Source organism: Brassica napus, chromosome C5 (assembly GCF_020379485.1).
Source record: "Brassica napus cultivar Da-Ae chromosome C5, Da-Ae, whole genome shotgun sequence".
NCBI classification, from domain to species: domain Eukaryota; kingdom Viridiplantae; phylum Streptophyta; class Magnoliopsida; order Brassicales; family Brassicaceae; genus Brassica; species Brassica napus.
Genome location: NC_063448.1, coordinates 33,642,368 through 33,786,546, shown reverse-complemented (window position 1 = coordinate 33,786,546; position 144,179 = coordinate 33,642,368). Strand labels below are relative to the sequence as shown.

Sequence of the window (144,179 nt, the reverse complement as noted above, 5' to 3'; positions counted from 1 at the left end):
CAGTGTATGAGTCTTGATATGATTTGATCCTTTTCTTCGATTCTTTTGACTTCAAAGACTTTAGATCTGTGATAGACTTTCAACTTTGAAATTATAATAATTCTTTTGATTGTCTATCATTTGTGTGTTCTTTGTTGCCTCGTTAAAACCTTGTCATGGAAAAATCTAGTGGGATAAAACAAAAACTTTGATGAGGAAAAAGAGTACAACCACACATACTTTCATATTTCTTCCCTTGGAATTAATATCTTCAGGATATACATTCTGATCAAATATATCTCTTCAGGAAATTAAGCTCAGGAGAATAACTCTTTTGATTCCTATCATAATATATATAGAGTTTTTAGACTTCTGGTCCAAAATTCTCTTTAGACATAGACAATCATTTCTTGGTCTATCTGGATTTCAAACCAAATATCTCTCTACATACACTCATCTAATCATTTATCTTGTACATACGAGTTATTCATGCTCTTATTATAAAAGTTACTTTTATGACTCTCTTATCATATGAAATCACATCTTTCAATCATGAAAGATTAGTAACTTACTAATATTTTATTTTAGTATGGTACTTCAGACCCAAACATGTATGAGCATCTTAAATACATTCCTTTAAGGATTTTTATGATAACATCTCATTTTTAAACTTCCAGTTTGGAATACATAAAGAGAATATGGTATCGTCAAGAGCTTTCTTCCAAAATACAATTTTTCTATAGCTCTTCAGGAGTTTTTGATTATATTCAAATCAGTGATTCTATTGATCTATAATCTCTTGATAAATACAAAGATGTATTTATTAACTTCAAATATTTCATATATCCCATAAAACATATTTCGATCGAATAGCTAGAGTTCTCGGGAACATGATTTTTGATATCAACAATCTTTCAAGGTTTATATATTTTAGGGATTCTATCTCTTAGGGATTATAAGTTTCCAGTGGATCGTATAATTTAAATTCTTCCTTTATTGTGAGAATAATAATGAACTTGAAAGTAGTTGCATCTACCACATGAGACTATAACACACAAGTAGTTCCATATTGATCTTTCAATGAGCAACAAATCATTTCCCACTTGTTTTACACTTTCTAGTTATGAACTACTGGTCCAAATAATTTTCTCTTTCACAAGAGTTTGTATTTTGTCTATTACTTCTTTCTGATTTGGCCAATCATTTCTTTGTGTACACTTTTCAATAAAATTTCTTTTATTATCCTCTTTCTCATTTATCATATCAACTGCTACTTTGCATACATAAATATCATCGACGTCGATCTGCCTATTGGTTCCATTTTATTCTATACATGACATAACATATTGAAATCTCTTCATTGTCTTAGGTACCTGGATTTCTTTCAGTCATGTTTAATGTCTCTTCTGGAGATCATTTAAAACTTTATTTCCTCTTGACCATTATTAATTTATGATCCTTTTCATTTACGAGGATTGTTATCTTTGGAACCAACATGTCTACAAGCGTGGTAGACTTACTAGCAGTTTGATATTGTTCTTCTAGAACATCAATTCTCATTGGAGCATTTACGGCTGGTATTGTGACTTGATCACTCTATTTATTTGGGTCAATAAATGTGTCTGGCAACTGCTTTACTAAGCTCTATAACTGAATCATCTTTGGACTTCACATTATCTTTAGTCTGAGGATCAATGATAATTCATTTCGACTTATTTTACTTTCCAGCTGTTTATTTTCTCCCCCTTATGTTCGAAATGCTAATTCAATTTTAGCATTCAAATCGAGTCTTACTTATATCCTTCGGGGATGGCTCGAAATTCTTAAGTATGAATGGAGTTTTGTATCCAACAAATAATTCCAACTTCATTTGAAAACACATCTTAATTAAGCTCTATGTAGAGCAACTGGAATGTATACCGCATATCCAACATTCTCAGTTGGAAAATGGTTGGTTTATGACTCAATACCAATTACAGGGAGAACTAGTCATTACTTGTTGGCTTGATGCAAATTAGTGTTGCTCAAATGTTTAATAGTTATCCCAGAGAATTTGCTATAGTCGCCAAGACTTTTAAGACGTGAATTCACCAATATTGTAAAGATGCATAGTGGGTGATCAGTCCATCAACATCTCCTTTATTCATGCCAATTACTTCTTTTTGGCTGGTGAAAACCGTATTACCATTTTATATTATGAGCAAGCAACATATGTGAAATCATTTGCAAGAATCTTCTGTTTTTTCAATGAATATTCACATAAATCTTTATCTCTTTTCGCATCATTACTAAACTAAAATGGTCTAACAGGTTCAGGCCAAATATTTTGTAAACTTCTGGTTTACTATATTTTTATCTCCATTACACTAATCTTTGTGTACTACAATATGTAAGAGGCTATAGATACTTTCTCTAAAATATTTATACTGCCTTGAGAAATATTTCTGATTTGAAATGTAAATATCATTTCTTTTGCTTATTGTCTCAACATAAGTGTCTCAAAATCTCAGATTTAATTTGAGAATGATTCATCAATCTTAGTTTTAGTGCAAACATAATCTTCTGGATGTTTCACTTATCATAAAATGTGAGATTCTTTAACTCTTCCCCTCGAGATGATAATACTACAAGTTTATCAATCTCGAATAAATCTCATTTTTTTGAATCAACAACATACCCTACATGGGTCATGTATTCTTTCTTAGATCCTTCTAACTTTTGAGACTTATAAAAATACAATAAGGATTTTAAATTGCATTTTATGTGGAATAATATTATATACTCTTCTGGAGCATATATGTATCCTCTTCTTGAAATAGTCTGTAAGCTTTATGCTACCTTTTATTGTACTCACAATAATTTTCTTTCATCTTGAAATGATTGAATCATATCTCTTCTACCATCTTTATTTTCTCAGCTTCAAGTGAGAATATGAGTTCTATAAAGAAACTCTTTGGCTTTTGACCTTACTTATATCTGTAATTCACGTCTACACTGATAGGCCATGAATTTTACCCACTTTAAGCCATAGTTTATAAGTGTTTTAATAACTAATTATTATGTTTTAGAGTATATTTAGTATATTTATAGGATCAGGAGTGATTTGGAAGAAAGTGATGATTTTGGAGCATTCTGGAGATAATTGGAGAAAACATCCGAGCCACCATCGAGGAAGACCAATGGTCGACATTCAGAGACAACAATCGATCGATGCACATCCTGTGACATCGATCGACAGCGAAGCGCGCAGAAGCCCTTTTGGTTCCAGCCGACTTAGAGCTCAAGACTTCACCAATTTACAAGATTACCCCTACCTAATATTTATAGCTTGCCAACATGTTAGAGGCAAAGTGTGCTTTATTATTTTCTTATATTCACAGCAAAAGGTTTTCTAGGATTTTAGTAGAGTTGGAGAGAAGATCCAAAGAGATTTTTGATTGGAACTCCATTAATATCTATCTATTTATCTATGCAGTTTTTATACCTAATGGCGGTTATGAATTGCTTAGCCATGTCTGAGTAATTCTATTGTTAGGTTTAGGGTTTAAATAGGTTATGAGAGATTAGCCCTAACTATATATTGCTAAGTTGTGATATTCATCATTAGAATTGTCATTAATGCATGTTTCTAGTTTAGCTAGCTAGAACTTGCCCTAGGAGTTGTAGACTCAAGTCATCACTTACATCTAACCCTGAATCCGTCCTAATTGAGCTAGGATTGCTAGAGTAAGGCAAACGTTGATCTTGGAAGCCTAGTGAGCATAATTCAATCCGCGTGTAAAGCTTGACTAAGAACGCGTCGATCGATATTCCTATAGAATAATCGATTGACGATACAACAAGTGTATCGATCGATATTCCTCTAGAATCATCGATCGACACTTATATCTGGTCAATAGACAAACCTAGAAAGCGAACACAGATCGGTTTGTTTATAATTGTTTGAGCTCTATAATAACATGCATACAACTTGTTAGGCATCTGTAGGATTATAATCCTAATTACCTGAATAGAAACCCTAAGTCTAGCTATTTCATCTAAGTACCAAAACCCAATCTAATCAATCGAGCAACTCCCTTGCTCACAAACCTGCTTTTTACATTTAATCATAATCAACCTAGCTTAATCACTCTATTTAGATTTATTAGGTTCCTTAGCTCCCCGTGGATTCGATCCGTAAGTACTACAACTTAACCTCTTATTTGAGAGAGTAATTTACTCCTTAGGGTAATTTGAGTGAGATCAAATTTGGCGCCATTGTCGGGTAGCTTTGATCGCCTATAGATCTAGTCTAGGTTACTTCTTAAAACCACTTTCTGACATAATTTTTTTTCTTGTCTTTTCAGGTGCATGCCCAGCAGTACCAGAAGCAACAAGGAAACTCAACTGCTATTCTCATCAGATCCTGCAAGCTTGGAACGTTCAATCCGCAAAGGAAGATGCTCCTCATCTATCGAAAACAACACTAGTTCGTCGCTCGATTCTCGCCAACCACCGTCGACCCAGACACCAATCTCTTCTACCAACACTTGCTCACCCCCATCGACCGAAACTACTCTCCTGTCGACCGATATCTTCCATCTGACATCGATCGATACTTCAGTCCGAACATCGATCAATACTGAGCCGCGAGACATGGTTGCGACCTTAATTCTTGTACGAGATGATAACGAAAACCTGCATGACCAGGAGGGTCATCTGCGTAATGCAGAAGGTCAGAGGATAGATGCTCAAGGGGCTGTATTCCTTGAGCCCAATACTGATGCTACAGGAGCTGCTCAACCTGTAGATGAGGCTGCTCAACCCATAACGTTGGCTGAATACAACCGTCCAGATCAGTTCCATGCCAACATATCAGTTATTCGTCCTCCAGCTATATAGAGAGGCGATTTCGAGTTGAAGCCGCAGTACTACACACTCGTGGGACAGACACCCTACTATGGGTTATCTCACGAGCATCCTATGGACCATCTAGAGAAGTTCGAGGATCTTATATCTGCTATCAAAGTCAATGGAGTCCCTGAGGACTACCTACTTTGCAAGCTCTTCAAGTACTCACTTGCTGGAGAAGCTTCGCATTGGCTTAAGTAGTTACCACCAGGATCTCTTACATCCTGGGCCGACACCAAGAACGCATTCCTGCGCAACTTCTTTGATTAGGCGCGTGCTAAAGACTTGAGGACCAAGATTGCTACATTCGCGTATGAGCCTACATAATCATTCAGAAGCTTCTGGATCAGATTCAAGTCTTACTAGAGAGATTGTCTACACCATGGATTCAATGAAGTACAGCTGCTCAGTACTTTCTTCAGAGGCATCACAGTGCAGTATCAGATGGCTCTTGATGCTTCCAGCGATGGGAACTTCAACACTAGGAATCCATAAGAGGCTGTGAGAGTTATTGAGAACTTGGCATCCAGCAATAACACCAAGAATACTGATTTTGAGAGAAATAGATCTGCAGCCATCCTTGGGAAGGACCAGATGGATGAGGTGAAAGCAAAGCTGGACAGTATTCACAAGCTTCTCAGGAAGCAGGTTTGCTTAGTAGAGGATGCAGATGCTGTAGATACGGAGGGTAGAGAAGAAGTAGAGGAAGATGTGAACTTCATCAGTGGAACTGGATTCTAGGATTCTGGAAACTAGAGTGGGAACAGAAACTTCTATGGCAATGGACAGAGGAGTAATTTCAACGAGAATTTGCAGTACCAGAAGCCCTACAGCAACAACTACAACAACAACATGAGTTATGAATACTCATCTTACCAGAAGCCACCACCACCTACTCAAGATAGAAAGATTGAAGCAATGCTTGATAGGGTTCTTGAAGGACAACAGAGCATGACGGTGGACTTCAATGGGAAGATTGATTACGTCTACAACAACCTGAATACAAAGTTTGAGACTTTGAGCACTCATGTGAAGAAGCTAGAGATGCAGGTAGTTCAGACATGAGAAGCTGTTAAGAGGAAAGAAACCTTAACAAGGGGGGTAGGAGATGATGTAATGAAGCACCACGTGAATGCCATCATAGATGATGATTTATGGCAAGTGGTGAAGCATGAGAAGCTGGTAGAAGGAGATTTCGAAGTAGAGAGTTTGATGAGTTTCGGCGGATCGCATTGGTGTCGATCGACGTCAGACTTCGAACATCAATCGACGGACTTCAACCATAACCGATCGACGGACTTCAACCAGAGCATCAATCGACGACACCTATAGAGTCGACTGCATTGTGCAATGCCGTGAGGATCATGACTCACAAGGAGTTCGAAGCAATACACCCACATCCGCCCAGCCCTGTTTATGTCAACATCGATCGGCAAACAGAGCCCGCCATCGATCGACAATGAGAGACTGCCATTGATCGACAAACTCCAGCACCCATCGATCGACGAGCGCCTCTCACATATCGAGTGTAGTTACCAAAGATAGACATCGCCCGAATCAATGCACTCAGGCCACAACCCAAACCTTCAGCTAACCCACCAGAGAACACCAGTACACATTCAGAGGATGCAACAGCGCCTATGGAATTTGATAAGGCTCCTATGGGGAGAACATTAAGGAAGAAAAAGGAAAAGGTTGCCAAGCATCTGAAGAGGCAAGCTAAGGAGAAGAAGATGGAAAGTTTTCGAAAGAGAGTCCTTAGGAGTCCACTGGAGAAACTATTCAAGGAGACCTACTTTACCCACAGATTGTGGATGTTCTTCAGAGAGACTAGGGAGACTGAAGAGGACATTAGGATAATTTTCTATGAGGCCAGAGATAAGATGAAGAATATGATTACACTGAAGAAGAAGAGTGATCCTGGGAAGTTTGCAATACCATGTATGGTCAAAGGTACTGAGTTCCCACATGCATTGCGTGACGCAGGAGCATCCGTCAGAATCTTACCTAGGGTTATGGTAGACCATCTAGGTCTGAAAGTGAAGCCTTCCAAGGAATCATTCACATTTGTGGATTGTTCTCAGAGGAGATCAGGAGGAATTATCAGAGACCTTGAAGTGCAGATTGGTAGTGCCCTAGTTCCAGTCGATTTCCATGTCTAGGATATCAAGCTGAACTGGAACTCTTCTCTGTTATTTGGAAGAGCTTTTTTTGTCAACAGTAGGAGCAGTATGCAACATGCAAACCAACCAGTTGTGCCTGACGCTCATAGACCCACACATCTACTATGATCCAATTCCAGTTATAAAGCAACATACGTCTTCCAGAAGAATCGAAGATGATCCAGGACTCATAGCAACATGGTTTATAAGTGTTTTAATAACTAATTATTATGTTTAAGAGTCTATTTAGTATATTTATAGGATCAAGAGTGATTTGGAAGAAAGTGATGATTTTGGAGCATTTTGGAGATAATTGGAGAAAGCATCCGAGCTGACAATCGAGGAAGACCAATGGTCGACATTCAGAGACAACAATCGATCGATGCACATCCTGTGACATCGATCGACAACGAAGCGCGCAGAAGCCCGTTTGGTTCCAGCCGACTTAGAGCTCAAGACTTCACCAATTTACAAGATTATCCCTACCTAATATTTATAGCTTGCCAACATGTTAGAGGCAAAGTGTGCTTTATTATTTTCTTATTTTCACGGCAAAAGGTTTTCTAGGATTTTAGTAGAGTTGGGGAGAAGATCCAAAGAGATTTGTGATTGGAACTCCATTAATATCTATCTATTTGTCTATCCAGTTTTTATACCTAATTGCTATTATGAATTGCTTAGCCATGTCTAAGTAGTTCTATTGTTAGGTTTAGGGTTTAAATAGGTTATGAGGGATTAGACCCAACTATAGATTGCTAAGTTGTGAAATTCATCATTAGGATTGTCATTAATGCATATTTCTAGTTTAGCTAGCGAGAACTTGCCCTAGGAGTTGTAGACTCAAGTCATCACTTGCATCTCACCCTGAATTCGTCCTAATTGAGCTAGGATTGCTAGAGTAAGGTGAAAGTTGATCTAGGAAGCCTAGTGAGCAAAATTCAACCCGCGCGTAAAGCTTGACTAAGAACACGTCGATCAATATTCCTATAGAATAATCGATCAACGGTACAACAAGTGTATCGATCGATATTCCTTTAGAATCATCGATCAACACTTATATCTGGTCAATAGACAAACCTAGAAAGCGAACTCCGATCGGTTTGTTTATAAGTGTTTGAGCTCTATAATATCATGCATGCAACTTGTTAGACATCTGTAGGATTATAATCCTGATTACCTGTATAGAAACCCTAAGTCTAGCTATTTCATGTAAGTACCAAAACCCATTAAATCAATCGAGCAACTGCCTTGCTCACAAACCTGCTTTTTACATTTAATCATAATCAACCTAGCTTAATCACTCTGATTAGATTTATTAGGTTCCCTAGCTCCTCGTAGATTCGATCCCTAAGTATTACAACTGAACCTCTTATTTGAGAGAGTAATTCATTCCTTAGGATAATTTGAGTGGGATCATACACCCACTTTTATGTTCACTTTCTTGACCAATACTATTCATGTGGATTTTCTTTCTCAATCTAAAATGTTATATTTTCTTCAAGAGAATGATCATAATCAACTACACGTGATTTATCATCTTACATCAATAGCTTATTGATTTTCGGAGTCTCAAGAAGACAAGATACAAGTATAAACTTCTTTAATCTCTTTTCTCAGTCTGCTGGACAACATTAATTGTGTAAAATATTGTATTTTCCAATACATATGCATCTTTAAAATTTTTTTCAAGAAAAACTACTTTTAAACTTAACATCCAACATAGTTAAATTTAGTTACAGACTTGGTCTTGTAATTTTTTTAGATGCAAATACATAATGAGCTTTAGGTAATCACTTCAGGTGATTATACCTTTCTTTGGATTCTCTCCAAACTCATGGATCTTTTAAAATCAAACCTTAAGCTTAAAACTCTGATATATATAATGGTAGTGAAATATAATAATAAAATATATATGTCAAATTATATAGAGATATGTATTATCACAAGTATTTTACTACATTAAAAGTAGATAATATTATTGTAGTAACTATTTTATTGACTAGCCGTTTACTATCTATCATGTCATTAACCATCTTAATATTGACTATCTTTCATTGAATATTCAAACAAAATCAGATGACATGTATACATTAATTTATCTAATCAAACTTTACTCGACTATAAATCAATATTAAGCATGATAGGTAAACAATACTTATCCCGATAATAGAGGTAAAATGGCAATTGAAGATCTGACATAAAGATCTTCAATATAAAACATTTATGCACATAAAGTAATAGTCATCTAAACCAACTTGAATAACTTTTTTTTTCAAACCAAATAATTAGCTGCTGTAATCAGTATGTATATTTGATATTCGTGTGATTTGAATAACAGTATGTAACATATTCCAATGATTCCGAGTTTGGCCATAAGCCCTAGCCATCGATGTGATACATTTTGCTGGAGTTACACAAAGAACATACATTATACTGTCAAGTCGGGATATAGGGTTTCTACAAACTTGATGAGAGATGAGGAGGATATAGAAGTTCTACAACCCAGCATAACAAAACTTCAAGCCTTTGCTTGGAAGGTGAATGCGCCACAAAAGATCTGTCATCTTATATGGCAAATAATATCAGGACATGTAGCAATAACAAGGAATCTGGTACGCCGCAATATGCGCTGCGATAAGTACTGTCCAAGATGTGGAGCGCCAGAAGAGACCGTTACTCATGCTATCTTTGAGTGTCCACCGGCCCTACAAGCATGGGAATTATTATCAACACCGTCGAGCTCTCAAATATTCCCTGTATCAAGTATTTATGCTAATATGAACTATCTTTTTTGGAGAAAGAATGGTATTCTTGAGCCAGAAAATGATAGAGATCCTTATCCTTGGATAATTTGGTACATCTGGAAAGCTAGGAATGATAAGTTGTTTAGAGGCATAGACATAGATCCATTGGAACTAGTCAGGTATGCAGAGAGTGAGTGCCAAGCTTGGTACAATGCAAGAGACACTGTACCAGTTCCGCCACATGTACAGATTGATGAAGAAACACAAGCCTTAAGCTTGGGTAATATTGGTATGGTAGATGGTTCATGGACCTCCACAGCTCAGTTTAGTGGAATGGGATGAGTTTGGAAGGATACCATGGGGAAGATCCAACTCATGGGGTCAAGGAACTTGAGGAGGAGGGAGACAGCTTTACACTCGGAACTGGAGGCGCTACAGTGGGCAATGGAGAGTATGATACAATACTCGACCTGTCAGAGGTTTGGGACGGACTGTAAGGATCTTATTGCAATGATAGAATAGCCACAAGCTTGGCCCAACTTCTCAACTGAGCTGGAAATCATTCAAACTCTTCGGTTGTGTTTTTCGGACTTCAAGATCAGCTACTTTCCAAGGACGCAAAATGAGATTGCAGATTCGTTAGCTAGGAATGGACGTTCTTTTCATAGATCTTTATGTTTTATTGGTTGTTCTATTCTGGTCTTGCTTCCAGACCACCTCAAGTTTGAGTAATAGAATAGCCGTTTGCCGCAAAAAAAAAAAACTATTAACAGTATATGATTATCTATTCACATATATACGGTCAGAATAAATCAACTAGGTTTAGTTAACAAAATCAATATGGTTAACTAAGCATAAAAAGTAAACGATAAACTTCACCATATTAACAAGATTGAGTTATAATAATTCACTCAAAAACACTCAGCTGTGTGAATGAACACTAACAACTCTTAATATATTCACAATATTATTTTAACCAAACAGGTAAACCATTACTAAGATTTCAATTGATTAACAAATTTGACTAACAAGGTGATGACTAGATGATCAACAAAATATCAAAGCCTATAAACAAAATCCAGTAACATGTGATAATACAATCTGTAAATCTCGTGCTCAGATTAAACAATTTTACCATGATACTAATAACATGCAAGTTGCAACCGTAATAAAAATATGCTTTATTGTTAAGAGCAAGATTAAATTGTACCAGAACGTCATGCGCAATAAACAATAACGATGTGCAGTTGTATGACTAATTATCACTATACAAAGCAAATTATATGCAACCGTGTCGAGTAATAATCATATGTTACAATAAAAACAAATCACACGAATATCAAATATAACAAATTGAGCATTAGCTTGGCTACAAGATCTCACTTTGATCGAATGATTTTCTTTCCACGGCAAATCAATATTGTCTACTAAAGCTCCTAAGCTCATACTGTGTACAAATCCATTCTTAAAAACCATGAATTGATAATAAACATGATTTGAAAAAGGATTGGATATAGACTAAAACATAACAGAATAAAATCTATACCTATTAGCTCAAAGTCGGTAAAGCTTCGTGGTGATAACGTGTTATAAGTAAAGAAGATAAGAGAGGAACTGATGTATCTTATTCATTGTAAAATGAGTCATTTATATAGGATTGCAACAGCTTGGGAAGAAAGTCTAACTTGGAGTGGGAAACAAGTATATCTAGGACTTTCCATATGGACATCACCATAATATTCATAACAACTTGCTTTTAATGAATCTATCACACTCACTTAGTTTAATCTATACTCCTAAAAAATGTAGTTAAAGTCTATGATGCCTTTATTTCATCTGACCAATTAGATCTTTTCGTCTTATTTTTCTCTCTCGTCCCTCTTCTTCCCTCTCCTCTCCTATTCGGCATGTTCTTTCTCTATCTTCCCGGACACTATTATTTCAGACTTATTTTAAATTTGATTCAAATCGTACCGAACACTACATAAAACAATTTTTGACGAATTATAAGTATATATTCATACCCCGACCTACATTAAATAATACATAAATACTACATGTGTACCCAACACTATCTTAAACACTACATTTTTTTCCAATTGATTTAGTTCGTACCTAACATTATTGGTATAACTCGATACAACTATATTGGTACAAATGGTATAACTTAATATTAGTTTAACCGTAAAACTAAAAACTTAGATAACTAGATTAGTAAAACTGTAGAAGCAAAATGAAATGAAATTATGATGTTACAAAACTTATATAATTCATGAATTTATTTTATTAGATGGTTAGATGAGAATTGATTATAAGAAACTAAATATAAGTAACACTACGTGTTTACCCAACACTACATTAAGTTCTACATATATCCCAATTGATTCAATTCGTACCCAACACTAATGGTATAACTTTGTATAACTTGGTACAACTATTTTGGTACAACTCGTATAACTTAGTATTAGTTGAACCGTAAAACTTATATACCTAGATTAGTAAAACTGTAGAAAAAAATGAAATAAAATTACGATGTTACAAAACTTATATATTTCATGAAATTAAGTATTATATTAGATGGGTATAAATTACGAGAATTAATTATAGGAAACTTAATATAAGTAACACTACATGTGTATCCAACACTACGTTAAGCACTACATGTTTTCCAATTATGATATTACTCCCATCTTCGATGTCCTTCCCTCTGTCATCTGGTCTCCCTTCCATGTTTTCCGTCGGTGGGGTTTGGTTAGGTTTTGCCGGATGTTCAATGTAATAGCCCTGGTCTTAGAGGGCCAGTCAATGCGAAATTAACAACTTGGGATCGACCAGTGATTGAAGTGGGATGATATAAGAAGATGTTCTTAGGCATTTGGTCGAAGAAGTTTGAAAAGTCGAGTAAAAATCAGAATTGGTCGAAGAGATGGAACTGAGCTGCTATATGGTCAAGGTTGAGAATGGAGGATTTTGCAAAGTCAGCAAATCAAGTAAAGCTCAATCCTAATCATCTTTATGGATCAAATGAAGACATTGGGTCGAGTCAGAATCAAGTTGGTTCGGCTGGAATGACAAATGGTCGATTGAGGTTTTGGAGATGGTCGACGTAGAGTATTGGTAGCGACCAAAGGGCAAAAATGACCAATGTGGTTACATGAGTTTGGTATTTAACCTAGGAACATTTAATAAGGTATTTGGAGACATCATATGGAGTTTGGTCGGTCAAAACCAAGATGGTTCAGAGGAACGCATTTTTGGTCGATATTGTCAAAATCGGCTAATCGGGTGAAACGAAAGCCAAATGAAGATGTGCAAACATGGGATTTGGAATCAGTGGAGTGTCTTGGACATATTTTGGAGTGATTATGAAGGTCAAATCATGTGGAGAAAAGTGAATAAAAGTCAACCAAATTCAACGGTCCAGATTGCGCCACATGGCGCCATCAGATTGGACGGTTGAGATCTAGCCACATGGAGGGGCCAATTTCTTTCAATCCAGGGCAGGATGTGGAGTAAATCAAGGGATTTTATGGTGAAGAAATGAAGGGCAAAAGATGCAAGGAGTGGTTGGAGACATCAAGATTCTTTTTGTCCACAAAATGGGAACATTTTCTCATAGAGGAAAAATGAGTGAAGGAAGCTTTCCAGAATGGATCACATGACATATAAGCTTTATCTAGGACCCATGGGGACTATTGGGTCAGGCTGGGGCAGTTGTATGAAGGCTGAAGTGAGTGGAGTTTTATATTTACCAAAAAGGGGTAAAAATCAGCTATGGTGGCAAGTATGAGAACATGATGGAATCATGTCAGGCACGATGGAGGGCATGCATAGGTTCAAACCACACATGTTATGGTCTACATTAAGAAAATGGAGTAAGCCGAATTCATAGCTTAGCCACATGTAATGCATAGAAATGGACTTTGAGCTAAAATTATCCCAAGGAGTGATTTGTACTCTCTCAAATAAGAATTCGAGTTGTAGCATTAGGGATCGAATTCACATGGATCTAGGGCACACACTAGATCTAAATAGTTATTTATTAGCTAAGATAATAGATTATAAAGCAGTAAATAGCAGAACAGAGTGAACAAGGTAGTTGTTCAGTAAATTGATGAGTTGTTTGGTGGAAGGATGGTATGCTAGACTTAGAGTTTCTATTCACGCAATTAGGATTATAATGGTATAGATGCTAAGGTTGGATATTATAGAACTCAAACTAAGTAATAGTCTATTAACTTTCATTTGTGTAGATCATCTATTGTCTAGATCTAAGACCTTAGCAGTCGCTTGTTGGTCTTGAGAAAGTGTCGATCGATACACCTTTCAGCCCGTCGATCGATGCAACTACTGAGTTGTCAATCGACGTTCCTTCTAGCAAGCTTTACCGCGTGGGCTTGGCTTGTTCACTAGGTTAAACTAAATCAGCTGTCGCTTGTTTATAGCAATCCTAGCACAATGTAAACTAGATCAGACAAAGGACCATTCTTCCGCTTGCGCGCAATTATCTATAGACAAGGTCCTAGTTAGCTACTCTAGAACACATGCATTAAAGAACAAATTAATTGATTGATATCCTAACAACTTAGAAGTTCTATATTTTGAGCTAATCCCTCATGACTATCTTAACCCTAAACCTAACAAGGTGAATCTATTCAGACATGATAGTTGTCACAGAAAATCATAGAAATAATAGATATAGTATATAAAGCAATATGAAAGCCAAACCCAAAACCAAAAGAGTTCCATGAGGACTCTGAAGGAGTTCCTCCCTTCTCTCCTAACCTAAGACTATGAATAAAAGAAAGCGTAACCGTCAACAATGGCTTAGAAAATACATAAATAGGGTTTGTAGGTCGTCCATAGGTATTCTGGTAATTTGTGGTTGCTTCTGGGCTTAAGTCGGTCTTGAAATATACTCAGCCCGTGTTCTGGTATCACCGTCGATCGACACCAAGGGTGCACCATCGATCGACACCAAGGGTGCACCGTCGATCGAAGTTCCTTCATCTCCTCGGCAGCTCTCTCTCGCGAGATAAACTGACCACTCTTCAGTAAAACGGACATAACTTCTGATCTAACCGTTGGATTGACCTCAGACCAGTAGCATTCGAAAGCTAACTTAAAGCTCTATCTTGTGTCAAAAGAACAGCTCAATCGTACCGTAGGAATCTCTAAATCCATATCTAAATATCTGATGCGTCTGTGCAGCTCTTCACCTCAAAAGGCTTCAAAAGACCCCAAAATCACAATATTTCTTCAAAACGTACCTGAACCAGAAAACATACTGAAAATACTCCAAAAAACTATAGTGTAACTAAAAACACCTATATACCATGGCTAAAAGTGGGTAAAACCATGGTATATCATGATTGTATTAGTTGTTGAGTCTAGCTTAGTGTGTGTTGCGGTTGCATGCCGAGTCTAGCGTGACCATGTAGGTGAGCTATGACTAGTGTATTGGCCTATTCGCGGAGAATAGTGATTGTGCTGAGTTGTCTATTCTGGGTGGAATAAGGCATGCAATCAGTTGTTGTGTTGTGGCCTAGGTGGTACCTCGCTCGTGTTGCGATTCTCTGATGGTGAGTTTGTGTTCCCGGTGGTATCTCGCTCGTGTTGCGATTCTCCGTGGTGTGTTTTCGATGGTATATCGCTTGTGTTGTGACTCTCTGAAAGCAGAATGACCTACCTCATCCACTCATCACCGTTAAGTGGGTTGTGCCCATGGACGAACGCTACATGACGATGTAGCACGATGGTACAGCGCTTGCGGAGTGATTCTTCGGAGATGATGTTTTCTGGCTATATGAGTTGTGTGTTTATAGTCAGAAGTGTTCAGTTGATGAGGGTGAAAGGCATTCGAGTGTGATGTGTTGAGATCTCAGGATGTGGTAGCGGGGCTCCAACCATGTGCTGTGTATGGTTGAGTCTCGGATTGAGTCTAGACGTGTTGTGGAGTTTGACAATGCATACGGATGTCTTGGTCTTACGCCTCGAGAAGAGAGTCTCCGTATAGTGTAGTAGCATGCATAGTAGTTTTTGTTGTTTCTGCATTGCATTGTGAATGTTGTGTTGTGTTTATTGCATGTTGCTTGATTGTGTGGTTGCTTGCTTGTTTGGAGTATTTGGGATTGGGGGATTGTTGTTGTTAGAGGGGCCCGGTTCCCAGTGAGTAACATTAGGTTGCTCATCCCCCATTGTTATATCTTTTTGCAGGTAACCATAAAGGGTTGGGCGTTAAGAGGGGTGTGTAGGACGTGGCCTCTAGATTTGCGGTGCTGTTTGCAAGTGATCAGAAGACCGGTGTTTTCTGTTTGTTTTTCATTGAAGATTTTATGGGAACCCTTTTGACTTATTTTTCTCTGTGTGGTTTACAGACATAGTAGAGTTCCCGACATTTGTGAAATAAATAAAATGTATGTTTATTTATAAAATCCTCGTTTAACGCTGATAAATTAAGTCTTGTCCGGACTTAATACAACTCTTGACTCCGGAACGGGTTGGCAAGCGTTAGACCATGTTCGAGAGGGACGGTATCGCAGACGGACTGGCCGGAATCTTGGCTTAGTGCCTTGGGTTTTGCTGGAACGGTTGCAGTGCTCGTCAAATTGTGGCGCGTCCGGGTCGTCCTGGGTTTGTCCGGCATATGGACGGTTCGGGGGTGTTACAAATGGGGGTATTAGAGCATGGTTGTTAAGCCGTGCTTTCGTTAGCGAGTTTTTCAAAATGTTTTATCAAGTCAAAAGGATTCACAAACAACATCATTTGGGAACTGGCACGTCCTCTTCTTAGGAATAGGTATGAAAGATTGTTTTGGGAATTTAGGACTTTACCCTTTTCCTGTGTTGCAACGGATAGGGTTGGTGCTCGATAGGGGAGGAGAGGATACAATGTGAGGGGTGTGGTTCGGAGACTTAGAGTTGAGATGGTGTCAGGAGCAACTGGTTATGTGTGATTGAGTGAGTCGAGTTCATAAGTGATTCAAGTGAATAAAAATATGATTCTAACTTTGAGAATGGGAATGTGGTTGAGATTACTGAGAGTTCGCATGTCTGGTTCATCAGAATTTGAAGAAGCTGAAGTACTTGAGGAAATCGAGGAAGAGTCTGATCATTTTGAAGGCTTGGGTTTATTCCCGGACATGAAGGCAATTCCACAAGTCTCGACTCCTACCTTCAGTGATATATTTGGGGATGGCAATGGAGAGGAGGAAGATATGTTCATCAGTTCATCAGATGTGGAGATCATTGAGCCACCTCCGCCAGAGATTATTGATATATCATCCGACAATACAGTGGTGGTGAACATTGTCGATGTTAGTTCCAGGGAAGGAAGCACTTGGATACCAATGCCGGCATGGAGTCCCTTAATCACATTGACACCAGAGTTTGACGATACCAGCTTCGGTGGAGGCAATGTGATGAGTCAAATGTCAAAACCGTACGATGAGTACTACTACGAGCCAATGCCAACTGAGAGGGAGCCGCATCAAGTCAACCCACCGAATGAAGAAACAAGTATGAAGTAGGAATGGAAGTAGAGCAAGAATTTGGAAATGGAGCGAGAGCAATGGAGCATACTCCAGTATGGCCAAGAGGAACGTATGGAACCTTTGGAGTGACTATGATGGGAAATACAAGTGGAGAACCGTCACGGAATGTTATGCCAACTTACGCCTCTAGCAACGTCTCAGCAACTGAAGGTTGTGGTTTATGTGGAGCAAGTGAGCATCATGCTCGAGCGTGTACAAGAGTCAGAAGTCAGCCGGATTTGGGCAGCTTTCCGATCTGCACTTTGTGCCAGAGAAGTGGGCACTATGCCGTGGAATGCCCTAAATCTAATGTCGTCCCGCCAGCATCTACCTCCGTCATCCCTCCAGCTCACCATGATCGATCAGCCCCAACTGCAACGAGAGGAAGTAACCGTAGAACCCATGCTAGTATTAGATGTGGTAGTTTTCCTCGTCGTTGAGCTTGTGCAAGGTAAGGTAAGTTGATGCTGAACCTCCTCATTGTGTTGTTTTTGATTGCTTGCAATTGTGTAATTGCTTAGTGTTTTATTGGTTTGTTGGTTTGTTGTTGTTGTTGCAACTGTGTGTTTGTTGCTGGTGCAACAATGTGTTTGCTATCGAGATAGCATTGCGGTTGGGATTGTGGAATCCTAGTAGCGAGTAATATTCTAGAGAGTAGATATTATCGCTAGGTTGTGGTAGGTTGGTTTTTGCGTTTGGGTTGTGTTTTGGTAGGGTGGAGTGAGAACCCTAGAACCCTGTAGCGCTAGTGTTTGAACCCTAGAGTTAGGAAGCCAACCTCTATTTATAGCCATGTATGTATTGTGAGTTGTTGTGGTGTCAGAAGGACCCCTACCTTGATAAGGTGTTGTGACTGAAGATTCGAGGACATCATTGGTGTGATGGTCAGAGTGTGAAGACTCAGAGGCGTTATTAGTGAGAATGACTGAGTGTGAAGACTCAGAGGCGTTATTAGTGGGAATGACTGGGTATGAAGACTCAGGGACGCCAGTGGTGTAACCTTGAGTGGTCAGAGATGTGAGTGGTGTGTATGAAGATTCAGAGACGTCACGGGTGTAGTCGTCAATTTGTGGTATGGACGACAAAGTCGTCCATGGTGTGCTATTCATGTGTGTTGCAAAGAGCCATAGGCATCAAAGGAAGTATATGATGCGGATGGTTGTGAATCGAGAAGTGTGAAGACCTTAGAGAGGTTTTGAGTGTAAATGGTAGTATGCCCAGAGATATGCTCAAAGATGTGTGAAGTGTGTTGAGGAAGAGAATGCTTGTGAGTTTAAGAGTTCATGTCAAGAGTGAAGACCGAGACTTGAGAATTTTATTGAAGAGACAAGGCAAGTGTGAAGCCCAGAGATTGTGGTTGTAGAAAGAGGATGATGTAGTGAAGATGATGAGTTCAAGCATTGAGATCACCAAGAAGAGGTGATGTACTTGCTGTCAGGATGGAAGTTTTTTCCAAAAAGGGGAGACATTGAATGACGAATGGTGGTAGCGACAATTAGTGTGCGAAAAGGAAGTCGATGAGACTTAGTGAAGTGAAAGGGAAGAAGTCTCAAGGACGAATGCTCAAGAGGAATTGTGTGCAATGAGAGGAAGATCAGAAAGTGGAATTCATTTGCGAAGTGGGAATCAAAGCAAAGGAAGAAGAGATGGTAAATGTTGGAGAGAATGCAAGTGGAGCTTGAGTTCGAGGAGCATGGAAGAGGAAGAAGCATATGAGATGTGTTTAAGTCAAAGGAAGTCTGAAGAAGGATGTGAAGTCCAAGTAACACAGCGTAAGCGTGGTACGGTGCGAATTCGAGGACAAATTCATTTTAAGAAGGAGAGAATGTAATACCCCTGGTCTTATGAGGAAAGTCAACGCGAAGTCAACGACTTGTGATCGACCAGTGATTGAAGTGGGATGATATAAGAAGATGTTCTTAGACATTTGGTCGAAGACGTTTGAAGATTGGTTTAGTAAAAATCAGAATTGGTCGAAGATATGGAACTGAGCTGCGATATGGTTGAGTATAGAGGATTGTGAAATGTCCGGAAATCATGTAAGGCTCAATCCTAATCATCTTTATGGATCAAATGAACACACTGGATCAATTCCAAATCAAGTTGGTTAAGGCAAAACAACAAATGGTCGATAAAGGTTTTGGAGATGGTTGACGCAGAGTATTGGTAGCGACCAAAGGGCAAAGATGACAAATGTGATTCCAGGAGTTTACCTAGGAACATTTTCTAAGGTATTTGTGAACATTATATGGAGTTTGGTCGAGTCAAAACCAAGTTGGTTCAGAGGAACACATTTTTGGTCAATATGGTCAAAATCGGCTAATCAGGTGAAACGAAAGCCAAATGAAGATGTGCAAACATGGGATTTGGATTCAATGGAGTGTCTTGGACATATTTTAGAGTGATTATGAAGGTCAACTCATGTGGAGAAAAGTCAACCAAAGTCAACGGTCCAGATTGCACCACATGGTACCCGCAGATTGAACGGTTGAGATCTAGCCACATGAAGGAGCAAATTTCTTTCAATCCAGGGAAGGATGTGAAATAAATCAAGGGATTTTATTGTGATAAAATGAAGGGAAAAAGATGCAAGAAATGGTTGGAGACATCAAGATTCTTTTTATCGACAAAATGGGAACATTTTCTCATTGTGGAGAAATGAGTTAAGGAAGCTATCCAGGATGGATCACACGACGTCTAAGCTTTATTCAGGACCCATGGGAACTGTTGGGTCTGTCTGGAGCAGTTTCATGAAGGCTGAAGTGAGTGGAGTTATATATTTATCAAAAAAGGGTAAAAATCACCTTTTGTGGCAAGTATGAGAACATGATGGAATCATGTCAGGCACGATGTAAGGGATGTATAGGCTCAAACCAATCATGTTATGATCTACACTAAGCAAAGGGAGAAAGTCTAAATCATAGCTTAGCCACATGTTGTGCATAAAAGTGGATTTTGGGCTAAAAATGGGTTTGGTGGAAGCATGGGCTAGAAATCGAATTTTGGGCTGAAATTTGGTACACTGAACCTGAGTGGGATTGTGAGTTGTTTTCGAGAAGATCAGAGAAAAACGGATCGTGAGTCATCAGATCTGACCAATGCATGAAAATTGAGCTTTTGTGGGGACACATGAATGGGCAATTGTCAAGGGGTTTGCATACAATACGTGGCTATAAATAGGACCTTAGGGGTGTCATTTTGAGAGTTTAGGACCCTTGTGCTTTCTCTCTCAAGACGTTCTTGTTGTTCATATGTGTGGGAACCGAAATTCACACCGTCGATTTCCGTAATCGGAGGAAAGTCAGGAAACCCTAACTTTCCCTGAGGTCCCGGATTCTCTGCGAGAACCAACGACAAGTGACCAAATAGATGCGGAAAATATGACAAGATAACAAAACAAATTTAAAGAAAAGGTAGATCTTATTTCGAATCCGCGTAAGAGCGTTGCGATCATTACAAGAGATTATAAAAGCTTCGGCCGCAAGAGATGTCAGCGAATTACCTAGTTCTAGCAACCTAAAACCTAAAACCTTAAACCTAGTTGAGTCGCAACTCGATAACAGAAGACAGAAAAGATATGAAAATGGTTTTGATTGATTTCGGACTGAACCTTATGAAAGGCTGCCTACGTACCCCTTTCGAGGATCAAGCCGAACGTAGTTCAAGAGTGAACCAAGAGATCGAACTGCTTGTGCGCGTTCGTCTGGTAATCGGGTGCCAGTCATAGAAACAGAGCATGTCGAGAATAATGCCTCAAAGTTTCTAAGTGCCGACAGTTCTCTCCATGTGCCTCTCGCCTAGTTCTCCTTATATACTCTTCCAAGGTCGATTTTAGCTTTTCTCTTCCTGCCCTTAAGCCGTCTTGAGTGAAAAATGGAGATATTCTATTTTTTCCGATCTTCATGTTTATCCGCGGAAACTTCACATTTTTTCTGCGGAAACTTATCTTTATATTTGTTTTTATAATAAAAACATAAACCGCCATAATATCTACGAGCTCATTCTTAAAGAATCGTAAGTGGGCTTGTAGTCGCGTTTTAGACCTCGTTGGGCCGTCTTTCGACATGAAACGTTTGTTACGATTTTCTTTTCGACAAAAACAAGTTCTCGCGGTTTTTATCGTAAAGTTTCAACGGTAACGTTGTTCGGAATGATGTGAGAGACGATATGGCTGCGGTACATGGGAGCTAGCATTGAGGAACATACGAGAATGCACAGATTTGGGTCGTACCCATTGATCGATGTCCGAGATAGTTCGGTCGCTACGTAGCAAGCTGGTCCGCGCTGGATTAGCGACCGACTCGTTCGTGGGTCGGTCGATACGTAGCGACCAACCGAGTGGCTTGGTCGGTCGCTACGTAGCAACCGACTCGTTCGCGGGTCGGTCGCTACGTAGCGACCGACCGAATGGCTTGGTCGGTCGCTATGTAGCGACCGACCGAATGGCTTGGTCGGTCGCTACATAGCGACCGACTCGTTTGTGGGTTGGTCGCTACGCAGCGACTGACCGAGTGGCTTGGTTGGTCGCTACGTAGCGACTGACTTGTTCGCGGCCGGTCGATACGTGGCAACCTTGTCTTGATCTTTATCTGGCATTTCATGAACGTGTTCTAGGACTATTGGTGTTTGGTTTCGACGAATCAACCGAGATTTGTGCAAGATTTTACCGCAAAGTTCTTCGTAGAGATCTCTTTACGAAGATTTCTTTTCATAAAAACGTTCATGCTGATTTTTACGGGGACTTTCATACATTGATTCCGTCGTGACCGATTTTGACCCCAACAGTTAGCCCCCAGCTCGTTAGAACCATGAGCTTCTAGCGTGAGGTTCTAGTGAGTGGCTTGGCAAGTTAGGCAAGTTAGGTAAGTTAGGCGGAATCAATGGTTGAAAAGGTATGTGGTAAGTGGTCTTCTCGCTCTTCTAAGAGTGGAACGCGATAAGATTGGGGCTGCACCTTATGACGGCTGCCTACGTACCCTTGTTGAAGGGATCAAGCCTTTCGTAGTTCGTCTTGGAGTTAAGGTTCTTATGACCTGTTTTCCAGCGAGACCTTTACGGTCTAGTTTATATGTAGAGGTTATCAGGCATGTTGCTGCCGATGGCATTTTATATGGGTGTAGAGGGAAGACTACGAGTTGTCATCTCGTAATATAACTCTATATGAAATGCTATATCCGTGATCTGTTTCGAGAGTTTTCCGCAGTGTGTAAACTTGCGGGATTTCTGAAGACGTTCGGCCAAGAGACAAATTTTGGGATCTCGTATCAGGGTGTTTGATACTATGCCTAGAGATGTTAGAGACCTTTTTGCTGTGTTTAGGGCAAGACCTAGGTCTAATCACGGCTTTAGGGGGTGCGATGACTGCTTCGACTTACGTTTCCCGTAGCGTTTTCGACCTGATTTCATCCCGCTTTAAAGTCCGCGATATGTTCTTGGCTTACGTGACTTGTATGGTAGGAATCGAGCATCTCTTCGAGGACAATTTTTAAGTCTCCCGAAAGTGCTGACCAAAATTTTGGATTTTTTTTATATAGCGCTATTACTCTTGTGTCGGGTGTACCAGAGCTATCTTTTCGAGATGGCTAAGTCTGTTTAGGACGTTAAGAGTTTGTTGTGATCAGCAACAAACTTATCGGTAGATACTACCGTTTTTGAGTCTTCGCGAAGAATACGTATTTGAGAAGATGTTAGTATGTATGACTGTTTGGTCTTCCAAGAAGGTGCCTTTATCGAGGAAGGTAATTTTGTCGAAAAATGGTTCTTCAGGCGTCTGAGACGTCTCGAAATGTTGACGATTTATTTTTTCTTTCGTATGCCGCGTTTTGTGCTTGAAATGTTCGCAGGCTTGAAGATGTTTTGCGATATTGCAAGGGTTTAGTCTTAGCCTTGCGTTTGAGAAACATTATGGTTTGTCTACGGATGTTCGCAGCCAAAATTGTTGTTCATGTTTGGATGCTAATAATTTGATTTGCGATCGAGGAATTAGGACTGAGGGGTCGCGTAAACTTGTCCATGGGAAGAAATGTTTTCCTTCATAGTGCTTTGTGAAGTGTTGGCCTTCCGAGATCTATTTCGTGCATTTTTTAGGATGTTTCGTATAGCTCTAGAAGCTTTGTTATGAGTTTTCCTTACATGCCGCATTTTACGGGTAAAACATAGCGGGCTATAAAGTTATCGGTGGAACGTATTGAACTTGGTCGATTGTCGACAAGTTTAGGTTTTCCGTTAACCGTTTGGTTGTTAGGACTGAGTTTCGTTACGAAGAATTTATCATATGATTTCCGACTGTGGGCTATACGATAATTATTCTCTTAATAGTCACACGACGTTTTTAGACAAATCGTAGATTGTTGTTTAGCCGTTAAGTGATGGAGCGATGGTTTCTCAAATAGCTTGGCTTGGCATGAAGGATGTGTTCACTCAGATAGCCAAGGATGTTGTAGGTCAAGGATTAGACCATGGTACTTTAACATTTAAGGTCGGTTAGTTTACGATCGTCCTTAAAGGGGATAACAAATTCTGGTTTGGACCTTTACTGGAAGGCGTAATTGACTGAGGGCCAAAGAGTGCTTGTCGAGATTGATAGGCCAAGTTTCCCAGAGTTATCCGTGTTAAGATAGCTGATAGTCATAGAAACCGATTCTATGCTTTAGGTTTCAGCTATACAATAAATCTTTCGTATAATGTTACCTATAGTCTTATGAAAATTGATTCGTTTTTGCTTGAGGAAGACGTAGCCTAAGAGGTTTTATACAGAACCAGTGCGGAGTCAGTTGCGGGACGATTGCCTGCTTGGATGTGACCGAGGGGAACGAAACGCAGAAGCCAGTGAGCCGCATGGCTAAAATATGAGATCTATTAAATCATAATGCGAAGAGATCTCTCTCTAGATTGGTCATCCAAAGTCAGATTTTACAGCTTTGTATTTGCTATACAAAATATACTTCTTCGTAAAACCAGTTATGTTTACTTTCAAAAGTTTCTTCGTAAGACTTGGTCTGATTGTACGAAGGATTTTTTGTGTAAGTAATAGGGACCGGTTTTACGAAGATTGTAAATCAGTGATATGTATACACATGTCAAAGTAGCGTTGTTTCTGCGGGTTTTACGAGAAACATTTCTGCTGTGATTTCGATCTTAGGTGAAAGTTGTTTGGAGTTACTCATGGAGTGTTACCGAAGTTTATTTCACTGCGATCTAGTCGCAGAACGTTTTTCATTGGTTTTTTGAGAGGATTTTCATGACACATTCGTTTCTGGAACGAATTGGTCAACCAGAGGTAGATCTAGCCAACGATCCGGAAGAAAGTGTTCCCTTTAATGTACTCGATTCTACATTTATTCTAGAGTTTTCTTCGTCACAAATGTTCTCGATGCTTTTCCGCGACTCAGTTGGTTCAACGGAAACTGAAAGAAATTCTTTGATGCTTGAAGATTTCTGGTAGATATTTTAATACGAAAATGGCTTTATAAAGCCGGAAAGGGCTTCAAGACTTTGGCTAGTCTCGAGTTTCAGTTTGATATTGGTCCAAGTTTTCTATACGTATGATTGCGACAAGAAATGTTGTATAGTCTTTTGAGATATGTTCATGATCATCTGGATATGTTGCTAGCGTTTAGACGAATTTTAGATTGTCGTTTGCTTTTTTGGAAAGATTTATGGAGGCATCGTATTGCCTAAATGTTTTTCGGCCTATTGTTGCGAGAGCTTGCTTTGACGAAAGTGTTTTCTTGATGACAAGGCAAAAGTTTTTGAAGTTTGGGAGTATACGAGTATAGTATATGTACCCACTCCCCCTTTTTTCTTACGAAAGAAAACGGTTGAACAGATACTTTGAAGGGTTGTGTACGTTTCTTCTTCCGAGGATTGGAATGATCGACAGTCTTGGTCGATTTAAAGACGACGCTGGGACTGTGAATTGGACGTTGACGACTTGGGATATGTCAGCTTTAAGAAAATAGCTAGAAACGAATCGGTTTTAAGACGTTCGTGTCACTAGTTCTTTCTTTCTTTAGGAAGTGATCTGAATATGCGTGGCGATCGTTTCTCGATTTTCAGAGAGTTTATATCGTTTTGCAAGATCTGCCTGAACAGTCATGGAACAATATATCGGGACAGGAAAAATCGCCTAAGACATTGTTCGCTAGACTATCAACCTAGGTTTTAAGTTCCCTAAAGTTCTACGGCAGTCTCAAAGGCGTTTCTAATTCTTAGTAATTTCCTACGAAAAGTCCAAGCCTGATTTAAAGTCGAAAATACCTTAGTTCTCTCGAAGATTCGGGTTAGCCTCTTCTCCGTTTTGCTTGCTCATTTGCCCTTACTCTTTTCGTGTCTGTCTGCCCATCTCGAACAGCAAGAATATTGATTCTTCCTGGATTTTTCGGCTTTCCTGGCCGTGTTTAGGCTGCTGCCAATATTTGCGGCTTTCGCGATCCATGTTTCAATCTTAGTATCATTGGATTTACGAAAATGAATGAGCATCTCGTCGAAACATTTTTTAACGTTTAGGAATAGCGAGGGATGATCAAGAGGTGCCAAGGATGATCAGGAAGACTTTCCAGGTGATGAGATTTTGGCGACAGATCGAGGCGCGAGAGGAAGGATGGTGAGACCGTGGAGAGAGGCGGATGGGTGAATTTTGATTCTCGGATTTCGCTCCATCTCTTTCCTTATCCGAGATTCTTTTTCTACAATTATTGTTAGATTTTCGAAGGTTGTCAAATGTTGCCAACTTTAGTTTTACGTAAGTTTTTTTTCGAAAATTAATATCGAGTCTAATTTTGAGAAAGTTATTCCGCAAAATGTTATCGATTTTAATTTTACGAAAATTGTTTCGTAAAAGGTTTTCAAGTTTTGGTTATACGAGAGCCGTGACGAGGTTAATTATTGCAACCAAACTTAATCAGAAGTTTTTCTCATATCCGTGGGATTGATCTGTGGAAGTTTCGAGTAGTTTTTTCCGAAGTAAGATTTAGGTGAAAAACGTCGACAACTCGCAAAATTTGTTACTATGGAAGTGATAATTGAATTCTTACGAAACCTTAGGCTTCAGAAAACGTTTTAGCGGTGGGGATACGATCTCCCATTTTGCTTTATTTAGTCTTCGTTAGCCGTTTTAGGTTTCGAGTGATTCTATAGAAATTAACTTCGTTTCTCTGAAAGTTATTTGGAAGAAGTACAGCCGGGGGGGGGGTTTCATAACCGATTTGCTGCGATTCCTTTTTCTACGATAAATCTAGGGTTTTTCCGAAAGATATTCGGAAGAAGTACAGCGGCGAGTTATGTACCTGATTTGCTGTGCTTCCTTTTTTCCGCCACTAACCTAGGATTTTTCTGCAAGATGGTCGGAAGAAGTATAGCGGCAAGTTATGTACCCGATTTGCTGTGCTTCCTTTTTCCTCGATTAACCTAGGGTTTTTCTGCGATTTTGGGGAGAGAAAGTTTTACTTTTCCGAAAAGTTTTTGGAAAACGTGTTTTGGTAAAACCCTTATACGTTGAGATTTCTTTAGTTCGGTAATGAGCCAAACTTACGGGGTTTGATAAGATTTATCGTTTCCCTTTATTTTTAGAAAGAGAAATCGTGAGCACGTTTCATTGCACTTCCTGTGGCGAAAAGTCGCGGCAAGGTTTTCGATTTTCTCAATAACTATGGCGTTTGCTTAAGCATTGGCCATAGGCGCAGTGAACTGCGATTTTGTCTTTCGTATTTCTAGATATTGTTTTGATCAAGCGTTTTGCGGCTATGAGTTAGAGTAATCCGTACCCCCCTCCTTCTAGCGCCAAACTGTGGGAACCAAAATTCACACCGTCGATTTTCGTAATCGGAGGAAAGTCAGGAAACCCTAACTTTTCCTGAGGTCTCGGATTCTCTGCGAGAGCCAAACGACAAGTGACCAAATAAATGCGGAAAATATGAAAAGATAACAAAACAAATTTATAGAAAAGGTAGATCTTATTTCGAATCCGCGTAGGAGCGTTGCGATCATTACAACAGATTATAAAAGCTTCGGCCGCAAGAGCTGTCAGCGAATTACCTAGTTCAAGCAACCTAAAACCTTAAACCTAGTTGAATCGCAGCTCGATAACAGAAGACGGAAAAGATATGAAAATGGTTTTGATTGATTTCGGACTGAACCTTATGAAAGGCTGCCTACGTACCCCTTTCGAGGATCAAGCCGAGTGTAGTTCAAGAGTGAACCAAGAGATCGAACTACTTGTGTGCGTTCGTCTTGTAATCGGGTGCCAGTCATAGAAACAGAGCATGTCAAGGATAATGCCTCAAAGTTTCTAAGTGCCGAGAGTTCTCTCCTTGTGCCTCTCGCCTTGGACTCCTTATATACTCATCCAAGGTCGGTTTTAGCTTCTCCCTTTCTGCCCTTAAGCCGTCTTATGTGAAAAATGGAGATATTCCATTTTTCTGATCTTCATGTTTATCCGCGGAAACTTCACATTTTTATGTGGAAACTTATCTTTATATTTGTTTTTATAATAAAAACATAAACCGCCATAATATCTACGAGCTCATTCTTAAAGAATCGTAAGTGGGCTTGTAGTCGCGTTTTAGACCTCGTTGGACCGTCTTTCGACATGAAACGTTTGTTACAATTTTCTTTTCGACAAAAACAAGTTCTCGCGGTTTTTATCGTAAAGTTTCAACGGTTATGGCTGCAGTACATGGGAGCTAGCAATGAGGAACAGACGAGAATGCACGGATTTGGGTCGTACCCGTTGATCGATGTCCGAGATACTTCGGTCGCTACATAGCAACCTGGTCCGCGCTGGATCGGTCGCTAAGTAGCGACCGAACGAAAGGTTTGGTGGGTCGCTACTTAGCGACCGACTCGTTCGCGGGTCGGTCGCTACGTAGAAACTGGCCAAATGGCTTTGTCGGTCGCTACGTTGCGACTGATTCATTCGTGGGTCGGTCGCTACGTAGCGACCGACCGAGGGGCTTAGTTGGTCGCTACGTAGTGACTGGTTCGTTCGCGGACCGGTCGCTACGTGGCGACCTTGTCTGGATCTTTATCTGACGTTTCATGAACGTGTTCTCGGACTATTGGTTTTAGTTTCGACGAATCAACCGAGATTAGTGCAAGATTTTACCGCAAAGTTCTTCGTAAAAATCTCTTTACGAAGATTTCTTTTCGTAAAAACCTTCTTGCTGATTTTTACGGGGACTTTCAGACATTGATTCCGTCGTGACCGATTTTGACCCCAACAATATGTGTGAGATAAATTTCCAAAAAATCGATAAAATTTCTAACTGTGTGAGGTGAGTGTTAGGAGGCTGTGTAATGGCTGATCCGTAGACTAGGATCCGTGGTATTGGGCTAGAAAGGGTGGTAAGGTTTTTATTTGATGTTTAAAAAGGTTTTGAAACCCTTGAGCATTTACCCTTCCTAAACCGGTTTTTGGTAAAACAAACTAGGCTGTAACGGGTAGGGGAGTGTTCTGGCCGTGAGTGATATCACTCAAATTATCATAAGGAGTGATTGGTACTCTCTCAAATAAGAGACCGAGTTGTAGCACTTAGGGATCAAATTCACAGGGAGCTAGGGCACACACTAGATCTAAATAGTTATTGATTAAGCTAGGCTAATAGATTATAAAACAGTAAATAGCAGAATAGGGTGAACAAGGTAGTTGTTCAGTAAATCGATGAGTTGTTTGATGGAAGGATGGTTTGCTAGACTTAGAGTTTCTATTCAGGCAATCAGAATTATAATGGTATAGATTCTAAGGTTGGATATTGTAGAACTCAAACTTAGTAATAATCTATCAACTTCCGGTTGTTTAGATTATCTATTGTCTAGATCTAAGACCTCAGTTGTCACTTGTTGGTCTTGAGAAACTGCTTGTTGGTGTTGAGAAACTGTCGATCGATACCGATTAAGGATTGTGGATCGATACACCTTTCAGCCCGTCGATCAATGCAACTACTGAGTTGTCGATCGATGTTCCTTCTAGCAAGTTTTATCGCGCGGGTTTGACTTGTTCACTAGGTTAAATTAAATCAGATTCCGCTTGTTTCTAGAAATTCTAGCACAATATGAATTAGATCAGATAAAGAACCATGCTTTCGCTTGCGCCCTATTATCTAAGAACAAGGTCCTAGTTAGCTACTCTAGAACACATGCATTAAAGAACAATTCAATTGATTCATTTCCTAACAACTTAGCAATTCTATATTTTGGGATAATCCCTCATGACTATCTGAACCCTAAACCTATTAAGTGGATCTATTCAACCATGATAGTTGTCACAGAAAATCACAGAAAGAATAGATGAAAAAGCAATAGATATAAAAACCAAAGGAGTTCCAGGAGGATTCTGAAGGAGTTCATCCCTTCTCTCCTAACTAAGAACAACGAAGTAAAGAAAGCGTAGCCGTCAATAATGGCTTAGAAAATACATAAATAGGGTTGTAGGTCGTCATGGGTATTCTGGTAATTTGTGGTTACTTATGGGCTTAAGTCGGTCTTGAAATATACTCGGCAAGTGTTATGAAATCACCATCGATCGACACCAAGGGTGCATCGTCGATCGACGTTCTTTCATCTCCTCGACAGCTCTCTCTCGCGAGACAGACTGACTACTATACAGATATAACTTCTGATCTAACCGTTGAATTGACCTCAAACCTATGGCATTGGAAGCTAACTCAAAGCTATATCTTGTGTCAAAATATCAACTCAATAGCACCGTGGGAAGGTCTCCATCCGTATCTAAACATCGGACGCGTCTGTGAAGCTCTGCACCTTAAAAGGCTCCAAAGGACCCCAAAATCACCATTTTTCTCCAAAACGTACCTGAACCTGAAAACATACTAAGACTCCAAATCGTAGTAAATATATCCTAAAACACTTATATACCATGGCTAAAAATGAGTAAAATCCATGGTATATCAACTCCCCCAGACATACTATTTTGCTTGTCCTCAAGCAAAACAACAGAGTTAGTCTCTCTGAAAGAGGTTTGAAAACAACAGGGACTCACACAATTTAAGAACTCAAATCATCACCTCTATAATGTTGCAAGCCACATCAAATCAATTCTAACTTCAGATGTATCCTATATACAATATCCTAGCTTAGCAACCAAATCCATCTGACCAGCAATTTAGCTAATAGTGTCTGACTCGCCCCTCTACTGATCTCATTTAGTACATATATAAAAAAATGTAGGCTTTATCTTGGGAGTATCGATCAAAAGACACAAGGACTCTTACTCAAGCAAGTTTCTGAACACACATGTAGTCTTATCTGATCCTTTTCTTCCCTCTTTTTCTTTTCTCTGAATCTCAATTCTGATAGACCATGAATTTGACCCATTTTCATCCATGGTTTATAGGTGTTTTTACTAATAGTTATTATATTATAGAGTATATTTATTATATTTATAAGATCTGGAGTGATTTGGAGATAAGTGATGATTTTAGAGCATTCTGGAGATATTTGGAGCAAGCACCCGAGATGACCATCGAGCTCGACCATCAGTCGATATTGGAGAGGAATAATCGATCGATGTTCATATCTTGACTTCGATCGACAGCGAAGCGCGCAGAAAGCCCGTTTGGTCACAGCCGACTTGAAGCCCAAGTCTTCACCAATTTACAAGATTGCCCCTGACAAGTTTTAACATAATTATATAAGCTTTGCCACCATGTTAGAGGCAGAGTGTGCTTTTCTTGTTTTATTATTTTCACAGCAAGGTTTTTTAGTATTTTGATAGATTGGAGAGAAGATCCAAAGTTATAATTTGTGATTGGAACTCCATTAATATCTATTTACTATTCTAATGAAGTTTTTTTATCTAACTGCTGTTATGAATTGCTTAGCCATGTCTGAGTAGTTCCATTGTTAGATTTTAGGGTTTAAATAGGTTAGGATGGATTAGCCCCAACTATAGATTGCTGAGTTGTGGTAATTGTTATTAGGATTGTTCATTAATGTCTGTCTCTAGATTAGCTACCTAGAACTAGCCCTAGGATTGATAGATAAAAGCGAGAGCTTCATTCTCATCTTGAAAACATTCTAACTGAGCTAAATTTCTTGCTATGAGTAAGGCGAGAGCTAATCTAGGGAGCTTAGTAAGCTATCATTCAACCCGCGCATAAAGCTTAACTAGAAGTGCGTCGATCGATATCATTATTGAATAATCGATCGACGGAGCAAAAGTTGTATCGATCGATGTCCCTATATGAACATCGATCGACACTTTCTATTGGTCGACATACAATAGTTTAGATCATTAGTTCTAGTTAATAGACAAGTCTAAACATGCGAAAGCTGATAGACTTGTTAACTAAGTAGTTGAGATTTACATTATCATGCATGCAACTCATTAAGCATCTGTAGGATTATAATCCCAAGTTTCTAGAATAAACACTAAGTCTAACTATTTCCTGTTTAAGCACCAAAACCTCAATCAATCTATTGAACAAACACTTGTTAAATATAAAACTGCAATTTACATTTAAATCTCTAAAACCATCTAGCTTAACAATCATATTAGATTTCTTAGGTTCCCTAGCTCCCTGTGAATTCGATCCCTAAGTACTACAACTCGACCACTTATTTGAGAGAGTAAAAATCACTCCTTAGGGTAATTTTAGTGGTATCAAATTTGGCGCCGTTGCCGGGGAGCTTAGATCGCCTATTCGATCTAATTTTTTTTAAGTTTCTGACACAAATTTTTTTCTTGGATTTTCAGGTACATGCCCAGCAGTACTAGAAGCAACAAGGAAACCCAACTACTATTCTCACCAGATCCTGCAAGTTTGGAGCGTTCAATCCGCAAAGAAGCGCACTCCTCATCGATCGACAACAACACATGTTCGTCGCTCGATTTCGATCAACCACCGTCGACACATACACTAGTCCCGTCGACCGATACTCGCTCACCACCGTCGACCGGTACTCGCTCACCACCGTCAACCGAAGACACCCATCTTCCATCGACCGACATCGTCCATCCGACATCCCAGACATCGATCGATACTGAGCCGCGACACATGGTTGCAACTTTGATACTTGTACGAGATGATAATGGTGACCTGCATGACCAGGATGGTCATCTGCGTAATGCAGCAGGTCAGAGGATAGATGCTCAGGGGGCTGCAATTCCTGAGTCTGATGCTAATGCTACAGGTACTACTTTACCTATAGATGAGGCTGCGCGACCCAAGACGTTGGCTGACTACAACCGTCCAGATCAGTTCTACACCAATAGATCAGCCATTCGTCCCCCCACTATTCAGAGGGATTTTGAGTTGAAGGCGCATTACTACACACTCGTGGGACAAATAGCCTACCATGGATTGTCTCACGAGCATCCTATGGACCATCTGGAGAGGTTCGAGGATCTGATATCTGCTATTAAAGTCAAGGGAGTCCCTGAGGTTTATCTCCTATGCAAGCTCTTCAAGTTCTCTCTTGCTGGAGAAGCTTCGCATTGGCTTAAGCAGCTACCACCAGGATCTCTAACATCCTGGAGCGACATCAAGAATGCATTCTTATGCATTTTCTTTGATGAAGCACGTGCTGAAGACTTGAGGAGCAAGATCGCTACCTTCTCTCAGGGGCCTGCAGAATCATTCAGAGGCTCTTGGATCAGATTCAAGTCTTATCAGAGAGACTGTCCACACCATGGATTAAATGAAGTACAACTGCTCAGTACTTTTTACATAGGCATCGTGGTGCAATACCAGATGTCTCTTGATGCTTCCAGTAATGGGAACTTCAACACCAGGAATCCAGAAGAGGCAGTGAAAGTGATTGAAAACCTAGCATCTAGCAACAACACCAAGAACACTGATTTTGAGAGGAAAAAGTCTGCCACCATCCTTGGAAATGATCAAATGGATGAGGTGAAAGCAAAGCTGGATAGTGTTCACAAGCTTCTTAGGAAGCATGTCTGCTTGGTTGAAGATGCATAAGTTGTAGACACAGAGGGTAGAGCAGAGGAAGAAGAAGAAGTGAACTTCATTGGTGGAACTGGATTCCAAGGTTCTGGAAACCAGGGTGGAAACAGAAATTCCTATGGAAATAGGGGTAATTTCAACCAAAGTGCGCAGTACCAGAAACCCTACAACAGCAACTACAACAACAACAAGAATTATGGAAGTTCTTACTACCAGAAGCCCCCGCCGCCTACTCAAGAGAGCAAGATTGAAGAGATGCTTGATAGGGTTCTTTAGACACAGCAGCAAAGAATAGTGGACTTCAATAGGAAGATTGATTCTGTCTACACCAACCTGAACACGAAGTTTGAGACTTTCAGCACTCATGTGAAGAAGCGGGAGATGCAGGTTGTGCAGACATGAGATGCTGTCAAGAGGCAGGAAGCCTCGACAAGAGGGGTAAGGGATGATGTGATGAAACACCACGTGAATGCCATCGTTGAGGATGATTTTTGGCAAGTGGTGAAGGAAGAGAAGCTGCAAGAAGGAGATTTCGATGTAGAAAGTTTGATGAGTTTCGGCGGATCGCATTGGTTTCGATCGACGCCAGACTTCGAACATCGATCGACGTCGGCTAATCCAAATCGATCGACAGGATCTCCAGAGCATCGACCGATGACACCAACGGATTCAACCGCATCTTGCAATGCCATGAGGATTCTGACTCACGAGGAATTCGCAACAAAACACCCACATCCGCCCAGTCCTGATAACGTAGGAATCGTTCGACGAGCTGATACCTCCATCGATTGACATGGAGAATCTACCATCGCTCGACAAAGAGATGTCAGTATCGATGGAAAACCTCCAGTGCCCATCGATCGACGAGCACCTATTACCTTTCGAGTGCATATGCCAAAGATAGATGTTGCACGTCTTAATGCACACAAGCCCACACCCAAACCTTCAGAAAACCCACCAGAGACCGTCAGGACACCTTCAGATGATGGAGAAGATCCTATGGAAGAGGATAGGGTTCCTACTGGAAGAACCCTAAGGAGAAGAAAGGAAAAAGTGGCTAAACATCTGAAGAGGGGGGCTAATGAAAAGGAAAAAGAAAATTTCCGAAAGAGAGTCTTCAGGATTCCTCTAGATAAGCCATTCGAAGAGGCCTATTATAACCACGGATTATGGATGTTCTTCAGAGAAACTAGAGAGAAAGAAGAAGACATCAAGAGAACGTTCTGTGAAGCTAGAGAAAAGATGAGGATGAGGATTACATTGAAGAAGAAGAGTGATCCTGGGCAATTTGCAATACCATGCACGGTGAAGGGTATTAAATATCCACATGCCTTGTGCAACACAAGAGCATCAGTCAGCATATGGCAGACCATCTGGGTCTGCAGGTGAAGCCTTCGCAGGAATTGTTCACTTTTGTGGATTGTTCCCAGAGGAACTCAGGAGGAATTGTGAGAGACCTAGAGGTGCAGATTGGTAATGCCCTAGTTCCAGTTGATTTCCATGTCCTGGACATCAAGCTAAATTGGAACTCTTCTCTACTACTTGGGAGAGGCTTCTTGTCAACAGTGGGAGCAATGTGCAACTTGCGAACCAACCAGTTGTGTCTAACACTCATTGATCCTAATGCCCACTATGACCTCATTCCAGTCAAGAAGCCACAAATCTCCTCAAGAAGAATCAATGATCCATGAATCATTGCAGCTTGCCACTGTGGAGCCGAGTACGAGACGGAATACTCGGCGTCGATCGAGACTCACACAGCAACATCGATCGATAGTGGCCATCAGAAATCGACCGACACACCACATGAAGAATCGGTCGACAGTAGTCCAGATGATTGGGAGAACGACTACTACAACCCCACTATTGCCGCATACACCAGACAACACATGTATACAGAAGAGTATGATGAAGACTATGAGGATGAACGAGTTACTGAGTACAAAGCCATCCTTGATGAGGAGGATACACTTCTACATCATTCCTCTTGGAAAAGGAATGCACCATCGATCGACATACCTGGCTCACCATCGATCGATACTCAACCTCCTCAGAGAAACCGGAAACGAGCATTGACCGACATCGCCAACTACTCATCGATCGACGCTGAAGTGAATCGAGTAAGAGAGGGAGACTACTCGATTGGCAGTTGGGAAGATGATCACCATCACGAAAGCTATGCAGTAGAAACAACAATATATGAGCCAGGAGCATATGAACTACATGAAGGTTTCACATATGAGGAACTTCTCAACATGCAAAGACGTGATGAAACAGATCAACATCGATCAGATACTGCTTTGGGAAGAACACGATACACGCATCCGATCGATGGAGCATCCGATCGACAGAGCACACCGTCCATCGATCGACATATACCCTTCAACATCGATCGACATAAATCCTTCAACATCGATCGACAACCGCTCTAAACCAATAACCACTGTAAGCAAAAGATATAAATTTAATAACGAGTATCTAACTCCAGACGAATTTGGTATTTTCAGGGACCCATATGGCCACAGAAGAGCAATAGACGGACGTATACTGAATGTATCTCGAAAAGATATTGCAGACATCCTTCAGACACCCAATGGAGCAGAAAATTTGTTCGTACATCAACGCAACATTCCAGAATACCAACAGAAGGATACATAAGAGTTCTATGACGCAGCTGGTGGCATAAACAAAAGCTTTAAACTAAGGTCTCCCCATCCCACTCGACCATCGGTCGACGTTGACGCCCCAACATCGGTCGACAGACAGCCAGAATTCTGCAGAAGAGCTTTTGATTCCCACGGTACCAGGAAATTCTACTGGGAAGAGAAGGATCAGTATGGAGTCTACAGAGATGAACAGGGATACACCTGAGATCTAGATGGAAACACCATTCGTCTTCACAACATGGATATCAGAAGAGTTCTGGAGAGTGCTTCGAGAGATGAGCCAAGCTACATATGTCTTTCGGAACATGCTAACTTATTCACACAGACCAAGCTGGTACCAGAGAACTACACCAAGGACGAGATCAATGAGATGTTCTATGGAGTCTGTGGCGAACAAGAGAAGAACAAAGAAGCTTTTCAGATGAAGCTTGATGGTGTCTACCATCCATTGAATGACAATATAAGTTGGCTAACTACTTGCATGGAGGAGATGAAGCAAGACATAGCCAGAATTCAACATGCTACCGACGTTGCTCGATCGTCATCGATCGACAGAGATCAACATACATCAATCGACGTTCGTCAACGCACATCGATCGACAATCGGATGCCAACATCGGTCGATGACAATCCACCACGCCCACATACGATGAAGTCTCATGAAAATTTTCACATCGCAGAAGAAATAGATCAGTTGGTAGAAGAGATCTATAGAGCTCTGGAAACTATAGAAGAGAGGCTTGATGGGAGATGTGATGACATCTATTTCCCAATGGATCTTAGCATCAGTGCTTTGACTTCCAAGATTGAAGCTATGCAAGGGGAATTGGTGTAGATTCATAGTTACATTGCCCGTCGACAAGAAGCATCATCATCGATCGACAGACGCAACAACAAATCGACCGACATATATCATCGAATATCGGTCGACGACGCTACAAACAGAGGCCAGCTAGTACCAAAGATGACATCAGCCATGTCTGGCACACATTACCATGGAGAGGAGATCTCAGCTGACACTTACGCCACACTTAGAAGACATCAGTTCAACCTTGAGAGTCTTGAAGAAAGATTACAGAGGATGGAAAACACAACTGCAACATTGAAAGAAAAATGGCGTAGAGGGGATGAAGCAATGAGAGATTTCGCTGGTACATTGTTCAACAAGCGCAAAGAAGAGATGGATACTTGTTTTCCAACAAGTCCCAGCTTTAAAAATTACTAGCCCAATCACCTCCAAAGTCAAGCTAAATGACTATAAGAAAGCGTTGAGTGGGAGGCAACCCACTATTAGGTAGTATTTATTTAGTTTTTATTGATATACTATTTATGTTGGTTTTTAATTATTGAAGGTCATATAAAAAAAAACACAAAAAGAGATCCGAATAGACGATTGCTGTGAGTATCGACCGACGATAAGCTGTCGACATCGATCGACATTGCCTAACCTGCCGCGACAGATATCAACATCCCTACATCGGTCGACATCCATTCCGGTCTGGTATATCATTCTAACTTGTTACATTGAGTCCTTATGATTTAGTTATCACCATAACTCCGACAGGATTTACATTGGGAACAGTATAGTTTAAGTCTGAGGGGGTTTACTGATAGTAATTTATTTATGAGTTTTACTAAAAAAAATTTCAAAAAGTTTTATCGAGTCAAGAAGGGGATAATGAAGTAATATATTTTTGCTTGTTATCTAACCACTCTTTGGCACCATTCTAGACTTACTGATTGCATATAGTACTAAAGATACTAAAGTGGATCAACCTGTCAACTATTCACACTTGCTGAGATTTTTTGAAGGAACCAAAGCTGACCTCCAACACTAAATTTGACACAACTGCTTGTCTTGGGGCTTGGTATGCATGAGATCAGATTCTTCAAACAAGTCTGGAAGGTAAAGCCTTGTGAAGATAGATTAATCACACTTTCTATCTCTATTTTCGAAAAATAGATAATTAAGAAAAAAATTATTACTATTATATATATCTATTAGAGATTTATTAGGAATGAATTCGAACAGGATTTGGTGGCTACAACCATTAAGGCTTGCTTCATAAGAATTCTATAGGTAAAGGATTAGAAAAGGACTTGGTGGCTACAACCATTAAGACTTGCTTCACAAATAATCCTAGGATATAGGTCAAAAAAGAAGTGAACATGACTTGGTGACAACCACCATTAAGGCTTGATTCATGGAAGCCTGTCCAATCTTGATCAATGATCTTGCTAGAAAAGCAGACTTTAACTAAGAGAGAAAATTAGTAGAGAGAAAAGATAGGAACTAATTGTTACCTGCAGGTCCAGATACTTTTTTGAAAGTCCTTGCATCCTGTGATCGATACCCCCAAGGTAAAGCCTACACTTTTTATTTATGCTAAGAAATGAGGTTGGTAGAGGGGAATGTCAGACAAGATTTGTTAAGTTGTTGGCTAGATGAATTTGGTTGCTAAGCTAGGATATAGTATAATGTGTTTTTGTGATTAGGACTTTTTAGATGTGGATTGCAATATTGTAGAGGTTATGATTCTAAGTTTTAAATCATGTGAGTCCCTACTGTTTTAAAACCTCTTTCAGAGAGACTGCATGTTTGTTTTGCTTGAGGACAAGCAAAATGGTAAGTCTGGGGGAGTTGATAGACCATGGATTTGACTCAGTTTCTCATCACTCGAAGTTATCAGTCAAACTTTACGATAAAAACTGCGGGAAGTTCGTTTTTATCGAAGAAACCATAATAAACGCTTCGAGTCAAAGACGGCCCAAAGAGACCTAAAACGCAGCCCGAAGCCCACTTACGATTTCTTAACCGAAAACCCATAAGCCTTATGACGGTTTATACTTGGTTCTTAAGGCAAGATAAATGTCAAGTTTCCGCGGATAAATGTGAAGTTTCCGAAGATAATCAAGAAGATCGGGAAAATCAAAATATCTCCATTTTTGAGCTATGACGGCTTAAGGGCAGAAAGGGAAACACGCAAACCAACCTAGGAGCAAATATATAAGGAGTCCTAGGCGACAGGCAAGTTGGGGTCAAAATCGGTCACGACAGAATCAATGCCTGAAAGTCCTCGGAAAATGTCCTCTTTGAAAAAGAAAGATAGAATGAGCGCGAGAAACCTAAATCGAGATTCAAATCAATTCCAAAAAGGAATCAGAAAACAAGAAATCTCGAGAAGGACTACTCTAAGCCACAGACAACGAGATGATTACGAAAGTTCGATTATACGAACATACAAACGAACTCACCTAACAAACGAATCAAGCCAAGCAAGGCAACCAACTCGCCAAGATGGCGAGTTGGACCCTGAAACAAGGCCAACTCGCCATCTTGGCGAATTGGTGATGGGGTCAAAAACGGATACGACGAAGTTAATGTCCAAATCTCCGTAAAAATAAGCGTAAACATTTTCTACAAAAGATATTCTTCATAAAGATTCTTTTTATTAAGAAGCTTGTGGTAAAATCTTATTCTAAATCTCAATCGAACCATTAAGTACCAATCGTCCGAAACAGCGGACACGTATCCAAATTGGCCACGCACAAGCCAAAGCTCGGCTAAATCATTCTCAGTTTCTCATCACTCGAAGTTATCAGTCAAACTTTACTATAAAAACCGCGGGAAGTTCGTTTTTATCGAAGAAACCGTAATAAACGTTTCGAGTCAAAGACGGCCCAAAGAGACCTAAAACGCAGCTCGAAGCCCACTTACGATCTCTTAACCGAAAACCCATAAGCCTTATGACGGTTTATGATTGGTTCGTAAGGCAAGATAAATGTCAAGTTTCCGCGGATAAATGTGAAGTTTCCGAAGATAATCACGAAGATCGGGAAAATCAGAATATCTCCATTTTTGAGCTATGACGGCTTAAGGGCAGAAAGGGAAAGGCGCAAACCGACCTAGGAGAAAGTATATAAGGAGTCCTAGGCGAGAGGCAGAGGGAAAACTTCTTAGACTCTAGAACTCTGCACTTAAGAACCCTAGGAATTATTCTCGACATGCCTGTTTCTATGACTTGCGCTCATACTAGACGAACTCGCCCAGGCAGTTCGATCTCTTGTTCAATTATTTCTAATTGAACTACGTTCGGCTTGATCCTCGAAAGGGGTACGTAGGCAGCTTTTCATAAGGTCCAGTCTGAAATCTTTAAAACTTTTTTGGTATCTTTTTCGTCGTTGTTATCGAGCTGCGTCTCAACTAGGTCTAGGTTTTCAGACGGCTTGAACTGGCCGAAATCTCTTGCGGCCATAGTTTTCATAACCTTTTTTTAATGATGCAACGCTCTTACGCGGATTCGAAATAAGATCTATTTTTTTCTATAAATTTGTTTTGTTATCTCTTTGTATTTTTGCATCTGTTTGGTCGCTTGTCGTTGGCTCTCGCAGAGAATCCGGGACCTCAGGGAGAGTTAGGGTTTCTTGACTTTCCTTAATTTACAAAAATCGAAGGTGTGAATTTTGGTTCCCACAGTTTGGCGCTAGAACGAGGGGGGGGGGTCGGATTACTCTTACTCACAGCTGCAAAACGCTTGATCAAAATGATGTTTGGATATACGATAGACAAACTCGCAGCACTGAAAGCACCTACGGCCAACGCTTACGCAAACGCCGCTGTGCTCGACAAAATAGAAAACGTAGTCGCGACTTTTCGCCACAGAAGACCACTGAAACGAGTCCGCTATTTCTCTGTCTAAACAGAAAGGGCAACGATAAAATCTATCAAACCCCGAAAAATTTGTCTTGTTACCGATTTGGCGAAATCTCGGCCCGCAAGGGTTTGATTCCGAAAAACTTTTCGGAAAAATAATACTTGCTCTCTTCAAAATTGCGCAAAAAGCCTAGATTACTCACGGAAAATGAAGCACAGCAAATCGGGTTGACAATCCCCCAAGGCTTTACTTCTTCCGGATAAATTTCGGGAATACAAAGTTGACTCTTGTAAAGCCGCTCGAAATCTAAAACGGTTGACAAAGACTAAACAAAGCGAAACGTGAGATCGAGTCACTCCCCGCTAAGACGTTGTCTGAAACGTAAGATTTCGTAAAAATTCAAGTGTCGCTTTAATAGTAACATATTCCGCGAGTTGTCCACCTTTGTCATCTAAATAGTTATGGAACAACTTTCGTAAGATTAAAGTTCGACAACATTTTCCGAAGCAGCTTTTGTAAAACTAAACTCGACAATGTTGCATGGAACATCGTGCGCATAGTGAAAAAAGTCAATATTTACGAAATGACCGCATCAACGTATCATCAAAACTCGAGTTAGACCAGCCAGTGCCCAAACCAGATCCCTACATAGCGACCTGTCAGGCCTCAAAAAGGTCCTGCTTTGCGTTCTCTTTTGAATCCTCATCGAAACGCTATTCGTTTCGTCTCAATTGGAATTTCCGTTGAGATTTTACGACGAAAACAAGTTAGACTCGTCTAAACTTCTTGGCTTGCTCCTACTCGCTACATAGCGACCTGTCAGACCCCCAACTTGCTACGTAGCGACCTGCCAGGCCTCAAAAAGGTCCTCCTTTGCGTTCTCTTTTGAATCCTCATCGAAACCCTTTTCGTTTCGTCTCAATTGGAATTTCTGTTCAGATTTTACGACGAAAACAAGTAAGACTCGTCTAAACTCCTTGGCTTGCTCCTACTCGCCCTTACCTACATCTTTGCGTTCTCCTTCGAATCTCGATCGAAACGTCTCTTGTGTCGTCTCGATTGGAGTTACCATTGAAAATTTACGATAAAAAAACCCGCAAAGACTTGTTTTCTCGCATGGATTAAAATTAATCGTATAAAATGGCAACGGTAAACTTAACACCTTAGCCGCCTCAACTATACGATTACGTTGAACCTTTTTATAAAAATTGACGTCGTATCTAAGGAGAAGATAACAGTCAAGTTCGGAAGATAAATGCCAAGTTTCAAAGGATAAACACCAATATCGAAAATGGCGAACATACACGAGAAGAGGAAGGGGAAATAAGCAAGCAAAACTGAGAAGAGAAAAAACTGCATCTCCGAGAACACTAAGGTATGTCCGACTTGTTACGAGATCAAACATGGAATTTTTGTAGGAAGGTACTAAGCAATAAAACGCTTTTGAGACTGCCATAGAGTTTTAGGGACCTTAAAACTTAGGTGGATAGTCTAGTCAACTAAGTCATAGACAATTTTTCCTATTGCTCTTTAAGTGCTCTGGCAGATCTTGCTAACCGATCTAAACTCTCGCAAAAACGAGAAACGATTGCCACGCATACTTAGCTAGCTTCCAAAAAAAAAAAAAAAAGAACTAGAGACAAGAACATCGTCTTAAAATCGATTCGTTCCCAGCAACTTTCTTAAAAACTGACATATTCCAAGTTGTCAACCTGAAAACCACCAAGTCGCAATCCTAGCGTCGTCTTCAAACCGACCCGGATTGTCGTTCATTTTATTCCTCAAAAAAAAAAAAGGAGGGAGTATGTACGTATATTATACTCGCAGACTCCATTACTTCAAAAAACTTTTTGCCTCAGCATAAAAAAAATACTTTTGACAAAGTAAATTCTCGCAGCGATAAGCAGAAAAACGCTTAGGCATTCCAATGCCTCATTAAAATCGTCCCACAAAGACAAACGACAATCTAAGATTCGTCTAAACGCTAGCAACATATCTACGCCATCACGAACAGAATCTCGAGGACTATACAGCATCTCTTACAGCGATCATGCGCGGAGAAAACCTGTACCAATACCAAACAAAAACTCGATGATTGGCCAAAGTCTGGAAGACCTTTTCGACTTAATAAAATGATTTTCGTATAAAATTCAAAAATTGTACGAGAAATCTTTAAGCACCAAAGCATTACTTCATAGTCCGTTGAACATAGTGAGTCACGGAAAAGCATCGAAAAATCGTTCTCACGACTACATCATGACAAAATAACCTTCGGTAAAACTTCATGAGTGATTCCAAGGAAATCTCGCATAAGATCAAAATCAAAGCAGAAACGCTTCCCGTGCAATCCGCGGAAACATCGCATCTTTGAAATTTTTGATTTCCTGTCTTCGTAAAACTTGTCACCTATCATTTTCGTATAACCAAAACGTTTTGTACGAAACAGGCTACGGGAAAACAAGACCGGTGTTACTACCAAACAACTCCGCAAATTTCGCGAGCGATTTACGGAAAAAACTCCCCATTTACTTCTATGACAAGCACTTCTCACAATATCTTCACGAAAAATCCTCCGTACAGACGAATCAAGTCATACGAAGCAACTTTTGGAAATAAACACAATGGGCCTTACGGAGAACTGTCATAGATAATTTTTCGTATAATGAAAATGAAGCTCCATGAAGATTGCTGACTTCTTCCTCTCACTTCCCTCGGTTACATCCGAGCAGGAAATCCATGCATAATCACGAAGATCAGGAAAATCAAAATATCTCCATTTTTGAGCTATGACGGCTTAAGGGCAGAAAGGGAAAGGCGCAAACCGACCTAGGAGCAAGTATATAAGGAGTCCTGGGCGAGAGGCAGAGGGAAAACTTCTTAGACTCTAGAACTCTGCATTTAGGAACCCTAGGCATTATTCTCGACATGCCTGTTTCTATGACTTACGCTCATACTAGACGAACTCGCCCAGGCAGTTCAATCTCTTGTTCAATTCTTTCTAACTGAACTACGTTCGGTTTGATCCTCGAAAGGGGTTTGTAGGCAGCCTTTCATAAGGTCCAGTCCGAAATCTTTAAAACCTTTTTGTTATATTTTTCGTCGTTGTTGTCGAGCTGCGTCTCCACTAGGTCTAGGGTTTCAGATGGCTTGAACTGGTCGAAATCTCTTGCGGCCATAGTTTTCATAATCTTTTGTAATGATGCAACGCTCTTACGCGGATTCGAAATAAGATCTATTTTTTCTATAAATTCGTTTTGTTATCTCTTTGTATTTTCACATCTATTTGGTCGCTTGTCGTTGGCTCTCGCAGAGAATCCGGGACCTCAGGAAAAGTTAGGGTTTCTTGACTTTCCTTAATTTACGAAAATCGACGGTGTGAATTTCGGTTCCCACAAGGCAGAGGAGGATCCGCGAGACACAACAGACTTAGCACTTAGAGCAGTTTAGGAAATTTTCCGTTTTTGTTATTCGTGCTGCGACTCAATTAGGTTTAGAAGCTTTAGGGTTTTAGAACTAGGAATCTCGCCGACAGCTCTCGTAGCCCAGGCTCTTACCTTGTTGTAACGCTCAAACGCGAATTCGGAATAAGATCTATTTTGCTCCCTTTTCGATTTATTATCTTTTCTCGTCTTTATTTTGTGTTCTGATTTCTTGGCGCGTGTGGTATTAGCAGATATCCGGGACCTCTGGGAAATTAGGGTTCTCCTACTTTCCTTATTTAAACGGAAATCGACAGTGCGAATTTTGGTTCCCACAGTTTGGCGCTAGAAGGAGGGGAGGGTGCGGATCAATCTAACTCTCAGCCACAACACGCTCAACCAGACATGTCAACTGACGATACGAATAACATGCAGACTCCTCTCAACGGAGGAAGCGACACCAACCTCCACACTCCAGCAGCGGATGTCTCTGCGGCCAACGCAACTGCTAACGCCGCGACACTCGAGGAGTTCAAAAAGATGTTCTCCGCCTACGAAAAGAGGTCGGAAGAACATGACAAACTCGTGGATACCTTGACAAAAAAGGTCCAAACCTTAACTGCAAGGACCCGTGCAGTCCTCCCCCGCCGATCTACGAAAATCCGCGGAAGAAAACTCGACTTCACAACCCCGCTCGACAGGCCTGGAACATCGCAGGAACGACCTTTGGGCCAAAACCCCAGCGAAACATCCCCTGCTGAGAAACGGAACTCTGAAAGTCCTCTACCTCCTGCAAAGGACACAGAGGTCGATGAAGTCGAGCATGTCACCTTGGATACCAGCGATGTCTCCAATGATACCGAGGAGGACGCTGACACACACCCAAGAAGAATCAGAAGCCGATCGGCTCGGGAAGGCTCCCCGTTCGATAAACAAATGACGGAAGAGGAAAAAAACCTCTACTGGATCGAACAGGAGGAGCTGGCCGAGAAACAGGCCGAGATTACTCGCAGCAAACGCCGACAAGCTCGGAAATCTGCTGGAGAGAAATCGAACATAGGCGACCTTCGCGACTACATAACCAAAACTGCAGCGGAAGTAAGGGCCGTGAAATCCGAGATCCATCACGCTACCAGTGCTGCCCTAGAGATCGATAGACTACTCGAGGGAGCTCGGAAGACGCCTTTCACCGCTCGCATCTATGATATGAGGGTATCTGACCCGGGAAAAATCAAAGTACCAAAGTACGATGGAACGGCCGATCGCGATGGGAAGGGCCAGACTGAAGTTAGCGAAAAAGACACCGGCTACTTCCGTCTGTTCGTCGAAAACCTGGTAGGAGCGGCTCTCGAATGGTTCGCACGCCTCAAGAGAAACTCCATCGAAAGTTTCTGCCAGATCGCATCGGAATTTCTCAAACAATACTCTATGTTCATAGATAGAGAAACATCCGATGTCGACCTCTGGAGTATGTAACCCCTCCGCGAGTTCATAAGCTGGTTCAAGCTGGTTGTGTCAAGGGTTAGCGGGATAAGCGACAAGGTGGCCATAGACGCGCTCAGAAAAACGCTATGGTACAAGTCGAAATTCAGAAAATGGATAACCCTCGACAAACCACGGACGATCCAATACGCCCTCCACAAGGCAACGGTCCACATCATAATCGAAGAGGAAAATAAAGTTTTGTCGCAAAAGCATAAACCGACAAAGCCGTCCTCGAAGGATGTAGACCAAAAGACGAAAAGGAAAAGCTCTCGTAACGATAAGTATGTCCATCACGAGGGGGAAAAACTCCAAGGGGCGCATGATTACGCGATCAATTTGGATCAAGGCAGAACCACGTGTAATACATGGACTCGCAATCAAGGATACAACGAAAACACCTTCTGCGAGTTCCACCAAACCCGAGGACACTTGATAGACTATGGATTTTACCCATTTTCATCCATAGTTTATAGGCGTTTTTAATAATAATTATATTATTATAGAGTCTATTTATTATATTTATAAGATCAGGAATGTTTTGGAGATAAGTGATGATTTTGGAGCATTTTGGAGATATTTGGAGCAAGCACCCGAGATGACCATCGAGATCGACTATCGGTCGATATTGGAGAGCTAGAATCGATCGATACACAAGACATGGTGTTGATCGATAGCGAAGCGCACAGGAAGCCCGTTAGGTCACAGCCGACTTGAAGCCCAAGATTTCACTATTTTACAAGATTGCCCCTGACGAGTTTTACCCTAGATATATATACTTTGCCACCATGTTAGAGGCAGAGAGTGTGTGTTTTTCTTGTGTTTGATTGCTTTACTGATAGATAGGAGAGAAGATCCAAAGATATAATTTGTGATTGGAACTCCATTGATACCTTTATTTTATTTTATGAAGTTTTTATACTCAACTGCTGTTATGAATTGCTTAGCCATGTCTGAGTTGTTCTATTGTTAGATTTTAGGGTTTAAATATGTTAGGAGGGATTAGCCCCAACTATAGATTGCTGAGTTGTGATAATCATCTTTTACGATTGTTCATTAATGCATGTGTCTAGATTAGCTACCTAGAACATGCCCTTGGATTGATTGATAAAAGCTATAGCTTAATTCTCATCCTGAAAACATTCTAATAGAGCTCTGTTTCTTGCTACGAGTAAGGCGAAAGCTGATCTAGTAAGCTTAGTAAGCATTCATTCAACCTGCGCATAAAGCTTGACTAGAGCGCGTCGATCGATATCACACTTGAATAATCGATCGACAGAGCTAAAGGTGTATCGATCGATATTCCCGTTGGAACGTCGATTGACACTTTCTATTAATCAAAATAACTAAAGTTGAGATCATAGATCTAGTTAATAGACAACAAGTCAACGCTCGCAAGAGCTGAAAGACCTGTTGATCAAATAGTTGAGCTTTACATTATCATGCAAGCAACTCATTAGGCATCTATAAGATTATAATTCAAACTTTCCTGAATAAAAACCCTAAGTCTAACTATTTCCTTTTAAAACCACCAAAACCCCAAAACTTGCAATTAAACAAACTCTTGTTCAATAATAAACTGCAATTTACTTTTAAACTCTTAAAACATCCATCCTTAACAAATAATATTAGAATCCCTAGGTTCCCTAGCTCCCTGTGAATTCGATCCCTAAGTACTACATCTGAACCTCTTATTTGAGAGAGTAATTCACTCCTTAGGGTAATTTGAGTGATATCAAATTTGGCGCCGTTGCCGGGAGCTTTGATCGCCTATTTTCTAATTTTTGTTAAGTATTCTGACATAATTTTTTTTTCTTGGATTTTTAGGTACATGGCCAGCAGTACCAGAAGCAACAAGGAATCTCAACTGGTATTCTCATCAGGTCCTGCAAGTTTGGAACGCACGATCCGTATGGAAGCGCGCTCCCTATCGACCGAAAAAAACACTTTTGTGTCGCTCGATTCTGCTCAACCACCATCGACCCAGACACCAGTTCCGTCGACCGATTCTCGCTCACCCCAATCGACCCACAACACAAACCTTCCATCGACCGATACCCTTCACCCGACATCGATCGACATTCCATCTCGGACATCGATCGATACCGAACCGCGAGACATGGTTGCACCTTTGATACTTGTTCGGGACAACAACGGAGACCTGCATGACCAGGAGGGTCATCTGCGTAATGCAGCAGGCCAGAGAATAGATGCTCAGGGGGCTGCAATCCCTGAGCCTGATGCTACCTTACCTTTAGATGAGGCTGCGCAACCTAAGACGTTGGCTGACTACAACCGTCCAGATTGCTACTACAACAACAGATCAGCCATCCTTCCTCCCACCATTGAGAGGGATTTTGAGTTGAAAGCGCAGTACTACACACTTGTGGGACAGCTACCCAACCATGGACTATCTCACGAGCATCCTATGGACCATCTGGAGACGTTCGAGGATCTGATTTCTGCTATTAGAGTCGAGGGAGTCTCTGAGGACTACCTATTATGCAAGCTTTTCAGATATTCACTTGCTGGAGAAGCTCTGCATTGGCTCAAGTAGTTACAACCATGATCTCTTAAATCCTGGAGCGACATCAAGAATGCATTCTTATGCAATTTCTTTGATGAAGCGCGTGCTGAAGACTTGAGGAGCAAGATTGCTACATTCACTCAGGAGCCTGCAGAATCATTCAGAGGCTCTTGGATCAGATTCAAGTCTTACCAGAGAGACTGTCCACACTACGGATTCAATGAAGTACAGCTACTGAGTACTTTCTACAGAGGCATCGCGGTGCAGTACCAGATGGCTCTTGATGCTTCCAGCAATGGAAACATCAACACCAGGAATCCAGAGGAGGCAGTCAAGGGGATTGAAAACCTAGCATCCAGCAACAGCACCAAGAACACTGATTTTGAGAGGAAGAGATCTGCCACCATCCTTGGGAATGATCAGATGGATGAGGTGAACGCAAAACTGGACAGCGTTCACAAGCTTCTCAAGAAGCAGGTTAGCTTTGTTGAAGATGCAGAAGCTGTAGAGGGTAGAGCAGAGGAAGAAGAAGAAAACTACATTGGTGGGGCTGGATTCCAAGGAAACCAGGGTGGAAACAGAAACTCCTATGGAAATAGGAGAAACTTCAACCAAAACTCACAATACCAGAAACCCTACAACAACAGCTACAGCTACATCAACAACAGGAATCTTTGAAGTTCCTACTACCAGAAACCACAGCCGCCTACTCAAGAGAGCAAGATTGAGGAGATGCTCGACAGGGTTCTTGAGGCGCAACAGCGAATGATTGTGGACATCAATGGGAAGATAGATTCTGTCTACACCAACCTGAACACAAAGTTTGAGATTTTAAGCTCTCATTTGAAGAAGATGGAGATGCAGCTTGTGCATAGAGGAGATGCTATTAGGAGGCAGGAAGCTTCGACAAGAGGAGTAGGGGATGATGTGATGAAGCACTACGTGAATGCCATTATTGAGGATGACTTTTGGCAAGTGGTGAAGGAAGAGAAGCTGCAAGAAGGTGATTTTGAGGTAGAAAGCTTGATGGGTTTCGGCGGGTCACATTGGTGTCGATCGACACCAGCCACCGAGCATCGATCGACATACCCCAACTCAAATTGATCGACAGGAGTACCAGGACATCGATCGACAATGCCTACGGAGTCAACCGCATCTTGCAATGCCGTGAAGATTCTAACTCACGAGGAGTTTGCAGCAAAACACCCACATCCGCCCAGCCCTGACGTTGTCCTAATCGATCGACATGCCAACAGCAATATCGATCGACAATTAGAAGCTAATATCGATCGACAGCCATCACCGCCTATCGATCGACGAGCCCCTATTACCTACTGAGTGCAGATGCTGAAGATAGATGTGGCACGACTTAACGCACTCAGGCCCAAACCTAAACCTTCAGAACAACCACTGAAGCCTATCAGGATACCCTCAGATGATGGAGATGATCCTATGGAAGAGGATAGGGTTTCTACTGGAAAAACCCTCAGGAGAAGAAAGGAAAAAGTGGCTAAACATTTGAAGAGGGGGCTAATGAAAAGGAAAAGGAAAATTTCCAAAAGAGAGTCTTCAAGATTCCTCTACATAAGCCATTCGAAGAAGCTTATTACAGCCACAGATTGTGGATGTTCTTTAGAGAAACCAGAGAGGAAGAAAAAGACATTAGGAAAATGTTCTGTGAAGCTAGAGAAAAGATGAGGAAAAGGGTTACATTGAAGAAGAAGAATGATCCTGGGCAATTTGCAATACCATGCACAGTGCAAGGTATTGAATTCCCACATGCCTTGTGCGACACAGGAGCATCAGTCAGCATCATACCTAGGGTTATGGCAGACCATCTAGGTCTGCAGGTGGAGCCTTCACATGAATTGTTCACTTTTGTGGATTGTTCCCACAAGAACTCAGGAGGAATTGTGATAGACCTAGAGGTGCAGATTCGTAATGCCCTAGTTCCAGTTGATTTCCATGTCCTGGACATCAAGTTAAACTGGAACTTTTCTCTACTACTTGGAAGAGCCTTCTTGTCAACAGTGGGAGCAGTGTGCAACTTTCAAACCAACCAGTTGTGCCTAAAACTCATCGATCCTAATGTCCACTACAACCCTGTTCCAGTCAAGAAGCCACATACGACCTCCAGGAGAATCAATGATCCAGGAATCATTGCATCATGCCATTGTGGAGCTGAGTACGAGACATAATACTCAGCGTTGATCGAAACTCACACCGCGAGATCGATCGACAATGCCCACATGAAATCGACCGACGTACCAGGAGAAGAATCGATCGACAGTAGTCCAGATGATTGGGAAAACGACTACTACAATCCCACTATGGCATACACCAGACACACCATGCATTAAGAGGAGTATGATGAAGATTATGAGGAGGAACGAGCTACAGAGAACAGAGCCATGCTTGATGAGGAAGAAACACTCCTACATCATTCATCTTGGAAAAGGAATGGACCATCGATCGACACAGCCAGCTCACCATCGATCGATAATCAACCTCAACAACAATGTCGGAAGCGAGCATCGACCGATACTACTTACAACAAATCGGTCGATACTGAAGCCAACTATGTTCGAGAAGGAGATTACTCGATTGGGAGTTGGGCAGATGATTACCATCACGAAAGCTATGCAATGGAAACGGAACTTCAGGCACACGCAGAAACAAACTCACTTTATGCAGAGGCCTGTGGGAGAGGAAATTGGTTTAGCCGCATAAGTGTAGGAGAAAAATGAGAATCGATCGATAGAGGTTTACAAGCATCGATCGGCAGCAAGAACCGTCCTTCGATCGATAACAACACTCCATCATCGATCGATAACCGCCCTAAACCAACACCCACTGTAAGCGAAAACCCTAATTTTGATAGCTAATATTTAACACCAGACAAATTTGGTATTTTCAGGGACCCAGATGGCTATGCAAGAGCATAAGACGGACATGTACTGCACATATCCAAAGAGGACATTGCAGACATTCTTCAAATGGCTAATGGAGCTGATAATCTCTTCTAACAGCAACGTACTGGTCCAGCACATCAGAAGAGGATGACAGACGAGTTCTATGACACAGCTGGTGGCATAGACAAACGCTACAAGCCAAAGTTCGGACATCCTAATCGGCCATCGATCGACATCGACTTCCCAAAATCGGTCGATAGACAACCATAATTCGGCAGAAAGGCCTTTGATTTCCATGGCACTCCAAGATTTTTCTGGGAAGAGAAAGATCAGTATGGAGTCTACAGAGATGATCAGGGATACGCCAGAGATCTAGATGGAAACACCATCCGTATTCACAACATGGATATCAGAAGAGTTCTGGATAGAACTTCAAGAGATGAACCAAGCTACATATGTCTTCCTGAGCATGCCAACTTATTCACATAGACCAAGCTGGTACCAGAGATCTACACAAAAGATGAGGTCAATGAGATGTTCTATGGAGTATGTGGTGAACATGAGAAGAACAAAGAAGCTTTCCAGATGAAGCTTGATGGTGTCTACTATCCATTAAATGATAGTATCAGTTGGTTAACTACTTGCATGGAGGAGATGAAGCAAGACATAGCCAGAATTCAGAACGCGGCCGACACTGCTCGACCTCCATCGATCGACAGAGAACAACCCCAATCGATCGATAACCGCTTGTCCGCATCGATCGACAACAATCTGCCACACCCAAGCACGATGAAGTCTCAACCAGATTTCAACACTAGAGAAGAGATAGATCAGTTGGTAGAAGGGATCTACATAGCTCTGGAAACTACGGAGGAGAGGTTTGATAGGAGATGTGATGACATCTATTTCCCAATGGATCTTACAATCAGTGCATTGACCTCCAAGGTTGAAGCTATACAAGGGGAGTTGGTGGAAATTTAGAGTTACATTGCGCGTCGACCAGAAGCATCGATATCGATCGACAGACGCAACAACAAATCGATCGACATCTACAATTCAACATCGATCGACAGTGATACAAACCAAGGCCGGCTAATACCAAATACGACATCCGACATGTCCAACACACCTTACCATGGAGAGGAGATCTCAGCTGACACTTACGCCGCACTTACCAGACATCAATTCAACCTTGAGAGTCTTGGTGCAAGATTGCAGAGGATTGAAAACACAACTGAAGCAATGAAGAACAAATGGCGCAGAGGGGATGAAGAAATGAGAGACTTCACTGGTACATGGTTCAACTAGCGCAAAGAGGAGATGGATACTTGTTTTCCAACAAGTCCCAGCTCTCAACACTACTAGCCAAAAGAGCTCCAAAGTCAAGCTAAAGAACTATAACAAAGCGCTGAGTGGGAGGAAACTCACTATTAGGTAATATTTATTAAGTTTTTATTAAACTACTATTTATGTTGGTTTTTAATTATTGCAGGTTAAAAAAAAAAAGAAGAGAGAGAGAGATCCGAGTAGACGATTGCCATCTGTATCGACCGACGCGAACACATCGACATCGATCGACATTACCTCACCTGCGTCGACCGACAACAACATCCTTACATCGGTCGACATCTATTCCGGTCTGGTATATCGTTTCTACTTGTTAAATTGAGTCCTTATGATTTATTTTCACCATAACTCCGACTGAATTTAGACTGGGGACAATGTAGTTTAAATCTGGGGGGAGGTTTACTAATATTTATTTACTTATTAGTCTTATTAAAAATATTTTCAAATTAAGTTATTATTGAGTCAAGAAAGGGATTATGAACTTACAGATTTTGCTAGATATCTAACCACTCTTAGCACCATTCTAGACTTACTGATTGCAAATAGTACTAAAGATACTAAAGTAGATCAACCTGTCAACTATCCACTCTTGCTAAGATTATTTTGAAGGAACCAAAGCTGACCTCCAACACTAAACCTGACACAACTGCTTGTCTTGGGGCTTGGTATACATGAGCTCGGATTCTTCAAACAAGTCTGGAAGGTAAAGCCTTGTGTATATAGATTTATCACCCTTTCTCTCTCTATTTTCGAAATATGGATTATACTATAAAAAAAAGAATTTATTATTATTAGAAATTTACTAGGAAGAAATTCGAACAAGACTTGGTGGCTACAACCATTAAGGCTTGCTTCATAAGAATTTCATAGGGAAAGAATTAGAACATGACTTGGTGGCTACAATTATTAAGGCTTGCTTCACAAATAATCCTAGGATATAGCTCAAAAAGAAGTGAACAGGACTTGGTGGCAAAAACCATTAAGGCTTGATTCATGGAAGCATGTCCAATCTTGGTTAATGATCTTGCATATAAGTAGACTTTGACTAAGAGAGAATGTTAGTAGAGATAGAGGATAGGAACTAATGTTTACCTGCAGGTGCAGATACTTGTTTGAAAGTCCTGAATCTTGTGATCGATACCCCCAAGGTAAAGCCTTCACTTTTGTTTTATGCTAAGAAATGAGGTTGGTAGAGGGGAATGAAAGACAAGATTATGCTAAGTTGTTGGCTAGATGAATTCGGTTGCTAAGATAGGATATGGTATGATGTACTTCTGTGATTAGGACTCCTTAGATGTAGATTGCAAAATTGTAAAGGTGATGATTCTAAGTTTTAAATCGTGTGAGTCCCTGCTGTTTTTAAAACCTCATTCAGAGAGACTGCTTGATTGTTTTGCTTGAGGACAAGCAAAAAGGTAAGTCTGGGGGAGTTGATAGACTATGGATTGACCCATTTTCATCCATAGTTTATAGGTGTTTTTACTAATAATTATATTATTATAGAGTCCATTAATTATATTTATAAGATCAGGAAGGTTTTGGAGATAAGTGATGATTTTGGAGCATTTTGGAGATATTTGGAGCAAGCACCCGAGATGACCATCGAGATCGACTATCGGTTGATATTGGAGAGCTAGAATCGTTCGATGCACAAGACATGGTGTTGATCGATAGTGAAGCGCGCAGGAAGCCCGTTAGGTCACAGCCGACTTGAAGCCCAAGATTTCACTATTTTACAAGATTGCCTCTGACGAGTTTTACCCTAGATATATATACTTTGCCGCCATGTTAGAGGCAGAGAGTGTGCTTTTTCTTGTGTTTGATTGCTTTACTGATAGATAGGAGAGAAGATCCAAAGATATAATTTATGATTGGAACTCCATTGATATCTATATTTTATTTTATGAAGTTTTTATACTCAACTGCTGTTATGAATGGCTTAGTCATGTCTTAGTTGTTCTATTGTTAGATTTTAGGGTTTAAATAGGTTAGGAGGGATTAGCCCCAACTATAGATTGCTGAGTTGTGATAATCATCTTTAGGATTGTTCATTAATGTCTGTGTCTAGATTAGCTACCTAGAACCTGCCCTTGGATTGATTGATAAAAGCTATAGCTTAATTCTCGTCCTGAAAACATTCTAATAGAGCTATGTTTCTTGCTACGAGTAAGGCGAAAGCTGATCTAGTAAGCTTAGTAAGCATTCATTCAACCTGCGCATAAAGCTTGACTAGAGCGTGTCGATCGATATCACACTTGAATAATCGATCGACGGAGCTAAACGTTTATCGATCGATATTCCCATTGGAACGTCGATCGACACTTTCTATTGATCAAAATAACGAAAGTTGAGATCATAGATCTAGTTAATAGACAACAAATCAACGCTCACAAGAGCTGAAAGACCTGTTGATCAAATTGTTGAGCTTTACATTATCATGCAAGCAACTCATTAGGCATTTATAGGATTATAATTCCAACTTTCCTGAATAAAAAACCTAACTCTAACTATTTCCTTTTAAAAGCACCAAAACCCCAAAACCTGCTATTGAACAAACTCTTGTTCAATAATAAACTGCAATTTACTTTTAAACTATTAAAACATCCATACTTAACAAATCATATTAGAATCCCTAGGTTCCCTAGCTCCCTGTGAATTTGATCCCTAAGTACTACATCTGAACCTCTTATTTGAGAGAGTAATTCACTCCTTAGGGTAATTTTAGTGATATCGACACTCCACGACTAACTGCAAAGTCCTGGGAGCGAGATTGGCTGCGAAGCTGCTAGCTGGAGAGCTCTCCGAAGTGACCAGCGTAAGAGATCTCATCCTCGAGACCGATCGCCCTCCAAAGACAGACAGGAATCCTCCCGCGGAGAATTCCCCTCAAAGAAACCAATCAGGGGATAAATGCAAAAGAAGACCGGACGACAAAGGAAACGATAACAATCGTCGCGGAGTCAACCTGATCATCGGAGGACCAGCGAAAGGCCGAATCAAGTGCAAACTGGCCTACGTGGTCTCCTCCCCGAGATGGTCAAAGCAACTTGATAACTTTCACGAGAGACGAAGCCGACGGAATCGATCAACCTCACTGCGATCCACTCGTCATAGATCTTGTCATACGAGATCTGGAAGTCGCGAGAGTCCTCAACGACACGGGAAGCACGGTTAATGTTATCTTTCGTGACACTCTTAAACTGATGAACATCGAACTCGGGGAAGTTATCCCAACGCCAAAACCGCTGACGGGTTTTTTTCAGGCGAAGTATCGATGACTCTCGGATCGATCCAGCTACCAGTCATGGCCAAGGAAATCACAAAGATCATCGATTTCGCGGTGGTCGATCATCCTGCCATCTACAACGTGATCATGGGAACCCCATGGCTTAACACCATGAAAGCCGTTCCATTTACATATCACCTCGGCGTCAAATTCCCGACCTTGAGCGGGGTTGCAGCCATCTGGGGTTGTCAGAAACAGTCGCGGCTTTGCTTTCCCACAGAGCATAAGTTAAGGAAAATCACGACTTGGCAACTCGCAAACACACAAAGTTAGCTCAACCTTCGGCCAAAAACACTTCAAAGAAAGACGATTCGAGATCGTCTGCTGAAGCGAACGCTTCGGACATCGAAACTCAGCACGATTCCGAAGTCAACGCTATGACTGAACCGGAAAACCCGGACAAAAATGTAGACCCTGCCACAGTCTCCACGACTAAGGCGGTCAGCACGACAACAACCGCCGAGTAAGAACACTCGCGGCATAAAATAGAACTACGAGATAGCTTGATCCTCTAAAGAGGTACGTATGCAGCTCGTCGAAAGACGAGTTCAGCTATCCCCCTCTCTAAAATTGGGGGGGGGGAGTGGGTCGTATACTCCCACCTTTTAAAAGATGCATCATTGTAATCGAGCTTTTTAAAACTTTTACTACAATATGCATTTTTCCGAATTCTTACCCTTCAGCTACGCAAAAAGTCTCAGGACACGCTTAAAGTCACAATTCTACAAACATTAGACTCTTGTCAAACGGCCTTATCTGGCCCAAATCGTAAAACCTTCATCCTTCAAACATATGTATAGTCTTCGAAATAACAGCAAGACGTCGCAAAGTTAAAATTCGAAACTCTGCAAACAACTTTCCGAACATGACCATGAAATCTCAACAAATATTTACACTCCGCTCGTCGATTGGCCCCGACGAACACACCAGCCGTCTTAAACAAACGCAACCTGATCATTCTTCTGATCGTCGAACATCCAACACAAGGATAATAGCGCGCTACAAAAAAAATCCGAAATTTTGGTCTAGCACTTCCTGTTAGCTTAAAAATTGTCTCCGAGAGATGCTCGATTCGTGCCATACAAGTCATATAAGCCGAGAACCTATCGCGGACTTTAAATCGGTACGAATCAGGTTAAAATCTCAAACAGAAAAATCGATAGCCGGCTAGTCACCGCATAAAACCTTAAAACCAAAAGTAAACCTAGGTCTTGCCCTAAACCCAGCACACTGGTCTCTAACATCTCAAGACATGATGTCTAAAAATGATACGAGATCGTAAACCATGTCTCTCCGTCCATATCTTAACGTTCGCAAAAACTTCATAAAAGTAAATAAGCGACTTTTACAAAAATTCACATCTCAAGCGAACCATCAGATTGAATGTCTCGTTAGAAGTAAATATGAGATGACAACTCATATTTATTTCACACATACTCGAAACAAAGTAATTCAACAAACATCCATCATATATAAAACCGCATAACGGTAGGGATTCAAAGCCACCAACGGCCAGTCCCGATAAAGATAAAAGCGGCCAAACAGGCCCACACAAACTCTCGAAATAAAGGCCACACTCGGCCAGTTATAGATAGACAAATGCCAACCTCGGCCACAAATACAAGATAAGGGGAAAACCTCTTCCCGTCAAACGCTCACTTCAATACTCACAAATCGAAGTTAAAATTTCCGGACAAGAAAGCTCTGAATGCATCCGCGGGGTAGTTCACTTCCTCATCGTCACCAGCAACCTCAGTCGCAACGTCCTCCGTATCGGGAGAAACCGGGATGGGATCCCAGAATCCCTAGATCCTCCCATCGATCGGGGGAATAAGCGCTTCAGCGTGGGCATGGTCTTTCAGGCCATCTTTCATGTCCCTCATCTCCTCCTCGAAAACGAAGTCGTCCGCCTGCGTCTTCCAAAGGGTGCCGACCGAGCCGCGGCACTCGCGAAAATCGCCCACCAAGGAATAAGCATCCTTGAGGTTTCCATACTCAGTCTCGAACTGAGAAGAACGACTTCTCATCACTTCGACGATCTCTCTTCTACCCTTCCTTTCCGCTCGATAAACAGCCTTTTCATGGTCCCTGGCGAGTTTTCAATCTCGCTCCGAAATTTTGTTTTGCATACGAGCAAGGTCCTTTTTCGCTTCCTCCGCCTTGAAGCGATAAACCATGGCCTCCCAATGGCTCGCCTCAAGGGCCGAGCCAAGAAAGTTAAGACCCTGTAAAATCGGCTAACGTGCTAAATAAAAAGAAGGGAGCACACAAATCTATCGGCAAAATTCTCAAAAGAAAGAAACTAACCCCATTGATGATGCGAGATCCTTCCGCGACGACCTTCGACCTTCCCAATTCGTTCACGGATGAGGGAGGGTCGAAACTCGAGGGTAAACCAGCAAAGAAATCGTCAAAATCCGGGATAGGGACCTCGCTCGTACCACTCCCATCACCATAAGCAAGGTCCGGATCCCTTCCTGGGAGAATAGAATAATCCATGGAAAACCCTAGATCGCCAAGGTCAATGTCTTTACCCTTCGAGGACCTCGCGTTCGCCTCCTCTGCGGGAACATCGCAAGGAGCAGGACCGTCGGACTCGGAATCACTGTCCATTTCCACGCCCACTTCAAAATCGAGACGCACGAGCCTCAACGCCTTGAGAACTCTCTTCGGCGTAAAGGAGATCCCTCATTTTGACCGTGTCCTTGGGGAAAGAGGGAGCGGGTTGATGAAGGGACCGTCATTCGGCCTGATCCGGAACAACGGGATGCAACTCTCCTCGATAGATGCAGCGCTCATACGGACAAAGAAGAAGAACTTCTTCCACGGGTTAAAATTGGAGGTAAATCCCTTGATCACCAACATGTGGTTCCGAGGGGTCAACCGATAATTATCCGGCTTCGAAACAAGCTGCAGCCTAAAGAACACTTCAACGTGATCAGTGGTAAGCGCTAGGCCATTCTCATAACTCAGGATCACGACGCCAATGAGATGCTGGAGAATGGTGGGATTCAGCTGGTTCATCGATACCTCGAAAAGATCCACCACACGGACGATGACTTCAGGAATCGAAAACCACAAACGGCAGCGCACTATGAACGACTCGTAACAAGTAAAATAACCCTCCGGGGGATTATCAGCGCTTTCCCCACATTGAGGAATTTGAAATTCCACTGTGTCTGGAATTCGATAGAACGACCGGACGGTCTGAAGAAAGTCACTAGTGCTTCTGCTTGGCGCGCCTCTTTCGACCAAACGATGGCTCATGACAGGGAACGATTTCTCGGTAGGAAGAGTAATCGAACCATACCTCGCTGTCCACCACGCCGCATTTTCGGCTGGATCTATTGAGTGAGGCACGAACTCGACCTTCGGTATAAGAATCTCATCATGGGCACCTTCGGACGAGGAACCGGTACCTCTTTTCGAAGTCTTCTTCTTGCTAGACATCTTGAAAAACTTCAAGAAAACAAGAAGTAAAAGATGGAGAGGAAAGGGGAAATTTTTCAAACAACTTCTTATGAGAATAAGTAAGTGAAAAATTATGAGAGAAGTTACCTTCCTCCTTATAGGCATAGGAAATTACTATTTGTCTACAGACTTTTGGATATAAACTTCGCCCAAATACGCCAATTTTGTCTAAATCGCCATACCGCACGCTAGAATCTCGTCGGAAATCCACGATTCTAACGGGCTGGGGTGCTAACTGTTGGGGTCAAAAACGGATACGATGAAGTTAATGTCCAAATCTCCGTAAAAATAAGCATAAACATTTTTACGAAAGTTATTCTTCGTAACGATTCTTTTTATGAAGAAGCTTGCGGTAAAATCTTATTCTAAATCTCAATCGAACCACTAAGTACCAATCGTCAGAAACAACGGACACGTATCCAAATCGGCCACGCATAAGCCAAAGCTCGGTCGCTACGTAACGACCGAGCACGCACACAACTTGGTCGCTACGCAGCGACCGAGCAGCTCGAGGCAAAGACTCGGTCGCTACGTAGCGACCGAGCACGTATGCGGCTCGATCGCTACGTAGCGATAGAGCACGTACACGGCTTGTTCGCTACGTAGCGAACGAGCTCGAACCAAGCTCGGTCGCTAAGTAGCGACCGAGATCGAGGCAAAGACTCGGTCGCTATGTAGTGACCGAGCACGTACGCGGCTCGATCGCTACGTAGCGATCGAGCACGTACACGGATTGTTTGCTACGTAGCGACCAAGCTCTCCCAAAACGTTGATACGACACAAATTCCTGCATTCTCGTCTACTTAAAATGCTATCTCCGTAAGCCATGGCTAAATCATTCTCAGTTTATCATCACTCGAATTTATCAGTCAAACTTTACGATAAAAACCGCGGGAAGTTCGTTTTTATCTAAGAAACCGTAATAAACGTTTCGAAGTCAAAGACGGCCCAAAGAGACCTAAAACGCAGCTCGAAGCCCACTTACAATTTTTTAACCAAAACCCATAAGCCTTTTAACGGTTTACGCTTGGTTCGTAAGGCAAGATAAATGTCAAGTTTCCGCGGATAAATGTGAAGTTTCCGCGGATAAATGTGAAGTTTCCAAAGATAATCACGAAGATCGGGAAAATCAGAATATCTCCATTTCTGAGCGATGACGGCTTAAGGGCAGAAAGGGAAAGGCGCAAACCGACCTAAAAGCAAGTATATAAGGAGTCCTAGGCGAGAGGCAGAAGAGGAACTTTTCTTAGACTCTAGAACTCTGCACTTAGGAACCCTAGGCATTATTCTCGACATGCCTGTTTCTATGACTTGCGCTCATACTAGACGAACTCGCCCAGGTATTTTGATCTCTTGTTCAATTCTTTCTAACTGAACTACGTTCGGCTTGATCCTCGAAAGGGGTAAGTAGGCAGCCTTTCATAAGGTCCAGTCCGAAATCTTTAAAACCTTTTTGGTATCTTTTTCGTCTTTGTTATCGAGCTGCATCTCAACTAGGTCTAGGGTTTCAGACGGATTGGACTGGCTGAAATCTCTTGCGGCCATATTTTTCATAGCCTTTTGTAATGATGCAACGCTCGTACGCGGATTCGAAATAAGATCTATTTTTTTTCTATAAATTCGTTTTGTTATCTCTTTGTATTTTCGCATCTGTTTGGTCATTTGTCGTTGGCCCTCGCAGAGAATCCGGGACCTCAGGGAAAGTTAGGGTTTCTTGACTTTCCTTAATTTACGAAAATCGACGGTGTGAATTTTGGTTCCCACATCCACATCTAAGAGGTCCTAATCACAAAAGCACATTATACCTTATCCTAGCTTAGCAACCAAATTCATCTAGCCAACAACTTAGCAAATCTTGTCTGGCATTCCCCTCTACTAACCTCATTTCTTAACATAAATAAAAGTGTAGGCTTTACCTTGGGGGTATCGATCACATGATGCAAGGACTTTCAAACAAGTATCTGGACCTGCAGGTAAACATTAGTTTCTATCCTTTCTCTCTACTAATTTTCTCTCTTAATCAAAATCTGGTTATATTCGCAAGATCATTGACCAAGATTGGACAGGATTCCATGAATTAATTCTTAATGGTGGTTGTAGCCACCAAGTCATGTTCTAATCCTTTACCTATAGAATTGTTATGAAGCAAGTCTTAATGGTTGTAGCCACCAAGTCCTGTTCGAAATCCTTCCTAATAAATATCTAATAGATGTATATAATTTTTTTTTAATTATTATTATATATATTTCGAAAATAGAGAGAGAAAGGGTGATTAATCTATCTGCACAAGGCTTTACCTTCCAGACTTGTTTGAAGAATCCGATCTCATGCATACCAAGCTCCAAGACAAGCAGTTTGTTCAAATTTAGTGTTGGAGGTCAGCTTTGGTTCCTTCAAACAATCTCAGCAAGTGTGAATAGTTGACAGGTTGATTCACTTTAGTATCTTTAGTACTATCTGCAATCAGTAAGTCTAGAATGGTGCTAAAGAGTGGTTAGATAATAAGCAAAAATCTATTGGTTTATTATCCCCTTCTTGACTCAAAAAAACTTTTTGAAAAACGTTTTAATAAGACTCATAACTAAATTACTATCAGTAAACCTCCCCCCAGACATAAACTACACTGTACCCAGTGTAAATTTAGGCGGCGTTATGGTGATAACTATTTACATAAGAACTCAATGTAACGAGTTAGAACGATATACCAGACCGGAATGGATGTCGGCCGATGTAAGGATGTAGATACCGGTCGCGGTAGGTTAGGCAATGCCGATCGATGTCGACAACTTCTCGTCGGTCGATACTCATGGTAAATTGTCTAATCGGATCTCTTTTGTGTTTTTTATATTGCATGCAATAATCAAAAACCAACATAAATAGTATATCAATAAAAACTAAATAATTATTACCTAATAGTGGGTTGCCTCCCACTCAGCGCTTTGTTATAGTCATTTAGCTTGACTTTGGAGGTGATTGGGCTAGTAATTTTGAGCACTGGGACTTTTTGGGAAACAAGTATCCATCTCTTCTTTTCGCCTGTTGAACCATGTACCAGTGAAGTCTCTCATTGCTTCATCCCCTCTACGCCATTTTTCTTTCATTGTTGCAGTTGTGTTTTCCATCCTCTGCAATCTTTCACCAAGACTCTCAAGGTTGAACTGATGTCTTAGAAGTGTGGCGTAAGTCTCAGCTGAGATTTCCTCTCCATGGTAATGTGTGTCGGACATGTCTGATGTCATCTTTGGTACTAGCCGGCCTCGGTTTGTAGCGTCGTCGACCGATGTTCTATAATGAATGTCGGTCGATCTGTTGTTGCGCCTGTCGATCGATGCCGATGCTTCTGGTCGACGGGCAATGTAACTCTGAATCTCCACCAATTCTCCTTGCATAAGTTCAATCTTGGAAGTCAAAGCACTAATGTTAAGATCCATTTGGAAATAGATGTCATCACATCTCCTATCAAGGCTCTCTTCTGTAGTGTCTAGAGTTCTGTAGATCTCTTCTACCAACTGATCAATCTCTGCTCTGGTGTAGGAATCTTGTTGAGACTCCATCTGGTGTGAGTGTAGTGGATTGTCGTCGACCGATGCTGGAAAGCGGTTGTCGATCGATGCTTGTGAGCGACTATCGATCGATGTATGGCAAGTAACGTCGGTCGCATGCTGAATTATGGCTATGTCTTTCCTCACTTCGTCCATGCAAGTACTTAGCCAACTGATATTATCATTCAATGGATAGTAGACTCCATCAAGCTTCATCTGGAAGTCCTCTTTGTTCTTTTCTTGTTCTCCACAGACTCCATAGAACATCTCATTGATTTCGTCCTTGGTGTAGAGGTCTAATATATCATGCATGCAACTGTTAGGCATCTATAGGATTATAATCTCCAACACCTGAATAGAAACCTTGCGTCTAATATCTTCCAATAAAGTTACACCCCCAATCATCTTGTTAGTCGAGCAATAGCCTTGCTCAATTAGGATTGCTATTTACTTTTAAACCCATAAAACAACAAACACCTAGAATTAATAACCTAACTAGATTTAATAGGTTCCCTAGCTCATTATGGATTCGATCCATAAGTACTGCAACTGAACCTCTTATTTGAGAGAGTAATTCACTCCTTAGGGTAATTTGAGTGGTATCAAATTTGGCGTCGTTGCCGGGGAGCTCAGAAGATCATGCTCACTTGGAACGCTCGATCCGCAAAGACCAACGTTCCACATCGATCGACGCAGCAGCTTTCACGTCGATCGATTCTCGCACCCAACCGTCGACCGATACCCGACCTTCATCGTCGACCGATCTACGTCGTTCGCCATCGATCGACACTACACCTCGTACATCGATCGATCCTCATTCGAGAAGCATGGTTGCAATTGTTATTCTCAAACAGGACGAGAATGGAAACCTGTATGACCAGGACGGTCATCTGTGTAATGCAACAGGTCAGAAACTAGACGCTCAGGGGAATGTAATCCCTGATACTGATGCTACAGGAGCTGCTCAACTTGTAGAAGAGGCTGCTCGACCAAGGGCACTGGCCGACTACAATCGTCCAGATAAGTACTACGCCAACATATCAGCTATTCGACTTCCAGAGATTCAGAAGCAGAATTTCGGGCTGAAGCCTCAGTACTACACACTCGTGTCGCAGATGCCCTACTCTGGGTTACCGCACGAGCATCCTATGGAACATCTTGAGAGGTTCGAGGATCTTATCGCTACTATTTGTATGGATGGAGTCCCTGAGGACTACCTTTTATGCAAGCTCTTCAAGTATACTCTGCCTGGAGAAGCGATGCACTGGCTTAAGCAGCTACCCACAGGATCTCTAACATCCTGGACCAAAATAAAGAATGGTTTCTTGCGAAACTTCTTCCATGAGGTACGCGCTGAAGACATGAGAAGCAAAATCGTTACATTCGCGCAAGAGACGGGAGAGTCTTTCAAAGAAGCATGAATCAGATTCAAGTTCTTCCAGCGAGACTGTCCACACCACGGATTCAATGAAGTGCAACTGCTGAGCACTTTCTTTAGAGGTATCGCCTTGAGGTATCAGATGGCTCTTGATACAGCTAGCGAGGGAAACTTCAACACCAGGAATCCGGTGGAAGTTGTGAGACTGATAGAAAATCTAGCAAACAGCAGCAGCACCAAGAACACTGACTTTGAAAGAAAGAAGTCTGTTGCATCCCTAGGGAAGGAGCAGATGAACGAAGTTAGAGAAAAGTTAGATGTGGTTCATGAGCTTCTCAGGGAGCAGGTCTGCTCAGCTGAAGGAGAAGAGGCTGGATTTCAGAGGTCTGGAAACCAGGGTGGAAACAGAAACTTCTATGGCAATGGTCAGAGGAGTAACCAGAGTTCATAGTTTCAGAAGCCTTTCAGCCACAACAGCAGAGGCTATGGAAACTCATTCTACCGGAATCCACCACCACAGACTCAGGAGAGCAAGATTGTAGCAATGCTTGACATAGTTCTGGAAGGACAGCAACAACTCACTGTGGATTTCAATGGGAAGATAGATTCCGCCTACAACAGTCTGAACACAAGAATTGAGACCTTAGGGACTCATGTTAGGAAGCTTGAAATGCAAGTGGTTCAGACTGGAGACACTGTAAAGAGGCAAGAAGCCTTGGCTAGAGAGGCAGGAGTTGAGAAAGCAAAACACCACGTTAATGCCATCATATATGATGATTATTGGCAAGTGGTGAGGCATGAGAAGCTTGGAGAAGGAGACTTCGAAGTTGAAAGCTCCATGAGTTTCGGCGGATCACAATGGTGTCGACCGATGTCAATGGATACACATCGATCGACAGACCATGACGAAGATCGATCGACATATCACTCTAGACATCGATCGACGTCATCTGCTGAATCGACTGCGGAGTGTAGTGCAGTTCGAATACTCATGAGGAATTCGCAGAAAAACATCCTCACCAACCCTCCCCTTTCTACGTCAAAATCGATCGACCGCATGAGCCAGCAGTTGACCGACAGAGAGAGACCAACATCGATCGACCCCCCCTCACCTCCCATCGATCGACGGGCACCTTTCACCTACCGAGTGCGGTTACCATCTATTGATAATGACCGAAACAACGCACTCAGACCACCACCTAAACAATCAGCGAACCCACCAGAACTTACAACCAACCCTTCATACACTACACCAGAGCCTATGCAAGTTGACGAGGTAACTGAAGGAAGAAGGTTAAGGAAGATGAAGGAGAAGATTCCTAAGAACCTTAAGAGGGAAGCTAATGAGAAGGAGATGGATGGTTTCACTAAGAGAGTCCTCAGAATCCCAGTGGAGAAACCTTTTGATGAAGTTTATTTCACACACAGGTTGTGGATGTTCTTCTGAGAGACTAAGGAAACTGAGGAGGACATTAGGAGAGTGTTTCATTTTGTCAGGGAAAGAATGAAACTAAGGATCACATTGAAGAAGAAGAGTGATCCTCGGAAGTTCGCAATACCATGTGTGGTGAAGGGTATTGAATTTCCCCATGCACTTTGTGACACAGGAGCATCAGTCAGCATACTACCTAAAGTTATGGCAGGCCAGCTGGGTCTGAAAATAAAGCATTCATCAGAATCTTTCACCTTCGTGGATCTTTCAGAAAGAAGCTCAGGAGGCGTCATAAGAGACCTTGAAGTACAGATTGGTAATGCCCTTATCCCAGTAGATTTTCATGTCTTGGACATAAAGCTAAACTGGAACTCTTCACTTCTGCTTGGAAGAGCTTTCCTGGCTATAGTAGGAGCTGTATGTGACATGAACACCAACAAATTGTGTCTGACACTGATAGATCCAGACGTCCACTATGACCCAGTTCGAGTTGTGAGACAAGAGGTCAACCTCGTGGAGCTTGGAAATGATGTTGGCTACATTGCAGCATGCCATAGTGGAGCAGAGTACGAAACGGAGTTCTCGGAATCGATCGACACTCTCATTGTTTCATCGATCGATTCTAATGAGTCACCGACGACCGATGAACTCTATCCCACGTCACTCGACGGGAAGCAACCGGTAGACCACCTCATGTTACCAGATCAATGTTATCCAAACTTTGCCTTTCAACAACCCAACAACAGAGGACGAGATGACTATTCAATAGGCAGTTGGGCAGACAGTGGATTCCATGAAAGTTTTGCAGTGGATACTGTAATTCCTTCATCCAATGAGGATCCTACAGAGGAATTTGATGAGGATTACTGAAAGGAAAGAGCTATAGAGATTGCTATGCAGGATGACAGATATCCAAGCCATTCCTTCAACAACACGTCTCCACCATCGATCGACAGAGTTCACTCAGCATCGGTCGATACCCACCCTCATCCAGCAAAACGTTCTTATGCATCGATCGATACCATACCTGGTACATCGATCGATATTAAAGCCGCTGCCTTTGAAAAGGAAAAAGAGAATATTCCAATTCCAAGTAGGTTTACCAATACCTATATAAGGAGTTTTGCACCCCAGATCACTTCTCACGACACCGAAGCAGAAAAGATGAATGCTCTCACAAACCAATCAGAAGGAACATCTAGGAGGAGCATTCAATCCAAAAACCCTAATTCCGCAGACAAACGTCTACCATTGATCGATACTCCAATATCAACATCGATCGATACTCATTCTAAACCTCAACTTTCTTTATTTACTAAGAAGAATATGAGTATGGATTACGGTTTTCTAACTCCTGATGAAATTGGTATTTTCAGGGACCCAGATGGCCAAGCAAGAGCTATGGATGGAAGAATTCTAAAAGTATCCAGAGAGGACATAGCAGACATTCTTCAGGTGGCCAATGGACCAGACAACTTGTTTATGCAGCAACGCAACATTCTAGACAACATTCCCACAGTTCCAGATGAACATCCAGGGGCTAACACAACAGCAATTGGTTCACACCAATCATACCGACCAGTTGGCCACGCATCGATTGACAAGGTTGCTCCAACATCGTTCGACAGGGTAACACCAATGTCGCTCGACAAGACACCCTCACCATCGATCGACAGACGTTACGGGTTTGGACATCGCGCTTATGACATCTATGGAGCCAGAAAGTTCAGATGGGAACAGAATGACGAATATGGAGTCTACAGAGATGAGTTTGGATATGCAAGGAGTGTAGCTGGTGAGATGATCCCTGTTACCAAGGACAACATCAGAAAAATTCTGTAGAGAGCATCACTATATGAAGAGAGTCACATATGTCTTCAAGAACATGCCACTTCTTTCACACCTACAAGACTGGCACCAGAGATCTACACCAAGGATGAGATTAATGAGATGGTGACTGGTATTTGCGGAGCTCAGGAAAGGCTAGGAGATGAACTCAAGACATTGGTAGATGACACCTATCAGCCTTTGGACAGAGGTTACAATGAGCTTTTCAGAAGTATGGCAGAAATGAGGACAAAGATTGAGAGTATGCAGCACAGCCTTGAGAAGGAAGCTACGACATCACCATCAATCGAAGGATGAATGGGAGATCGCATACATCAACACGAAGATTAACGATGTCTACAACCCTCTCAACAACAACGTGGACTGGTTAAGCAAGAGAATTGATCTGCTACAGCAAGATTTGGACACCATTCGCAAGAAGGATCCACAACCAGCCACATCGATCGATATCTGCACCATCACATCGATCGACAGCAAGTTCACAGCCATGGAAGATAGGTTACAATCTTATGAGGATATGCACGACCGTTTCACCTCACCTATCATGTGATACTTGGACAGCTTGTCTACGCATATAATGAAAGTCCAGAAGGATATTGGCAAGCTTCATGATCAACATGATTTTCAGGATGAAGGATCGACATCGATCGATAGGTTCTGCAGGGCATCGCTCGACGACAAGAAACCTACAGAAAACCTTCTCTACACAGCAGCAGAAGTTGATCAGATCACATCAAAGCTTTACACTACTATAGACACCATGGAGGAACGACTTGAGAAGGGGTGTGATGACATCTACTTTCCATTCGACATTCGACTCGGTGGACTAGATAGCCAAGCAGGGTGGCTACAGAAGGAAGTCAAAGCCATTCAAAGGTAACTCACATCTCAACATCAGATATCAGCATCGATCGACAGAGCACGCTCCAAATCGATCGACAATACTGCACCAGCAACGATCGATAGACATATGGTCGCATCGATCGATACCAAGTGTACATCAGATGGCTAGCAGCTGATACACAACAAGATGGAGTCAATGCACGAGGGACTGAACAAGCTATCAGCATACGCCTACGACAAGATAGGATGGCATCAGTTCAGCATTGAAACTCTTTAGGAGAGGCTATAGAACATCTCAAATGCAATACAGAAGATGGATGAGAGATGGACCAGAAACGATGAGGCCACAAGAAGTTTCATTGCAGCTTGGTCCAGAATGTGCAGAGCTGAGGTGGATGCTTGCTTCCCAACAAGTAGCTGTTTTTCCACCAACTAGCCAAACACCTCCACAGTCAAGCTAAATGACTATAACAAAGCGCTAAGTGGGAGACAACCCACTATTAGGTAATTTTAATTGGTTTTCTTAGTTACTAGTATTTACTTTCGTTTTCATTCTTTCAGATTTATTTGCTAAGATCCAAGTAGGATGATGACCACCATATCGACCGCGGACGAGACGTCGACATCGATCGACATGCTGACTCCTGCGACGATCGATGCATACCAATGCACATCGATTGATTCCCACTCCGGTCAGGTTTATCTTCCTAACTTGTTACATTAAGTACTTATGATTTATTTCTACCATAACTCCGACTGTGTTACACTGGGACAGTGTAATTTAAGTCTGGGGGGAGGTTTACTGACATTATTTATTTTGATTCTTATTAAAAGGATTTTAATAAAGTTATACTTAACTATGAGAAAGGGACTATGATCTTATTATTGATTTATACTTGAATGTCTAACCACTCTTTAGCACCATTTTAGATTTACTGATTACAAATAGTACTAAAGATGCTAAAGTGGATCAACATGTCAACTATACACACTGTCCTTGATTGTTTGAAGGAACCAAAGCTGACCTCCAACACTAAACCTGACATAATTGCTTGTCTTGGGGCTCGGTATATACGGGATCGGATTCTTCAGACAAGTCTGGAAGGTAACACCTTGTGTAGATTCATTTATCACTTTTTCTCTCTCTATTTCGACCCTAGAGTAGTTAGTGTTATAAAAAAAAAATTCCGAAATTTATTATTTAAATAGGACTTAGGATTTAGTTAGGAGGAATCTGAACAAGACTTGGTGGCTAAAACCATTAAGGCTTGATTCATAAAGATTCCAATAAAAAGAATTCGAACGGGACTTGGAGGCGGCAATCTTCAAGGCTCGCTTCACAAAGAATTCTTGGATATAGGTCAAAAAGAAGTGAACAGGGCTTGGTGGCAACCACCATTAAGTCTTGATTCATGGAAGTCTGTCCAATCTTGGTCACTAATCTTGCAATAATAGCAGATTTTGACTCAAGAGAGAAATTAGAAAGAGAGAAATTAGGAGACTTTGCCTTCACCTCATCCATTTGATCATTCCCCAGGATGGTGGTAGACTTTTTCCTCTCAAAATCAGTGTTCTTGGTGCTGTTGCTAGATGCTAGGTTTTCAATTTCACTTCCTCCTCTGGATTTCTGGTGTTGAAGTTCCCATTGCTGGAAGCATCAAGAGCCATCTGGTACTACACCGCGATGCCTCTATAAAAAGTACTGAGCAGTTGTACTTCATTGAATCCATGGTGTGGACAGTCTCTCTGATAAGACTTGAATCTGATCCAAGAGCCTATGAATGATTCTACAGGCCCCTGAGAGAAGGTAGCAATCTTGCTCCTCAAGTCTTCAGCACGTGCTTCATCGAAGAAATTTCATAAGAATGCATTCTTGATGTCGCTCCAGGATGTGAGAGATCCTGGTGGTAGCTGCTTAAGCCAATGGGAAGCTTCTCCAGCAAGAGAGAACTTGAAGAGCTTGCATAAGAGATAATCCTCAGGGACTCCCTTAACTTTAATAGCAGATATCAGATCCTCGAACCTCTCCAGATGGTCCATAGGATGGTCGTGAGATAATCAATGGTAGGGTATCTGTCCCACGAGTGTGTAGTACTGCGCCTTCAACTCGAAATCCCTCTGAATAGTGGGAGGACGAATGGTTGATCTATTGGTGTAGAACTGATCTGGACGGTTGTAATCAGCCAACGTCTTGGGTCGCGCAGCCTCATCAGAGTAGTTCCTGTAGCATCAGCATCATACTCAGGGATTGCAGCCCCCTGAGCATTTATCCTCTGACCTGCTGCATTACATAGATGACCTTCCTGGTCATTCAGGTCCCCTCTTTCATCACGAACAAGTATCAAAGTCTCAACCATGTCTCGCGGCTAAGTATCGATGTCTAGACAGGAGTATCGATCGATATCGGATGGATGATATCGGTCGATGGAAGATGAGTGTCTTTGGTCGACAGTGGTGAGCAAGTATCAGTCGACGGGTCTAGTGTCTGGGTCGACGGTGGTTGAACGAAATCGAACGACAAACGGGTGTTGTTGTCGATCGATGAGGAGCGCGCTTCTTAGCGGATTGAACGCTCCAAACTTGCAGGATCTGATGAGAATAGTAGTCGGGTTTCCTTGTTGCTTCTATTACTGTTGGGCATGTACCTGAAAATCCAGAAGAAAATTTTTTTTGTCACAAACTTAACAAAAATTAGATTGAATAGGCGATCAAAGCTCCCCGGCAACGGCGCCAAATTTGATAACACTCAAATTACCCTAAGGAGTGTTTTATACTCTCTCAAATAAGAGGTCGAGTTGTAGCACTTAGGGATCGAACTCACAGGGAGCTAGAGAACCTAAGAAATCTAATATGATTTGTTAAGCAGGATGTTCCAATGGTTTAAATGTAAATTGCATTTTTTATCAAGCAAGTGTTTGCTCAATTTATTGGTTGAGGCTTTGGTGCTTAAAAGGAAATAGCTAGACTTAGGGTTTCTATTCAGGAAACTTGGGATTGTAATCCTACAGATGCCTAATGAGTTGCATGCATGATAATGTGAAGCTCAACTACTTAGTTAACAAGTCCATCAGCTTTCGCATGTTTGGACTTGTCTATTAACTAGATCTATGATCTCAACTATCGTATGTCGATCAATTAGAAAGTGTCGATCGATGATCCTATAGGGATATCGATCGATTCACCTTTCACTCCGTCGATAGATTATTCAATAATGATATCGATCGACGCGCTTCTAGTTAGGCTTTATGCACATATTGAATGATAGCTTACTAAGCTCACTAGATCAGCCTCGCCTTACTCATAGCAAGAAACTTAGCTCAGTAGAATGTTTTAGGATGAGAATGAAACTCTCGCTTTTATCTATCAATCCTTAGGCACGTTCTAGGTAGCTAATCTAGAGACATGCATTAATGAACAATCCTAATGATAATTATCACAACTCAGCATCCTATAGTTGGGGCTAATCCCTCGTAACCTATTTAAACCCTAAATCTAACAAGAGAACTACTCAGACATGGCTAAGCAATTCATGACAGCAAATAAGTATGAAAATTGCATTAGAATAGTAAATAGATATCAATGGAGTTCCAATCACAAATATAACTTTGGATCTTCTCTCCAATCTATCACAGATCCTGGAAAACCTTTGCTGTGAAAATAGTAAAAGCAAGAAAGCACACTTTGCCTCTAACAAGGTGGCAAAGCTTATATAATTAGGTTAAAACTCGTCAGGGGTAATCTTGTGATTTGGTGAATACTTGGGCTTAAAGTCGGCTGTGACCAAACGGGTTTTCTACACGCTTCGCTGTCGATCTATGTCAAGATATGAACATCGATCGATTATTCATCTTCAATATCGACCGATGGTCGAGCTCGATGGTCATCTCGGGTGCTTGCTCCAAATATCTCCAAAATGCTCCAAAATCATCACTTATCTCCAAATCACTCATGATCTTATAAATATAATAAATAGACTCTATAATATAATAATTATTAGTAAAAACACCTATAAACGATAGATGCAAATGGGTCAAATCCATAGTATATCACATCTCCCCCCCCCCCCCGGTCGCCGACGGGGACCTAGAAAATCTATCAAGTCCCAAACCTGGCTTGGAACCTCAGGACCGACGAGCAAGCGACATGCCCATTGAAGCGTCCATGACCTTCAACAAAACTCGTACCAGCCTTCAGACCTGCCTATATGCATTACGCTCAAATGCTCCGGCCTCCTCTTCAGAAATCATTGGAGTCCCATGCTCCATCATCTCCAAGGCACTGCTAAAATCCCCGAGCTTCGCCATTAGAGTCAACGGTTCAAAAAGACGCCGCCAGACCCCGGTCTACTACAAGAGAACCGGTCCTCCCCCAGGTTCAGAGTGTGGCTCCGGCCTGAGAGGAACCCGGGATAGCAGGATTACTGGAGCGATGTCCTGCCTAAGGAAAGCCTGCTGAGAATGAGCAACTTCGGTTGACTTGAGTGCACAGGTTATTCCCCGAGTTCGATGACGAAATCGAGAAATAAGAGGCAAATTGTTGGGCAAAAATACTCAGGTATTGAATTCCTCCAAACCCCAGACAGGACACCGGCTTAAGGGTCCCCGCTAGGAAACATTCCGGGTCCGGTCCAAGGGACCGCCCCCTTCCTCCGAGAAATGGAAATATTCCGGTAAGGGGATCCGTCCATATTTTCGAATATGGAAGAGTTTAACCCTATTGGCTGGCCAAGACCGACTCACAGACGACTATATAAGGGGAAACTAAACCCTAAAACAAGAGGTCGACACTTGGAGACTTAGAGATTAGAGTTAGGCGGCTAGAACTAGGGTTCTTACACCAATCTATTGTAGTTCCAGCTCTTTGATCTAATAAAACATCTCTTTCTACTTTATTACTTGAAAATCAATACGAAATACTAGCCTCATCCAACGTTCAGTGGTACTCACACAGATCCTACACAAAAATCCCTTAACAATGGGTGCATCTTGTTTGTGTACAGGGGTGAAGGCAGTAAGACACTTATGGGTGCACGTGCACCCATAATTTTATTAATATTAAGAATTTTGTATGAAAATAACATATGTTCCAGCTAGCTAAAAGGGTTTGCAATGTTACTAACTACATTTATATATACTGCAGAGAAACCGCAATAATCAACCCATAGTAGGAATCACTGATTGAAAGTAATAACTCTGGCCGTTACATAGTCTCCGGTAATAGAAAGGGAAGCAGATCGACGACCATTTTGCAGTGTTGTTGCTTTACTCAAGACTATCGACTTTTGACTCAAGAGTCGAACCGTCAATGATGAGTTTAACCTATGTTTCTCATTGTGTGGGTCGCTAAAATATTATCAAAATTAGCTCGTAATAGGCAATGTATTCGTTGATTTACAAAAAAAAATGCTATGTATTCGCATAGCAGTAAGCTGGGAACTCAAACATTTACACAGGCCCAAAATAAGAGAAAGCCCACATACAACAAATCCAATTGCGACGGACAGAAAAACGAAGAATGAACTAAACTATTTTGAATACCTTGTTGCTTACGTGGAAGTATGAGAGAAGAGCATGTTGACATGGCATCTTTTTAAGAAAGAGTGTTCTCTTTTATATATACTAGGATTTGGCCCGCCCGGGCGGATTATTTACCAAAATAATTATATATATATATATATATATATATATTATCAATTTTAATGAGTATTTTAATATGTTTGGTTTTTTAAAAAAAATTGATATTAATATTCACCTTGCATGTTTTGTTATTTTTTTTATAAATCATGTTTATCTTACTATTGAAAACATGTTCACAAATACATAATAGTTTCATATGTTTTAGTGTTTACTTACTTTAATTATGATAGTTATGATAGTAAGCAGAATGTAGATTCAGTATAAAACCTGGATTACATTTTTTCCTTGAATACATTAATAATTTAGTTTCCAATGTGCAAGTAGAATACAGACCAACTATAGAGGTTCAACTACTTTAAATTACAATTATAATAAAAAAATTCAGTTAAATATGTAACTAAAATACTTTAAATTACAATTATATATTTGAATATATTATTTATTTTTGGATAATTCTATTATTTTGGTTGAATTGTTAGTTGGTATATCTCTGTCTTGTTTTATCTAGCCTATCATTTGTTTTATTGTTGTTGAAAACTTGAATGTTAGTAAAAGCTGTGAATTTTTTTTACTTGTATTAAAGTTTTTTTTTGTGTTATGCGCGGAATATTAGTTTTTACAAAAAAAATTGTGAACATTATGATAAGACATTAATGTTTATATTGTAAATCAACTGTGCAGTTGCTTATTGTAGATAAGCTCTTGTTCTTTGTTTTGGTCAGTAGTACTCGGCTTATGGATACGGTGGTCTTGGAGCAGGGAGACTATGTTATAGGCAATGTGATTTTTTACCTTTGTAGTTGAGTTATATTGGTAATTTACTTGCGGGTTTTTTCTATTTGTTTAATTGTAATTTTCCTTACAAATTACAGGGAATTTTTCTTTTCACATGGGTCATGTGACCACCCTAGTTCTATGCTAGCTCCTCCACTGATTATAGTTTTAAGTGTCACTGAGTTGTTGTTGAGAAGTGTCGTGATATGTTTTGTTTTCACCTCAGCCCATTCAAAAAATTTGTTATAGTGGTTACCCAGAAGATGAAATAAGAGATTGGGACAAATATTTGACCAAATCGTGTGACATGAACCATATCATCCATTTCAGCCTATAATTCTTAGAAAATCACACTCATTTTGTAGCGCTTAAATGTCGACTGCGTTATCATGTACAAACAAATATATAACCAAAGCTCCAGCCTTCTTTGAGTTTCAAGAAAATATTTGTAGCTTTTTATGTAACGATTGGAAATAACTAACTATTTCTTATATGAGAATGGAAGATGTTTGTTTAATACCGTTTTGTTTGGCCATGTCGTAAGTGTTTATATCTTCAGGATTTGTGTTGTTTTTGTAGTTGTCAAAGACTGCTATGGTGGTGGCTGCCTCAAATAATTTGTATTTATGTATGTTGCAGGCTTAGCTAGTAGTTAAGTATAATGTGAATTTATATTTGAGGATTCGAATACATTTGACAAAGGTACTGGAGTTCCGTTGGGAAGAACCACTGTAATCTATTTTATTAAACCTCAAGTACAAATTAGGTTTGTTTGGAAACATGTATAGCATTTTTTTTAAAAAGTTTGTTTGTAAACATAGATTGTAGTTAAAAAAAAAGTTTTAAAAAAGAGGTTTGTTTGGAAACATAGATTGTATTTTTTAAAATAAGGTTTGTTTGGAAACATAGATAGCAGTATATTAAGAAGAAGAAAAGTAATGGGTTATATTTTTAAGAAAATTTGAAAGTCCATTATATTATAAGAAACCACCTATCTCGTACCTAATTGGTTTCGGTTCAGGTCTGTTTGGGTTTCGGGTTTCCAGGGTCATAGATTTCAGCCTCATTCTAATATTTCTAAATTTCAGTTCGGGTTCGCTTCGGATTTTTACGGGTTCGGTTCGAGTCAGATAACCCAATTAAATTACTTTTAAAATTTTAAAATTCATTATATATTTATATACTTTAAATTTCTCAAAAACTATAAACAAAATAATATATTAAATATAAATTTGAATAACATATGTCAGAATACCTAAATTTAACATATAAATTATTTTAGTTCAAATATTTGGATAGATAATCAATAATAATTTTAAGTATTTTTGGTGTTTTAAGTATACTTTTACTATTTTATATATTTACTATTTATTATTTGTATATATTTTCAAATATTTAAACGAGCTTAAAAGTATCATATATATTCTAGATGTATTTATATATATTAAATCTGAAAATAATTAATATATATAAGTATATAAATCTATTTCGGATACATTCGGGTACCTCGAATACTTCGGTTCGGATCGGATTGGATTCGGTTCTCCAAAAACAAAAATTTTGCATAATTCGGATATTTAATCAATTTCAGTTTGAATTTGGTACTACTTTTTCGGATCGAGACCGGTTTGGTTCTTCTGATTCTGGTATTTTGCCTAGCCATTATATTATTGACATGAAAAACAAGTAGAAACATATTTTGGAAAAATATATCCGCGCGGGTGCGCGGATCAAAGTCTAGTTGTTACTTAAATGTTTAGACATTCAAAATATAATTCTCAATATCGCTTTTCCAGAAGTCTTAACCAGTTAGCTGATTGGCACTTTGCCTCCATCGGATCCTTGGACTCGTTTTGATGATCACAAATTTTTTTTGAGGTGGATCAATAAAATACAGTGAACGCAGTTTTAAGTTTTAAGTTATGATTTGTGTGGCTGGGAAACATATTAACCTGAAGGCTCTAAAGGTTAATAAGTTTTCAGTGATATGCCAAGGATCTCTTTGACGTTTTCAGTGGTTTCTTAAAAAAAAATCAAAGAAGAGACTATAGCCTGGTTTGTTCACCAAGTATTGTTATTCCTTTTTTTTTTTTTTTTTTAAATCTTGTTTATTCAACGAATTGTTATTCCTTCGTTTAGTTGCTCCTTATTCCTCTTATACTTTGTTATATCATTCATAATGATTCCTATTACTATACGGCTAGTGATTGATCGATGTACATGATATAACTATTAGGGGTAATCTTGTAATTTGGTGAAGCCTTGGGTTTAAAGTCGGCTGGAACCAAGTCGCGCATTCCACGTCTCGACATCGATCGATGGTACATGATGTACATCGATCGATCATAATCTTCAATCGTCGAGGCTTCTCTTCTGTATCGATCGACGGCACTGGGTGTGCATCGATCGATTGCTTCTTCTGCATATCGACCTCTAATGGTCAGCTCCGATGAAATCTCTTTTGAACTCCTAAATGCTCCATAATCATCACTTTACTCCAAGATACTCCTGAACCTGAAAACGTACCTAATAGGATAGAATATATAATATATAGATAGTAAAACACTTATATACCATGGAGGGAAATGGGTCAAATCCATGGTATATCAACTCCCCCAGACTTACCCTTTTGCTTGCTGCAAAACAAACAGGCAGTCTCTCTGAAAGAGGTTTGAAAACAGCAGGGACTCACAGATTAAAAACATAGAAATCATCACCTCTACAATTTCGCAAACCACGTCTAAAAAGTCCTAATCACAAAAGCATATTATGCAATATCCTAGCTTAGCAACCAAATTCAACTAGTCTACAACTCAGCAAATCATGTCTGACATTCCCCTCTACTAACCTCATTTCTTAGCATAAATATAAAAGTGCAGGCTTTACCTTGGGAGTATCGATCACAGGATTCAAGAATTTTTGGACAAGTATCTGGAACTGCAGGTAAAAGTTAGTTCCTAATTTCTCTCTCTCTAATTTCTCTCTTGTGTCAAAATCTGCTTTTATTGCAAGATTAGCGACCAAGATTGGACAGGCTTCCATGAATCAAGACTTAATGGTGGTTGCCACCAAGCCCTGTTCACTTCTTTTTGACCTATATCCAAGAATTTTTTGTGAAGCGAGCCTTGAAGATTGCCGTCTCCAAGTCCCGTTCGAATTCTTTTTATTGGAATTTTTATGAATCAAGCCTTAATGGTTTTAGCCACCAAGTCCTGTTCAAATTCCTCCTAACTAAATCCTAAGTCCTATTTAAATAATAAATTTCGGAATTTTTTTTTTTATAACACTAACTACTCTAGGGTCGAAATAGAGAGAGAAAAAGTGATAAATGAATCTACACAAGGCGTTACCTTCCAGACTTGTCTGAAGAATCCGATCCCGTGTATACCAAGCCCCAAGACAAGCAATTATGTCAGGTTTAGTGTTGGAGGTCAGCTTTGGTTCCTTCAAACAATCAAGGAAAGTGTGTATAGTTGACAGGTTGATCCACTTTAGCATCTTTAGTACTATCTGTAATCAGTAAATCTAAAATGGTGCTAAAGAGTGGTTAGACATTCAAGTATAAATCAATAATAAGATCATAGTCCCTTTCTCATAGCTAAGTATAACTTTATTAAAATCCTTTTAATAAGAATCAGAATAAATAATGTTAGTAAACCTCCCCCCAGACTTAAATTACACTGTCCCAGTGTAACACAGTCGGAGTTATGGTGGAAATAAATCATAAGTACTCAATGTAACAAGTTAGGAAGATAAACCTGACCGGAGTGGGAATCGATCGATGTGCATTGGTATGCATCGATCGTCGCAGGAGTCAGCATGTCGATCGATGTCGATGTCGACGTCTCGTATGCGGTCGATATGGTGGTCATCATCCTACTTGGATCTTAGCAAATAAATCTGAAAGAATGAAAACGAAAGTAAATACTAGTAACTAAGAAAACCAATTAAAATTACCTAATAGTGGGTTGCCTCCCACTAAGCGCTTTGTTATAATCATTTAGCTTGACTGTGGAGGTGTTGGGCTAGTTGGTGGAAAGACAGCTACTTGTTGGGAAACAAGCATCCACCTCATCTCTGCACATTTTGGACCAAACTTCAATGAAACTTCTTGTGGCCTCATCGTTTCTGATCCATCTCTCATCCATCTTTTGTATTGCATTTGAGATGTTCTGTAGCCTCTCCTGAAGAGTTTCAATGTTGAACTGATGCCATCCTATCTTGTCGTAGGCGTATGCTGATAGCTCGTTCAGTTCCTCGTGCATTGACTCCATCTTGTTGTGTATCAGCTGCTCGTCGTCTGAGGTAGACTTGGTATCGATCAATGCGACTATATGTCTATCGATCGTTGCTGGTGCAGTACTGTCGATCGATTTGGAGCATGCTCTGTCGATCGATGCTGATATCTGGTGTTGAGATGCGAGTTGCCTTTGAATGGCTTTGACTTCCTTCTGTAGCCACTATGCTTGGCTATCTAGTCAACCGAGTCGAACGTCGAATGGAAAGTAGATGTCATCACACCGCTTCTCAAGTCGTTCCTCCATGGTGTCTATAGCAGTGTAAAGCTTTGATGTGATCTGATCAACTTCTGATGCTGTGTAGGGAAGGTGTTCTGTAGGTATCTTGCCGTCGAACGATGTCCACTGGAACCTATCGATCGATGTTTGACCTTCTTCCTGAAAATCATGTTGATCATTAAGCTTGCCAATATCCTTCTGGACTTTCATCATCTGTGTAGACAAGGTGTCCAAGTATCGCATGATAGGTGAGATGAAACGGTCGTGCATATCCTCATAAGATTGTAACCTATCTTCCATGGCTGCGAACTTGTTGTCGATCGATTTGATGGTGCAGATATCGATCGATGTGGCTGGTTGTGGATCCTTCTTGCGAATGGTGTCCAAATCTTGCTGTAGCAGATCAATTCTCATGATTAACCAGTCCACGTTGTTGTTGAGAGGGTTGTAGACGTCGTTAATCTTCGTGTTGATGTATGCGATCTCCCATTCATCCTTCTTCTCTGCCAAACTTTGCGGTTCTGCAGGGATTTGGGATGTCTGTGGCTTGACATCGATCGATGTTGCTTTGTAGGCGTCGATCAATGGTGATGTCGTAGCTTCCTTCTCAAGGCTGTGCTGCATACTCTCAATCTCTGTCCTCATATCTGCCATATTTCTGAAGAGCTCATTGTAACCTCTGTCCAAAGGCTGATAGGTGTCATCTACCAATGTCTTGAGTTCATCTCCTAGCCTTTCCTGAGCTCCCCAAATACCAGTCACCATCTCATTAATCTCATCCTTGGTGTAGATCTCTGGTGCCAGTCTTGTAGGTGTGAAAGAAATGGAATGTTCTGGAAGACATATGTGACTCTCTTCGTATAGTGATGCCCTCTCCAGAATTTTTCTGATGTTTTCCTTGGTAACAGGGATCATCTCACCAGCTACGCTCTTTGCATATCCAAACTCATCTCTGTAGACTCCATATTCTTCCTTATGTTCCCATCTGAACTTTCTGGCTCCATAGATGTCATAAGCGCGATGTCCAAACTCGTAACGTCTGTCGATCGATGGTGAGGCTCTCTTGTCGAGCGACATTGGTGTTACCCTGTCGAACGATGTTGGAGCAACCTTGTCGACTGATGCGTGGCCAACTGGTAGGTATGATTGGTGTGAACCAATTGCTGTTGTGTTAGCCCCTGGATGTTCGTCTGGAACTGTGGGAATGTTGTCTAGAATGTTGCGTTGCTGCATAAACAAGTTATCTGGTCCATTGGCCACCTGAAGAATGTCTGATATGTCCTCTCTGGATACTTTTAGAATTCTTCCATCCATAGCTCTTGCATGGCCATCTGGGTCCCTGAAAACACCAAATTCATCAGGAGTTAGAAAACTGTAATCCATACTCATATTCTTCTTAGTAAATAAAGAAAGTTGAGGTTTAGAATAAGTATCGATCGATGTTGATACTGGAGTATCGATCGATGGTAGACGTTTGTCTGTGGAATTAGGGTTTTTGGATTGAATGCTCCTCCTAGATGTTCCTTCTGATTGGCTTGTGAGAGCATTCATCTATTCTGCTTTGGTGTCGTGAGAAGTAATCTGGGTGCAAAACTCCTTATATAGGTATTGGTAAACCTACTTGGAATTGGAATATTCCCTTTTTCCTTTTCAAAGGCGGCGGCTTTAATATCGATCGATGGACCAGGTATGGTATCGATCGATGCATAAGAACGTTTTGCTGGATGAGGGTGGGTATTGACCGATGCTGAGTGAACTCTGTCGATCGATGGTGGAGACGTGTTGTTGAAGGAATGGCCTGAATATCTGTCATCCTGCATAGAAATCTCTATAGCTCTTTCCTTCCGGTAATCCTCATCATACTCCTCTGTAGGATCCTCATTGGATGAAGGATTTACAGTATCCACTCCAAAACTTTCATGGAATCCACTGTCTGCCCAACTGCCTATTGAATAGTCATCTCGTCCTCTATTGTTGGGTTGTTTAAAGGCAAAGTCTGGATAACACTGATCTGGTAACGCGAGGTGGTCTACCGGTTGCTTCCCATCGAGCGACGTGGGATAGCGTTCATCGGTCATCGGTGACTCATTGGAATCGATCGATGAAACAGTGTGAGTGTCGATCGATTCCGAGTACTCCGTTTCGTACTCTGCTCAACAATGGCATGCTGCAATGTAGCCAAGATCATTTCCAAGCTCCACGAGGTTGACCTGTTGTCTCACAACTCGAACTGGGTCATAGTGGACGTCTGGATCTATCAGTGTCAGACACAATCTGTTGGTGTTCATGTCACATACAGCTCCTACTGTAGCCAGAAAAGCTCTTCCAAGCAGAAGTGAAGAGTTCCAGTTTAGCTTTATTTCCAGGACATGAAAATCTATTGGGACAAGGGCATTACCACTCTGTACTTCAAGGTCTCTTATGATGCCTCCTGAGCTTCTTTCTGAAAGATCCATAAAGGTGAAAGATTCTGATGAAGGCTCTATTTTCAGACCCAGCTGGTCTGCCATAACCTTAGGTAGTATGCTGACTGATGCTCCTGTGTCACAAAGTGCATGGGGAAATTCAATACCCTTCACCACACATGGTATTGCGAACTTCCCAGGATCAGTCTTCTTCTTCAATGTGATCCTTAGTTTCATCTTTTCCCTGACATGATGAAACATTCTCCTAATGTCCTCCTCAGTTTCCTTAGTCTCTCTGGAGAACATCCACAACCTGCGTGTGAAATAAACTTCATCAAAAGGTTTCTCCACTGGGATTCTGAGGACTCTCTTAGTGAAACCATCCATCTCCTTCTCATTAGCTTCCCTCTTAAGGTTCATAGGAATCTCCTCCTTCCTCTTCCTTAACTTTCTTCCTTCAGTTCCCTCATCAACTTGCATAGGCTCTGGTGTAGTGTCTGAAGGGTTGGTTGTAAGTTCTGGTGGGTTGGCTGATGGTTTAGGTGGTGGTCTGAGTGCGTTGATTCGGTCATTATCAATAGATGGTAACCGAACTCGGTAGGTGAGAGGTGCCAGTCGATCGATGGGAGGTGAGGGGGGTCGATCGATGTCGGTCTCTCTCTGTCGGTCGACTGCTGGCTAATGCAGTCGATCGATTTTGACGTAGAAAGGGGAGGGTGGGTGAGGATGTTTTTCTTTGAATTCCTCATGAGTCATGATTTGAACTGCACTACACTCCGCAGTCGATTCAGCAGATGACGTCGATCAATGTCTAGAGTGATCTGTCGATCGATCTTCGTCATGGTTTGTCGATCGATGTGTATCCATTGACATCGGTCAACACCATTGTGATCCGCTGAAACTCATGGAGCTTTCAACTTTGAAGTCTCCTTCTCCAAGCTTTTCATGCCTCACCACTTGCCAAAAATCATCATCTATGATGGCATTAACGTGGTGTTTTGCTTTCTCAACTCCTGCCTCTCTAGCCAAGGCTTTTTGCCTCTTTACAGTGTCTCCAGTCTGAACTACTTGCATTTCAAGATTCCTAACCCGAGTCCCTAAGGTCTCAATTCTTGTGTTCAGACTGTTGTAGGCGGAATCTATCTTCCCATTGAAATCCACAGTGAGTTGTTGCTGTCCTTCCAGAACTCTGTCAAGCATTGCTTCAATCTTTCTCTCCTGAGTCTGTGGTGGTGGATTCTGGTAGAATGAGTTTCCATAGCCTCTGCTGTTGTTGCTGAAAGGTTTCTGAAACTGTGAACTCTGGTTACTCCTCTGACCATTGCCACAAAAGTTTCTGTTTCCACCCTGGTTTCCAGACCTCTGAAATCCAGTACCTCCAATGTAGTTCACATCCTCTTCTCCTTCAATGTATACAGCATCTTCTCCTTCAGCTGAGCAGACCTTCTTCCTGAGAAGCTCATGAACCACATCTAACTTTGCTCTAACTTCGTCCATATGCTCCTTCCCTAGGGATGCAACAGACTTCTTTCTTTCAAAGTCAGTGTTCTTGGTGCTGCTGTTGTTTGCTAGATTTTCTATCAATCTCACAGCTTCCACCGGATTCCTGGTGTTGAAGTTTACCCCGCTAGCTGTATCAAGAGCCATCTGATACCTCAAGGCGATACCTCTGAAGAAAGGGCTCAGCAGTTGCACTTCGTAGAATCCGTGGTGTGGACAGTCTCGCTGGAAGAACTTGAATCTGATCCACGCGTCTTTGAAAGACTCTCCTGTCTCTTGCGCGAATGTAGCAATTTTCCTTCTCAAGTCTCCAGCGCGTGCCTCATCGAAGAAGTTTCGCAAGAAAGCATTCTTGATTTCGGCCCAGGATGTTAGAGATCCTGTGGGTAGCTGCTTAAGCCAGTGCATCGCTTCTCCAGTCAGAGAATACTTGAAGAGCTTGCACAATAGGTAGTCCTCAGGGACTCCATCCATACGAATAGCAACGATAAGATCCTCGAACCTCTCAAGATGGTCTATAGGATGCTCGTGCGGTAACCCAGAATAGGGTATTTGCGACACGAGTGTGTAGTACTGAGGCTTCAGCTCGAAATTATGCTTCTGAATCTCTGGAATTCGAACAGATGATCTGTTGGCGTAGTACTTATCTGGACGATTGTAGTCGGCCAGTGCCCTTGGTCGAGCAGCCTCTTCTACAGGTTGAGCAGCTCCTATAGCATCAGTATCAGGGATTACATTCCCCTGAGCGTCTAGTTTCTGACCTGTTGCATTACGCAGATGACCATCCTGGTCATACAGGTTTCCATTCTCGTCCTGTCAGAGAATAACAATCGCAACCATGCTTCGCGAATGAGGATCGATCGATGTACGAGGTGTAGTGTCGATCGATGGCGAACGATGTAGATCGGTCGACGATGAAGGTCGGGTATCGGTCGACGGGTGGGTGCGAGAATCGGTCGACGTGAAAGCTGCTGCATCGATCGATGTGGAACGTTGGTCTTTGCGGATCGAGCATTCCAAGTGAGAAGGATCTTCTGAGAATAGCAGTTGTTTGTTCTTATTGCTTCTGGTACTGCTGGGCATGCACCTGAAAAGACAAGAAAATTTTTGTGTCAGAATGGGGGTAGAGAAAAGAATAAGAATCAATAACACTAAATCTAATGGCGATCAAAGCTCTCCGGCAACGTCGCCAAATTTGATACCACTCAAATTACCCTAAGGAGTGAATTACTCTCTCAAATAAGAGGTTCAGTTGGAGTACTTAGGGATCGAATCTACAAGGAGCTAGGGAACCTATTAAATCTAGTTAGGTTATTAATTCTAGGTGTTTGTTGTTTTATGGGTTTAAAAGTAAATAGCAATCTTAATTGAGCAAGGCTATTGCTCGACTAACAAGATGATTGGGGGTGTAACTTTATTGGAAGATATTAGACGCAGGGTTTCTATTCAGGTGTTGGAGATTATAATCCTATAGATGCCTAACAGTTGCATGCATGATATATTAGAGATTAACTCCTTAATCACAGTGATCAGCGATGGCAATGTTTCACTGGTTAACTAACTAGATCTTGGATCTCAACTGTCGTCTTTCTTTAACTTAGGCTAGCAGAGCAAGTGTAACCAAAATGACCTCTCCCGATCTCTCCCATCTGAAACTGCATACCTCTGTATTCAGAAAACATAGTGACAACACGTTAGTATGTAGTAACTAAAATAAAGAGAGCCCAGCAAATTATTATTTTACAGAACCAGACAACATCAAAATCAGACATTTTTTTTGTTAGGTAGAACTTGTTGCAGTTTTGAAAAATAGTAATAAGAATTTGCTCACTCTTTATGATGAAGATGTACTAAGACACCGTCCCTCTGCAAACTGCTGTTGATGTCCATAATACTTGTATTGTATCTATCCTTCACCGTGAAGTTTGCTTATGTTGGCAGAATGACGGTTAGAATGAGAGGGGTGGAAAAGTGTTTGGTTATTCAAACTCTAAGGCAGCTGTATCTTCTTTTTAGGCTTGTTGAGCATTTTCTTCTTCTTTCTACAAAAACATGTCACAAACTCACAGTTAGCCAAGTTCGGTATTACTAAAGCAAGAGGTCTAAACAACACAGAACTGCAAATAAGTTAATTGACCCACCAACTTCCACTTGTCTGCCTAGCACTCCTCATCCTTTACTCGTGTCTAGCATTACGCTCAAATGCTCCGGCCTCCTCTTCAGAAATCATTGGAGTCCCATGCTCCATCATCTCCAAGGCATTGCTAAAATCCCCGAGCTTCACCACTAGAGTCAACGGTTCAAAAAGACGCCGCCAGACCCTGGTCTACTGCAAGAGAACCGGTCCTCCCCCAGGTTCAGAGTGTGGCTCCGGCCTTAGAGGAACCCGGGATAGCAGGATTACTGGAGCGATGTCCTGCCTAGGGAAAGCCTGCTGAGAATGAGCAACTTCGGTTGACTTGAGCGCAGAGGTAGTTCCCCGAATTCGATGACGAAATCGAAAAATAAGAGGCAAACTGTTGGGGAAAAATACACAGGTATTGAATTCCTCCAAACCCCAGGCAGGACACCGGCTTCAGGGTTCCCGCTAGGAGACGCCCTGGGTCCCCGCTAGGAAAAATTCCGGGTCCGGTCCAAGGGACCGCCCCCTTCCTCCGAGAAATGGAAATATTCCAATAAGGGGATCCTTCCATATTTCCAAATATGGAAGAGTTTAACCCTATTGGCTGGCCAAGACCGACTCACAGACAACTATATAAGGGGAAACTAAACCCTAGAACAAGAGGTCGACACTTGGAGACTTAGAGATTAGAGCTAGGCGGCTAGAACTAGGGTTCTTACACCAATCTATTGTAGTTCCAGCTCTTTGATCTAATAAAACATCTCTTTCTACTTTATTACTTGAAAATCAATACGAAATACTAGCCTCATCCAACGTTCTGTGGTACTCACACAGATCCTACACAAAAATCCCTTAACAATGGATGCATCTTGTTTGTGTACAGGGGCGAAGGCAGTAAGACACTTATGGGTGCACGTGCACCCATATTTTATTAATATTACGAATTTTGTATGAAAATAACATATGTTCCAGCTAGCTAAAAGGGTTTGCAATGTTACTAACTACATTTATATATACTGTAGAGAAACCACAATAATCAACCCATAGTAGGAATCACTGATTGAAAGTAATAACTCTGGCCGTTACATAGTCTCCGGTAATAGAAAGGGAAGCAGATCGACGACCATTTTGCAGCGCTGTTGCTTTACTCAAGACTATCGACTTTTGACTCAAGAGTCGAACCATCAATGATGATTTTAACCTATGTTTCTCATTGTGTGGGTCGCTAAAATATTATCAAAATTAGCTCGTAATAGGCAATGTATTCGTTGATTTACAAAAAAAAATGCTATGTATTAGCATAGCAGTAAGCTGGGAATTCAAACATTTACACAGGCCCAAAATAAGAGAAAGCCCACATACAACAAATCCAATTGCGACGGACAGAAAAACGAAGAATGAACTAAACTATTTTGAATACCCTGTTGCTTACGTGGAAGTATGAGAGAAGAGCATGTTGACATGACATCTTGTGAAGAGAGAGTGTTCTCTTTTATATATACTAGGATTTGGCCCGTCATACGGGTGGATTATTTACCAAAATAATTATATATATATATATATTATCAATTTTAATGAGTATTTTAATATGTTTGGTTTTTTTTAAAAAAAAATTGATATTAATATTCACCTTGCATGTTTTGTTATTTTTTTATAAATCATGTTTATCTTACTATTGAAAACATGTTCACAAATACATAATAGTTTCATATGTTTTAGTGTTTACTTACTTTAATTATGATAGTTATGACAGTAAGCAGAATGTAGATTCAGTATAAAACCTGGATTACATTTTCGTTTTTATACATTTTTTCCTTGAATACATTAATAATTTAGTTTCCAATGTGCAAGTAGAATACAGACCAACTATAGAGGTTCAACTACTTTAAATTACAATTATAATAAAAAATTCCAGTTAAATATGTAACTAAAATACTTAAAATTACAATTATATATTTGAATATATTATTTATTTTTGGATAATTCTATTATTTTGGTTGAATTGTTAGTTGGTATATCTCTGTCTTGTTTTATCTAGCCGATCATTTGTTTTATTGTTGTTGAAAACTTGAATGTTAGTAAAAGCTGTGAATTTTTTTTTACTTGTATTAAAGTTTTTTTTGTGTTATGCGCGGAATATTAGTTTTTATAAAAAAAATTGTGAACATTATGATAAGACATTAATGTTTATATTGTAAATCAACTGTGCAGTTGCTTATTGTAGATAAGCTCTTGTTCTTTGTTTTGGTCAGTAGTAGTACTCGGCTTATGGATACGGTAGTCTTGGAGCAGGGAGACTATGTTATAGGCAATGTGTTTTTTTACCTTTGTAGTTGAGTTATATTGGTAATTTACTTGCGGCTGTTTTCTATTTGTTTAATTGTAATTTTCCTTACAAATTAGAGGGAATTTTTCTTTTCACATGGGTCATGTGACCACCCTAGTTCTATGCTAACTCCTCCACTGATTATAGTTTTAAGTGTCACTGAGTTGTTGTTGAGAAGTGTCGTGTTATGTTTTGTTTTCACCTCAGCCCATTCAAAAAATTTGTTATAGTGGTTACCCAGAAGATGAAATAAGAGATTGGACAAATATTTGACCAAATCGTGTGACATGAACCCTATCATCCATTTCAGCCTATAATTCTTAGAAAATCACACTCATTTTGTAGCGCTTAAATGTCAACTGCGTTATCATGTACAAACAAATATATAACCAAAGCTCCGGCCTTCTTTGAGTTTCAAGAAAATATTTGTAGCTTTTTATGTAACGATTGGAAATAACTAACTATTTCTTATATGTGAATGGAAGATGTTTGTTTAATACCGTTTTGTTTGGCCATGTCGTAAGTGTTTATATCTTCAGGATTTGTGTTGTTTTTGTAGGTGTCGAAGACTGCTATGGTGGTGGCTGCCTCAAATAATTTGTATTTATGTATGTTGCAGGCTTAGCTAGTAGTTAAGTATAATGTGAATTTATATTCGAGGATTCAAATACATTTGACAAAGGTACTGGAGTTCCTTTGGGAAGAACCAATGTAATCTATTGTATTAAAACTCAAGTACAAATTAGGTTTGTTTAGAAACATGTATAGCAATTTTTTTTAAAAGTTTGTTTGGAAACATAGATTGTAGTTAAAAAATAAAGTTTTAAAAAAATGTTTGTTTGGAAACATAGATTATATTTTTTAAAAATAGGTTTGTTTGGAAACATAGATAGCAGTATATTAAGAAAAAAAAAAGTAATGAGTTATATTTTTAAGAAAATTTGAAAGTCCATTATATTATAAGAAACCATCTATCTGATACCAAATTGGTTTCCGTTCAGGTCTGTTTGGGTTTCGGGTTTCCGGGGTCAAAGATTTCAGCCTCATTCTAATATTTCTAAATTTCAGTTCGGGTTCGCCTCGGATTTTTGCGGGTTCTGTTCGAGTCGGATAACCCAATTAAATTACTTTTAAAATTTTAAAATTCATTATATATTTATATACTTTAAATTTCTCAAAAACTATAAACAAAATAATATATTAAATATAAATTTGAATAAAATATGTCAGAATACCTAAACTTAACATATAAATTATTTTAGTTCAAATATTTGGATAGATAATCAATAATAATTTTAAGTATTTTTGGTGTTTTAAGTATACTTTTACTATTTTATATATTTACTATTTATTATTTGTATATATTTTCAAGTATTTAAACCAGCTTAAAAGTATCATATATATTTTAGATGTATTTATATATATTAAATCTGAAGATAATATATATATATAAGTATATAAATCTATTTCGGATACATTCGGGTACCTCGAATACTTCGGTTCGGATCGGATTCGGTTTCGGTTCTCCAAAAAATAAAATTTTGAATAATTCTGATATTTAATCAATTTTGGCTTGAATTTGGTACTAATTTTTTGGATCGAGATCGGTTCGGTTCTTCTGATTCGGGTATTTTGCCTAGCCCTTATATTATTGACATGAAAAACAAATAGAAACATATTTTTGAAAAATATATCCGCACGGGTGCGCGGGTCAAATTCTAGTTGTTACTTAAATGTTTAGACATTCAAAATATAATTCTCAATATCGCTTTTCCAGAAGTCTTAACCAGTTAGCTGATTGGCACTTTGCCTCCATCGGATCCTTGGACTCGTTTTGATGATCACAAATTTTTTTTGGTGTGGATCAATAAAATACAGTGAACGCAGTTTTAAGTTTTAAGTTATGATTTGTGTGGCTGGGAAACATATTAACCTGAAGGCTCTAAAGGTTAATAAGTTTTCAGTGATATGCCAAGGATCTCTTTGACGTTTTCAGTGGTTTCTTAAAAAAAAATCAAAGAAGAGACTATAGCCTGGTTTGTTCACCAAGTGTTGTTATTCCTTTTTTTTTTTTCTTTTTAAATCTTGTTTATTCAACGAATTGTTATTCCTTCGTTTAGTTGCTCCTTATTCCTCTTATACTTTGTTATATCATTCATAATGATTCCTATGGAATACGGCTAGTGATTGATCTAAGTCTTTGACTTTCAAATTTGATAAAGAAAATACATTTACTGGTAGGCCAAAGTTAGTCATTTGTGGCATTTCCAATATATATTAGAAGTAAATAGTATTTGATTATGACAATAAACATATGACTGATTAGCGGTCAAACCAACCTCATATTTGATTAAGTAGGAAATATGCTTATATTTAAAGTAAATTGACTGGGAGACATAGGAGAAACTAAATAAATTCAAAAGGAGATTGTATCCTCTTGAAGCTAACCTCTGTGTGCCTTCTTAGATGCATTGCTACTTGGTGGGAGCAGTCTTAGTGGATGTATAGCCACCGGGTCCACATATGGCTCATTAGCATTGTGGGCGTGTCCAAGACTCAGCGTGGATGTAAGTGAAGTTGCTCTGTGTATATTGTCTCCGAGTCCGTTGCTTCCCTGATTTCACAGAAACAGACATGATTATATCCTAGGTAAAATAATGATGTTGTGGGCAGTGTTCTGGAAAACTCACATCATCACCAAAGTCTGGGATTGGACGAAGCTGACGTTCATTGAAGATTCAGGAAATGGTAATGGTCTGATGCTTTGAAGTTAAATGAATTGTGTCGGAACTGAAATCGTATAAGTGATGCCCACAACATCGGAAACATCGGAGATGAACGGGGAGCTTGCTTTCCCCGCGGTTCTCAACATTTGTATGGTTGTACCCTATATAGCGATTACCTGTTTTAAATTTGAGAGAATGAACATCACAGAATAGTTTGTTTATGCAAAGTTTTAGAGCTGTACGCTTACCAATAGATGCTTTGCTTCGGCGGCTTATCAACTTTGTCATTACATGCCTCCCAAAACCTCAACAAACGGACTTCAACGACGTTGTTACAGCGGCCGGCTTTCCAATCGACGATGAAAACGAAGGAGGTTGCCATCGCTGATTAGTGATTCTCTAAGGATTATAATGTTTGAGAGGGAGCAAGTGATGCATATCAACAAAGCCTGCTCTCATATTTATAGGTCTAGATTCACTAAACATGGAGGAAGAAGGGGTTGTCATGAATGCGGCGTAGTGGAGGTTGTGGTCTCTGGATCAATGGCGTTAATGAGAAGGGTGATTTTGTCGATTGAATGCAACCCCAAACCGTTACGCCGTTGACTGGCCAGAGGGGTGGTGAACATAAAACGTCACAGCAACAACGACACCGTCGAGACGTAGGGAAGGAGCGAGCAGGTTATAGATGATGGATTAGTTTCAGGTGGGTGGCCTGTTAATACATTAAGCCCAATTATGACATATAGTCCAATTTGTTTACATTAGACAGAAACTCAAACGTGAACGATTAAGTTGTAGAATAGAGTTTTATAGGTGATGCCACGTGTCATCATTTCCAACATCTTTTTTGATGACGTGGCGCTCTATACGAAGAAAACATTCTCCTTTATATATATAGATATATAGATACTAGGGTTGGTCCGCCATACGGACGGGATGAATATTTGAAAATAATTTAAATTGTTAGAATAAGTATTTAATGAAATTTTTTATTAATTAAAAATATAAATATTAGTTAAATTTTTTACATGTTTTTTTAAGACTAAATAAACCATGTTGATAATTAGTTATATTTCGTTTTCTTGGGGTGGCATTACATATAATAAATTATGTGGTGCATTTTATATTTATTATAGTTGATTGTTTATATATATAAGTGAGAAGCTATTAATATTGTGTAAGTTGTGATTGAGATGTAAAAGTAAAGTTGTGATTGAGAAGTTATTAAAATTGTGTAAGTGAGAAGTTATTAATATTGATTATTTATATTTTTTATTTAAAATCTTAGAGGTTTTTAACTTGTTTTAGTTTTTTCCATTTTTGTTATTTTTTTAACTTTAAAAATGTTTATAAATTATAAACTGCTAAATTCCCATTGAAATTTTGTGATTGAAGTTTAAATATTTATAACAAAATACAATGATTACAAAAACATACGGAAGATATATTTACCTTGTATTTTTAATAACATATACCATATAAAACCAATTAATTATTTAAATTTTGATTTTAACAGTTGCATTGTATTTTTAATAACAATTATGGATTACTAAAAAGAATGTACTATTTGAATTTTTATTAATATATAGTGCTTTCCAACATAATATGCGAATGATTATTTTTATCTGAAAATGAGAAACATTTTGACTAAAATATTGTGTCTCTATACATGTAACCATGTCAATTTAATATCTAATGTTATTGGTTAGTGTATTTTAATAGATTTGACAATCCAAATTAAATATATTATTATTAGTTATATAATTGTAAAATATATATTGAAATCATGTGTTACTGGTGGCATGATTTTAAAATTATAATTCAAAACATGTGTTATTCAATCATACATATTTATTAATAGATTTGATTTCATAATGGATTTGAATAGATTTGTATATATTTTTTTGTTAAAATATAAATTCTCAAATCTGAAGTTAACCCGAAAGAAAACCATCAGATTTGTAAATACTAATTTATATTCGTATATTAAATTTTAATTTGTAAATATTATTTGGATTTCTGAATCAACTAAAATACATAAACAAAATAATAATATATTCTCTTTGGAAATTTTAAATGTTTGGACTATTAAATCATGCAAATACTATGAAAAACAAATTGATCTGAAATTGGTATAAAACTATTTCCATGTATGAGATATAATACTGCTACCAACCAAAAATATAGTTTATTATACTATCACCTATTATTGTTATTTTTGTAAAACAATATTTTAATTTTAGATCGAACTTCAAGCTCTTTTGGTAACTGTTGCCTTAATAATCCCGGTTCTATTACATCAGCCTTTGAAATAAAATGTTATTAATAAAGTAAGTTACTGGTGGTAACTATTAAAGCATGATCCTATCTAATTTTTCCCCTTCTAATACCCTTTTATTTACTACCTATGCTGCTGATTTTGCAAAGACTTGAATTAATTCATTAAGGGTACTCCAGTAATTAAATAAATAGACAAAGAAAGCGTCCCTTTTACTGGGCATCTAGCAGATTTTTATCGGTTTCCTGATCTGTTTTAACAGTCCACACGAATGTTTTAATGTCTTTGAAATCGGCCCACTGTCTAATTTTGTTCCTCTCGTATTTTTCTAAAACAAACTAGGCTTAATACATCGGTACTATATATCGTGGGAGAATTGCCAAGTGTGACTCAAAACTTGGAGTCAAACCCAAAACAATACCCCAATTTGGGTCAAAGGCAAAAGTAACCTAAAAGGCTATTGAAATTACAACTATCCCCTTGTGACCAAACAAAAAAACGGAATTTTTTTTACGTTTCTACCCCTCGCAAGTCGTCTGTTTAGACGACTTGAAAATAAGTCGTCCAGACGACTTAACTGAAAGTCGTCTGGACAGTTAGTCTTAAACATAATTTAAAAATTTTGTAAAAAATATTTTGATAAGTGAAAAATGGGAATTATGTAATTAACATATGTCTTAGGAGGTATAAATTAAGATATAACAAATTTCAATTGTTTTCAGCATAGATGAGTGAAAGTAGTGAGTCATGATATTCTTTAGTTTATGTTTCATCAACATATGTTGTAGTATTGTATGTGTTCTTAGGGTTAGATTTTGGAAAGCATTAAAACCGTTTTTGAAAATTTTTAAAATTACTTATGCGTGTTCATTTCTGTGTATAGTAAACACTATTTAAGTATAATTTGATTTTATAACGTGGTTAGTTAGTTAATCTAGTCATTTTAGTTTAGGGGTTCATTTTAGGGTCTAGGACGACTTAATATTTTGTCGTCTGAAAACAGACGACTAAATATTAAGTCGTCTGTTGTACATTATCAGCCAGAATAAGTCGTCTAAACCGGACCAAACCTTAAAGTTTACCAATGTACTTTTAAAGCTAACCGGATTATTTACCCAATATATAAGGTGATTTTTTTTTTTTTCATTTTTCGCGAAATTCAGAAACCCTAACAGTTCTCCCTCTCAAAGGCGATTTCGAATTCCCAGGATTTCCGAACAAACCATCGTTCTCAACGTCGGCTATCTATCTCACTTCATTCTCACCGTTGTCGCCGCAGCTTCTTCTAACCCTAGCGCCGCCGATTCCTCTAAACCCTAGCGCCGCCGATTCTCTAAACCCTAGCGCCGCCGCTTCCACTATTTCCGAACAAACCGTCGCCCTCGCCACCGTGGTCACCAACGTTCTCACCGCCGCTTCCTCTAAACACTAGCGCCGCCGCTTCTTCTCTGTAAACCTTAGCGCCGTTTCTCTGTAAACCCTAACGCCGCTAAGTCATCAATCTCGAGGAAAAGATGAACATAAAACGTTGTCTCTATCAATTTACTCATTCTCACCGTTTCACGTTTATTTTTTCAGATCTATAACCGCAATGACGAGTACTCCAACTCCTTCTGCGACTGGAAGACTTGTAAGTAATTTAAGTCGTCTGGAAAGTCTTCCAACTGGACGACTTAGTAGATGACTTAAATATAAGTCGTCCATTTGGAAGACTTTCCAGACGACTTAAATTTAAGTCGTCTACTAAGTCGTCTGGACTTATATTGTTGTCTTTGATTATTTTGCAGACAAAAAGGATGGATATTCCAGAACTCCCCCGTAGGTTATACACATCAGGGGAAGAGCCAGAAGCCCACAATAGCATTTCGTATCATACGGATAACAGCAAGTTGCATACTGCTCTTAGGAAAGCTCTTACTGATGACGAATTTGAAGAGCTCAAGGAGTCGAGTTTGGGAGTTTTCATCAAGTTCAAGGAGCAGGGATTTGGTTGGGCTTCAAGGCTGGTTCACTACATGCTCAGTTTCAAGCTGGACATTAAGAAGAAGTATGAGATGTGGTCTCTCGTTGGTCCAGAACCTTTGAGGTTTTCACTGTTAGAGTTTGAAAACCTCACTGGTCTAAACTGCGAGTACATCGAGGACCTTGAGACACCAAAATGTGACGTTACCCCAGAGATGGTTTCTTTCTGGGGGATGCTGGGAGTTCATCTGGAAGCTGGGCCAACTACTGATCAGATAATAGCAGCACTGAAGAGATGCGGGGATTGGTCCAGGGAAGATCGCAAGCGGCTCGCGTACCTCTCCATCTTCACTGGATTCATTGAAGGGAGAAAGTTTTCAACCGCTACACGATCTACTCTGGCAAGGCTAGTGATGGATTTAGAACGGTTTGAGAATTATCCATGGGGGAGAGTCGCGTTTAAGGTGCTGATGGACTCTTTGTGGAACAAAGAAATTGCTGGCTGTTACACCGTGGATGGGTTTATACAAGTTCTTCAGGTCTGGACGTACACAGCTATGCCGGAATTGGGTGCTAGTATTGGTGGTCCCAGAGCAGACAGTCCGTCTCCACCGATACTGGCTTACGAGGGCAGCAGAGGCCGCAGATCAATGAAAGCTGCTATCTTGAGTCAGGTATTTACTTCAATCCAAAAGACTGCGCAGACGACTTATTATAAGTCGTCTGGAAGGTCGTCCAGCTGGACGACTTATCGGACGACTTATAATAAGTCGTCTGGAAAGTCTTCCCAGCTGGACGACTTATCGGACGACTTAATTAAGTCGTCTGGAAAGTCTTCCATCTGGACGACTTATTAGACGACTTATTATAAGTCGTCTGGAAGGTCTTCCATATGGATGACTTATTAGACGACTTATTATAAGTCGTCTGGAAGGTCTTCCAGCTGGACGACTTATTAGACGACTTATTATAAGTCGTCTAGAAGGTCTTCCAGCTGGACGACTTAGTAGACGACTTATAATTAAGTCGTCTATTTAGTATTTTTTTTCAAATATCTAACTCGATTCTTCTATTTACTGCAGACCCGCGTGATCAACTTTGTTGAGAAGGACATTAGTGAAATGTGGCCAAAATGGGACTCTGAGGTTGAGGACCTGCCCGCGGAGAACATCATTAAAGTCATGTATGAGCGGAGACCGTGGAAGTGGACCATGGATTGCTGGGAAGTCACTGGTACTAAGGTCAATACAAAACCTAAGGTTGTGACTCCATCGAAGAAGGCCAAAGAGATGGTTGTGTTGGAGGAGGAGGAGGAGGAGGAGGAAGACAATCCAAGACCTCGGAAGAAAGCTCGTAAAGAGGCTCCTAAAGTGGCTAGTGAAGAGGCTAGAGAAGAGGCTAGAGGGGTGACCAGAGAGGAGTTGGAAATTATGTTCAAGGGCGTAGCTGACTGCATGAAAAAAGGGTTTAATAAGTGCATGAGGGAGTTTAGGAAGTTGTCCGATAGATTGGAAGCTGTGGAGAAGAAGGTTGGTGTCACCAATCAGGCTACCCCTCCACCTCTAACCAATCAGGCTACCCCTCAAGATAAACAGCCTACCCCTCTTGCCAAAGAAACCGGGGGTAGAAACAAACAGGCTACCCCTCATGCCAATGAAACCGTGGTTAGTAACCAGCCTCCTCCTCATCAAACCAAACAGCAGCCTCCTCCGCCTCAAAAGAAACAGCAGCAGCCTCCTCCTCCTCATCAAACCAAACAGCAGCCTCCTCCTCCTAAAAAAAAACAGCAGCAGCCTCCTCCTCCTCAAAAGAAACAGCCTCCTCAAATCAAAGAGGTTAGTATCAAATCCAGGGTTAACTAGTTGTCCAGACGACTGTAAAAGTTGTCTGGACGACTAGTTGACCCTGGACGACTTAAACGTAAGTTGTCTGGACGACTAGTTGACCACGGAAGACTTAATTTTAAGTCGTCCAGGGTCAACTAGTCGTCCAGACAACTTTTATTTAAGTCGTCCAGGGTTAACTTGTGTGCAACTTTTATTGCAGAGATGGTTGCCGGAGGATACAGCAACCGAGGCGAACTCGGTAAATAAGATCTTACCGGAGGATAAAGCAGATGGTGTCACCTCCAAAGAGATTGTTGCTGTCACTTCCACCGATCACCAACCGAGCCTCGCTTCCACCGATCAACAACCGAGCCTCGCTTCCACCGAGCCAAGCGATCCAGTTTCAGAACCGAGCCTGGTTGTATTGGACAAGCGTGCAAAGAGTAAACGAGCGAAGAAACCTGCTCCCACTGTGAGATCTCCTTATACGGCAGAGAAAAAAAAAGATAAAGTGGCAGCCTATAATCCATTTCCGCCAGTAAACAAAGATAAGTTGAAGGAACTCGCTGATTGGTTGAAAACTGATCCGTAAGTGATTGCTTTACCCATAATAGCTTGATTTAGTCGTCCAAAACTGATTGCTTTTTTGTTTGCAGTCATTATTTAACTAACACCGAGGACAAACCACGTACATCACCAACAAGGTGGTACCACTTCCTCCGGACAGCCAGAGGATGGCTGGAAGACTGCGTAAGTCTTCTGCACACGACTTATATTTAAGTCGTCTGGTAACTTCTAACTTGTTATATTAAATATGCAGCATATAGATGCTTGGATTAATGTGCTAAGGCAGAGGTATCAGGAGAACCCACAAGCTTTCAGGAGCGAGCGAATGTGCTTCCTGGATCACAACTTTTCCCAGTCTTGGAGAGAGCAGTATCAGCTCTTCAAAACATCGGAACCTGATCACAAAGGTTTAGGAAGAGTTCTACCTGGTGGGGCGTCGAATTTTTATGACGGATCAATACCTTCATTTTGCCAATCAAACAAGAAGTGGGGGGAGGACATTGATGATATCTATGCGCCAGTGAACTTGGACGACAAGCATTGGGTTGCTATTTGGATATCGATCCCTAAGAGGCACATAGTCGTCTGGGACAGCATACCTTCATCTAGTGTACCAGACGCATGGGATGCGATAATGGAGCCTTTTCTCCAGATGGTCCCTTATCTGCTTGTTGAGTGCGCAGCCACCGACGAAATACGGGTCAAATACGGGTTGGAGCCATACACATATGAGAGACCGCTGAAAGGTGTACCCACGGCCAACAATGGTGATTGTGGCGTGTACGCTGTAAAGTACATTGAATGTCATGCTCTTGGGGTCTCCTTTGACCCTAAAGACTTTGCTAGGTGCAACGCGAAGAAAATGAGGGATAATATGGCGGTGGATATATGGAAGGAGCTTGTTGATCAGCATCTGAAAGAAAATGTGGATGGTGATAAGTTCGTGGGCATGTATGATTAGATTTGTGTTTGTATTTGAACTTGTCTTTGTATTTGAACATGATTTTTTAACGAGCGAAGTATTTGTATTTCAGCTTGTCTTTGTATAGATTTGTAAATATATAAGTCGTCTGGAAGGTTTTCCAACTGGACGACTTACAAATAAGTCGTCTAGAAGGTTTGGACGACTTATTATAAGTCGTCTGGAAGGTTTTCCAACTGGACGACTTACAAATAAGTCGTCTAGAAGGTTTGGACGACTTGAAGGGATAGTAGAAGGTAGTCTAAAAATAAAATACACTTGAAGGGATAGTAGAAGGTCGTCTAAAAATAAAATACACTGGACGACTTAGTAGAAGGTCGTCTAAAAATAAAATACACTGGACGACTTAGTAGAAGGTCGTCTAAAAATAAAATACACTGGACGACTAAAAATTTAGTCGTCTGGACGGGTAATCAAGACTGGACGACTTAAATTTAGGTCGTCTGGACAACTAGTCAACTGGTTGTGTACATTGTGGTTTCGTATGGCCAGTTTCCTTGCAGTTTGAGCATCTCCGTGCCCTGTGTTTCTTCCTGGGTTTGTGTCCTCTCATCCTAGATAGCTCCAACCAAGATTGCCATCTTGATTTCTTCGGTCTCCCCCGACCACGCTTTAGTTCTGGAGGAAAGCATTCTCGTTCCTCAATATGTTGTGACACGATAGGATATATATTCTCTGAGTATCCTGCATACAGATAATTCTTTGAGTACAGTGGACATACAAGTGTGGAGATATGCAAACCAGCATGTATTCCAGCAGCTATAGCATGAGAGCAAGGTATTTTCTCCACTCCATAGACACCACAATCACACTTTGCATGTTCCAAATCAACCACACAGTCCATTTTGCCACCTTTGACAAAGAAATGCCATCCATCAATTGGTTCGACCGTCATCGTACCCGCTATCTCTTCTCGAACAGCAAGCAAGTATTCAACACCCCCGCTATGTTCAGTTGTGAGACTCAAAGCATCTTGTCTCCTTTTCCAATACCATTTTCCTAACTTCTGCCTTATGAACTCCAGCAGGAACGTAATCGGAAATCCTCTTGCTCGCTTCAGTGCGGAATTAATAGATTCAGCAATGTTGCTTGTTTTTATGTTGAACCTGTTCCCCTTACAATAAACCCTTGACCATAGCCTGACGTCGGCTTTCTCCAAATACGTTGCAAGTTCCGGGTTTGCACTCCGTATCTCAGCCATGTACCGGTCAAAATCGTAAACCGTGTGAGCATAAGCAGCCCCTTTCACCAAGTACATGAGATGTTTCCCTTTAAACTTTTTGACAATGTTATCTTGAAGGTGATAATAACATATTCCTCGGGTTGCCCAAGGAAACACCTTATCACACGCACTTTTAATGGCCTTGTGCCGGTCGGAGACTATCACCAGAGGCTTGTCATGAGATATACAACTAGCCAATTTTGTGAAAAACCATTCCCAAGAAGGTATATCTTCCTCATCCACGATCCCAAAAGCCAATGGGAATATCTGAAAATTGCCATCTTGTGCGGCTGCAACTAACATAGTTCCTCCATACTTTCCACTTAGGTGAGTTCCATCCACCACAATGACCCTTCTCTGATACTTAAAACCTTTGATAGAAGCTCCAAAAGAGAGAAATAGATACTTAAATCTTTTCATAGAATCAAGTTCTATCGCCGTGATAGAATCAGGATTTGCAATGGAGATTTGCTCGAGATATGATGCCAGACGCGAATACCCTTCTTCTGCTGATCCTCTCACCAATCTTTGTGCATATAACAGTGCTCTGTATGAAGTGGTGTAATCAAGCGCCATGCCAAACATGTTCCTCATTGCATCAGTGATATGCTGCGGAGTTATCCCATCAATGATTCCAACACGATCAATGAAAAGACTACCTACATACTTCGGAGTACAGTGTCTCCGCTGAGCGATTCGGTCTCCCGCTGAGCATAAATGTTTTTCCACATACTTTGTTACCCAAAACGTGTTTGTCCCATGTTTGACACTCGCTCTGACCTTCCATCCACAATAGCTAACCGGACATGTTGCCACAACGAGAGTTTTCGTTGATTTGTATAATCTGAAAGAAAACTTACCCCTCACTGCTGCCAACCGCAGCTCTGAAAGCAGTGCACCCTTGCTAACAAAACTCTGGTTGACATAGATACTGGTACCATTCGATTTTCCTCCTTCAATAGCATTTGTCTTAGCATATGTCTTTTGGATTTCTTCAAAACAAATATTATCATCATCTTCCTCGTCCTCATCTGGAACCTTTCCATAAAGACTGTAATCCCCACCATTCTGATCCGTTTCACCAACAATAGAATTATCAGCATCCTCCTCCCCATTTTCCTCCTCCCCATCTTGATTTTCATCTTCAACAAACTCATTATCACCAACATCTTCAAAACATTCATCAGCTTCATCATCATCACCAACATCTTCTTCCCATTCACCAGCTTCATCATCATCACCAACATCTTCTTCCCATTCACCAGCTTCATCATTATCACCAACATCTTTTTCCCATTCACCAGCTTCATCAATATCCCTTTTCTCTGAAACCGTTTCGACCTTGCTGCGGCTTGATACACAAAGACATACTCTATGGGTTTTGAGTATCTCCAGCAAGTTTCGAACTTGTCTATCACTTGTAACATGAATGGGAAGACTGCCTGGAGCCATCATCATTTCTGCTGGTAATGAGTAGCTAATCTCCACACTCACTGTTCTCATGTCCAGGTTATAATCTTCTTGAGCCATTGCAACAAGTTCAGCATGTGTTGAATCTTCATTCAATAAAAACAATCTTGCTCCTTTGAGATCATCAACCACAAAATCCCAACGGAAATCTCTCAACAACCATTCTCCATACACTGCATGTAACTGAAAAATCATCTGCAAATATTCAAAATAAAACACATTAGTAAACATAGAGAAAATGAAGAAGTTCAATAAACATTGCCGCAGACGACTTAGCATTAAGTCGTCCAGAAGACTTAAAGGTAAGTCGTCTAAAGAGGTCACTTTTGCAATTGAAAATTAAAAGGGACGACTTAATTCTAAGTCGTCCGGCTTTGTTTGTTAAAAAAAAAACTTCAGACGACTTATATATAAGTCGTCTACGAGAAACGGGCTAGTTTTGCATTTGACCGAATCGTGTCAGATCTTTGACTATTTCTGGACGACTTATAATTCAGTCGTCTCTGGGAAAGTTAAAATTTCAATATTTTATGAAAACTTGACGACTTACGTGTAAGTCGTCCTAGGTTAGTTTTGTAATTGAAAAATAAAACTTGAAATTTAACTTTCTCCAGACGACTTAGATGAAAGTCGTCCAGCTAAACGACTTAATTTAAGGTCGTCCGGGATAAGCAAGGTTTGACCAGAAAATTGGGAAAAATTCTGGACGACTTTGCTTTCCCCGGACGACTTTAAATTAAGTCTTCTGGAGGGACGACTTTATATTAAGTCGTCTGGTTAAAGTTAAATTATGAAGTTTTATTTTTCAATTACAAAACTAACCTAGGACGACTTACACGTAAGTCGTCAAGTTTTCATAAAATATTGAAATTTTAACTTTCCCAGAGACGACTGAATTATAAGTCGTCCAGAAATAGTCAAAGATCTGACACGATTCGGTCAAATGCAAAACTAGCCCGTTTCTCGTAGACGACGTATATATAAGTCGTCTGGAGTGTTTTTTTTTAACAAACAAAGCTGGACGACTTAATTTAAGTCGTCCGTTTGACCAGAAGACTCATCAGTAAGTCTTCTACATACAGATGACTTACTAGTAAGTCTTCTACGCGAACAGATCTTGAAAAAAAATTCAAATTCGTACCTTAAACTAGGTGAGATGACTTCGTTTGCACACAGGGTCTTCTCCAACCACCCAGAACCTCAAACGAAAGCAACCGTAAGTCAAAACGAAAGAAATATGGCTCTGTCAACCATAGCCCATATTTTGAATCAAAAGCTTGAGTTTTTTGGATGAATATAGAGAGAAAGTGAAAGAAATGTTGTTTTTAGTTCATAACAATTGAAACAGAGAGAGTGTAAAGAGATTTACGTGCATTAAAGGGCATTAAAAGCTCCAAACAGTTCGTACAAGGTTGTTGCCACTATTCATTGCAGTGGCAATATTGTAAATACTTGAAGAAGATGAGGTTGAGACAGTAAAGAAGCCATTTTTGAAAAAAAAAAAAAAAATATTAATGGCATTTTCGTAGATAAAATGCAGGTGTGGGGTTAAAATCTCAAAAAAAAAGGAGTCAAAAGAAAAGGTTAGTTTTCTGTTTGACTCCAAGTTTTGAGTCACTTTTGCAAAAAGCCCATATATTGTATACTTTACATGAAATGAAATATAATGTTTCTAAGTCAGTGCTAATCACAAAAAAATTGAAACTAAATCGCAAAATACAGATGCTGAACCATAATAATAGTTTAGGATTCGCTTCACCATTTACATTACACTACTTATTCTTTAGGTTCTCTTCCTTATAACCTAAACCCCAAAATACAATACCTAAACTGTTAACTCATTTTATATCATTTACTGATTAATATCTGTCAAAAATTAGCTCAACAAACTGTAGATAAGATAAGTTTTGTTAGTCGATATTAATCACAGAAAAATCTTATGCTTATTCTAATTTTACGAAAGATTTGTCTTTTAATTTTTTTAATAACGAATTTAAAGTTGTTACAATACCGGAATATTAAAAAAATGAAAATATCCAAGGGTATATTCCATATAATTTACAAACCAAGATCTGTAACGAATTTAATCCAAGGGTATATTCCATATCCAAGTTTTTTAATAACGAATTTAAAGTAGATGAATATACTTTGTTCCAACAGAAATGTAAATGCAACACAAAAAATAGAAAATCTCGCTAACAATATTCAATCCTACTGGTCTCCTTTAGTTAAATTCGTTAATATTATGCAATCCTACCGGTTTCCTTAGTTAAAGACTTTAGATATCACCTAAAATCTTTTTTTGCTAACAAAATAGAAAAAATCTCGCTAACTTGGCCATCAAGGATATATATCACCTAAAATCTTTTTTTGCTTGATTACTACTCTTGTGATTTCCTTAACTGATCACTTAGAATATCCAATATATTATTCTCGGTGACCTATATTGAACATCAAGTTAGCGAGCACTATATATACACCCCAACATCCTCTATTGTTTCTCACATCTAATCATACCTACATCCCTCGAAAAACCTAGAATGTCTTCAATCATGCAAGTCACTTCTTTGAAAGATGTGAAACCCTTCAAGAGTGGTTGGAAAGTGCATGTGAAAGTGTTGCACACTTGGAAGCAATACAACGCAGTGCATGGTGACACCCTTGAGATTGTGCTATCCGATGATAATGTGAGTCTTGTGTTATGCGTGAGTTTTTAATAGTGTTTTCTTCATTTTATAGTTTTAAGTTTCCAAGGGAAAAATGCATGTATCGATCTATAGTTTTAATCTCGTGCCAAATAACTAATCAATGTTTAATGAATATACAAGGGAAAAAAAAATCCATGCCTCGTGCAAGAAGACTTACATGGAGAGTAAAGGACGCCTTCTTCCAGTTGGAGCATGGAGGTGGATTCAGAATTTCAGCCTCAGTCCTGCAAATGGATGCTATCGATCAACCGATCATTCCTACAAAATGAGTTTCGTTCAGAATAGAACAATCACGAAATCTCCTCTTGTGAATGAAGACATGTTCTTAAGTTTGGTGGACTTTCAGTCAGTTTTGAGTGGATCACTCAACCCAAATTTCCTCATTGGTAACTTATAAATCAATTTTTTTTGTTACGTTTTGAATACATTGCAAAATCGCTGATTCTTAAAACTATTTTGCAGATGTGATTGGTCAGGTTATGGAATTGGGAGACCTTGAAACTATCCAAGTCGTAGGGAAACCAAGAAGGAAAGTGGAGTTTACACTTCGCGACATCAAGTAAGTAATTTTCCAGGGTTTATATAAATTTTATTTCATATCTAATTCATATTAATTCAATACATATTCTACTTTAAATTATAGTGACTCCAGTGTTCCCTGTTGTCTCTGGGGCAAAATTTCTGAGGTCCTCTATGAGGGTTGCAGCAAAGAAGAAGAGGGTAAACCCATATGTCTAATCAGGTTTGCAAAGATCGGGAGATACAGAGGTATACTCTTTTCAAGTCTATGAAATTAAAGAAAATTGTAAATTATTATATTCAATTGGATTGTTAACCGTTTCATAATATACATTGCTATATATTGTTGTCAGGTGAACTCCAAATCACCAATGCATTTGAGGCATCACAGCTCTTGATTAATCCTTCAATTCCAGAGACTGATGCCTTCAAACAAATGTGGTGTTCTGTTTCGTCTTATCTATTTTAGCTTGTGTCTATACATGTTTTTTCTTGAACTGTTAATCATTATGTTGTTTATTAGCATGTGTTAGGTTTGTTGATGAGGATAAACCCCTCGCCCTATGGGAGTCTAATGATGAGAAACTTGAGTTGGATGATATGAGAAGTATCCAAGACAAGCGTGACAAATGGTTACTCTTTCCCAAAAGAACCATTCGTGAAATACTTGAGTCAACTCAGGTACGGGACTTAATTTTAAGAATTTTTCCTCTGTGAAAATTATAATATACACTGACAAGTCGGGTGGTTATCAGGTTGAAAAGTGCTTGGTCATCTGCACAGTCTATGCAATTGACTCAGACTGAGGTGGTAAAAGTGGGAACTTTGGTGAAAACTCTTCATGGTAAAGAGATCACTACCCATATCTGGTGGTGTGAGGTGTGCAAAGAGAATGTCTCTAATGTGTCTCCAAGGTGAGTCTTTTTTAATCGTATAAGTTACTCTTTCTAATCAAGAAGCAACTCTCACTTTGTGTTATCTTATTGTTGGTGTTGTGTGAAGGTTTAAACTGCATTTGATGGTTAAGGATGATACAGGAGAAACAAAATTGATGCTTCTTGATCTCATTGCCAAAGGAATGATCATTGAATCGGCAATGAAACTGCTGAATGGAACATTCGATGAGGTGTGATTTTAAAACTGTGTATTATTGATATTTCTCCTGAGGCTGAAATAGATAGAGTTGTGTGTTACTAATTTTTTTAATGCTTCTTTTGTAATTAAGCTCGAGGATCCTACAGATTTGCCTGATGCCATCCTTGCTGTTGTTGGAAAGACATTCACATTTGGAATTTCTGTTGAAAAAGAACATGTTTTGTATGGATCTGAGATTTACAAGGTTGGGAAAATCTTTAAAGACAGAATGGTTGCTTTAACCGATTCAGTTAAACTAGAGAATTCTCAGACTGATTGAATATTGACTCTTACAAGTGGTGAAGAGGTATGATTGTATGTTTTATTTTATCTAAGATTCACTTCATATACATGAGAACGTTGTATTATTAATTACGAGTCTTACTAAAACTATTTTGTTATATTTTAGAACTCTGTTAGACTCACTGAGAGTCAGGAACACACTGATGGAATGTTCACACCATCCACAAAGAGAAAGGAAGCATGGAATGATCCACCAGCAGATCTAACTTCGCACACCAAGAAATTGTGCTCAAAAGCTATCAAGGTGGAGAAGATGAATGATTTGGAGGCTGAAGCAAACAAGAATACCTAAATCATGGATTCTGAAGTTTCTATATTTATTGTTTGGTTTTATGTTTTAATAATTTTCTGAAGCAATTTGGTTTTTGGTTTTTTTACTTATTGTTAGGCTTTTTTTAAATTTTATGTCATTGTTTTACGTTAAACTCTTTATAATAAAGTATGCTTCAGATAGTTTCTTATCCTTTGTTTTCTTTTTCTTGATTATAGTTATCTTGCTTTTGATTCCCAATTACCATTGTCTCTGCAATTAATTAATCTATAAAATAATATATGATAATTATTGGGAAACACTTCGGTTAGTAATCCTAACGATTTTACGATGCACGTGGATTTTATCAGATTCATAAGTATATTCTATATTTTCAGTAGTTTTCCAAATGTTTATAAAATTATCTCCTAATTAACTGGGCAAAGGTTTTTTTGTTAATGCACTATATAGTACAACTTGACCATCAAGGATGTGTGTTACCTAAAGATAGGATCTTTACATGAAGATATTACCAAGATAATCCCTTATATATTAATTGAGAAACATTACAACCTTTAAGTGTAGCAACGTGTCATCACCAGAATGAAATTCAGAATCCTTAAAAAATATGTTGGTCCAATTAAGTATATATTATACTTTTCATTAAACTAATCATAAAATTAATTAAAGTGTACAATTACTATTTTATTTTCTTTTCTTAAATAAAATCTACGGAATTACCAAACATGACTAATATATATATATATGAAAAATTAATGATTATAATAATAAAGATTTGATAACAATTTATATCTCATCCATTGTTTTAGTTTAATTTTATATTATTAAAATAAATTAAACAATCAAATAAGCTATAAAATTAAAATATAGATTTTTTCGTATAAGTTATATTTTGAATTTTTAAAAACGACAAAATTATTAAAAATATTAAAATTATTATGTAAAAAATTAATGATCAATGGTTTAGCATCCCCTATATATTAATAGGGAAACATTTAAAAAGTTTAGAACTTGTAGTTAATAATTAAAAATATTTCGTGCTAGGTTGTCACGTAACTGGAATGTTAATTTGTTGACGTGGCGACTTGAAAATCAATTGAGAATTTTGTTAGTATAAAATTAAATTGCTAAAGAATGTTATATTATATAGTATGTCCATTATGTACCATTCATTTATCAAATTGAAATTTATTATATATTATTTCCTTAAATAAAACCTTCAGAAGTACCTTATGTGATTATGATATATATAATAAATAATGATTTTAAATAATGAAGATTTGCTAATAATCTGTATATTTTTTATTATTTTTGTTTAATTCTTTATTATTAAAATAAATTACACAATTACATTAATCATATATTAAAAATTTAGATTTTTTTTGTATATGTTGTATTTTGAATTTTTTAAAATGAGTATAAATTACTAAATCTATTAAAAGCCTCACATAAACTTTTGTGATCAATGTTTAAAATTTTTATATAATAAGATACAATGATAATAAAATCATATAACCAAATAATTTTATTTTAATAGGTGTTTATGTTAATATATTTCATATCGTTTAAATTTAATTATATATCATATACGATAGATAAGATTAATTGTTTAGATTTATTTATTCTAAAATGATTGCGAATATACAAGAGCAGTTATTTGATTTATATATGCAGGCCAATTTATTAAATAATAGTAATTGATTTCTTAGTTATTTAATATATAATTATTATTTTATTATTTCATAATATGCACAAAAATATAAAATAAGTAAAAAATATAAAATATTTATTTTGCACAAGGCGCAGATCTTAACTTAAGTATGTATCTCTTTAATAATTTTGAATCTTAAACACTTTCTAAATCTCAGGCCAAAATAAAATAAAGAAATGAGAATAGACTCAAAAATTAATATTTATATCGAGCAAATAACCAAAATGACACAAAACTGAGAAAACTATTGAAGATAGATAGGATTGACACGTGAACGTAAACCTCTCATAACCATAATTAACTTTTAAATTGCTAAATCATGATATAAAACCGAGCTGTCATAGTTCCATTGTAACCAAATAGTAGGCATGAGATTCTTCGACCTAAACGTTAGGTTTTTATGTGATAAATAATTTTTTGACCTAAAATATTTTTAAAAATGGGACCGTTCATTAGTAAACAAATTATGTAGTTAACAAAAAAGTTTTTTAAAATTTTTTTAAAGGTCAAAAATATTAATTCGAGCAATAATATAAATTTTATTTTCCATACGATATTTCTTAAATAATTTTCATATGAATTTACCCTGCGCAAGGCGCAGGTCTTATCCTAGTATATAAATATTTCTCAGATCTCGCTAAGAATATCTTTTAAAAACTGATTTTGTTTGATCCCTACTCTAGAGATTTCCTTAACTGAAACCGAATATGGAAGATTTTTTGACGGCGACCTTTAGTATCAAGTTAACCTAATACTATATATTAACCCCAAACACTCTCTAATGTTTCTCACAAAATCAGAATAGCTACAATATCGGAAAAAAAAACTAAAATATCTTCAATAATGCAAGTAACTTCTTTGAACGATGCAAAACCCTTTGAGAATGGTTGGAAAGTACACGTGAAGCATTACATCGCAGTGCACGGAGACACCCTTGAGATCGTGATTACCGATGAATATGTGAGTTTTGTGCTTATACGTGTTTTGTTAGTAGTTTTAATTCTATAGTTTTTTGAGCATGTTCTCTAACTGTGAATTATTCAATTTTTAATGCATGTAAAATAAAATCTTTGCCTCTTGCAAGAAGACTTACATGGAGATTAAAGGATGCCTTCTTCCTGTTGAAGTCCGGAGGCACTTTCAGAATATCGGCCTCAGTCCTGCAACTGGATCCTATCAATCAACCGACCATTCCTACAAAATGACTATCGTTCAGAAACTCAAATATGCTCCACGAAATGTGGAAGAAGCTTTCTACTTGCGTTCCTTGCTAAACATTGTCAGAGGTCCGACATCTTTTGAGGACCTAAAAATATTTAAAGGTGTTATTTATCGTGGATATAGAGAGACATGTTTTGCAAGAGGAATTTATCCTCATACTTGCGCCATGTACAAGTGATCATGTTGATGTGTGGTGGATAGCAGTTTAGGTGATATTGTGATTTCCATGAAACTGGGCTGAAGGTCGTACAAGGTGGAGAAGATGAATGATTCAGAAATTTCTATATAAATTGTTTGGTTTATGGTTTTATTATTTTCTGACCAACTCGTGTTTAGGTTATTTTAATTATTGTTTTGGCTTTATTAAAATTTATTAATATCATTACAAAAAACTCTTTATAATTTATTATGCTTCAGGTTACTTATGTGTACTGATAAATCAACCAAACATCTAAACTGCTATCAAATTTCGATTAGTTCCCTAACTACCATTGTTTTTGACATTGTAAACCTATATTAAATTGAGTATAATGATAATACACTTACTTTACCAATTTTAGTTAATTTTGATATTTGCGGAATATGAATGATCGAGAAGCCATGTTTCCATATCCTTTTCATCGGCATATATCTTGCCATTCAAGTAAGAGTCTCCTGGATAAGTTACCTGCCAAATTAATTGATGAAGGTTAGCATATACGATATACATTCAATAAATGTTTTCATATCCAGCATGGCGAAATTTATAAAATATCTATACTTATATAAGATATACAATCAATAAGATTGTGCACAAAATCCTTCACAAGATATGATCCTATATTTCAATAACTAAATCTATCAAATCCTACCAATAAGAAAATAACGCAGACTGAAAGGTTTCAGCAGGAAAACATGAAAGATACAACCAAAAAAACAGTACCTACTGGATCTACCACTAAGAGGAAACGAACTACAAAGGACAATGAAACGATTGTTAACAATGAGAATTCAGCAATCTTGTGTAAGTCAGACTTTCCAAAATGTATAGATTTAATATATGACTCAGTTCATAAATAATCGTTCGTTCCTTTTTATGATATGCTTGACTAAGCACAAGCAAACATGGCGTCAACTCCAATTTTAACAAGTAAAGCGAGAAGTGCAATTGATAAGGAGAATATATTGGTTCATTCAACAACTAAGCCTAATGTAACTCAAGGAAACCCTATTCCCCCTGCTAAGAGGTTAAGAAGGAATGAATTTGTTGAGTGTAAGTCGTCAATGCGATCTTCAATTTTAATAGGAGTTACTTTCATAACTTACAGTTTTATCGATGAAGTAGTTTTGACTCTGTTTCTTTTTGTCGTTTCAAAGCTCAACCTAAAATTCAGACACCACCAAGTTCTTTTCCTTCAAGCTCAATATCTCAAGGTTCTCATTTTATGAGAGAGAGAACAATGACAAACAATGAAGGACAACATATGCATTCCCAAACTTATTCAAATCAACACATGAATTCTTCGCCATTGAATAGGGGAATTCACAGTGTTCTATCTGATGTTACCAATGTAATTCCTTCTGTAAGGACAGAGACACATCAATCTGGTCTGACTCCTACCTTGGAGACAACTACAAAGAATACAAGATTTCAATCTGATGGAACTAGAACAAATGATTTTTTTTCCTGTAAGTCGTCAACGTGTTTTAAATTTGTATGGGACTCTCTTTCATAACTTGCTTTTTTCTTTTCTGGTGTAATTAAAGTATGGTTCTTTATGTCATTTTGAAGCGCGATCTAACATACATGCACCACCAAGTTTTTTAACTACAAGCTCAATACCTCTATCTGATACTACCAATGTTTGGCCTTCTATAAGGCCACACGCACAACAATCTGTTCGGACTCCTACCTTTGATTCATCTAAGTCCAGATTAACAGCCAAAGGTGATTCTTATGATAGTGTTTTTGAATTACCTTTTTATACTTCTTTTGCTGTAATCGTGGTGTTTAAATTTATGATGGTATAAGCTATCAAATCTGTCTGTTTTCAGATAAAAGAAAAGGAAAAGTAGTTGCATCTGGAAAAAGAGCAAAAACAAATCATGGTATGTTGTGTATGGTGGTATAAGCTATCAATTCTGTCTGTTTTTGTTGACAATATACATCATATGTAACTGATCTATCTTTTAAAGCAATCAAAGAACCCTTAGTTGGTGTTGATGGTGATGGATACTCGAGTGAAGAAAATGATGAGTCAATATATCGTGATTACGAGGGTATTTTATACTGCTCTATCCTTAGATAGTTTAAGGTTATTTAATGTTTGAACTACAGAAAAAAATTCACATGTTAACATGAAATGTTATAAATACCCAGGTGCATCTGAGGAGTATGGAGAACAACATTATGATTGCAGTAGTGAAGAAAGTGACATAGAGTCAAAACTAAGAGTGAATTTTAACGATAAGTCTAAAGAACGGGACATTGTTGCACCCGCCAACAGTACTACTTCTTCCAAGGGGAAAAACAGTAGGCTAAATAAAATACATATTTATATCTACATATATGATGTGGTTTTCAACAGTATTTAACAATAGATTTGGGATCTTATTTTGTGATATAGGATACATTGACGAAGGTGATGCCACATATAAATGTGATCATTGTGGGGCTATCATGTGGTATGGTGAGCGTATAAACAGGAAAAGATATGCCCGTAAACCTAAATTTTCTATGTGTTGTGGGCACGGTCAGGTTCAGCTGCCACTTTTAAAGCAATCCCCAGATATATTGAAAATATTGCTGACAGAGGATGATGAAATGAGTAGATATTTTCGTGAAAATATCAGAGTTATCAACATAGTTTTCTCATTTACATCTCTTGGTGGGAAAGTAGACCGCTCTGTTCAAAAAGGTATTGGTCCTCAAATGTTTCAGCTTCAAGGAGAGAACTACCATTTGATGGGTAGTCTAAAGCCACCAGAAGGTGAACCTAAGTTTGGTCAGCTTTATATTGTCGACACAGAAAATGAGATAGTCAACCGAGCTGGTATTGTTGGGTATATAGTTTTCCCATTTTCTAGCCAGTTTGAGTTATGAAGTTAAGTAATCAACCGGTGAGAACTAATCTGTGGAATTATGTTTGTATTTTTTGCAGGAAATATAAGAAATCAGCTGAAAAGACAAGGAAAGAGGAACTTATGAAGAAAGTTATAGAGACGTTAATGGCTATGCTAGACGAGTGCAACCCATATGTCCATCAATTTAGATCAGCTCGTGATCGTTTTGACACTAATCCTGACGAGACATTTCATATGCATATTATTAGTAGTCGAGAGAAAGATGGAAGGACATATGACACTCCCACTGCATCTGAAGTAGCTGCACTAATTCCTGGAGATTTCAATTTGGAGATGGATAAAAGAGATATTGTGTTGCAAAAGAAACAAACTGGATGGCTTAGGAGGATTAGTGAAATTCATTCTGCTTATTTGGCTCTTCACTATCCTCTCATATTTACATACGGTGAAGATGGGTTCAGACTAGGGATTAAAAAGAGAGCAACAGATGCAACAGCAAAACTAAAGAGGCAGACTATCAGCATGAGACAGTGGTATGCTTTTCGTTTGCAGGAAAGAGAGAATGAGTGTCATACTCTATTGCATTCTAAAAGATTGTTTCAACAATTTTTGGTTGATGGTTATACTACTATAGAGTCAAACCGGTTATTTTATCTAAGGATGAACCAAAAAAAGCCTCAGATCGGACAGCTATGACTCTATCCAACAAGCTGAAAATGCTTGCAAAACTGATATGCATGAGCAAGGAAGTCGACTTTTGCTACCAGCGTCATTCACAGGAGGACCAAGATACATGAAGAACATGTATTTAGATGCAATGGCTATCTGTAGACATATTGGGTTTCCTGATCTCTTTATAACTTTTACATGCAATCCAAAATGGCCTGAAGTCACCAGGTATCTACAACCGAGAAAGCTTGCTGCTGAAGATAGGCCTGAAATTCTTTGCAGACTGTTTAAAATCAAATTGAAATCTCTTATGACAGATTTAACAGATAAGCAGCTATTGGGCAAGACTGTTTCAGGTGGTTTACTCTTGACGTTTTGAGTCTTATATGTTTTCGTGATGTAACAAATTATTCTAACTGTTTTTTTTTTTTTTGCAGCAATGTATACAATTGCATTTCGGAAACGTGGTCTACCCATGCACACATTCTGTTATTCATGCATCTCTAAATCCAAAATTTCTACAACCGATGACATTGACAAAATCATCTCAGCAGAAATTCCAGATAAAGAAAAAGAGCCAGAGCTTTATGAAGTAGTGAAGGATATGATGATTCATGGTCCTTGTGGAGCTGTTAACATGAATTTCCCATGCATGGAGAATGGGTAATGTTCCAAGCAATATCCTAAGTCTCATGTTGAAAAAACATATGTTAACAAGGAAGGTTTTCCTGTTTATAAAAGAAGAAAAGAAGGGAATGGCTATATAGAGAAAAAAGGCTTCAAGTGTGACAACACATATGTCATACCCTATAACAAAGAGTTGTCTCTTCGGTATCGAGCTCATATTAATGTGGAATGGTGCAATCAGACTGGTTCGATAAAATACTTATTCAAGTATATTAATAAAGGACAAGATCGTGTTACCATTGCTGTTGAACCTCCGGATAAGAATGTGCCTAAAGAAAAAAGTTCTGTAACTGCAGGTGATTATTGTGCATTTGAAGTACTTCTTTAACTATTGTTATCGTTGTGCATTTTAAAGTACTTATTCAACAGCTCTATAGTTACGAAGTTGCTTTTTGTTTTTTCAGATAACGGTGCGTCCAAGGAGCAGACTGCCCCAAATGCAGAACCAAACGAAGAGAGTAAAAATGAGATCAAAGACTTCTTTAACTGCAGGTAAAAATGATAACCAAAGAGTTTATGGCTTCTAATTCGATTTTATATGCTGATAACTAAATATATTAATCAAATTTTTGTTACAGATATGTCTCAGAAAATGAAGGTGGTTGGAGGATCTTTAAGTTCCCAATACATTACAGATCAACACCAGTTGAGAGAATACAATTTCATATACCAGGAAAACAGATCATTTTTTTAAGGATGATGACACATACGAAGAAGTGACCAGCCGAAAGCTTATCGATAATACCATGTTTATGGGCTGGTTCGAATTTTGCAAGGTTAGTGAAGTTGCTCGAACACTCACTTTAGCTGAAATTCCAACAATGTTTACTTGGAATAAAAAGGAAAAAAAGTTTCATGAAAGAAAGAAAGGATTTAGTATTGGGAGAATCAATTATGCTCCACGAAAGATTGAACAAGCTTTCTACTTGCGTGTCTTTCTAAACATTGTCAAAGGGCCTACTTCTTTTGAGGACATAAAAACATTTAACGGTGTTCTTTATCCTGGATATAAAGAGACATGTTTTGCAAGGGGACTTCTCAAAGATGATCAGGAATATATAGATGACATAGTGAGGATAAGTTTTACTGGTTCTGCATCATACTTGTGCCATGTATTTGTGATCATGTTGATGTCTGGTACTTTGTTTAAGCCTGAAGATGTTTGGGAGAAGACTTGGGAGGTCCTTTGTGAGGACATTCAACATAAACGAAAACAGCAACTGCATCGACCAGGTAATATATCTGAATTATTTTTCAACAGAAGCGTGTATTATATTACAACGTCACCAGCGTTAACTAATTAAATCTTTTAAAACATATGCAGATCTTTGTTTATCTGATGAGAAAAAAAAAGAAGCAGCCCTTATAGAGATTGAAAAGATTCTAAAAAGTAATAGAACTTCTTTGGCGAACTAGACGTCTATGCCACAGCCAATTCCGGACATTATAAATGAAAATGTGCTGATTATGGATGAGCTCAGTTACGACCGCCAGGAGTTAAAAGCTGATCATGATCGTGACTTTCCAAAACTCACTGATGAGCAAAGGAAAATCTATGATTTGATTACGGATGATGTTTTCAGTAAGAAAAGAGGTGTGCTTTTCGTGTACGGGTTTAGTGGAACAGGAAAAACGTTCTTGTGGAGGCTGCTTTCTGCTGCTATCAGATACAGGGGCGAAATCTGTTTGAATGTGGCATCCAGTGGAATAGCTTCTCTATTGCTACCCGGAGGAAGAACAACACATTCTAGATTTGGAATTCCTATAAACCCATATGAGTTTTCTACTTGCAATCTGATACCAGGAACTGATCAGGCGAATTTGGTCAAAGCAGCCTCTCTTATCATTTGGGATGAAGCTCCAATGATGAGTAAGGACTGTTTTGAATCTTTGGATATAAGTATGGCAGGCATCGTTGGAAATAAAGATAACAGACCATTTGCTGGGAAAGTAGTTGTCTTAGGTGGGGATTTTAGACAAGTACTGCCAGTTATTCATGGAGCTGGAAGGCCTGAAATAGTTTTGGAGTCTCTTAATTCTTCTTATCTCTGAAAGCATGTTAAATTTCTGCAGCTAACTAAGAACATGAGACTAGTGACAAATGATCTCACACCTAAAGATGCAAAAGAATTGCGAGAGTTTTCACACTGGATTTTAGATGTTGGAGATGGAAAGATTGGTGATGGAAATGATGGCGAAGCTCTAATCACTATTCCAGATGAGTTTTTGATTTCTTGATGCTGGTGATCCAGTAGAAGCTATAAGCAATGCAGTGTATGGAGATGTTGTTTCTTTACAGCAGAATAGAGAGCCAAATTTTTTTCAAGAAAGAGCAATACTTTGTCCTACTAATGAGGATGTTAACATGATTAATTAGCACATGTTGGACAAGCTGCCAGGTTCGTACATTACACTACGTATTCGTTTATATTATTCACTGTGGATTTTGCTTGTGTTTGCTATAAGAATAAATTTTCTTTGTCAATGCAGGTGATGAAAAGTTCTATTTGAGCTCTGATTCTATAGACTCTTCAGACGGGTTTTCTAAGAAAGACCAGGCTCTTACTCCAGATTTTCTACACAAAATCAAGGCTTCAGGCTTACCTAATCATAGTCTACGATTGAAGATAGGGTGTCCTGTGATGTTGCTTAGGAACATTGACCCTATAGGAGGACTAATGAACGGAACTAGACTCCAGATTACAGAAATGTATGACTTCATGATAAAGGCAAAAGTCATCACAGGGGAAAAGGTTGGTCGAATTGTGCTTCTTCCTAGACTCTCTATAACACCTTCAGATAAAAAGCTGGAGGTTGGTTTGTTTCTACCGAGACATGTATTCTCACATGGGCAGCTATATGTGGCTATTTCTAGAGTGACTTCTAAAAAGGGATTGAAGATTTTGAGGGTCGACGATGAAGGCAAGCCTCAACGTCAAACAATGAATGTCGTCTTCAAAGAGATATTTTCGAATCTTTGATTATCATTTTGCAGTTGTTTTTCGATCATGTTGTACTACTTCCTATTGGATATTGCTTCCTATTCACTTTTAAACTAAACAATCGTTTCAAGAACATTTTTTTTATTGCAATAAGGATATCGTTGGAATTTGAACACTATTATCAAGCACTTCTAACAAATTGACATAAAAAAAGACCACACTTCAATCAACATTCATCAAACAATCTCCGGGTTTGTTTCCTAACTACCAGTTTCAGTTCCAAGCCTAATCACTACCAATTTAAGCTTTTAATATGCACTTACGTATTGATGGAGTGTTTTATATCTGTCCCATGTCATCCAGAAGTATCCAATACAGCTCTGTTTCTAAAAATGCCAACGCACGACCTGTACATGAATTGGAAGTATACTGTTAAATCATCGCAGTTCAATCCAAGTAAAATAATATAGGGTGATTATATGTGTTTTATTGCAATAAAAAGAATAGAAAATAAATTTATTACTTAAGCTGTATATAATAACTTGACATATGAAAGAAAAAATTCAGAAAAGTCTTACGCTTTGTTTCCAATTTTTTTTCGAATCGACTTTAAAACGATCCATTTTGACAGCTTCAGATATTCTTCAGACGCTTCGAAGTCATTCCAATCTCACTTGTAAAAAAAATAGAAAAAATTATATGTTGATTTTTCGTATTTAAAAATCTCAGATTAACTGTTAACTACGGATAATTTGATGAAGTGATATTATATTACCGTTTTGTTGTCTTTCAAATATCGACAATCATCTCAAAATCATGGTTCTTCTCAAAGATTTCTTCGATCTGAAATGCAAAATAGGTAAGAATTTTTTTTAGATCTTGAGACGTGTTCAAGATGTGTAAAGAATCTATGGAATCTAAAAGAAGAAGTTAGAGGCATATCACCTAAATATGTAGATCGGTAAATCTTGAGAGGTGTTCCGCCTGCTGAATCGTCAGTTTGACTTAGATCCAAATCAGAATAATCGGTTGATCTTTGATTTGCTACAGAACGTGTTCACTGTTGGGGTCAAAATCGGTCATGACGGAATCGATGTCTGAAAATCCGTAAAAATCGGCATGAACATTTTTATGAAAAATAAATCTTAGAAAAAGATTTATTTTTACGAAGAATCTTGCGGAGAAAACACATTCACGAAAAATTGGAGAACGACGCGAACAAGGTTGCCGCGTAGTAACCAGCGCAAAAGCTGGTCGCTACGTAGCGACCGAGCTCTCACCGAAGCTCGGTCGCTACGTAGCGACCGAGCACGTACACGGCTCGGCCGCTACGTAGCGACCGAGCTCTCCCCGAAGCTCGGTCGCTACGTAGCGACAGAGCATGTACACGGCTCGGTCGCTACGTAGCGACCGAGCTCTCACCGAAGCTCGGTCGCTTCGTAGCGACCGAGCTCTCCCCGAAGCTCGGTCACTACGTAGCGACCGAGCACGTACACGGCTCGGTCGCTACGTAGCGACCGTACACGGCTCGGTCGCTAAGCTCGGTCGTTACGTAGCGACCGAGAACGTACATGGCTCGATCGCTACGTAGAGACCGAGCTCTCACCGAAGCTCGGTCGCTACGTAGCGACAGAGCACGTACACTATGGATAATTTGATGAAGTGATATTATATTACCGTTTTGTTGTTTTTCAAATATCGACAATCATCTCAAAATCATGGTTCTTGTCAAAGATTTCTTCGATCTGAAATGCAAAATAGGTAAGAATTTTTTTTAGATGTTGAGACGTGTTCCAGATGTGTAAAGAATCTATAGAATCTAAAAGAAGAAGTTAGAGGCATATCACCTAAATATGTAGATCGGTAAATCTTGAGAGGTGTTCCGCCTGCTGAATCGTCGGTTTGACTTAGATCCAAATCAGAATAATCGGTTGATGTTTGATTTGCTACAGAACGTGTTCACCCCTTCAAGCAACCTTGATTCCATCATTACCACCATGGATTTGTGTTTTTTGGAGCTTTGAATCGCCATCTCAATCGTCATTTCAGAGGAGAACTAATCTGATTTTTTTACCAAAAAAGAAACGTCTGGACAAAACAATTATCTCTCCTTTACTGTTTTTTTAAACTTGGATGGTCAAAGACCACGAGTTTTGTCGGTACAAATATTTTCACTTGGCCCCGTTTTCATATTTGGTCTAAATCCACATTTTTTCACTTGGACTATTTGGGCCAAGTTCTTATAATATGTACACATAATTATTAATATTTCTTTTTCTCACTATAATTAAACTTTGGTAAACTATTGAAATATTTATAATGAAAGACTTCAAACTTTGTTAAAATAAAATAAAAAAAGTTTATTCACAAGTTAAATCAGTTAAATAAAACTCTTTGAAAAATTTAGTACATAAAAATGAAGATTGATTGAGTTCAATTTTAAATGTTCTTACAAATCAAGTTCAATTTTGGAAACATAAATACTCATTTATAAAAAAAAAATTAATATAATACAAATATACATGAAAACATTACATGTCACGAGATTTTCCAAATTTTATAAGAATATTAAGAGGAAAATAAACCCGCGCTTTCAAAATCTAGTTCTTCTATTATAACGTAGACATATACATTTATAAAACATATCTTACATAATCAACTTCTTCACATCAGACTCACTTATGTGACCTTTTTTCTAGGATTTCCTTGTGAGATTGGGTTTGTTCAGTTCCATTAGACTCAGTTTCTTCGCCTTTGACCGTTATATTCTTCTTCCATAAATTCTTCTTTCCATTTTCTCAACTCTTGTTCTACGCCTAACTCTTCTTCTTTAGCCTTCTCAATTTCTTCTGCAAGTGTTTTTTGCTTCTTCCTCTCCAAGTTTACCTTGTCTATTTCTCTAGATTCCTCGATCACAGAACAACTGTTGCAACCATTGTATTGGCTTCTTCTTCAGAATCATGAGCACGCTAGCTAACCAGACGGCGGCTAATGCCAACCTCTCTGAACCCTTAGCAGCCTTAGTTTATTCCTAAGTTGCAAATAAAATGGTCTCCATTGTACTTGCCCCAGCCTTTGCTTGCTCTGCTTCTTCTTGAGACTTTCGTAGCTCTTCAGTGAATGATTTTGCTTCACTGTGACAGTGAATATTTTTTCTTCATCAGCCTTTGAGTTGCTTTCTGCGGCTGCTTCGGTAGCTCTGCTATTTATTTTCTGGCTTCTTTTTTCTTGGACTCAGAAATAGCTATTCTCATGTTATACGACCATCACTTGCCAGCAAAACAAACCTGGATAAACAGAAGGCATTGTTTACTAAAAGCATGAGAAATGAAACTAAAAATCATCTTTCTTGGTTTTTAAAAAAATATGTATGTTAACAAAACCATAAACTCCGAATTATCACAATATGCTTGATTCTATGGAGGGACATCAAGAGAATCTTGGAATGATATCTTTTTTGAATTCTCTGTAATCCGCAACCATAAGTGATACCACTCAAATTACCTAAGGAGTGAATTACTCTCTCAAATAAGAGGTTCAGTTGCAGTACTTAGGGATCGAATCCACAAGGAGCTAGGGAACCTATTAAATCTAGTCAGGTTATTAATTCTAGGTGTTTGTTGTTTTATGGGTTTAAAAGTAAATAACAATCCTAATTGAGCAAGGCTATTTCTCGACTAACACGATGATTGGGAGTGTAACTTTATTGGAAGATATTAGACGCAGGATTTCTATTCAGGTGTTGGAGATTATAATCCTATAGATGCCTAACAGTTGCATGCATGATATATTAGAGCTCAACTCCTTAATCACAGTGATCAGCGATGGCAATGTTTTACTAGTTAACTAACTAGATCTTGGATCTCAACTATCGTCTCTTGATCACAAGAAAGTGTCGATCGATGATCCTATAGGGATATCGATCGATCGCAATACCGATCGATTGTAGATCGGTAAATCTATGGAATCTAAAAGAAGAAGTTAGAGGCATATCACCTAAATATGTAGATCGGTAAATCTGGAGAGGTGTTCCGCCTGCTGAATCGTCAGTTTGACTTAGATCCCAATCAGAATAATCGGTTGATCTTTGATTTGCTACAGAACGTGTTCACTGTTGGGGTCAAAATCGGTCACGACGGAATCAATGTCTGAAAGTCCGTAAAAATCGGCATGAACATTTTTATGAAAAATAAATCTTAGAAAAAGATTTATTTTTACGAAGAATCTTGCGGAGAAAACACATTCACGAAAAATCGGAGAAAGACGCGAACAAGGTTGCCGCGTAGTAACCAGCGCAAAAGCTGGTCGCTACGTAGAGACCGAGCTCTCACCGAAGCTCGGTCGCTACGTAGAGACCAAGCTCTCACCAAAGCTCGGTCGCTACGTAGCGACCAAGCTCTCCTCGAAGCTCAGTCGCTACGTAGCGACCGAGCACGTACACGGCTCGGTTGCTACGTAGCGACCGAGCATGTACACGGCTCGGTCGCTACGTAGCGACCGAGCTCTCACCAAAGCTTGGTCGCTATGTAGCGACGGAGCACGTACACGGCTCGGTCGCTACGTAGCGACCGAGCTCTCACCGAAGCTCGGTCGCTACGTAGCGACCGAGCACGTACACGGCTCTGTCGCTACGTAGCGACCGAGCTCTCCCCAAAGCTCGGTCGCTACGTAGCGACCGAGCTCTCACCAAAGCTTGATCAATACGTGGCGACCGAGCACGCACACGACTCGGTCGCTACGTAGCGACCATGCTTTCTTAAAAATCGATACGACACGAATCCATGCATTCTCGTCTACTCTTTAATGCTATCTCCCGAAGACCATAGCCAACCCATTTCATGTTTCTCGTCATTTGAAGTCATCAATCGAACTTTACGATAAAAACCGCGGAAAGTTCGTTTTTATCGAAAGAAGCCGTAATAAACGTTTCGAGTCAAACAACGGCCCAAAGAGACCTAAGACGTGACTCGAACCCCACTTATGATTTCTTAACAAAAAGCCCATAAACCGTAGGATGATTTATGCTTGGTTCGCAAGGAGAGATAAGTGGCAAGTTTCCGCGGATAAATACGAAGTATTCCAAGATAATTAGAAAGATAGGGAAAAGCGGAATATCTCCATTTTTACGCTATGACGGCTAAAGGGCAGAAGAGGAAAAGCGCAAACCGACCTAGGAGCCAGTATATAAGGAGTCCTAGGCGAGAAGCATAAGGAAGAGACTTTTTCAGAGAAAACTTAGCACTTAGAGCAATTAGACAACTTTCCGTTTTTGTTATTTCGAGCTGCACTCAACTAGGTTTTGCAGTCTTAGGTTGTTAGAACTAGGAATCTCGCCGACAGCTCTCATAGCCGAGGCTTCTACCTTGTTGTAACGCTCATACGCGAATTCGGAATAAAACTCCTTTTGCTCTCTTTTACGATTTCTTATTTCTTTTCGTCTTTACTTGCATGTTCTGATTGCTTGGCGTGTGGTTTAACAGATACCCGGGACCTCTGGGAAATTAGGATTTTCCTAACTTTCCTAATTTAAACGGAAATCGACAGTGCGAATTTCGGTTCCCACAGTTTGGCGCTAGAAGGAGGGGGGGTACGGATTACTCTAACTCATAGCCACAAAACGCTTGATCTAAACAATGTCTGGAAATACGAAAGAGAAAATCGCAGTTCGCAGCAACGCTGGTAAGAAAACTCCAGCCACCACTGCGCCTATGGCCAACGCCTATGCAAACGCCACAGTTCTTGAGAAAATCGAAAACCTTGCTGCGACTTTTCGCCATAGGAAGTGCAATGAAACGATCTCGTGATTTCTCTTTTTAAACATAAAGGGAAACGATAAATCTTATCAAACCCCGTAAGTTTGGCTCATTACCGAACAAAAGAAATCTCAATGCGTAAGGGTTTTACCAAAACACGTTTTCCGAAAACATTTCGGAAGGGTAAAACTTGTTCTCCCAAAAACCGCAACAAATCGATTACACAGCTCGGTCGCTATGTAGAGACCGAGCAAGCACACGGCTCGTTTGCTACGAAGCGACCACGCACACAGCTCGGTCGCTACGCAGCGACCGAGCACGCACACAGCTCGGTCGTTACGTAGCGACCGAGCACGCACACGGCTCGGTCGCTACGTAGAGACCGAGCTCAAGCCAACTCTCCACTCGCTACGTAGCGACCTGTCATGCCTAAAAAGGGTCCTCCTTTGCGTTCTCTTTTGAATCCTCATCGCAACGCTTTTCATTTCGTCTCAATCGGAGTTTCCGTTGAGATTTTACGACGAAAACAAGTAGGACTCTTCTTGGCTTGCTTCCACTCGCTACGTAGCGACCTGTCAGACCTCCAGCTCGCTACATAGCGACCTATCAGGCCTCAAAAAGTTCATCCTTTGTGTTCTCTTTTGAATCCCGATCGAAACGCTTTTCGTTTCGTCTCAATCGGTGTTTCCGTTGAGATTTTAAGACGAAAACAAGTTAGACTCGTCTAAACTCCTTGGCTTGCTCGCCCTTACCTCCATCTTTGCGTTCTCCTTCGAATCTCGATCGAAACATCTCTTGTGTCGTCTCAATTGGAGTTACCATTGAAACTTTACGATAAAAAAAAAAAAAAAACCGCAAAGACTTGTTTTCTCGCATGGATTCAAATTAATCGTATAAAACGGCGACGGTCAACTTAACACCTTAGCCGCCTCAAGTATACGATTACTTTGAACCTTTTTATAAAAATTGATGTCGAATCTAAGGAGAAGATAGCAGTCAAGTTTTAAAGGATAAACACCAATATCGAAAATGGCGAACATACACGAGAAGAGGAAGGGGAAATAAGAAAGCAAAACTAAGAAGAGACAAAACTGCATCTTCGAGAGAACTAAGGTATTTCCGACTTGAAATCAGACTTGGAATTTTCGTAGGAAATTACAAAGAAATAAAAACGCCTTTGAGACTGCCATAGAACTTTAGGGAACGTAAAACCTAGGTGGATAGTCTAGCGAACTAAGTCTTAGGCGATTTTTCCTGTCTCGATATCGTTCCATAACTGTTCAGCCAGGTCTGGCAAACTGATCTAAACTCTCCGAAAATTGAGAAACGATCGCCACGCATATCAAGCTCGCTTCCTAAAGAGAGAAAAAACTAGAGACATGAACGTCGTCTTAAAACCGATTTTTTTCCAGCGATTTTCTCAAAACCGACATATCCCAAGCCGTCAACCTGGAAACAACCAAATCACAGTCCCAGCATCGTCTTTAAATCTACCCGGATTATCGATCATTCTAAACCTCGGAAGAAGAAACGTACACAACCCTTCAAAGTATCGGTTCAAACGTTTTCTTTCGTAAAAAAAGGGGGGGAGTAGGTATATATACTATACTCGTATACTCCCAAACTTCAAAAACTTTTGCCTTGTCATCAAGAAAACGCTTTCGTCAAAGCAAGCTCTCGCAACAATAAGCACAAAAACATTTAGGCAACACGATGCCTCCATAAAATCGTTCCAAAAAGGCAAACGACAATCTAAAATTCGTCTAAACGCTAGCAACATATCCAGAAGATCATGAACATAATCTCGAAAACTATACAAAATTTCTTGTCGCAATCATGCGTATAGAAAACCTGTACCAATATCAAATTGAAACTCGACGATTAGCAAAAGTCTTGAAGCCGTTTCCGGCTTTATAAAGCCAGTTTCGTATAAAAATTTCTACGAGAAATCTTCAAGCATCAAAGCATTTCAGTCAATTTCCGTTGAAACAAGTGAGTCACAAAAAACCATCGAAAACATTTGCGACGAAGAAAACTGGAGTATAAATGTAGCATCGAGCACATTAAAGGGAACATTTTCTTCCCGATCGTTGGCTAGATCTACCTCTGGGTTACCAGTTCGTTCCAGAAACGAATGTGTCATGAAAATCCTCTCAAAAAGCCTATGAAAAACGTTTTGCGACTAGATCGTAGTGAAATAAACTTCGGTAACACTCTATGAGTAACTCCAAGCAACTTTCACCTAAAATCGAAATCACAGCAGAAACGTTTCTCGTAAAATCCGCGGAAACGAAGCTACTTTGACATGTGTATACATATCACCGATTTACAATCTTCGTAAAACCGGACCCCATTACTTACACGAAAATCCTTCGTACAATTAGACCAAGTCTTACGAAGAAACTTTTGAAAGTAAACATAACTGGTTTTACGAAGAAGTATATTTTGTATAGCAAACACAAAGCTGTAAAATCTGACAGACCAATCTAAAGAGAGAGATCTTTGCATTACGATTTAACATATCTCGTATTTTAGCCATGCGGCTCACCAGCTTCTGCGTTTCGTTCCCCTTGGTCACATCCGAGCAGGCAATCATCTCGCAACTGACTCCGCACTGGTTCTGTATCAAACCTCTTAGGCTACGTCTTCCTCAGACAAAAACGAATCAATTCTCATAAGACTATAGGTAACATTATACGAAACATTCATCGTATAACCGAAACCTAAAGCATAGAATTGTTTTCTACGACTATCGGCCATATTAGCACGGATAACTCTGGCAAACTTGGCCTATCAAACTCGATAAACGCCATTCATCACTGGCCCAATTACGTCTTTCCTTCGAAGCCGAACTAGGTTACAGCATCCCCTTTAAGGACGATTCTAACCGACTTGACCTTATTGACAACACGAAAGTGTCATGGTCAAATCCTTTGGAAACAACGTCCTTGGCTATAAAGCTGGGCACAGCCTTCATACAAAGCCAAAACAATTGAGCGACCACCGCTCCAATAACTTGACGGCTAAACGGTAATCCGGAATTTGTCTTGAAACACCAAGTAACGATTACACAAACAATTATCGTACCACCCAAAAACGGGAATCATATGGTAAATTCGTCATAACAAAACTAAGTCCTAACAACCAAACAGTTAACGGAAAGGTTCCACTTGTCAAAAATCGACCAAGTTCCATATACTACGATTCACTTTAAGCCCGCTGTGTTTTACTCGTAAAATGCGGCATGTAAGGAAAACTCGTAACAGAGCTCCTATAGCTATACGGAACATCCTCAAATAGACACGAAAGAAATCTCAGAAGGCCAACACCACATAAAGCAAGGTATAGGAGGATGCCTCTTTCCGAGGACAAATTTACGCGACCCCTTGGTCCTAACTCCTCGATCACAAATCAAATCCAAACAGAAACAACAATTCTGGCTGCGAACATCCGTAGTCGAACCAGAATGTTTCCCAAACGCAGGGCTAAGACTAATCCCTTGCAACATCACGAAACATCTTCAAGCCCGCGAACATTTCAAGCATAAACGCAGCATACGAAAGAATAACAAATCTTCAGCATCGCGAGACGTCGCAGACGCCTGAAGATTCGTTCTTCGACGAAATTTTCTTCCTCGATAAAAACACTTTCTTGGAAGACCAGACAGTCATACGCACTAACATCTTCTCAAAACATATCCTTCGCGAAGACTCGAAACGGTAATTTTAACCATTAAGTTTGTTGCTGATCACAACGAACTCTTAACGTCCTAAACAGACTTAGCCATCTCGTAGAGATGACTCTCGTACATCCGACACAAGGATAATAGCGCTATAAAAGAAACCCAAAATTTTTGGTCAGCACTTCCAGGAGGCTTAAAAATTGTCCTTAGAGAGATGCTCGGTTCCAACCATACAAGTCGTATAAGCCGAGAACCTATCGCGGACTTTAAATCTGTATGGAATCAGGATGAAACTGAAACGGGATACGTAAGTCGAATTAGTCATCGCACCCTCTAAAACCAGGAGTAAACCTAGGTCTTGCCCTAAACCCAGGGCACTGGTCTATAACATCTCTAGGCATAGTATCAAAAACCTTGATACGGGTTCCCAAAATTTGTCTCTTTGCCAATATTCGAGCGTCTTCTGAAATCCCGCAAGTTTACACACTGCAGAAAACTCTCGAAACAGATCACGGATATAGCAGTTCACACAGAGTTAGATTACGAGATGACAAGTTGTAGTCTTCCTTCTACACCCATATAAAATGCCATCGGCAGCAACACGCCTGATAACCTCTACATAAAAACCAGACCGTAAAGGTCTCGCTGGAAAACTAGTCATACGAACCTTAACTCCAAGACGAACTACGAAAGGCTTGATCCCTTCAACAAGGGTACGTAGGCAGCCGTCATAAAGCGCAGCCCCAATCTTATCGCGTTCTACTTTTAGAAGAGCGAGAAGACCACTTACCACAGACCTTTTCGACCATTAATTCCGCCTAACTCACCTAACTTGCCAAGCCACTCGCTAAAACCTCACGCTAGAAGCTCATGGTTCTAACGAGCTGGGGGGCTAACTGTTGGGGTCAAAATCGGTCACGACGGAATCAATGTCTGAAAGTCCGTAAAAATCGGCATGAACGTTTTTACGAAAAATAAATCTTAGAAAAAGATTTATTTTTACGAAGAATCTTGCGGAGAAAACACATTCACGAAAAATAGGAGAAAGACGCTAACAAGGTTGCCGCGTAGCAACCAGCGCAAAAGCTGGTCGCTACGTAGCGACCGAGCTCTCACCAAAGCTGGTCGCTACGTAGCGACCGAGCTCTCACCAAAGCTCGGTCACTACGTTGCGACCGAGCTCTCACTGAAGCTCGGTCGCTATGTAGCGACCGAGCACGTACACGGCTCGGTCGCTTTGTAGTGAAAGAGCTCTCACCGAAGCTCGGTCGCTACGTAGCGACCGAGCACGTACACGGCTCGGTCGCTATGTAGCGACAGCGACCGAGCCATGAACGTGCTCGGTCGCTACATAGCGACCGTGCTTTCTTAAAAATCGATACGACACGAATCCATGCATTCTCGTCTACTCTTTAATGCTATCTCCCGAAGACCGTAGCCAACCAATTTCATGTTTCTCGTCATTTGAAGTCATCAATCGAACTTTGCGATAAAAACCGCGGAAAGTTTGTTTTTATCGAAAGAAGCCGTAATAAACGTTTCGAGTCAAACAACGGCCCAAAGAGACCTAAGACGTGACTCGAAACCCACTTACGATTTCTTAACCAAAAGCCCATAAACCGTAGGACGGTTTATGCTTGGTTCGCAAGGAAAGATAAATGTCAAGTTTCCGCGGATAAATACGAAGTATTCCAAGATAATTAGAAAGATCGGGAAAAACGGAATATCTCCATTTTTACGCTATGACGGCTTAAGGGCAGAAGAAGAAAAGCGCAAACCGACCTAGGAGCCAGTATATAAGGAGTCCTAGGCGAGAAGCATAAGGAAGAGACTTTTTCAGAGAAAACTTTGCACTTAGAGCAATTAGGCAACTTTCCGTTTTTGTTATTTCGAGCTGCGACTCAACTAGGTTTTGCAGTCTTAGGTTGTTAGAACTAGGAATCTCGCCGACAGCTCTCATAGCCAAGGCTTCTACCTTGTTGTAACGCTGATACGCGAATTCGGAATAAAACTCCTTTTGCTCTCTTTTACGATTTCTTATTTCTTTTCGTCTTTACTTGCGTGTTCTGATTGCTTGGCGTGTGGTTTAACAGATATCCGGGACCTCTGGGAAATTAGAGTTTTCCTAACTTTCCTAATTTAAACGAAAATCGACAGTGCGAATTTTGGTTTCCACATTCACCTCTTCAAGCAACCTTGATTCAATCATACCACCATGGATTTGTGTTTTTTGGAGCTTTGAATCGCAATCTCAATCGTCATTTCAGAGGAGAACTAATCTGATTTTTTAATCAAAAAAAAAACGTCTGGACAAAACAATTATCACTCCGTTACTGTTTTTTTTAACGTGGATGGTCAAAGACCACGAGTTTTGTCGGTAAAAATATTTTCACTTGGCCCAGTTTTCATATTTGGTCTAAATCCACATTTTTTTAACTTGAACTATTTGGGCCAAGTTCTTATAATATGTACACATAATTATTAATATTTCTTTTTCTCACTATAATTAAACTTTGGTAAACTATTGAAATATTTATAATGAAAGACTTCAAACTTTGTTAAAATAAAATAAAAATAATTTATTCACAAGTTAAATCTGCTAAAAAAAAACTCTTTGAAAAATTTAGTACATAAAAATGAAGATTGATTGAGTTCAATTTTAAATGTTTTTACAAATCAAGTTCAATTTTAGAAACATAAATACTCATTTATAAAAAAAAAATAATATAATAAAAATATACATGAAAACATTACATGTCACGAAATTTTCCAAATTTTATAAAAATTTTAAGAGGAAAATAAATCCGCGCTTTGAAAGCGCGGGTCAAAATCTAGTTCTTCTATTATAACGTAGACATACACATTTATAAAACAGATCTTACATAATCAACTTCTTCACATCAGACTCACTTATGTGACCTTTTTCTAGGATTTACTTGTGAGATTGGGTTTATTCAGTTCCATTAGACTCAGTTTCTTCGCCTTTGACCGTTATATTCTTCTTCCATAAATTCTTCTTTCCATTTTCTCAACTCTTGTTCTACGCCTAACTCTTCTTCTACGCCTAACTCTTCTTCTTTAGCCTTCTCAATTTCTTCTGCAAGTGTTTTTTGCTTCTTCCTCTCCAAGTTTACCTTGTCTATTTCTGTAGCTTCCTCGATCTCAGAACAACTGTTGCAACCATTGTATTGGATTCTTCTTCAGAATCATGAGCACGCTAGCTAAGCAGACGGCGGCTAATGCCAACCTCTCTGAACCCTTAGCAGCCTTAGTTTATTCCTAAGTTGCAAATAAAATGGTCTCCATCGTACTTGCCCCAGCCTTTGCTTGCTCTGCTTCTTCTTGAGACTTTCGTAGCTCTTCAGTGAATGATTTTGCTTCACTGTGACAGTGAATAATTTTTCTTCATCAGCCTTTGAGTTTCTTTCTGCGGCTGCTTCGGTAGCTTCGCTATTTATCTTCTGGCTTCTTTTTTCTTGGACTCAGAAATAGCTATTCTCATGTTATACGACCATCACTTGCCAGCAAAACAAACCTGGATAAACAGAAGGCATTGTTTACTAAAAGCATGAGAAATGAAACTAAAAATCATCTTTCTTGGTTTTTAAAAAAAATATATATGTTAACAAAACCATAAACTCCGAATTATCACAATATGCTTGATTCTATGGAGGGACATCAAGAGAATCTTGGAATGATATCTTTTTTGAATTCTCTGTAATCCGCAACCATAAGTGATACCACTCAAATTACCTAAGGAGTGAATTACTCTCTCAAATAAGAGGTTCAGTTGCAGTACTAAGGGATCGAATCCACGAGGAGCTAGGGAACGTATTAAATCTAGTCAGGTTATTAATTCTAGGTGTTTGTTGTTTTATGGGTTTAAAAGTAAATAGCAATCCTAATTGAGCAAGGCTATTGCTCGACTAACATGATGATTGGGGCAGTAACTTTATTGAAAGATATTAGACGCAGGGTTTCTATTCAGGTGTTGGAGATTATAATCCTATAGATGCCTAACAGTTGCATGCATGATATATTAGAGCTCAACTCCTTAATCACAGTGATCAGCGATGTCAATGTTTCACTGGTTAACTAACTAGATCTTGGATCTCAACTATCGTCTTTTGATCACAAGAAAGTGTCGATCGATGATCCTATAGGGATATCGATCGATACACCTTTCGCAATATCGATCGATTGTCAGATGACGATATCGATCGATAGCTTCTAGTTAAGCCCTAGGCGCAGGTTGATAATGCTCACAAGTCTCCTAGATCAGCGGTTAGCTCTTTCTAGCAGTCCTAGCATGACATATTAGATTCAGGACAGGATGATCAAGGATGCTTGACAAATGCAAATTCCTAGGTTCAATATTCTAGTTAGCAAGGCTAGAACAAGCATTAAGAACAATCAATCAATGAATATCACAACTAAGCAATTCTATAGTTGGGACTTATCTCTCTAACCTATTTGAACCCTGAATCTAACAAGTAAACTACTCAGACATAGCTAAGCAATTCATGACACAAAATATAGATAAAAATTGCATAGAATAGAATAGATGAATCAATGGAGTTCCAATCACAAATCTCTCTATGATCTTCTCTCCTAAAACTCTCTCTCTCTCTCTCTTGCTGAAAGTAAGAATACAATGATGGTAAAAACTCCCTTTGCCTCCTAACACGTAGGCAAGTATATAACTATTAGGTTAAAAACTCTTCAGGGGTAATCTTGTAATTTGGTGAAGCCTTGGGTTTAAAGTCGACTGGAACCAAGTCGCGCGTTCCGCGTCTCGACATCGATCGATGGTACATGATGTATATCGATCGATCATAATATTCAATCGTCGAGGCTTCTCTTCTGTATCGATCGACGGCACTGGGTGCGCATCGATCGATTGCTTCTTCTGTATATCGACCTCTAATGGTCATGATGAAATCTCTTTTGATCTCCTAAATGCTCCATAATCATCACTTTACTCCAAGATACTCCTGAACCTGAAAACATACCTAATAGGATAGAATATATAATATATATACTGTAAAACACTTATATACCATGGATGAAAATGGATCAAATACATGGTATATCAACTCCCCCAGACTTACCCTTTTGCGTGCTGCAAAACAAACATGCAGTCTATCTGAAAGAGGTTTGAAAACAGCAGGGACTCACAGATTAAAAACATAGAAATCATCACCTCTACAATTTCGCAAACCACATCTAAAAAGTCCTAATCACAAAAGCACATTATGCAATATCCTAACTTAGCAACCAAATTCAACTAGTCTACAACTCAGAAAATCCTGTCTGACAATCCCCTCTACTAACCTCATTTCTTAGCATAAATATAAAAGTGCAGGCTAACTAAATCCTAAGTCCTATTTAAATAATAAATTTCAGAATTTTTTTTTTTTTATATAACACTAACTATTCTAGGGTCGAAATAGAGAGAGAAAAAGTGATAAATGAAACTACACAAGGCTTTACCTTCTAGACTTGTCTGAAGAATTCGATCCCATGTATACCAAGCCCCAAGACAAGCAATTATGTCAGGTTTAGTGTTGGAGGTCAGCTTTGGTTCCTTCAAACAATCAAGGCAAGTGTGTATAGTTGACAGGTTGATCCACTTTAGCATCTTTAGTACTATCTGTAATCAGTAAATCTAAAATAGTGCTAAAGAGTGGTTAGACATTCAAGTATAAATCAATAATAAGATCATAGTCCATTTCTCATAGCTAAGTATAACTTTATTAAAATTCTTTTAATAAGAATCATATTAAATAATGTCAGTAAACCTCCCCCCAGACTTAAATTACACTGTCCCAGTGTAACACAGTCAGAGTTATGGTGGAAATAAATCATAAGTACTCAATGTAACAAGTTAGGAAGATAAACCTGACCGGAGTGGGAATCGATCGATGTGCATTGGTATGCATCGATTGTCGCAGGAGTCAGCATGTCGATCGATGTCGACATCTCGTATGCGGTCGATATGGTGGTCATCATCCTACCTGGATCTTAGCAAATAAATCTAAAAGAATGAAAAGTGAGTGTAAATACTAGTAACTAAGAAAACCAATTAAAATTACCTAATAGTGGGTTGTCTCCCACTCAGCGCTTTGTTATAATCATTTAGCTTGACTGTGGAGGTGTTGGGCTAGTTGGTGGAAAGACAGCTACTTGTTGGGAAACAAGCATCCACCTCATCTCTGCACATTTTGGACCAAGCTGCAATGAAACTTCTTTTGGCCTCATCGTTTCTGGTCCATCTCTCATCCATCTTTTGTATTGCATTTGAGATGTTCTGTAGCCTCTCCTGAAGAGTTTCAATGTTGAACTGATGCCATCCTATCTTGTCGTAGGCGTATGCTGATAGCTCGTTCAGTTCCTCGTGCATTGACTCCATCTTGTTGTGTATCAGCTGCTCGTCGTCTGATGTAGACTTGGTATCGGTCGATGCGACTATATGTCTATCGATCGTTGCTGGTGCAGTACTGTCGATCGATTTGGAGCGTGCTCTGTCGATCGATGCTGATATCTGGTGTTGAGATGCGAGTTGCCTTTGAATGGCTTTGACTTCCTTCTGTAGCCACTATGCTTGGCTATCTAGTCAACCGAGTCGAACGTCGAATGGAAAGTAGATGTCATCACACCGCTTCTCAAGTCGTTCCTCCATGGTGTCTATAGCAGTGTAAAGCTTTGATGTGATCTGATCAACTTCTGATGCTGTGTAGGGAAGGTGTTCTGTAGGTTTCTTGCCGTCGACCGATGTCCACTGGAACCTATCGATCGATGTTTGACCTTCTTCCTGAAAATCATGTTGATCATTAAGCTTGCCAATATCCTTCTGGACTTTCATCATATGTGTAGACAAGGTGTCCAAGTATCGCATGATAGGTGAGGTGAAACGGTCGTGCATATCCTCATAAGATTGTAACTTATCTTCCATTGCTGCGAACTTGCTGTCGATCGATGTGATGGTGCAAATATCGATCGATGTGGCTGGTTGTTGATCCTTCTTGCGAATGGTGTCCAAATCTTGCTGTAGCAGATCAATTCTCATGCTTAACCAGTCCACGTTGTTGTTGAGAGGGTTGTAGACGTCATTAATGCGATCTCCCATTCATCCTTATTCTCTGCCAAACTTTGCGGTTCTGCAGGGATTTGGGATGTCTGTGGCTTGACATCGAAGATGTTGCTTTGTAGGCGTCGATCGATGGTGATGTCGTAGCTTCCTTCTCAAGGCTGTGCTGCATACTCTCAATCTTTGTCCTCATATCTGCCATACTTCTGAAAAGCTCATTGTAACCTCTGTCCAAAGGCTGATAGGTGTCATCTACCAATGTCTTGAGTTCATCTCCTAGACTTTCTTGAGCTCCCAAAATACCAGTCACCATCTCATTAATCTCATCTTTGGTGTAGATCTCTGGTGCCAGTCTTGTAGGTGTGAAAGAAGTGGCTTGTTCTGGAAGACATATGTGAGTCTCTTCGTATAGTGATGCGCTCTCCAGAATTTTTCTGATGTTTTCCTTGGTAACAGGGATCATCTCACCAGCTACGCTCCTTGCATATCCAAACTCATCTCTGTAGACTCCATATTCGTCCTTATGTTCCCATCTGAACTTTCTGGCTCCATAGATGTCATAAGCGCGATGTCCAAACTCGTAACGTCTGTCGATCGATGGTGAGGGTCTCTTGTCGACCACATTGGTGTTACCCTGTCGAACGATGTTGGAGCAACCTTGTCGATCGATGCGTGGCCAACTGGTCGGTATGATTAGTGTGAACCAATTGCTGTTGTGTTAGCCCTGGATGTTCGTCTGGAACTGTGGGAATGTTGTCTAGAATGCTGTGTTGCTACATAAACAAGTTATCTGGTCCATTGGCCACCTAAAGAATGTCTGATATGTCCTCCCTGGATACTTTTAGAATTCTTCCATCCATAGCTCTAGCATGGCCATCTGGGTCCCTGAAAATACCAAATTCATCAGGAGTTAGAAAACCGTAATCCATACTCATATTCTTCTTAGTAAATAAAGAAAGTTGAGGTTTAGAATGAGTATCGATCGATGTTGATACTGGAGTATCGATCAAAGGTAGACGTTTGTCTGTGGAATTAGGGTTTTTGGATTGAATGCTCCTCCTAGATGTTCCTTCTGATTGGTTTGTGAGAGCATTTATCTTTTCTGCTTCGGTGTCGTGAGAAGTAATCTGGGGTGCAAAACTCCTTATATAAGTATTGGTAAACCTACTTGGAATTGGAATATTCCCTTTTTCCTTTTCAAAGGCGGTGGCTTTAATATCGTTCGATGGACCAGGTATGGTATCGATCGATGCATAAGAACGTTTTGCTGGATGAGGGTGGGTATCGACCGATGCTGAGTGAAATCTGTCGATCGATGGTGGAGACGTGTTGTTGAAGGAATGGCCTGAATATCTGTCATCCTGCATAGCAATCTCTATAGCTCTTTCCTTCCGGTAATCCTCATCATACTCCTCTGTAGGATCCTCATTGGATGAAGGATTTACAGTATCCACTCCAAAACTTTCATGGAATCCACTGTCTGCCCAACTGCCTATTGAATAGTCATCTCGTCCTCTGTTGTTGGGTTGTTTAAAGGCAAAGTCTGGATAACACTGATCTGGTAACGCGAGGTGGTCTACCGGTTGCTTCCCATCGAGCGACGTGGGATAGCGTTCATCGGTCGTCGGTGACTCATTGGAATCGATTGATGAAACAATGTGAGTGTCGATCGATTCCGAGTACTCCGTTTCGTACTCTGCTCTACAATGGCATGCTGCAATGTAGCCAAGATCATTTCCAAGCTCCACGAGGTTGACCTGTTGTCTCACAACTCGAACAGGGTCATAGTAGACGTCTGGATCTGTCAGTGTCAGACACAATCTGTTGGTGTTCATGTCACATACAGCTCCTACTGTAGCCAGGAAAGCTCTTCCAAGCAGAAGTCAAGAGTTCCAGTTTAGCTTTATGTCCAGGACATGAAAATCTACTGGGATAAGGGCATTACCAATCTGTACTTCAAGGTCTCTTATGATGCCTCCTGAGCTTCTTTCTGAAAGATCCACAAAGGTGAAAGAATCTGATGAAGGCTCTATTTTCAGATCCAGCTGGTCTGCCATAACCTTAGGTAGTATGCTGACTGATGCTCCTGTGTCACAAAGTGGATGGGGAAATTCAATACCCTTCCCAACACATGGTATTGCGAACTTTCCAGGATCACTCTTCTTCTTCAATGTGATCCTTAGTTTCATCTTTTCCCTGACATGATGAAACATTCTCCTAATGTCCTCCTCAGTTTCCTTAGTCTCTCTGAAGAACATCCACAACCTGTGTGTGAAATAAACTTCATCAAAAGGTTCTCTCCACTGGGATTCTGAGAACTCTCTTAGTGAAACCATCCATCTCCTTCTCATTAGCTTCCCTCTTAAGGTTCTTAGGAATCTTCTCCTTCCTCTTCCTTAACCTTCTTCCTTCAGTTGCCTCATCAACTTGCATAGGCTTTGGTGTAGTGTCTGAAGGGTTGGTTGTAAGTTCTGGTGGGTTGGCTGATGGTTTAGGTGGTGGTCTGAATGCGTTGATTCGGTCATTATCAATAGATGGTAACCGCACTCAGAAGGTGAGAGGTGCCCGTCGATCGATGGGAGGTGAGGGGGTCAATCGATGTCGGTCTCTTTTTGTCGGTCGACTGCTGGCTCATGCGGTCGATCGATTTTGACGTAGAAAGGGGAGGGTGGGTGAGGATGTTTTTCTGCGAATTCCTCATGAGTCATGATTCGAACTGCACTACACTCCGCAGTCGATTCAGCAGATGATGTCGATCGATGTCTACTCCGCAGTCGATGGTGTTTTGCTTTCTCAACTCCTGCCTCTCTAGCCAAGGCTTTTTGCCTCTTTACAGTGTCTCCAGTCTGAACTACTTGCATTTCAAGATTCCTAACCTGAGTCCCTAAGGTCTCAATGCTTGTGTTCAGACTGTTGTAGGCGGAATCTATCTTCCCATTGAAATCCACAGTGAGTTGTTGATGTCCTTCCAGAACTCTGTCAAGCATTGCTTCAATCTTGCTTTCCTGAGTCTGTGGTGGTGGATTCTGGTAGAATGAGTTTCCATAGCCTCTGCTGTTGTTGCTGAAAGGTTTCTGAAACTGTGAACTCTGGTTACTCCTCTGACCATTGCCACAGAATTTTATGTTTCCACCCTGGTTTCCAGACCTCTGAAATCCAGTACCTCTAATGTAGTTCACATGCTCTTCTCCTTCAATGTATACAGCCTCTTCTCCTTCAGCTGAGCAGACCTTCTTCCTAAGAAGCTCATGAACCACATCTAACTTTGCTCTAACTTCGTCCATCTGCTCCTTCCCTAGGGATGCAACAGACTTCTTTCTTTCAAAGTCAGTGTTCTTGATGTTGCTGTTGTTTGCTAGATTTTCTATCAGTCTCACAGCTTCCACCGGATTCCTGGTGTTGCCGTTTACCCCGCTAGCTGTATCAAGAGCCATCTGATACCTCAAGGCGATACCTCCGAAGAACGTGCTCAGCAGTTGCACTTCGTTGAATCCGTGGTGTGGACAGTCTCGCTGGAAGAACTTGAATCTGATCCACGCGTCTTTGAAAGACTCTCATGTCTCTTGCGCGAATGTAGCGATTTTGCTTCTCAAGTCTCCTGCGCGTGCCTCATCGAATAAGTTTCGCAAGAAAGCATTCTTGATTTCGGCCCAGGATGTTAGAGATCCTGTGGATAGCTGCTTAAGCCAGTGCATCGCTTCTCCAGTCAGAGAATACTTGAAGAGCTTGCACAATAGGTAGTCCTCAGGGACTCCATCCATACGAATAGCAGCGATAAGATCCTCGAACCTCTCAAGATGGTCCATAGGATGCTCGTGCGGTAACCCAGAGTACGGTATCTGTGACACGAGTGTGTAGTACTGAGGCTTCAGCTCGAAATTCTGCTTCTGAATCTCTGGAAGTCGAACAGATGATCTGTTGGCGTAGTACTTATCTGGACGATTGTAGTCGGCCAGTGCCCTTGGTCGAGCAGCCTCTTCTACAGGTTGAGCAGCTCTTGTAGCATGAGTATCAGGGATTACATTCCCCTGAGTGTCCAGTTTCTGACCTGTTGCATTACGTAGATGACCATCCTGGTCATACAGGTTTCCATTCTCGTCCTGTCAGAGAATAACAATCGCAACCATGCTTCGCGAATGAGGATCGATCGATGTACGAGATGTAGTGTCGATCGATGGCGAACGATGTAGATCGGTCAACGATGAAGGTCGGGTATCGGTCGACGGGTGGGTGCGAGAATCGGTCGACGTGAAAGATGCTGCGTCGATCGATGTGGAACGTTGGTCTTTGCGGATCGAGCGTTCCAAGTGAGCAGGATCTTCTGAGAATAGCAGTTGTTTGTTCTTGTTGCTTCTGGTACTGTTGGGCATGCACCTGAAAAGACAAGAAAATTTTTGTGTCAGAATGGGGGTAGAGAAAATAATAAGAATCAATAACACTAAATCTAATGGCGATCAAAGCTCTCTGGCAGCGGCGCCAAATTTGATACCACTCAAATTACCCTAAGGAGTGACTTACTCTCTCAAATAAGAGGTTCAGTTGGAATACTTAGGGATCGAATCCACAAGGAGCTAGGGAACCTATTAAATCTAGTCAGGTTATTAATTCTAGGTGTTTGTTGTTTTATGGGTTTAAAAATAAATATCAATCCTAATTGAGCAAGGGTATTGCTCGACTAACAAGATGATTGGGGGTGTAACTTTATTTGAAGATATTAGACGCAGGGTTTCTATTCAGGTGTTGGAGATTATAATCCTATAGATGCCTAACAGTTGCATGCATGATATATTAGAGCTCAACTCCTTAATCACAGTGATCAGCGATGGCAATGTCTCACTGGTTAACTAACTAGATCTTGGATCTTAACTGTCGTCTTTCTTTAACTTAGGCTAGCAGAGCAAGTGTAACCAAAATGACCTCTCCCGATCTCTCCCATCTGAAACTGCATACCTCTGTATTCAGAAAATATAGTGACAACACGTTAGTACGTAGTAACTAAAATAAAGAGAGCCCAGCAAATTATTATTTTACAGAACCAGACAACATAAAAATTAGACATTTTTTTGTTAGGTAGAACTTGTTGCAGTTTTGAAAAATAGTAATAAGAATTTTCTCACTCTTTATGATGAAGATGTACTAAGACACCGTCCCTCTGCAAACTGCTGTTGATGTCCATAATACTTGTATTGTATCTATCCTTCACCGTGAAGTTTGTTTATGTTGGCAAAATGACAGTTAGAATGGGAGGGGTGGAAAAGTGTTTGGTTATTCAAACTTTAAGGCAGCTGTATCTTCTTTTTAGGCTTGTTGAGCCTTTTCTTCTTCTTTCTACAAAAACATGTCACAGATTCACAGTTAGCCAAGTTCGGTATTACTAAAGCAAGAGGTCTAAACAACACAGAACTGCAGATAAGTTAATTGACCCACCAACTTCCACTTGTCTGCCTAGCACTCCTCATCCTTTACTCGTGTCTAGCTTCTTCAGCCTATGCCAGACAGTATGAAGAAATTTTTATTAGGAAAACATTGCCACGTACTAACGCTACAATCTTAAACTTTCACAGTTACGGCATGTAACTGTTCAACTGATATTCCTGTAGTTTCCCATCCTTGCTACTTGGTTAGACATGTGAATTAGATAGAACAATCAACAAACAAATAAATAATCAACAAACAAATAATTAATCTGGAAAACTTGGTTAAATGATTCAACACGACGCAAAAATTCAATAACATAATCAAGGATAAAAAAAGTTGGTAAGTTACAAATATAATCGGATTTTTTTAATAGATTGATAGGATGCTTTAGATTGTAGGGATGCTAACCTTATTATAGTGGAACCTCCACCGATTGATTTTTAGATTGGATCAGTAGGAAGAAGATAAATAAATTGCTCCAAACTCTATATTCGCTATTGTGCAGATTGATTGATGGATTAGTGAATCGATAGAAACCTTAGCATTTCCTACGGCGGAGAAGAGAGCGCGTGAAACGATAAAATAAGAAAAGTAGCGTTTCAAACACATCATATTACGCTTTATATCGATATGGGCTTAATAAAGCAAAATACACATACAAAATATGAAGCCAAGCCCAACGAAATCCGATGAAAAAAATAAATGAAACGATGCGTTTAATAAGGTGGACACGTGTCAGCGCGAAGGAGCTCGATTTTCCTAGATAGAATCTGATGTGGAGCCCTCATGAATGAGATAACTCTACTTTATATATAAAGATAGATCTGGCTATTTTTTGTATATCTCTCTTTCTATGAGAGCTCCCATGTCTGAAACCAACAACAACAGAGCTTGACTCATCGAGTTTCATGTTTCTTTAAAAAAAAATTATCTGGAAAATATAAATTGGGTTTTCTCAGAAATCAAAACAACTCAGAATGACTCAGAATGACTCAGAATCTCCTTTATCCTTCATCAATTCTATGACCACCACCATTAACTATCCAATCTAAAACAAACTTCGACCAAACAATCATAATCCTATCGGTCATCTTTTTCATCTCCAGTTTTGTTCCTCTTTACACCACCAGAAGAGACAAAGGAAATTACTTTGACAAAGTCACTGAAAGTAGAATCTATTATCGAACCAAAAGAGAAAGAAAAGAAATTAGGTCGAAAGTTAAGAAAAAAGAAAACATCAATTTTTTTTTCAAATACCATCTCACACGATGGAATTTCTGTTCACTCAATTTTAACTACAAATCATTTTCAAATACTTCCCAAATAATTTTGATGTCTTATAGATGAAATCCTTATTTCCAATAAGGATGGATTTGATTGTGCATAAATGATAGATACAATAAGCAAAGATTCATGATAACTTTTGTAAATATTAGATCCAATAAGGTGAGATTTGGACAAAAAAATAACTCTATCATACAGCTGCCAGTTCCTTGGTATATCGAGGATGAGGTCAGACATCTTCTAACACTGTGGACTGAGAAGCCGACCTACTAAACTTAACTCGTTTCTCTTCAAAATCAGGTAGATTTGGCAAGTTATACAGCCCCTCGTCTTCTTCCAGTGACATATCCATCAAAGCTTTGTCAAGACTTGAAGACATTGTGAACAAAATCGACTTTGTAAGAACGTTAATTTTACCCAGACAGGTAAAGTTTAAGGTGAAACGGTGCTTAAGGTAAGAAAACTAAGATAAAAAATCAGATTGAGGGAAAAAGAGGTGAAAAGGTCAATAAACTGATGTGATTCTTTAAGAATTCACTTGTTTAAGTCAAAAGCTCTAGTTAATTTTAATTGAATTACTAAAACTGCCTAGAGCATCTCAAAAAAAAATTCTATAATTTTAAATATAGAGTTTTTAACTCTTCAAAAAAAAATTCAAAATTTCAAATTTAGAGTTTTAAGAAGTGAAACTTCATATTGAAATTTAATCTTTTTATTTGCATTTTGATCATTATAATTAATTACACATCATATTTATGATATTTATGTATTTTTCATTTATCGTTTTAATTCTAAATTTGTTAGATATCACAAATATTTCAAATTTATTTTTATAAATTCAAATTTTACACATAAAATTAAATAATTTTTTTTAAAATAAGATGCATAATATTTTAAAATTATAATTAGACAACAATAATATTACAAAATATAGTTAAATAAAAACAATTCAAAAGATACGTGAATAAATTATTATAACACAAATTTAAATATTAAAACATCATTAATAGTCTGGTAAATTTTCTCTGGAACCTCCAAAATCTCTAAAATATTATCCAAATATATTTTGTGTAACCGGATATGGAGCAATATGGAAATAATTTTATCGAATAATATGATATTTTGCTTGTTGTTTAATATTTAATTATGTGCTTTTATTTATAATTTTACATATTTAGTGTAAGATTTTATTAATTAATATTACCTTAATATTTTTATATATGTGCTAGTTATTTATAAAATTTTATTGTATTTATATTAATTATAATAAATATAAAGACGATAGTGTAAAATACAAAAAAAATTTGAAGTTAGGTTTGAAATTTAACTTTTGGAAAAGAACACCTTAAAACTTCAAATTTAGGGTTTTGCAAACTTTAAGATATAGACTTTTCGGAAATGCTCTTAGAAAGAACAAAAGCCCAAAAGAGAGAGGCATCGTTTATTTTTTTGTACTTTTTTTTTGCCGATTTTTTAAGATTAAAAAAGAAAATATTGTGTATTTATTATTTTAAGGTATTAATTAAAAATAGAAATATTAATAACGGTAATCACAGTTATAATAAATTTGAATTGAAAGATATTTAATAATTATGAAAATAAATACAAGTGCGAAAAAGAAAAAAAGCTAGTTTTATAATAGTGTAGAAATTTTACAATTTGTTTGACCATTGAAAGAATAAGAAAGAACATGCGTGACTATGGGGTCTCTCTCTCCTCTCATTTCTCTCACTAAAAACCTTTCACAGAGAGGAGTAGAGTAGAGACCGAATCTTTATCTTTTTTGGTCGGTTTCTTCTTCTGGCCATGTCTCCCGTTTATCGGGCTTCTGACTCTTGGAAGCGGTGGCTTCCTCAGCACCGACTTCGCCGGCTTTGGTCTCTGGCGTTACATCTTCTCCTCCGGTGTGATGGCTTGCTTCTACCCGGTTTATCTAGCTTTTATCGTTTTTTGTTTTATCCCTTTGTCTCCTCTGTTTTCTCTTCCGTCCTTTGCATCCATTCTCCGTTAGATTCGTTTGAGTTTCGATCTTCATCTGGATTGTCTTTTCCTTGCCTTTGATTGGGTGGTTTATCTTTGAGCTTATCTGTATCATTAAAAATGACATGTTTTGATTAAGAGTATCTGATAAATACGATTGTATGCGTATGAATCTTCTATGTGAAAAGCGATGGCGGTTCTCGTCCTAATACCTGCTTGTGCCGTTTCTAGTTGAGTCGTCCGTGCATCCTCTTCCGGTTGGTTTCGGGTGGCTGCAGCTTTGATTTACGGCGATGACGTTTAAAGTTAGTGATTTGGAGTCTGTGTTATCATGTATCTACACGTGTTTCTTCTTGTGTATACGGAGATCGTTTGCCAGGCTTTTATCTTGGGTTTTCTCGGCTTGATCTTATCCGTAGGCTTTTATGTTTTTATTTTGTGCTTTAGGTTTTTAAGTTTTGATGGGTTTGATGGGCCTCATCCTTCATTGTGTTGTTGTAAAGTTGGTTTTAATAAAATTTTAAAGAAAAAAAAGAAAGAAAATGTGAAGCCCAATATAAATTAAAAAGACATATAGAATAATAAGCCCAAAGTTCTATCTAGCAGGAAAACCCTAAATCTTGTTAGCTAAACTATATTCCGTGGAAAGACTACTCGCTTTGAACAAAAAAAGAAAAAAAAGACTACTCGCTTACTTGGAAAATGTCATCTCTGTCGTCAGTAAAATCAATTCCTACAGCGGCCAGGTTCTGCAACCCCTCGATCATTCCGGTTACTCGTCTCACCTCTTCTCCTCTCCTCCGTCTCTGTCCCCGTCTGTGGAACAGTTTTGTAACACCCGCCCCTTCCCCATTTCCAACCGGGGTTCCTGGACGCGGGGTTAAGGACACACATGTCTATTTTTCCCGACATCTCCGCCGTTTTTGAACGCTACGGCCGCCGCGTTATCTTTCTTTCCACCCTCCCGGGTAATTTACTAATCAATCAATCATCTTTCCTTTTTCTTTATTCTTTCCTTTCATTTTCTTAGACTCAGTCTTTCCTTCATTTAAGACACCACCCGTTTTCGGTGTCTCACTCAATTCATTAAACAACCATTCACGGATGTCCTACCATTCATCTAATCAGACCGGTTAACGTTTACTATTATCCTAGGTTTAATTCTTTCTAAGCATCCTGACTCTCAACCACAATCAAGAATAGATCATCGACCAATCAATCATGAGACAATCCGTTTTAAGTCCTTAACCAGTATGAGCGTTCTTATGCAGTATCATCTATCAACCTAGCATCAATCAGGATCTAGACAATCCTAGCTCCTCATTCAACAATATAAAAGAGCATGAACAAGATCTGGTTAGAACACCTCACCTTAGCCTAGATCTGGATCTGAAAATAAGAGATAAGAGAGATGAGATCTGAGATCGGCGACAACACACGGCCACCACCTCCACTCGCGGTTGCTCACGGCGAGGAGAGAGAGAGTCGGCCAGGAAAGAGAGAGAGAGAAGAGGCACGGCGAGGAGAGAGAGAAGAGAGAGGCGCGGCGGAGAGAGAGAGAGATCGTCGACGGCTAGGGCTTTCTTGTCTCCTGGAATCTCTGCAGAGCTTCGCTCTGGAATTTCTGATGAGAGGCAAGGGAGGTGGAGGCTTGTATTTATAGAGAAAGGCAAGGGAACCCTAGGGTTTTAATCCTAATGGGCTGCAGAACGGGCCTACCCTTTTAAACAACAAAAACTTTTTGGGCTTGAGTTTTGGGGTGTTACAATTCTCAATCGGAATTCGTCCCGAATTCCAATCTTCAGATTTCGAACTTAACATCCCAAAACTCGAGGTGAGTTCAAACACATTCAAGGGAGGCACACAATATTTTTCTTAAGGATCTTCTTTCGAAAACTCCCAAGTAAATAAGGAAGAACATAATTCATACTCGTAAGAGATGTTCCCATAATCTTAGCTAGTCTCTACAAAGTGGAGAAGCGCGTTTCTGCCTCGAATCAGAACCAAACACTCGGACACCTCTAGCTGAAGGTTCCAGATAATCCTTCTATTGTTAATCTTCTTATGGATCCTCTTTCGGTTTGGAACTTGTGACATAAATAACCTGTTTAACAACCACGCCTTTGCTGCCATCGCTTTTCCTGCCATCCTCACCACTAAGGCAAATTCCATAGATTCCATGGTACCATTCAGCTCTCCACGAATGTCCCTACGGAGTCTCGCCTTATAACACCGGCACTACCCCTCCGCAGGCTTTGACTTGCATTTCTCGGCCATGTCTAAGAACTCCTTAGTGTACTTTCGGACCAGGCGAGGCTTATGCACTATCTGAACAAGGATCTCACACTTGCACGGCTCGGTACATCCTCCCGAGGTTCTTTCATCCATAATCGATGTCTTCCGCAGATCCTCTTCCACTTCCACTTCTTCCTTAGAGCTCGAGATGGTGACTACCCGACGGTAAGTGCTCGCTCTGCCTCCCTCGCTTGACCGGCCATCCGGTTCACCAGAGCGTATTTCCATGGTTCCAACACACCAACCAGCTTCCCCTGAATTTCCTCACGGAGCCCTGCCTTATACCACTGGCACCAGTTCTCCGTTGTCTTTGGCTTGCATCTTTTGGCTGTCTCCAAGAATTTCTCAGTGTACTCCCGGACTGAGCGCGGTCCTTGCTTGGCCTGCATCAGTGTCCTACACCGACATACTCCAGTTATGCTCCTCAGGCGGTTTGCATCAATGCTAGGAATCTTCCTTGGACGTCCACGTTTCCTCGTTGGCACACTGTCCTGCATCCTAAACGTTCTAAGACTTTTCCCGGTCAACCCTGACTTCCTTGGGCACCCACGGCCCCTCGTGGGCGGTGTCATTTCAACTTCAGGTGCGAACTGAAAAGTCCCATGGCCTTGGTACAACCGCCCATACTCTGCTGCCTGCTGGAAATGAGGCATTAGTACTCGACGCCTCACGGTCGTCTCCCGCATGTGGGCGTTCGGCTGTTCCACGAACCCCATTTCCTCCTCGTCTGGGAAGAGTGCAGGTACCTTGTTACCCCACGCATCACAGTAGGGCTTGCGAGCGTACGCCCTCGTCCCCTTTGGACCCTAGCGCAAGCGTCTTTCTCCGAACTCGTGATGCACTGGTGAAGACATCGTCTATAGTGATGCTTGCGCATTTGCATGAAATAATATCCCAATGTAGTCCTTATCATCCCTAATAGTGCTTCCCATTTCGCCCCAAGCGATCCTCCAACATCCTTGTTAGCATCGGCCTTTTCGCTCCATGATGCTCCTCCATCATCCTTTTTACCCCAAGACGATCCTTTTACCGCAAGATGATCCTTATTACCGTCAACCCTTTTACCCCATGAAGGTCCTTAGCTCAACCCGCAATC

At 39.8% G+C, this 144,179-nt stretch overlaps 2 protein-coding genes, 2 long non-coding RNA genes and 1 other non-coding gene across 15 annotated transcripts; 2 read left to right on the top strand and 3 right to left on the bottom strand.

Annotated features, from left to right (window-relative positions):
- Nucleotides 1-83,071: 83,071 nt before the first annotated feature.
- Nucleotides 83,072-83,179, top strand: LOC125588178. Its single transcript, XR_007324572.1, has one exon. It is a non-coding gene; the product is annotated as a small nucleolar RNA R71 (small nucleolar RNA).
- Nucleotides 83,180-89,552: 6,373 nt separating this feature from the next.
- Nucleotides 89,553-117,713, bottom strand: LOC106347718. Of its 4 annotated transcripts, none has more exons than XR_007323385.1 (12): nucleotides 117,429-117,713; nucleotides 117,259-117,326; nucleotides 116,527-116,678; nucleotides 116,357-116,424; nucleotides 116,160-116,254; nucleotides 115,905-115,988; nucleotides 108,767-108,887; nucleotides 108,093-108,193; nucleotides 103,219-103,319; nucleotides 90,292-90,758; nucleotides 90,008-90,204; nucleotides 89,553-89,931 (listed from the first exon to the last, which is right to left on the bottom strand). It is a non-coding gene; the product is annotated as an uncharacterized LOC106347718 (long non-coding RNA). The 4 variants fall into 4 exon arrangements; XR_007323384.1 differs by having other exon boundaries at nucleotides 90,008-90,219; nucleotides 108,093-108,305; nucleotides 117,429-117,709; XR_007323383.1 differs by having other exon boundaries at nucleotides 90,008-90,219; nucleotides 103,219-103,285; nucleotides 117,429-117,705.
- LOC111203358 (replication protein A 70 kDa DNA-binding subunit-like) lies at nucleotides 102,922-105,520 on the top strand. 2 transcript variants are annotated; one of them, XM_048756614.1, is made up of 9 exons: nucleotides 102,922-103,040; nucleotides 103,182-103,447; nucleotides 103,524-103,620; nucleotides 103,705-103,829; nucleotides 103,934-104,018; nucleotides 104,104-104,261; nucleotides 104,336-104,494; nucleotides 104,583-104,706; nucleotides 104,806-105,520. In XM_048756614.1, the coding sequence occupies exons 1-6, from the start codon at nucleotides 103,003-103,005 to the stop codon at nucleotides 104,111-104,113; spliced, it is 621 nt and encodes a 206-aa protein (XP_048612571.1). In that variant the 5' UTR covers nucleotides 102,922-103,002; the 3' UTR covers nucleotides 104,114-104,261; nucleotides 104,336-104,494; nucleotides 104,583-104,706; nucleotides 104,806-105,520. The 2 variants fall into 2 exon arrangements, 1 of the variants encoding a protein (XP_048612571.1); XR_007323381.1 differs by lacking the exon at nucleotides 102,922-103,040 and having other exon boundaries at nucleotides 103,290-103,447; nucleotides 104,806-105,021; nucleotides 105,124-105,520.
- Nucleotides 117,714-127,771: 10,058 nt separating the features above from the next.
- On the bottom strand, nucleotides 127,772-135,183 carry LOC111202715. Of its 7 annotated transcripts, none has more exons than XM_048756609.1 (3): nucleotides 131,112-135,183; nucleotides 130,510-131,039; nucleotides 127,772-128,551 (listed from the first exon to the last, which is right to left on the bottom strand). In XM_048756609.1, the coding sequence occupies exon 1, from the start codon at nucleotides 133,939-133,941 to the stop codon at nucleotides 132,913-132,915; it is 1,029 nt and encodes a 342-aa protein (XP_048612566.1). In that variant the 5' UTR covers nucleotides 133,942-135,183; the 3' UTR covers nucleotides 127,772-128,551; nucleotides 130,510-131,039; nucleotides 131,112-132,912. The 7 variants fall into 7 exon arrangements, with proteins under 7 accessions (XP_048612566.1, XP_048612565.1, XP_048612570.1 ...); XM_048756608.1 differs by having other exon boundaries at nucleotides 130,510-131,033; XM_048756613.1 differs by having other exon boundaries at nucleotides 130,918-131,033.
- Nucleotides 135,184-135,359: 176 nt separating this feature from the next.
- LOC106351769 lies at nucleotides 135,360-138,124 on the bottom strand. Its single transcript, XR_001271398.3, has 5 exons — nucleotides 137,933-138,124; nucleotides 137,534-137,592; nucleotides 137,224-137,434; nucleotides 136,974-137,058; nucleotides 135,360-136,480 (listed from the first exon to the last, which is right to left on the bottom strand). It is a non-coding gene; the product is annotated as an uncharacterized LOC106351769 (long non-coding RNA).
- Nucleotides 138,125-144,179: the final 6,055 nt, after the last annotated feature.

Excerpts from the sequence above, each read along its gene's own strand:
- LOC111202715 (XM_048756607.1), bottom strand. The coding sequence starts at position 133,941 with ATGAACACCAACAGATTGTGTCTGACACTGACAGATCCAGACGTCTAC.
- LOC111203358 (XM_048756614.1), top strand. The coding sequence starts at position 103,003 with ATGGTGACACCCTTGAGATTGTGCTATCCGATGATAAT. Across the intron at positions 103,041-103,181 it reads TTGTGCTATCCGATGATAAT|GGAAAAAAAAATCCATGCCT; the intron begins GTGAGTCTTGTG and ends TGAATATACAAG. Across the intron at positions 103,830-103,933 it reads AAAGATCGGGAGATACAGAG|GTGAACTCCAAATCACCAAT; the intron begins GTATACTCTTTT and ends TATTGTTGTCAG.